Raw genomic sequence first — 138,912 nt, forward strand, 5'->3', positions numbered from 1 at the left:
CGCACGAGAGTAGTCCTCCCCGTGGAACATGGCACAGGTCCAAAAGTAAGACTCTACTAGACAATCTCGAGCGTAGCTCAACTGTACGCTGTCATAAAGTTGTCTCCACCACCTGCCAATTATATTCGCATGCATATGTAGATTAGAAATCGATCACTCATGTAGCTAGTTATATTAACCGTGAAGTTGAGTCGAGTACTTTTACGATGTCTTTTTTAAAAAATTACTAGCAGTAATATTTCTACTATATATCATAATCTTTACTGTAGGTGAAGCAGAGAGAGCACAGTAAAGGGCAGTGAGGCAAGAAATAATTTTGGGTTTGGAGGAATAAAAAGTAATAGGATAACTTAATTGATTACAAGGAGAGGGCCTTGAGCTCCTTGAGGTAAAGAGATCTGACGAGCTCGAAGTCCAGCCTCGCGAGCTCTAGCACCATGCCATCGTACGCCTCCTCCTGCTCGTACTCGGTGATGTAGTGCATCGTCTCCAGCAGCTTGGGCGCCCGCGGGAGAGGGATGTCGAGGGCGCGGGAGACCTGCTCGGCCATGGGTGACCTCAGCGCACCTTGCAGGGACTGGAGGCTCCGTCTCGAGAACGCGATGGCATCATCGAGTGCCGCTTCACCGGGCATGGCGAGGTGCGCTGCGTTGTATAGGCTTAGCAGGCCCCTTGCATCCGTGCTTAGGCTCTCTCTGAAACAACCCGTTCTATCTTTGAACTTGTCGAATACATCTGCATGCACGAATTTCTAGCTGTAAGGGTGTACATACTACTATATATGCTCCAGGGATTTATCCAATTAAATGAAAGGTAATTTTATCACCATTGAAAATGTATCGGGACCTTCAACTAGTAAGTATCTCGATGTACCACAAATTTTAATGTGTAATTTAATTACCTCAAGGTATTTTTTTAAAAACCGTAAAATTACTCTCAAATGAATCAGAGAGACGGAGAGATGTATGTGCTCAAATAACATGCTTTAGAGCCTTGTTTGATCTTTGTCTTATTTTACAATCCATTTAGTGGTTTTTTTTCAGCGTATTCTATTTTTCAACAGCTTTCGGGCTGATAAGAGTAATAAGTAAAAGTATAATTCTCTCTCTATCTCTCTCTCTCTCTCTCACACACACACATATATATACTATACCACACATTGGGTGCATTATAGATAAAACAAGCATGGCAGTGGAATATTTACTATGAGTGAAATCATCATCAAATAAATACCCTTATTAATTCTATTAGTAATTTTTTTACTATGAGATACATATGGAATTTATTATTAAAAATTTTGCTACGAGGTATTTTACCCATATTGAGCCTATTAGTAATTTTTTAACTATGAGATACCTATGATGTCTATTAGTAAAATTTTTACAATGAGATATCGTTCTGAAATTTAACTATGTAAGGGGTGTGTTTTACTTATAACAAGTACTGTGCTTGTGTATGTGTGTGTGTATATCTATCTATCTATCTATCTATCTTTATATCTTTTGATTTTTTTTTGCGTCCCAACTTATACGCTGCTAGCTACCCGACTACCATGAAAATGCCTCTAACTAATTCGGCAATTATATTCATTTTAGATCAACATCTACACAACAAAATATCCTTCTAGAAAACAAAGATCAAAATATAATTTGGGCTACCTGCATATACCCAGAAACCGTGCTGGCGAAGTAGACGAAATCTAAGGGATTCGAGGTGGAGCTGGTCACCATCATCAAAGCCAGCATCAGCTTTCTCCTGTTCATCGTGGTGAAATACATGCTGTAACGCTGTGGCAATCTCGTCACAGAAGTGGTTGTCTATATGGAGGCGTTCGAGCACGTCCACTAACATCACCGTGTAGGGCACATTCGTGGTCTTCAAAATTTTGCAGCGCACCTGCATTTTTAGCTGATCCACCCGTTCTCTCATCCACTCCTCCGACCTCTGAATACATATGCATATGAGTAATTAAACCCATGAGAGCTATAGTTAAAGTATCAATGTATTGTCAAACTACTAATTAAGCTAGCAAATAGTATATATGTTGTATATAGTCAATTGGTTACATGTCTGTGAAATTTCACGCAATCCCTTCTACATCCCTAGCTAAGATTTGTTTGATCCCTTATGTGCCGTTGAGTTATTTGATCTAATCCCTTACTCGTCCACTCCATTAGTTAAATGTTAGTGTGTGTTTTTTACGAAACGACCTTATTTTCCTTGGCATATTACTAAAAAGTCAGTAATGTTCTACGTAGGAATTATTTGCGTTGTGAAAAAACGTAATGGATAAATTACCAAATATATAGTTTCCAAATTCAAAAATTTGGAAAGTAATTTCATTGAAATTTCAAAAAAAAAAATTATGAAACTTTGCATCGAATTTGAAATGTAATTTTGTGAATGAATATGCAGTTTGAAAATTGTCAATTTTCTCATAACCATGTACTGTCTCGGTTTCAATTTACCTATCATTCCAGCAAATCTCACACTAAACTAGGAGGTGTGTTAAATTACATTGCTGTCCATTAATTAGTACATCTTGATCATCTTTTCCAAAGCAAGGAGTAAATATTTTTTGAGGACAGTCCCAGTTCCAACTTCCATCTCAGCAAGTTTCTATGGAATTAAAAATTCTATCACGTAAGAAAAAAACTAAGTTGACAAGAGAGTTAATGAAGAGAAAAAAAAATGAAAAACACGTTTCTCAAGCAAGAAACCAGCTCTATGTTGAAATTAAGAATGAGGACAAGAGGATATGGAGATGATCGAAAGGAGAGAGAAAATACGTGACTGGATGAGAATTTATTTTCCACCCACTCGGTATATAGTTTCTATACTTAGTGTATACATAATATAGTGAGGATGGGAACTATCTAATAGTTTTGATTAGGATTTCCCTGAGATGTACTAGTATTAGTACGAATGTATTGATCAAGGGTAAGAAGGATAGACATCTCTAAGAATGCTTTGGAATATGAGAACAAGAAGTATTTTGACGTAAATTTAAGCTAGTATTCACCTAATTCTGTCATTATTATCACTTCATGATTTTTTTAAATTTTGTTTAACATTTAATTTCTTGTTTTTCTTATAAAGTGCACAATTTGAAAATTTTTAATTGTATTTTAGTCACTCATATATTTTTTAAAAAACTGAAAATTGTTGTTTACTTAGAGCGCTTATCGTCCTGTAATACATAAATTAGGGCAATATTATTTTAGGAAAAAATAATGGTCAACTGGAAAAATGAACGTGTAGGGATTGATATATAGAAACTCTAGGGTATCATATATATCTATAAAGTTTATTCCAAGTGAATGTTATTTTTATCTTCTCTCATTAAGTCACATCATCTCAATTATTTCTAGCCCTTAGATAATTGATCAATGGTCTAAACCTCCTTTTCTTTTCTTATAAAGTCGTATCACCTTAGTTTTGTCTTTGGATAATTAATCTATATTATCTCTCTTCTTTTTCTTCTCTCACTGAGCCGCATCACATTTGTTTTGTGTTTAAATGATCAATCAATATATGATTTAAATTAGTACAAATCACATCATCTTAATTGTTTATATGTAGCTTCGATAAAAGATGAAAGTTATATAAAGTATATAATGTTATGTCGTCTAGCTATATGTCTTCATCTCAACTGTTTATAGTCTTTCATTCAAATATTCGATCAAAGATGAAAATTATATAAAGTTATATCGTTAGGATATCCTACATGTTATTACACAAAACTCCCGCATCAACGCGTGGGGTTTCATCTAGTATATTATAAAAGGGATGAGCCAAAACTCAAAAGACATCAAAGGGGTAACTAAATATTTTGATGCATTCAGAGAATCTCTCTCTATATCATATGCATATGTGTGTAACAATAAAATAGTATATTTTTAATAATAATAATTAATTAATTTGCATGCCTGTGGTTTGGGAGGGATGTAAGTGACGAAGAAGTCGCCCCACAAGGACGGCGAACAAGCTCGGCCGGTGGTGGCAGCGGCAGCCGGCTGCGTCATGGTGCCACCTTTAACAGCGAGCACCTTCGTATCGAGAACACTAATCACCTTGCTCCCAGACATGTCCCGGTCTAAGCTACCTAGTAAGTTACAGAGGCTGTGACCTTGCTACTTGGGTACTTGGATGGTCTATCTCTCATGGTCTCTATTTATAAACAACCACCCTCCCCGGATGGCGATTATTGGGTCACCTCACCTAACCTATTTTTTTTGTTAAAAGAAGGTGACCTTTTTGTTTGATTAATTTTATAGTACTGTCTCCCCATTTAATACTTACCTCATTGTTTTGATGTGCTATTCTAGCTTATCTTTGACCCCTAATAACTTTAGGCCTTTTGATTCAAAGGAAATTCATAAGAATTTTAGAGGATTTCATTCCTATAGGATTTTTTCCTATATAGCCCTTTAAATCGAAGGAATGGATCCTATGGAATCCTATGAAATTTCTATGGATTGTCTTTTCCCATGCAAGTTTTGGAGGAAATTTAACATGAGGTAGAACCTCATGTAAAGAATCCTTTGAGTCTTTATCTCTTCTCAAATTCTTGTGTTTTTCCTGCGGCTCAATCAAACAGTCATTCCTATGTTTTTTCTGTGTTTTGCAATCCTCTGTTTTACACTTGCATTCCTGTCAGAATCTTATGTTTTTCCTATTCCTCTGTTTTTTCATTCCTATGATTCAAAGGGGCCCTTAAAATGGTTAGACTATAACGAACGGAACCTGGTTTAGGATGCAATATTCTTTAATATTATTATAACATCTTTATAAAGCATTTATATATATTTTTCATCCGTTTCATAATGTAAGACTTTCTAGCATTACCTACATTCATATAGATGCTAATGAATCTAGACATGAATCTAGACATATATGTGTGTGTCTCGATTCATTAGCATCTATATGAATGTAGACAATTTTAGAAAGTCTTACATTATGAAATGAAGGAAGTAGCGTTTTTGAAAAGAAAAAAAAAAAGAGACGAGTGGTCAATTTGAGAACCAAGAGTTTTACGGAAACTTTAATTTTTTAGCGCACCACGTTAGAGTTCTTTTAATTCAACCTTACTATATATTGTTAAAGGAAAAGAGAGTATATATAGTACAGGATGTATATTCTATTTATCTTCTCTCTTTATATTTTACTAGTACAATTTCCAGTTTGCATAACTTTTGACTGACAGTTCGAATTTACACGCGAACAAATCTTTTTCGAAACCTCTTATCGATCGGCGAACTACCTCTTGCTCATATAGGACTACCTGTCGTACAGGAAGCAACTGACAAAGTATCGTAAATACACATATTATTACCATTGCAAATTTAAACTTATCACATATTTATATATACACATTTACTCCGTATTTATTTAATTTTCTTATAACTATTTAATTAGGCGACATGAAATGAAAGGGCATTTCCTTGGAGAAGAAAAATTAAGGAGCCATCTTCAAGCACTACGTCAGTATATCGATCGGGCCACGCGGACACACCCATCAGAACTGCCGGGGATGTATGTGTCACTCTGGGTGGACATACGAGACCGGCACTCACTCGATTTCTCGTAATATCTCCTCACTCAGCGCCAGCGTCGAGGTCTATGTATCTATTTATCATCATACATCAGCCTATTTACGAGCCTTTGTTACATGCATCCATGCACCGCTCCACCGTCAGCTACTGACTACGCGGCGGCGGCGGCCGCCGGCGGCTAGTGAAAAATATTTTTGATTGGTTTTTTTGGGTGCTACTGTAGTGTTTAATCTCGTGCATCTAAAACTTAATCCAATGGGTATAAAATGCCCAACGGTATGGCACTGTAGCTCAACTGGAACGGCAGAGGATGCAAAGCCCAGAAGATCTTCCAAATATGTCTTAAGGCTGTATCTGAGAGGGAAGGAAAAGAGAAGATTGAAAGTAAGGTAAGCCATTAATGTATGATTAATTAAGTATTGATTATTTTAAACTTAAAAAATAAATTAATATGATTTTTTAAAACAACTTTTCAATAGATTGCTTTTTTATAAAAAAACACACAGTAATCGGAGTGGATACATATAGCTCGTCGAGCAGTGTAAAATAGACTATAAATTTATAATAATCGGAGTCCGAACGAAGTCCTTCGGATTGAATCGACGTGTACTATTTGATCTCCTTTCTAATATCTTATATATACCTACAGACAAAAAAAAAAGGGAAAAAAAAGAAAGATCGAGAGCCTCTCAAGCCCTAGCCGCCATCACCCCAATCGCTGCTGCGCCACCATCACGTTGCTGCCTCTGTTGCCGGTCGCCACTCCTACTCCTTCCTATCGGCCTGCTCCTACCCTGGTGGTGGCTGATTGGAGCAGCAGGTTTGATTTTGTTTTCTCGATTGGACTTTTGCTGTTGTGTGTTGGACTCCAATTCCTGTGCTGCTAAGGCTGCTGTTGCCCCTGTGCTGGTGTTCCTTCTTGTTGCTGCTGCTGCTGCTGGTGGTCTGCCGAACAGAGAGGAGGAGGAGGGTTAGAAGGCAGACAAGAAGGAAGGAGGGAGAGAAGGAGCAATTAGATAGAAGAAGGAAAATTTGGGGAATTTAGTTGATATTTTTAAATTCATTGTTTTTTTTACAGGTTAGTACTGCTAGGTTATCCGTTTTAGTTCTTAGTTGTTTCTAATTTATATATAAGACGATCTGTTCCCGGTAGCTCGAATGTAATTTATCGGCCGCTAAGCTGAAACCGTATTTTCAAATTTAGTATTAAAATTGGGATTCAGGTTAGTTGTCCTAAATAAAATTTATAGTCATCATCGATATCTTTCTAACGGCGCTGGTTTCACTCAATTCCGATAAACGGTTTGGGAGAAACAGCAAAAGCAGTACTACTGATCGGGTCTAGAAATCAGGACAGCAATTCGTTTTCCTTAATCTGGGATTTACAGATGCATAATCTGATTTTTGCCTCAACATGAAAGTTGTAGATTATTTTCTGTAGATGCTTGAAGTGCTATTATTTGCTAGATTTCGTTCGATGATTTGCGAGTTATGTATAAAACAGTAATGGAACTGCTATAGGTTGTTTAATACAAATCGGTTAAAGTAAGTTTATATGTTATTGGTTTCGATTTTAGTAAATAACCTTTGTAACTATTATTAGTTGAACATAGTGTTTTATTCGTAGTTTTGCTCCATAGGTGTGACCCGTTAAACGATCGTCTGCGTCCTTGATCATCCGCTGGCGTACGTGTGCAACTCTATATTATTTAATATTATGTAAGAAGAAATTATTAGATAAGAACTCCAGTACTGAGGTTAGATATAGAGTAAATTGCACTTTGGTACATCTTTTATTACCCAAGTTTCAATTTGAATCACCCTTAAACCTATATTTTCAATTTGGACCAGGTAAATTTACCATTGTTGCGGTTTGTACTATCATTAACAATTTTTCTCGTCATTTCTAACTTCCCTTTCGGTAAACATCTAGAATACGTTGCCAACATATGAACCATACATAGAGGAGTTCGGCCATATACTAGAGCTGATGTGTTTAAGGTCATTGATTGTACTGAAAAAAATCGTTTGTGGTGGTCCAAATCACAACAATCGTAAATTTATCCGGTCCAAAATGAAAAGATATGTTTAAGTATGGTCCAAAGTGAAACTTAGGTAATAAAATGTGGCCTAAAATGTAATTCACTCCTTTTTTTTACGAACAAGAAAACGACTTCAGTGACTAATAAGTAGAATTAGGTACGCCTAATTGTTCCAGCGGACGTGACGTCCAGGCGAAAAAACAATAAGACAAAGGACGACCTACTTTAGTGTGGGCCTTGTGGCTGCTTAATTAGCGAGCCCGGTGATATATTAATCCAAACATGCATGACATTAACGTAGACACCGGTCCTATGACGATATTGCTGCTGTACGTTCCAAACATGCATGACATTAACATAGACACCGGTCCTAGCAAGAGATTTGCTGCTGTACGTAGTCGATCAGGTGACGTGTAAGTCAAAATTTGTACTGTACTCCAAGCCAGAATAAAATAAGTTTTTAGAGTTGAACATAATTTATCTATCTATCTATTATATAATAAAAGTTCATTAAACTTTCTTAAAACACTCTTAAACCACCATGTGACATCTCAAAACGCTCTCAAGCCACCACATGTCGTTCTAATAAATTAAAAAAATCCTAAAAATTTTGATTAAAAAGAAAATATCTAGCACTCTGTTTTCATTTAAATTATTGTTCCCATTATCTCAGACCATCAGATTAGATCTACTTATCTCTTTCTAATATATACTCCCTTCGTTTCTAAATATTTGACACCGTTAATTTTTTAGCACATATTTGACCGTTCGTCTTATTAAAAACTTTTGTGAAATATGTAAAATTATATGTACACATAAAAGTATATTTGGCAATGAATCAAATGATAAGAAAAGAATTAATAATTACTTAATTTTTTTTCTTAAACAATAGCTGCATGAAAGCAATTTTCAAATAATTTTGACATATTAATGTCATTTTATATATATTAACTTGCAATGTTTCGTATATACTAAGGATTTAACATATTGAGATTTGAATGCATCGTGTTCTAGAACATTATCTATTTGACGAAAACAGATATAGTTAGTCTAAAATTTGAAACATAAAAGTATATATACACTTTCCCCTGACGTCCGTTCATGTCAGGAGTAATTTTTCCCGACGAACACATGATCAGTCAATTTTATTTTTCCTCAACAAGCTTTACTATATATGGCGCGACATTATTTTCCTTGATAGATAAAATATAATCAAATTATTCTATTCATTCACAGATAAAAAGGGTTCAAATAACTTATATTATCTTCCTATGCCGGCATACATGTACAGTACAAGCAGTTGTCTAAATACTACCTCATTTGGTTTTATAAACTATAAAAGATATATGTAAATTTTATTAACAATATTACTGTCACTTTGTCGGATGAAGAAATGACGAAAATAAAAGTGGTATGTCTTAATGAGTTCTACAACTTTTATGTTCATGAATTTTTCAGCTGAAATTATTTACTGCTTCAAAATATCATTTGAAATTTCCGGCCGTATTCGATTCGTTTTCAGCCCTACGTCAGGGTGAGGCAGCAAGCGGCGCGGCAGTCGAATAGGTACAACGATGGAGTGAATTAAAATACGAGATTAGGGAAAAAGAAAAAAAAGGGAAAATTGCAAAAACCACCCCAAATATCACTCTAGATATGAGATGCCCCCCTATAAGAAGATTTGTTGCAAATCCCCACCTCCTAATTCACCTTGGTTTGATTTAGGCACTTTCTCTCCACACGTGCGTGATTCCTGAAGAATCTCGTGGCGAAATCAACCGAGTCCCACTCATCGTGATGATTTGTCAACAGGTCCCTTTTGCATTAGATTGTGTGGCCTTAATTTCTGATTAAACTATACTGAAACCTGCTATTTTGGGTCATCTGACCAATTACAACAGATGAAATCATGCAGTTCTAATCTTGTTGTATGATTACCGCTTCATGTTCAAATGTTTCTATACGCTCATTACGTCCCTGAAAAAAAAGGGATATGTTGTTCAGTACACATGATATCAGTTTGGAATATATAGCTAGTATACCATGAAAAACACAGTGAAATGGTCATGATAACACAACGAAATGATCGCCTTATATAGAACAAACAACATAATCTCTTGCTCCCGCCGAGTGGGACTCGGTTTATTTCGCCACGAGATTATTTAGGAATCACGCACGTGTGGAGAGAAGGTGCCTAAATCAAACCAAGGTGAATTAGGAGGTGTGGATTTGCAACAAATCTTCTTATGGGGAGGCATCTCAAACTCAGAGTGACATTTGGGGTGGTTTTTGCAATTTTCCCAAAAAAAAAAGGGAAGGGAGGTTCACCTTTGCGGGCGTGCAATGTGGCTAAGTAGACAACGAAGCGATTAAGGCGTCGCATCCTTGGTGATTGAAGACAAGCAGTTGCGTTCAACCTCTGGGTCTTCTCTTTTCTTGCGCTGCGTATGAGCCAAAGGGTGGTGCACTGAGTTGGGCCAAGGGGTTCCCATATGGTGAAAATTAGGGGGTAAGCACTAAATTTCAAAAATGGGTCGGGTGCCTGGGAACCCCTCCTGCCCATTGGGCTCTGCCCCTACCGATGGTCAAGCCAAAAGTACATGCCGAGCATCGCGGAACACCTGTACGTGTCCAGCATCTCGTCGGGCATCCCGGCGCTGGCACCGGCGGTGCTGATGGGCGTGCACGACAGAGACAGCGATGGCGGCGTGGCGACCAAGGAGGCGTTCGACTGGGCGTGCGCCATCCTGGACCTGCTCCTCGCCAGCGGTGAGGTGGGCCGCCTCCTCAACGACATCGCCGCCTAGAAGGTGGGGAAGAACAGGAAGGACGTGCAGAGCCTCGTGGAGACCTACATGACGGAGCACGGCGCCCGTGGCAGCGGTGGTGGCGGCGTCGGAGCACGCGTGGAGGCGGTGTCCCTGGAGCTGCTGCCGGCCGCGCAGCTGCTGGTGAGCCTGACAAGCACCATGGAGGTGGTGTACCTCGGCGGCAAGGACGGCTACACCTCCGTCTCCTTGCTCAAGGGGGTCATCCCCGATCTCTTACTCGGCCCAATCCAGGACGATTAGACAACATGATATCCCTCCGCCCTATAAAATCTCAATCTAATATTAAAGATGATATTTCATAATACAATGAATCTTGACAACGAATCTAAACAAAAAGTTATCCAATTTTGTTATTAGGAAATATCACCTCCAATACTAGATTGGTTTTTCGTGTGATGGAGTTAGTTATTTACATGATCAACTATTGCTACACGTATCTACTAGCTAGTTACGTTCTCTGTCTTAAAAAAAATCCAATTCTTTTTTAGAGAGAGACTAGCCCTTAAATAGTATAAATGGGTGTGTGGATGTGTACTTACATACTACGCAATAAAACCTACCTAAATCGCTAGATAGGGTGCCTAAATCCACTAGCATATGCTTATGATAGGGAAAGTATACCGTGAAATCATTGTCATGATTAATATTTATGATGAACAATTGGCTATGCAAATGATTTAATCGATGAACTGGTTTGAAAGTGTTTGCGGATGTTGGTGTGAGTTCGTGTGACTAATATGGGATAGGTTGTGATATTTGTGCTCAGAAACGGTTATTTTGTCTGATTGTGTGCAAATGACTTGAGAAACGGTTGTTTTGTCTGATTGTGTGCAGATGACTTGAGGTCAGCCTTGGTCAATAGTGAGGACCGGGACTATGTTCAGGGAGGAACAGAGGTCTAGTGCGGTCGGAATACCATATGAGAAGGTGACTAGAGTCAGAATTCTTGGAGAACAACTTCGGTGAACGGTGGGATCGGGACTAGACTCAGGGAGGAGTTGAGGTCCAGACGGTCAAGGATACCGGGTGACGAAGTTGGATATGAGATGGCACACGATGGATGAACACCGTGTAGGTGAGATCTTCGCAACGGGCTTCATGAGGTGTGCGTGCAAGCGTCGATGTTCGCGAGGAGGTACGAGAGAAGGTAGAGATGTTTATGCACGGTGGAGTGCATGGTTGCTACAGTATTTGTGGTAGTGTAGCGTGGCATGCATGCAGTATGCATACATGTGTTTGTGCTCGAATCAGTGGGTTGGTTAATCCATGTGGTGACAAGCGGTGGAACAGGAGATGGATTGCACATGCATCATGCATGTGTGTGTGCGCTTTGTGCAAACAGGTAGCAATGCGGCGGCTCGGTTGGATGGAGACCGTGTCGGCCTGGAGGCGCAAGGCAGAGAGGCCGAGCTGGTATCGGCCTGTGCGATGGAGACCGATCGAGACCGAGCCGGCACAGGAGCGTTCGGCTGCGGTTTCGGAGAAAAAAGAAATCGAGGGATTGAGTCCTATTATAAATAGAAGTTGCACTTCTACTTTGAGTAGGAGGATTTTATATATAAATAGAGAGGGAGGGGTGGTCTCCCGGTATCGCTTTTGAGAGCAATTGAGTTGATAGTTTAGTTATGGTTTCGAGTTTAGTCGAGATTTTTGTAAGGAGTGCTGTTGTTGCACTTTGTAAATACATAGAGAAGCATTTGTATTTCATCGAGTACGGCGGTCACACCCGCGGCAGGGAGGCGGTTCAACCGGCGACAAGGCGGCGATTAGACCGGTGGCGTGCGAACAATCCGACTAGCGGCGATTGAACTATGTCGAGATTTCCATCGATTTGAGGGCAACTTTTATTTTCGCTAAAAGTTTTTTGGGTTTTTTTGTTTTCCTTACCATTCACCCCCCTCTGATAGGCTTGGTTACCCATGTTCGATCCTACATATACCTTGTGTTTCATAAGAAATTGTCATACATGGTTATGCATTATGCGTGTCGTATGTGTGTGCGCAGAATTCAGCAAGTTGCTCTCAGTCTACCTGTGTGTAGTATGTGCGTTTTTTTTCAAAACTCATGAACTTTATTTGATAATAAGGATGTTAAAAACAAAATACATGAGTGATGGAAACATCTCCCAAGGGGAGATTAGACAGGTAGCCTAACGTGGGACAACTAGTATACCAGTATAGTAAGGTAACAAGCATGCCTATTATTGTGAAAAGAAAAATCTGGATTGGAAGTGGTAATAGATGAAGTTCTAGCTTTGTGGGCAAGACTGTATTTTTTTTTTTTTGAGAAGGTGGGCAAGACTGTCAGCATGCTTATTTGCTTGTGTTGGTAATCATCTGATGGTGCGCCGCTTCGTTGTGCCGGCCCGCGTCTGTCCCCTTACGCCGGCTGACTAGTAGGCCGAATTTCTTCTCTCGGCCTATGAACCAAAGACCATCTTCCCTCCTCCCATTCTAGCCGGCCGTGGACTAAGTCCACGTGTGCCCTGGGCCCCACTTGTCAGTGACACGCAAAGAATATTCTTTTCAAGAAAATCAATAAATCCTTTTCGTTGTTTCAGAAAATCAATTAATCTTAGGAAATCCATATCTCTTGTTCTGTAGCTTCAATTGACTCTGTTCCATTTCCAGTAGTTACTCTAAATAGGATCTTTTTCTTGTGTTGGTTTTTTTTGTCACGCTTTCTCGAAGATTCGTTAAGCTCAAGATCCCGAGCAAGGCAAGTCACCTTTGAATTCTATTGGGGGTCATTTGGGAGACGCGGCCACTTACGGGCCATTTGAAATCTATTAGGGGATCTTGTCTAAGAAAATGTTTTCTATAGTAGCGGTGGGAGAGAAGGCCAGCGGCCAAGGGGTACCTTAGGGGAGGCTTCTAGGGGCTCAGCGAGGGTGGGGGCGAGAGAGATCGACGGGAGAACGACCGATGGCGGCACGGTGCAGCGCGCGACGACAGCAGAAGGGAGTGGAACGGAGAGAGGACGGCATCCTTGGTGCCACTTTGGGGAGGGAAGGGGAGGTCTCGAGGGAGGCGGTGGCGAGGGCATTCGTCGAGAAGGAGGCCGACGGCTGCGAAAACTAGAGCAGCGGCGAGGGAACGTGCTCAGGAGCTATCCGAGGGCCTCTAGAGGGCATAGGCACAGGGATATGGAATGGGGTGCTCACCAGCGATAAGGAGCGGGGCTTCGGAGGCGGTGGCCCGATGAGGAGAAGGAAGGCCGGCAGAGGAGGGCGGCCGGGTTTCAGGGATGGGAGTATGGGACTCCGGCCCTGACATTGCGTCAAGAAGCGCGGGGTGATGCGTGGACGCGAATGAGACGCCGAGGTGGCAGGCACGGCGCCGAGACGAGCACGAGTGCACGACTGGGGAAGAAGATGATGCCTGGGCACACGGAGGTGGCTCGTGATCGCCACGGCTTCCTTGCCCGCAACAATGCGGCACAAGGAAAAAGAAAAAGGCAGCGTGTCCCTTGCCGTTTTGGGAGAAAGGAGGCGGCGGGGAGAACGAGTGCTGGCTCCCGGCTTTGGAGGGTAGCGGTGGTGACGACGGCGATGGCAGCGAAAGGAAGAGGACGGTGGTTGGCGGTGAGCGGCTACAGAGCAGTTGCCACGGCAGTGCAGGCTGGCATGGTGATGCCGGGCGCCCTTTCGATCGGCCATGGCGGGAGCGCGTGCAGGAACGGCAAGCGGCGCGGCCAAATAAATCGAATGACGACGACGGCGCCCTCCTCTCCGTACGTGCGCGGCGCGTGGGAGACGGGGTTGGACTAGACCGAGGGAGTGGAGGCGGCCCAGGTGATAGGGGGTTGGGTTGGGCCGAGAGAAAAGAAGGCGAGGTGATGTAAAATGATTTTAATCTTATTTCAGGAATTCTTTTAGGAATTTCGAGGAGCATTTGATGTGGGATTTGAATTAAAATTTTATATTTGAACTCAGAGAATTAGGGAGGAGTCAAGGAAAATATATATGGTGAGACTTTGATATTTGTATTTGAACCTTCGGAAAGTTTGAAGGGGATTTAAGGGGACAAGAATTTGGATTTGAAACTAGTTTTGAGATAAAGGAATTATTGCCGGGAAAGGATAGAGAGAAATATGGTTTGAGTTGGGATCGGGATTATTCGAGCTTTACATTTTAACTTAGCGAAATACAAGGGATCAAAGGGAGGGCATCGACTCGAGAACTTGATATTTTTGGGATGGATGTATGTTTGGGGACTTGTTGGATTATTCGAAAGGAATTCAAGAGAGAGAGGGGGGGAGAGGAAACTTGGTAGCATGGGTTCAAGGATGGAGTTTGATTGGACTTTGCATCTTGGAGTTGAAAGGGATATTTGGAGAAAGGGTTCAAAGGATAGATAGATTGGTAGATAGAGAGGGAGAGGGAGAGGGAGAGAGAGGGGGGAGGGATGAAACTTGAGAGTTTGAGTTTGAATTTGAGGATTGGTTCGAAGGAAACAAAAGGCGAAGATTTAGGATTTAGCGGTGAATCGCTGGATTGAATTTTGAAGTCGGATATTTGACGGAGTTTGTGGATAGGGTTTTAGGAGATAAACCCGAATATGAAAATTCGAACTTCCGATATTAACTGGAACAAGAATTTTGAGAGTAGGTTGTTGGCGTGGATGAAGGAACCAACAAATGGATTTAAATTGAGATTTACGGCACAACTTTGACTGTACACTCAAAGCATGAAATGTTCGCAATTAGGGTTTTCATTACATTAGCTTTTTAATGCCACATGAAAAACGAGGTGGTACTATACACACCGCCACATATGAGGTTCAAGATAGTATTGTTGCAGTCGACATTGCAGCCTTGAGTATTGTGATGCCTAGTACTATAATTTAGAGTAAAAGTGGTCCATCTATACAAGCATGAAATATTCGCAATTAGGGTTTTCATTAAATTAGCATTTTAATGCCACACGAAAAACGAGGTGGTACACACCGCCACATATGAGGTTCAAGATAAAGCATGAAATGTTCGCAATTAGGGTTTTCATTAAATTAGCATTTTAATGCCACACGAAAATCGAGGTGTTACACACCGCCACATATGAGGTTCAAGATAGTATTGTTGAGGTCGACATTGCAGCCTTGAGTATAGTGATGCCTAGTACTAGAATTTAGAGTAAATGTGGTCCAATAGGTGAATTAAAAAGGTGATCCACTATAGAATTTTTATTATATTTTTAGGTGGTCCATGGTCTGTGCCATCTAGCTAGCTAGGCCTCTCAAACTTAGCATCAGTTATTAAGAGAGAAGAAATGATGAGAAAACCAGCATTTGAGGGGACTCGAACGTGGGCCAACGAGAGCACTGGGTAGCTCCCTATCAACGGGCTACAACGTCATTGTCTGTTCAACTTTACTTGACGCTTGGAATGAATTTTCGTACTTAATCATGTAGACACTTATTTACGTATTTCTTTTGATTATGTATGACATATTTCATGGTGAATGGCGTTTGCCCGCTCATATGGTCACCTAGTAGCATATTATCCTACCATCGAGTGCAAGAGGTGAGATGAGAGTATGGTTGTGTGTGTGTGTTTATCACCAGTCAGTCAGTCAGTCACCGTCCTTCCTGATCAGTCTGCACGGTCCGTTGCAAGCCACCTACGCCTATCAAAACCGTCCCTTCGTCAATGGTGCTTGCTAGTTGCTACCTAGTACTACGCATGTCAAGACCGTCTGTGACCCTGTATAGATGACACTAATTATAAATATTAAATGTAGACTATTAATTAAACTCATCCATAATCTTGAATTAATTCGCGAGACGAATCTATTGAGCCTAATTAATTCATGATTAGCCTATGTGATGTTACAATAAACATTCTCTAATTATGGATTAATGAGGATTAAAAAATTTATCTCATAAATTAGCTTTCATTTATGTAATTAATTTTGTAAGTAGTATATATTTAACACTCTAAATTAGTGTCTAAATACAAAGACTAAAGTTAAGTCTCTAGATCCAAACACCACCTATAACTTGTCATGACGGTCGTTTCTTTTCACACATGTCCTCGTCAGCCACTCGGAGGAGTGGTGATACGATGGACCATCCTCTCTACGGTGTGTTTAGTTTCTGAAAAAAGTTGGAAGTTTGGGGAAAGTTGAAAGTTTGAAAAAAAAGTTAGAAGTTTATGTGTGTAAAAGTTTTGGATGTGATGAAAAGTTGGAAGTTTGGGGTATTTGGGGGTGAACTAAACATGGCCTACGTTAGGACGGCCCTTGCTTGTCAGTTAGTAGGCCGATAGGGAAAAGAGAACCTTCCCATCTGTTTCATGGCAGTATTCACAGTTCTGATTTTACATAAAATAAATAAATATTATGCTTGCGTTGATTTGATTTTGTACAATAAAAAAAATTGCCTTCGCGTATACAACGGAATGAGGTACCGATAACCGATTTTTCATCACAGGAATCGCCGGCGTGATCTGTTCGATCGTTTTCTTAAAACAATTTGATCTATTCCATCAATCTACAACCGATCGATACAATGATTTTCAGTTAGTAATGTTTACACAAATATTACTGTGCATATGATAAAATGCGATAATACCAACATTTGTTTCCCCAAAATACCCTTATATTATACCGTACTACATGTCTATCCTACCTATACTATATGTGTGTGGTCTTCGCTAGTATAGAGCTAATTAATCTTAACAGTTGGATCAATAGTATAAATCACTAGTATAATATAGGGTAGTATGGAGCACTTTAAATGTGCTCTATTAATTAATATTGCATTACTATTTCTTTTTAGCAAAACTTAAGATGAAGAGTCTCATCGGTTGCATATATTCCTTAATAAGCCGTTCTTATTAGGGAATAAAATTATTAGTTTATACATAAAAAATTATATATTTTTTCTCAACGATTTAAAAGCCAATATAAAAAGAAACTACATTAATGAAAATATGTTAAAAGTAAATTTGAAGAGAACTGCCATGCTACAACAAGCACATGAAACATGAGACATGTCTCCGTGTTCGAATTCTTGTGCGCAAGGAACATGAGGAGGCAAACAGCCCCATGCATAATTAATGATATCAAACAATAATCATACTGTAACCGAGCTGGCTCTAGAATAGTAGTATCTATCGTAGTCATGTCTCCGTCCCATGTACACAAGCTGTCATGACAATTGTACCAATGTACCACGGATTTGAAAAATGAGAACTATTATTCCGTCCCCTGTGCACAAGCTAGCTGTCATGACAATTATACCAATGTACCACAGGTTTGAAAAAAGAGAACTATTATTGTAGTGCTGTAGAAGATTACTGTACTAGCTAGTCACAGTACTGGAAGCTTGCTGGCTAATGGTTCTTTCGAGATAAGTTAAGCTGTTGTCCTAATCGCAATGAAAGCTCGCTGACTAAGGGCCTATCCAATGGTCTTTCATAAGGAACAGTCTAAAATTTTAAATATGCACAGTAACACTCAAAATATCTTTAGGTCATGTCGAAACTAAAATTCAGCAATAAGAAAAAGGGTCGTGTACAAGATCTAAAATTGATGGGTGGCGAAACAAAGATTTAGATAGATTCATGCCTTCTCGTTAAGAAATAATATCCTACTTTTGTTTAGGGATGGTATATATCCTCTGAATGTTATTGATATGATAATCTGGTAATGGTTATGCACTCAAGGGGTGTCCTGCCCTCCTTATATAGGTGGATGAGACAGCTTTAGAAGATAGAGATTTAACCAAATACGGTTTAAATCTCCTATAACTACTTTATAATCTTAACGAACCAGAAATATAGGTTGTTTCCTTGATACACGAGTAAACGTAATACTCGATTGAGTCCTAATCCCTTACATATTATATATGCATGATCTATCCTCTAAAATCAGTCGGATAACCCAACCATGTGAGTATATGGTACCCATACTCTCTACAATAGCCTCTGAGACCTTCATAGTCCATTAGACAATCTTCCCTCGAATCTGATTACTCTAAAACCAAGTGCTTCAATTCTCCTTGCCTTAGCCTCTTGAGTGTTTTTGCCAAATCAAGGTTGTGAAGGGCTAAAAAATAAAAAATAAAAATATACCTAGGTGTATCGACTAGATGCACCTAATTAGCTGTAGCCCCCGACAATATATTTAGTTGAACAAACTGAGCATATTGTCGACGTTTAAGGTCATGACTACGGTATTTGCATGGTATGAAGATCGTTGGTACCATGATATATGCGAGATTGAGGTAAAAGGGACAGAGACAAGAATTTTTATACAAGTTCGGGCCCCTTATCTGACGGGTAATAGCCCTACCTCTGTTGGCCGAAGCCGGTGTTACTCTTTATTCATCTAGATCACGCAAGTACAATATTTAGGATAATCTATCTAGCTGTCGTCGACTTGGTGGCATGAATCACCAACACGTAGTCGACAATAGGGTAGTATTCCTCCTCGAGTACGAACTCGTCAAGATCAGAGGTGGCGCTAGATCCCTCTTGTCAGCCTCCACAGGCACCATATATATCGTGTATGTTACAACTTGTAAAATGGAACTTCTTGTTATCTACTTCTCTACTTCTCTTATCACCCTAAAACTTAGCTGACTGAATTGGCGTGACTGGCTGAGGGCCGGGGATGACAAATGATTTTATTTTCTTACTTAGAATTCCTTGACAATTGAACTACTTTTTTTCCTTGATATATAATAATTGGTTGGGGGTGTGTGTGTGGTGGTGGGTACTAGAAGATGGGGTTGTACCTATAAATAGAGACCAGGAGGTAGTTCAATTATCCATATATCAGGTCGATCCGCAACTCCTGTAACTAACACAGAACGTGCAGCATGTCTGGGAGCAAGGTAATTAGTGTTCTCAACACGGAGATGCTCGCTGTTAACGGTGGCACACCGCAGCTGACTGCCTCTGCCACGGCCACTGCCCAAACTTTTGCCCCGTCCGTGTGGGGCGACTTCTTCGCCACCTACGCTCCTCCCAACTCAAAGGCATGTGCTGATTAATTAAATATATACATCCATACTATGTAACATGTTGCCTGCAGCTTAATACTATTACTCTGTACTTTACTACTCCCTCAGTTTCAGGTTATAAGATATTTTGACTTTGGTCAAAGTTAAACTATTTTAAGTTTGATTAAGTTTGTAAAAAAAAACTAGCAGCAATTTCAACCCAAGATAAATTTATTATGAAAATATATTCAATTATTGATTTGATGAAACTAATTTAATATTATAAATAATATTATATTTGTCTATAAATTTAGTCAAAATTTGAATTTGACTTTGACCAAAATTAAAATGTCTTATAACCTGTAACATAGGGAGTATATAGGAGTAGTACTAGCTTGATTAATTACTAGTCTGACAACATATTAATTACTTCTCATGCATACAGAGGTCAGAGAAGTGGACGAGAGAAAGAGCGGAAGAGCTAAAGGTGCAAGTTCGCAGCAAGCTGTTGAAGGCCAAGAGCAGCAGCAGTGCGGCAGACATGGTGATGCTAGTCGACACGCTCGAACGCCTTGGCATAGACAACCACTTCCGTCACGAGATCGCGGCGATGTTACACCGCGTACACCGGGAGCAGCAGGAGTGCACTGCCGGCTCCGGCGACGACGACGACGACGACCTCCACATTACTTCCCTTCAGTTCCATCTACTTCGCAAGCACGGCTTCAGGGTATCTGCAGGTACAATAACATACTCTCCACTTTTTTAATATATGATACCGTTAACTTTTTAAATACGTTTAATCATTCATTTTATTTAAAAATCATATAATTATCATTTATTTTATTGTAACTTGATTTATCGTTGAATGTTATTGAAGCCTGATTTAATTTTTTTTATTTGCACAATAATTTTGAATAAAATAAATGGTCAAATGTTTATAAAAAGGTTAATAGTGTTATATATTAAAAAAGAGAGGTAGTATCAAATCTTCAGATTATGAAGGTTCCTAGCTAAGCACATGAACAAATATATGCAGATCTGAAAAAGTATATCGTCTAAGTACATAGCTGGGTCGATTTTTAAATATGTACATATGTAGATGCAAGATATATCCCTATATATATAGAGAGAGAGAGAGTAATTGAGCATTTTGAGGAAGCACCTACGTTAACAAAATAATCTAGATCATGTCCTAATACATATGTAGATTAATTAGATTTTGCAAAATATATTAACTTAGAAATCCAGAATCAATAAATATGGGGCCGTAAGAGCTCCATCGTTTGCTGGTTGTGTTCGTTTCACTGTGTTCCCAACTCCTCTCCCTCGTGTTACACACGTACGCTTTTTAAACTGCTAAACGATATGTTTTTTACAAAAAGTTTCTATATAAAAGTTGCTTAAAAAATCATATTGATCCTTTTTAAAAAAATAGTTAATACTTAATTAGTCACGTTTTAATGGACCGCTCCGTTTTCCGTGTAAAGTGAATGAGTTCCCATCCCAAAGGAACGAACGCAGCAATATTCTCTTACCAACCGCAGCCAAAATTTAAAATAGGAAACCTAATTTTATATTTGATTTTGATAATTTTTTTATTATAGTTTATTTTCCAAAATTGTTTTTTAAATCATTAAAATACAAATATAAATGTTTTATCTATAAATTCGTTTCAGTTGCATCGTTCATTTTTTTTCACGGCTTATCAGTATTTCCGCAAACATGACTGTAATTTTAAAAGTCAAAATTAAGAGTTAGAGACTTGGGAAATATCATGCATGGACTCTTCTTTCAATCTAATCCACTCCAATTAAGAAATAAATTCGAAATTAATAATTATAAAGAAGTGCCCATTCCAGAGTGTCAATTTAGCATTTTATTAATTCAATTCTGAAATTAATAATTAGCCAGTTGAAACTGATTTTTGAACTCTTTTTTTAGTCTAATATAAATGCAAGGCCGAACAATAAATTATTCCATTATAGAAAAAATACGAAGTTACAATTTGCATGATGTTGCAATTCATTAAAAAATAAAATTACATGTAGAAATATTCAAACTTGGATTAAAAGAAAATATAATATAAAATTGTGGTTAAGAAAAGAAAAATTGCATATAGCATATGCCACTGCAATTTTCGGCTCCGGAACGTGCAGTCTTAACTACTAGGTGACTGGAAATTTTCAGGCACCTGAAATATAGCAATCCTATAGTAACATACATGAGTTCTTCACTAATACAAAATATTTACTGCTGTAATAGCTGTATTCGACAAGTTTATAGATAGCAAGGGCAGTTTCAGAGCAAGCCTAAGCAGTGACACGAGGGGCCTGCTAAGCCTGTACAACGCGGCTCACATGGCCATGCCTGGCGAGGAGGCGCTGGACGACGCGATCGCGTTCGCGAGGCACCACCTTCGGTCCATACAAGGTAAGCTGAGGTCGCCGATGGCCGAGCAGGTCTCCCGTGCCCTTGACATCCCTCTGCCACGGACGCCTAGGCGGCTGGAGACGATGCGCTACATCGCCGAGTACGAGCACGAGCCAGCTTTTGATGGCGTGGCGCTGGAGCTCGCCAAGCTGGACTTTGAGCTCGTCAGGTCTCTTCACCTCAGGGAGCTCAAGGCCCTCACCCTGTAAGTCTCTTCACTTCTTTGCCTCTTGACTCTTCAGCCCACATGCTCCCTACTTAAATTTTCCTCTCATTATACAGAAATATTTTTTTCTATACAAGACACTCACGGATCGTAATTGGTCGAGTCTGCAAAAATCAACCTCTATTTTCACATACAACTCGTTAAAAGGACCGCATGCAAAAATCAATTTTCATAGGTGAGCCTTTTAAGAGTCCGCACGCAAAAATAAGCCTATTTTTCAGGTGAGCCTTTCAAGGGGCCGCACACAAATATATATTTTCACAGGCGGGCCTATTAAGGATCCGCCTAAAGTCTAAGTTACATCCTTCTATCCCTCTTAAACACTTCAAAATATTTCATTCTTATCCACTCATCTCTCTCACTCCTTCTCTCCGCATTACTTTCTCTCCACTCTCACACCTCCTATCAAACACGCGGCCAGCGGCAAGTGGCGGGCAGATCCACCTCCGTCGGGCCCATGATGGCCCAATCTGTCGCCGCCAGATCCATGATGACTGGATCCACAGGCGGCGGGTAAAGCGGCCAATGGCAGGAGACGGGTAAAACGGCCAACGGCGGGAGTCGGGTGAATCAGCCTAGCAACGGGTGGCGGGCGACGCGCCCGATGGTGAGAAGCGGGTGCCGCCCAAATCTGGCAGCGGCGGGAGGAGCCCAGGGGCAGCAGCTAGGGTTTTGATTTGTTTTACGATTTTTATTTTTTCCGGACTTTTATTTTTGCATGCGGACAACATAAGTACCCGCACACGCAAACCGGATTTTAGCGCATGGGTGCACCACCTGCATGGACAATTAGTGATTTTCGCATACAGTTTCCGGGCAAACGGGCCGGAGGTCGGTACGTAAAAATCACTTTAGGTCCATCTGGAAAAAATTGTTTTTTTTACTGGTGTTTGTTTCGTGTTATATGTCATCTTAAGTTTTTTTACTAAGTTAAACTTAAGTTATAAGTTTGATTCAATTTATAGAAAAATTTATAACATCTACGATACCAAATCGATTTCATTAAAAATATCATTTAGTTTATTTTAATAATATGTTTGTTTTGGGTTGGAAATGCTGCTTTATTTTCTTATAAAGTTAAACTTAAAATTTTGATTAAATAAAAGTTAAAACGGTATATAATACGAAATTCGAACGGATGTAGTAGTCACCAATTAGCCATGTCAATCTATTATGACTAATAAGTGCGTGTTCACAATTGCCAAATTCACCAATTAATTAGTTCAAACTAGCTCTTGGTTGATTTCATATGTATGTTTGCGCAGCTGGTGGAAAGACATGTTCAACAGCGTCAAGCTAAGTTATGCTAGAGACCGTATCGTGGAGACTTACTTCTGGACCTGCGGCATATACCATGAGGAGGAGTACTCTCGCGCACGTATCATATTCACCAAAGTTTTTGGACTCATGTCTTTGATGAACGACACTTACGACGCACACGCCACCTTAGAGGAGTGCCACAAGCTCAACAAAGCTATACAGAGGTATTTTTTTTTATGAACAAAAGATGTACTTATATAAAAGTTAAGAGCAACTTTACAGTCCTCGAGAAGGTAACATGAGATACCACTTTTTCTATTATAAATTTAGTACCTTATAGTATCTAGTTATCAAGAGGTACCAAATTTAATACCTCATGACATCTTCTCAAGTACTGTAAAATTGCTCAAAAGTATCTAGGTACCAAGAAGTACCAAATTTACAATTTTTGATACCTCATGAGACCTACTCAAGTACTGTAAAATTGCTTAAAAGTTAACGATGGTCTAGTTGTTATGTAATTTGCCAACAAAGAGCACTAAATTAGTTTATCCTTGTATGTATGTAGATGGGATAAGAGCGCGGTCTCTATTCTACCCGAATATCTTCATGTCTTCTACATAAAGTTACTGAACAACTTTCACGAGTTAGAGGATTGCTTGGAGCCAACCGAGAAGTACCGCATTTCTTACGCCAAAACTGGGGTAAAATCCTGGCACACAGAAAATGATCGACATCATGTTCAACGTGCACGTTCGATCATCATATTCATCCACACAATTTTGATTAATTGTTGCTGATCCTGTACCTACCATAATTTAATTATGTCTTATATATACACATGCTACGTACAGTACAAGCATTTGTCGGAATACTACCTCCGTGAGGCCCAATGGTCGAGCGACAGGTACATGCCCAGCTTCGCCGAGCACCTGGACGTGTCTGCCATGTCCTCCGGCTTCCCGCAGCTGGCCCCGGTGGTGCTGTTGGGCGTGCGCGACGGCGACGGCGCGGCGACCGCGGAGGCGTTCGGGTGGGCGGCTGCCGTCCCCGCCCTGGTCCACGCCAGCGGGGAGCTTGCCCGCTTCCTCAACGACACCGCCTCCTACAAGATCGGGAAGAGAGACAAGGACATACCGAGCACGGTGGAGTGCCACATGGCGGAGCGCGGCGTGGAAGGGGAGGAGGCCGTGGCGGCGGTGGCCGCGATGGCGGAGCGCGCGTGGAGGACGATCAACCGGGAGTGCGTGGAGATGGATCGGGCACTGCTCCCGGCGGCGCAGCTGGTGGTGAACCTGACGAGGATGCTGGAGGTGATCTACCTTGGTGGCAGGGACGGGTACACCGCCGGCGCCGACATCAAAGACCTCGTCACCAACTTCTTCCTCGCAACGCCCTCCCAGTTTTAACTAGATACAGCAAAGCATATGCACATACACATATACTACATGTGTAAAATCGTGTAACGTTTGCATGTACACCGAAGTAATAAATTAATATGCATGTGTATCTTAATTACAAATAAGATGGAGCAAATCCACCGGCCGCGCAGCTGCTGGTGAACCTGACGAGCACCATGGAGGTGGTGTACCTCGGCGGCAAGGACGGCTACACCATCGGCTCCGGGCTCAAGGGGGTCATCGCCGATCTCTTACTCGACCCAGTCCATGAAGATTAGATACAACTAGAAATAGACGCGCGCTTCGCTGCACGTGGCGACTGTGTGAACTGTATTTTCATGCTATTGCTTAGCAGTGGACACAGACAATAACATAATGGTAATAAACATTGGATCTCATAAAGAGTTGGAAAATGAATCCTTTCTTATATTATACAGAAATTGCTAGCTATTCAAATAGTCCTACAACAATGGATGCAAAAGATACTATGAGTATATAGAATCAAATACTGTGTTGAAAGTTGTTTGCGGTTTTCTCAATGTTAAACCCTATAAAGGGCATTATACTATTTTTCTCTCATCCTACTAAATATAATGCCAGAACTCCTGCCTTTTGCCCAAAGAAATGGTGGGCCCCAAGATGAACTCTCTTCTTGCCATCCATCACTTTAGCCTTCGTAAGGATCCCTGGAATAGAGTGAAAATATGTTTTTTTTTTTTGGTTTCAAAAGGGTCAATCTAATTGGATCACAATAGATATTTCAAATACCCCCATTTCTTCATGTCTAACAACACTATCAACTTCAGCAAGAAAAAAAAGAAGAAAAAGAAAAGGAGGAATGAGGTGTCTAAACACTATATGTTTATGATATGTTGAAGTACAACAAATATTTCCATTGCAGATTAGGTCTATTCATACTTTCAAGTGAACAAAGTCCACTAAAATTTACATCAGTATAAAGACCATGGGCCAGGTTGAGAGGCAATATAATCAGGATTTGACTTTTCTTTTCGGCATATGAGCTTAGTAGTAGGACATGTTTACACATAAATCATATTGTATTGCATAATTATCTAACTTTCTAAACGAAGAACAAATAAGTATATTCAGACAACGAAATAATGTAGTTGCAAAAGTTCAGAGTGCAAATTACCAACCTGAGATATAGTTATCTCATCCATTGTTAGAAATAAGTCGACGAATTGAAGAAAGCGAGGTCCATGTGAGAAATATCAAAACCTAAGCCTAATAAGATCATTTAGATGGTACTAAAAACAGCTAGAAACCATGAAATAAAATTTAAAAAACATTTCTTTTTAATAGTCAATGTGTGTAGGGAACTTAATGTACACTTATCTGAAGACCTCCATGAGCATGGCACACACCATGTCCTCATAGCTTCTTTGTGCCTTAGAAGAATTAAAAGACTTGCTTTGTGTGGATAATTAATCTTGCAATAACAAATCTGTTACCTATCAACAAAGAACATAACAGTCAAAGATTAAACTAATACTCAAAATTGTTTGTCAGTGGAATATAAATGAAAGAGTAAATTTCACAAAACTAAGGATACTTTGATCAAATTATCACAAAACTACAGATTTAAGAATGTGTTTCACAGCACTACAGATTTAGTATCAAATTTATCACGGAACTACAGATTTAAGGATTTATATCACAAAAATATAGATTTAACAACTATTTTATCACAAAACTACACATTTAAAAACTATTTTATCACAAAACTACAGACTTTGTAACTTTAAATAATTAATAGTGCTATGATCTAAACTCTAGAGTATGTAGTTCTTTGATAACTTCATCACTAAATCTGTAGTTTTGTATATGGTGCATTAAATCTGTAGTTCCGTGAAAAGTTTGATGCTAAATCTATAGTTTTGTGATACACATTCTTAAATCTGTAGTTTTGTGATAATTTAACCTAAGTATCTGTACTTTTGTGAAATTTACTATAAATGAAACTATATTGTTGGAAAGACATGATACAGAGATATAGTAAACAGTCTTTTAGAGTACATATAAAGCAAATATTTGCATGTGTTGTCTTAAAGAAGGAGTAAATCAAGGATATAATGATCAAGGTACGATGACCTTGAGCAGTATCTGCAAGGCATGAAGCCATCAAACTCAGCCTATTTTTTTACCAGAAGGCAAACACATTGTGCTTATCACTGGACACTGCAGAGATATCACTCTTCTAAAACAAATAACATCAAGGAAAAACAAATGACCCAGAAATATCAGATTTCTTGATCATCATACACCACAGAAAAGCTGAAAATACCATATCACTGCAAAATACACAACAAGAATCAGCAGCAATCGTTAGGTACGTCAACTGAGAAGACCATACATACTTGATCCCAGCAGGCTTCCTTGCCGTAGTGCATGGAAGATTTCTTACCATACTGCACCATAGCGATGCAGTTTGGAAATAATTGGATTTCAGTTTATCTCATCATTGGTGGCAAATTTAGCAAGAATATTACCATTTGAATCTTGCAGAGTTGCAGCCATCCTTAACAGTGAGGACATCAACTGAATCTTGCATGCAGCCATAGCAGCAAGGACAAAACTCAATGGATGGCTCAGCCTGACAGCAGATACAAACAGCAGCATGGAAGCCAATCCTCTCCCTAATATGTTGTACATCCTAAGACTCAACGGGAGCAAAGCAAGATGGTGATCCAGTAAAACCTCAAGTGAATGCATGGAAAATAATCAATGATGAGGTAGAACAGCCTTACATTGCTACCTCTGTGCTAATGGTCGGCGCAAAGGGAAGGAATTAGAGCAAGATGGAGGGGTGCGGCACCTTGATTGATGACATCGACCTTTCACAGCTGCAGGAATGGCAATGGATCGAGGATGCAACACCAACATGTCAAACGCCAGCGGACAGAGAACACGCGGAGTGGCGGTGCAGTCTGATGGGGGCGCTGATTCAGTCATCGCTGGATCACCATATCTGCCTGCGCCACAACCTCCTCCTTGACCTCATTTCGCACATGAAGCGGCGCTAGACTGAGCGTCTGAGCCTGGCATGGCGGAGATGAAATAGAGGAAGAGGGCGGCGACAACTCTCGTCGGGCCACAGGATCCGCCGGCGAGGATACCTGGGTCGCCGGATCTGGCGGACTCGACCTCCGCACCTCAGGCAGCGGCGGCTCGGCAACGATGGCTGGAGGAGGGCGGGACTGCGACGACGACGACGTGTATGAGTGGAGGAGGACGGCGAGGCTGCGGTGGCGACGACGCGCGCGAGTGGAGGAGGATGGAGAGGCGACGCACATGGGGGTAGGAGGATGGCGAGGCGGCGCAGGAGGACGGCAAGGCGGCACAGGAGGGTGACCGGCCGAGGCGGCCTGGGCGGCTAGGGTTTGGTACCGGTTGCCAAAATCCACGCCGTCCATTCCCAATCTGACGATCGCACGGGTGTGGAAGGGCCGTCACAGCGGGACACGTGGACATCCAGATCGAGCCTAGCGCGAGATCGGACGGTGGATGCTACCGAGGACTAATGTGTAATTGACTGAAAGAGCGAGGAATACTTTGCAAAACGTCGCTGATGTGGCGCGGTAAATTCTCAGCGATCCCACGGGGTCTAGAGAGTTACTATGTGATATATGCTCTCTCCATCAAAAAAAAAACCAATCTAATAGACTAAAGGTGATATTTCATAATACAACGAATTTACGAATTCGAACATAAGATTATTTAGATTCATTGTGCTAAAAAATATCACATCTAATATTAGATATATTGGTTTTTTTAAGACGGAGGGAGTAGTTATTTATGTGATCAACAATTTGCTACACGGATATATTGGGGACTCCTATGGGTTGGGCGCTCGATTGATCTGGAGAAAAATCGGGCGCTGACGTCAGCGCCCGATTTACGTGCAAAACTAATTTAAACTGATTTTTCTCTTACTTATCCAAATCATGATCCGATTGCACCATTAAATTCGTTGCAATTAAATCTTCAAAACAAGACCACACATGGATATATTCCGAGGAAAAAAAATTTTAGCTTATTATTGAATTATTTTTAAATGTTGCACAATGTTCCACTAGGTATATCGGAATTGTTTCACTAAGTAGATCGAAAATGTTTCACTCATTTAAATCGGGTGTTGTTTCACCTTATATAAAAACAATGTTTCAGCAAATAGCAAAAGAATGTTTCAGTTCAATGTAACATTTAATCCATACATAGTGAAACATTATAAGTACATTAAGTGAAACATTTTTCGGTGGAATAAAAAATAAAATGAATTCCCTTAACAGGGGGTTTCCAAAATATGTGGGTTTTTTTTGTTGCAATGGAATATTTCAATTCACTGCAACATTAGATTTATACATAGTGAAACATTGTGAGTACACTAGGTGAAGCATTTTGGTGGAACAAAAAATAAACAAAATTCCCTTAACAGAGGGTTTCCAAAATATGTGGTTGATTTGTTGTAGGTGGGAACAGGTAGTATGGTGGGGTCCAGCGGCATTTACCGCGCGCGGGGGCGGGGTGTGGGGAGCGTCCGATTTTTGCTCCCCCCGCCCGGGCGACCGACTATAATCATTATATACTTCCTAGCTACTTCTTCTGTCTTAAAAAAATATCCAATTCTCTTTGAGAGAGAGAGAGACTAGCTCTTAAGTAGCAAAATGGATGTGTACTTACATACAACGCGATAAATCCTAGCTAAATCACTAGCATATACTTATGATATATACTATACCTTGTCTTCCATAAGAAATTGTCATACATGGTTGTGCATTAAATATGCATGCCGTATGTGTGTGCGCAGAATCCAGCAAGTTGCTCTCAGTCTACTTTTGTGTGTGGTATGTGCGCTTTTTTTTCAAAACTCATGAACTTTACTTAAGCTGTGTTTAGTTCACATTGAAATTGAAAGTTTGGTTGAAATTGGGATGATGTGACGGAAAAGTTGGAAGTTTGTGTATGTAGGAAAGTTTTGATGTGATGGAAAAGTTAGAAGTTTGGAAAAAAAAACTTTAGAACTAAACACGGCCTTGATAGGGAGGTTAAACCCAAACATATTACATGAGTGATGGAAACATCTCCCAAGGGGGGAGATTAGACAGGTAGCCTAACGTGAAAGAACTAGTATGCCGGTATATATACTCCATCCGTCCCAAAATAAGTGTAGTTTTGCACTATTCACGTTCAACATTTGACCGTTCGTCTTTTTTGAAAATTTTTTATGATTAGTATTTTTATTGCTATTAGATGATAAAACATGAATAGTATTTTTTATGTGACTAAATATTTTCAAATTTTTCATAAATTTTTCAAATAAGATGGACGGTCAAACGTTGGGCACGAATATCCATGGCTGCACTTATTTTGGGACGAAGGTAGTAGTAGGTAACGAACATATAGTAAGGTTGGAAGGCTCTGAAGATGGATTTAGTCCATTTTATTTCTAACGGGTAATTTGAAGAGTCAATAGCTAATATAGTCCCTGAAGTTTTGCTTCGGGCTCAGTTTAGTCTTTAAGGTTTCAAATCGTTCAAACAAGTCCTCCAAATTAATCATTTCGATTAATATAAAACTTGGACCAATAAAAAGTGCCACGTGAGCATGCCAAGTCACTCTCGCATGCAGTGGTATGAATGAAAGGACCATTCTACGCTTACATACCATATAGAAAAAAAAAGAAGATAAATGTTTCACACGTGTATAATCATTTTAGAATTGTCACTTACGACTGCTGCTGGCCTGTTATTTTTCTGTTTGTGTATTTTATTTCTTTTCTATTTGGTATATAAGGGTAGAATGGTCATTTCATTCATATCGCTGCATGCAAGGATGACTTGGCATACTTACGTGGCATTTTTTTTAAGGTTGAAGGACTATATTAACCCAAATAATTAATTTAGATGACTTGTTTGGACGATTTAAAACATATCGAGGACTAAATTGAGCCCGAAGCAGAACTTCAGGGACCGTATTGGCTATTCACCCTATAATTTGAAAGTATCAAAATATAGCACATTTTTTATTGTAAATTTTGATATAAATAGTATTTTGAGATACCTCAAATACTTTCTCAAGTACAGTATATTTCTCATTTCTAACATACACATACATAAAACTACTGATTACGTGTCCATATAATATACTTCCTCCATTCCAAATTGATTTACATATAGTTTTTTTAAGGTTATTTATAAATGATCTACATATTTGTGTTCATTCATTAAGTCAATTTGTTATTTAGGCATTGGAGTAAATGGATATTGATGCATGCATTCATGCACACAAGTATTTATAACCCACCTGTAATATATTGATTTGCTATTGGCTAGAAATAGTGGGGATGGTGCATGCATTGAGTTTATTGCTAGAATAAATATAGTATGAGAGAATTATTAGCTTTTTTTTTTGTTTTGGTGTACTATGTAGATCAATTTGGAATAGAGGGAGTATATATTATACACATATATGTCTTTTATTGATTATGTGTGTGTGTATATATAGTGTGTGTGTCTATATATATATATATATATATATATATATATATATATATATATATATATATATATATATATATATATATATATATATATATATATATATATATATATATATATATATATATATATATATATAGTATACACATATATGCTGGACAGGAACGCGTACGTCTATGATTGCTGTGGCTGATTAACGGGAAGGGGATCGAGGAAGAGGGCGGTGACGAGACCCTTGAGGTCGACGCCGACGGTGTAGCCGTCCCTGCCGCCGAAGTAGATGACCTCCGGTGTCGTCGCAAGGTTCACCAACAGCCGCGCCGCCGGCAGCAGGTTGGGATCCATCTCAACGCACGCCCTATTGATCGTCCTCCATGCGCTCTCCACCAGCGCGGCCACCGCCGCCACGGCCTCCTCCCCGCCCACGCCGCGCTCCGCCATGTAGCACTCGATCGTGCTCGCCCCGTCCTTGCCGCTCTTCCCGGTCTTGTAGGAGGCGACGTCGTTGAGGAAGCGGGTGACCTCGCCGCCGGCGCGGACCAAGCTGGCCGTCCACTCGGATGCCTCCATGGACGCCGCCACGCCGTCGCCGTCGCGCACGCACAACAACACCGCCACCAAAGCCATCGTCGGGTAGCCGGACGACATGCAAGACACGTCCAGATGCTCGGCGAAGCTAGGCATGTGCTTGTCGCTCGACCATTGGGCCTCACGGAGGAAGTACTCAGATAACTGCTTCAACTGCACATACATAGATACATATGTGCATGCATGTGGAGGAAAATTAGTCAAAATTATTGGAAAATGCTTTATACCGAAATTCCAAAGAAAAGGAAATATCGGACTCTTCATCTATCCCATAGACAAACCCTATCCATCTTACATGCCTAATTGTTCTTTTCATTCTTTCCTCCTCTCTTTAAATATTTTTTCTTCTAAATTACTTATCCGATCTACGAACCAACCACACCGTTGTATTCGTTGCAATTAAATCTTTACAACAAGATATCATATGATTATATTATGTCAAAAGGCATGTGTTTCAAACTGTTAAAATAAAATGTATCATACGTGATAGTGATATGTTTCAATGTGCATCTTCAGTGTGTTTCATAAAATCCCTAAAACTACCTGCTACTACTCTCTCTCCACCTTATCTATGCACACATGCATATATTTTAGCAAGCTTCAAAATAATTTTTCTCTTAAAATTATTTATCCAATCTATGATCCGATCACATCATTAATTATATTCATTTTAATTAAATCTTTACAACAAGATATCTCGTATGATTATATTTTGTTAAAAAAAACACATGTTTCAATCAGTTAATACTTATTGTTTCATACGTGACAGCGACATGTTTCAATGGTATCTTCACCATGTTTCATAAAATATTTAAATGTTTCAGTTGCTGATTTTTTTTTCACCATATATAACTTCATGTTTCACTTGTTGATCAACCGCAACATTTGACCGTCCGATTTTTTGGGGTATCGGACGTCCGATGGTTAGCTTCCTCCAAAATTATTGTGTAGGTGATCGAACACACAAATAACACTCTTAGTATGTCTATGATTTTCTTGCGGAGCAAGAAATTTATTTATTTATTTTTTGACGCGAAAGGTAGGCGGAGCAAGATTTTACCGAAGTTTTCACGTAAGACATGCGGTACTTCTCGTCTGGCTCCAAGCTGTCCTTCATCTCATCAAAATTATTTAGCATTTTTATGTAAAAGAGGCACAGATATTCTGGTAGAATACAAACTGCACTCTTATCCCATCTACATATAAATAGAAGGATATATTAATTAGACTGCTCAGCCTATAGCTAGTTAGTATGCTCGTTGCCAAATTGACAGCGTAGGCCATCATTAATTTCTACCTCTGCATTGCTTCGTTAAACTTATGACACTCCTCCAAGGTGGCGTGGATGTCGTAAGTGTCATCCATCATGATCACCAGTTGAAACACCTTAACGAATATGATTCGCGCACGAGAGTAGTCCTCCCCGTGGAACATGGCACAAGTCCAAAAGTAAGACTCTACTATACGATCTCGAGCATAGCTCAGCTTTATGCTGTCATAGAGTTCTGTCCACCACCTGCCAATTATATTCGCATATATACATATTATATTAAACGCACCACTTATGTGTATTTAAATTAACTGTGAAGTGAAGTAAAATAGAGTTACTTTTCCGATGGTTTTTCACTAGAAGTAATATTCTACTATATATCATGATCTGCTGATGAGTGTGCAGGATATCGCTTATATAGCACAGCTCAACTTTAATTACGTGAAGCAAGAAATGATTGTGAAAAAAAAATTAATATGCATGAGAGAACATAATTGATTACAAGGAGAGGGTTGATTACAAGGAGAGGGTCTTGAGCTCCTTGAGGTAAAGAGATCTGATGAGCTCGAAGTCCAGCCTCGCGAGGTCCAGCACCACGCTGTCATGCGCCTCCTCCTGCTCGTACTCGGTGATGTAGCGCATCGTCTCCAGCAGCTTGGGTGTCCGTGGGAGAGGGATGTCGAGGGCACGGGAGACCTGCTCGGCCATTGGCGATCTCAGCTTACCTTGCAAGGACTGGAGGCTCCGTCTCGAGAACGCGATGGCGTTGTCGAGTGCCGTTTCGCCGGGCATGGCGAGGTGCGCTGCGTTGTATAGGCTTAGCAGGCCCCTTGCGTCTGTGCTCAAGCTTTCTTTGAAACAACCCGTGTTATCTTTGAACTTGTCGAATACATCTGCATGCACAAACAAGTTCTAGCTTGTAAGGTTGTCCATATATATACTACTACATATGCTCCAGGGATTTATCCAAATAAATCAGAGATGGGAGACATGTATGTTCAAATAACATGCTTTAGAGCCTTTGTTTGATCTTTGTCGTTTTTTAAATTCATTTAGTGTTTTTTCCCGTACTTTTTTTCAACATCTTTCCGGTCTCCAAAAGCTTTTGAACCTCTTTCCGTATTCAGCTTTTGGACTGAATTTACTTCCCTATCACTACTGGAGAAGTGATATTTGCTTGGTCATTGAAAAATCACATTAGTCGTGATTCGAGTAGAAACCGAGACTAAAGAATATCTTTAGCCCCGGGTTGGTAACACCAACCGGAAATAAATATTATTTTTAATCCCGATTCAAAAACATGTCAGACCCCCATTATCTTTAGTCCTGGTTAATGTTACCAACAGGATCCCGATTATTTATACTAACCGGGATCAAAATTAAATAACACCGTGAACAGCTGCCCCGAGCCGCGCACCTTGTCCTCCTCGCCTCATCCTTATCTCCTCCTCTTCTCCTCCCCCTCTCATTTTCTTACCCTCTCCTCCTCCACCTCCCCCCTCCTCCGATGACGATGACGCCAGTGATAGCGGGCGGCGGCGGGCAGTGACCTCCCCCTCTCCTCTCCTCCCCCTCCCCCCTCCTCCGACGGCGGCGACGGCGGGCGGCAGCCACCCCTCCGCGAGATCCGGCGGGAGGGGAGACCGGGCGGCGGCCTCCCCTTCACTAGATACGGCGGGAGGGGAGGGCGGTAGGTGGAAGCGGCGCACGGTCGGGCGGCCGGCTGTGGCTGTGGCTGTGGTTTTTTTTTAGATTTTGTGAATGATTGTAAATTTTGTTGTAGATTTTTTTAGATTTGGAGATGATTTGTTGTGCATAATTTGTAAGGATTTAGGGGTGACGGGTTGGTGCTTGAAATCAATAGATGCAAGCAAAAAAAAACAATAGAAAAAAACAAAAAAAAATTAGTCCCGGATGGTAACACTAACCGGGTATTTTTAGTCCCGGCCGGATTAGGCGTCATGGTTTGCAAAATGGAACTAAAGAGGTTATAAACCGGGACTAAAGAGCCATTTCCTAGCAGTGCATTTATTCTTTAGATTTTGTGTCCGCTCCTAGATATCAATGAAAATGCCTCTTCTAACTGATTCGGCAATTATATTCATTGTAGATCAACATGTACATACATATACTAACAAAATATTCTCCTAGGAAACTGCACAGAGATCGAATTATAATATGTGTTACCTGCAGATACCCAGAAACCATGCTGGCGAAGTAGACGAAACCTAAGGGATTCAAGGTGGAGCTGGTCAACAGTAACAACGCTCTTTTGTTCCTCATGGTGCAATAATACATGCTGTAACACTGTAGTGATCTCGTCGCGGAAGTGGTCGTCTATGTGGAGACGTTCGAGCACGTCCACTAGCATCACCGTGTAGGCCATACTCGTGGCCTTCAACAGCTTGCAGTGCACCTGCCTCTTTAGATGATCCACTTGTTCCCTCGACCACTTCTCTGACCTCTGAAAACATATGCACGAGTAATTAAATCCATGAGAGCCATAGTTAAAGCCTTAAAAGGGAATGCATCCTCCCTCCCTCCCTCCCCCCCTCTCTCTCTCTCTCTATATATATATATGTGTGTGTGTATATATGTGTGTGGGGGGGGAGTGCGTGCACATATAAGCCTTATCACGTACACACTGTGCACATGAACTAAAAAATTTCACCAAAAAATCTAAAAAAATATGATAAATATGTGTAAAGCCTCATCTTCAAATCCATTATATATAGGGAGAAAAAAAAGGTAAAATTCTGACAGATTTATACTCTTAAAACTATCAGAATTTTTATCTTGTTTGTTACAGCTAAATATAATGAATTTGAGATTAAGACTTTACACATAAGTACAATACAATTGAAGTTACTATTGTCATGGTTACGGATAAAGCATACCCTTTATCGTACGACTTATGAAATATACGGATCTGGCATACCTTCGTATATGTGGACAATTTATGTATACAATAAGGAAATATTTAAGAGATTATGGAAATAATCCCTACAGGCAGGTACACGGCAAAGTACTACTCGGAAAGGGTTAGGACTACACCATATCGTGCAGGATGAATCAATATCTTAATTCTACTTGAAGACTCAAGGTATAAATACAAACCCCCTGAGAGGTGCAGGGTATCAAATCATAGCACCAGCCAACCCGCCACCACGGGAGCAATCCGGAGTACTTGAAGCCTATTCAACAGTAGATCTCGTCGAGACTCTCTCGACAAGGATCTCGTCGGCAACTTCGGAATCAGTTGCTCTCTATTGTATTATGTGGATTTCCATATCAATCTCATATAAATTGAATTAGAGCTATTACCTTATGAGGGGCCTAAACCAGTATATTCCTTGTCTCTTTGTTTACTTGATGTCAAACGTGTAAGATCCTCATACCAGCGTACCCCAATACCCATATTATGCGGTCTACGGGTATCCCCCATCGACACTTTTTTTTGTGAAATTTGTTAGCTCGTATGTATATGAAAATACATGTGTGCACATATATGTTCCCTAGTTAAAGTATCCACGTATTGTCAAATTACTAATTGAGCTATCTAAAATATTGTACATGGTCAATTGTCTATGTACCCTTGAAATTTCACGCAATCTCTTTTATGCTCCTGTGTTTTTTTTAAGATCTCTCACACATCCATTTCATTAGTTGACCATGATAATTTTTAGTTCTATTCTTTTTAAGGAATGACCTAATTTCCCTTGGCATATTACTAAAAGTTTGACAAGTTAACTACCAAACTAGTTTTGGGTTTAAAAAAGTTAGTGATAATACAGAAAATGTAGTTTTGAAACTAAAAAAAATTAGAAGTAATTTCATTGAAATTTCAAAAACTTGTGAAACTTTGCATAAAATTTGAAATGTAATTTTTTTTACGAACATGCAGTTTGAAAATTGTCAGTTTGAGTTTAGCTATGTACTCTCGCTGCTTAGTTGATTCGTCATTCTAAAAAATCTCGCAAGAAACTAGCAGTTGACAATTTACATTGCTACCCTCATTAATTACAACCTAGTCATCTTTCCCCAGCAAGCATTAAATTTCTTGTGGCTAGTAACGTATTAGGATGAATGCATTGACGAAGGGTAGCAATGGATACTCCCTCATTTCCAAATTGATTATCATATAAGTTTATGCATCAGACCAAAGATAATTTAAATTACTATCACAATGCATGTATCGATTAAAACCCCATGTCAATTACACTTTAGCATGCACACATTCTCCCATGCTGTATTAATTGTATTCCGATGAAATCCGTGTCCATGCAGTTATATGATGATCAATTTAAGAATTTTGGATTCTATTACATGATTATCAATTTGGGAAGGAGGGAGTACATCTCTAAAAATGTTTTTGAGTGTACAACGACAAATATTTTGAGACGAATTAGAATGAAGAGAGTATTCACCTTTTCGTCACTATTGTCACTTCATGCAAAAAAAAATAAAAAATTGTTTAATTTTTTTTTCTTATCAACTGCATAATTTGAAAATTTTAAATGTGTTTTAGGCACTCTAATATTAAAAAAACTGAAAATTGCTCTTTGATTAGAACATTCATCATTATGTTGTAATACATAAATTACCGCCCCAGTTTTCGAAGATGCTCATAGAGGTTTACGTGCGCGTGTTCATAGAGGTGAGTATGCGTACGTTGTGAGTGTATGTGTTGTACTGTGTAATTCAAAAAAAATTAGGGTGATATATGGTCGTTTTAGAAAAAATAATGGTCAACTAAAGAAATATAGACGTAGGAAAGAACATAGAAAGCTCTGAGTTTTAAAGGGATTCGACAAAACCCAAGGACATAAACGAATTAGCCAAATATTTAGATACAAAATGATAATTTTCTCTATAATCTATATATTTCCCGTGTGTGCATATATGTAATACTTATACTGTTCAATAATACTAGTACTCTCTCCATATTTTAATTTATGACGCCGTTGGCTTTTCAACAAATGTTTGAACTTTCGTCTTATTAAAAAAATTTATGTAATTATAATTTATTTTATTGTGACTTGATTTATCATCAAATGTTCTTTAAGCATGACATAAGTATTTTTATATTTACATAAAAATTTTGAATAAGACGAGTGGTCAAACATTGGTTAAAAAGTTAACGGCATGATACATTAAAGAGTATTAGTTTGCATGCCTGTGGGCTGGGAGGGGTGTAGGTGACGAAGAAGTCGCCCCACATGGACGGAGCACAAGTTCGACCGGTGGCAGCTGCGGCGGCTAGCTGCGTGGTGCCACCTTTAACTGCAAGCACCTCCGTATCGAGAACACTAATCACCTTACTCCCAGACATGATATCTCCGTCGGTGTGCGCTTGTCAGTTAGAGAGGTTGTGAACTTGCGACTTGGATGTATTGGATTGGATTGTCCTTACTATCTCTGTCTCATGGGTCTATATTTATAGACAAACACAGTAAGAGAGAGAGGTCATTGATGTCGTCATCGCTAGAGATGAACATTTTCAAAATTGAGTTCAAGGTTTCAAAAATTGAGTTGAAAGTTTCAGAATTTAAGTAGAGTTTCAAATTTTAAATATAGTTTTCAAATTTTAGAAAAAAAAACATGAAACACTAGTTTGAGAAAAAAAAACGCATAGAGGGTTACCAAATTTAATGTTAATCAGATCGTACAAAATGGGTAATTAGCGCTAATCATGATTTTATTCTGGTCGTATTTGATGGTGGCCCAACAGGACCCTCGCGCCCTGACCCTCATCAGTTAAACAAGTCGTGCATTTGCACTGATCAACGGAATAGATTTTTCACACAAAGTATCTATGTATTTGGTTTTTATGCATATTTATTTTGGAAAGAAAATCCGAATCACCCCATGGACTGTTGAGGCAGTGCAATTTACCCCTAAACCATAATATCATATGTTTTGCCTCTCCACTCTTTAAGCGCCGCCGCTCACCGGTTTTGGGTTCATCAAGCGCCTCTGCTCACCGGTCTTGGGTTCATGGCCCACTTGGTCTTTTTTTTTTTTGACCTTTTGTTACTGATTGGAGTGCTAGGTTGGCGCCACGTGTGCAATCCTATGCCAAAACCACTTTAGACTGTACTCGGGGGTAATCCGTTGGGTTCAAAGAGTTGGGGTTCTAAATGTCTGATTTTATAATTATAGGGTAGATAAATCATATTACCTCAATAGTTCAAGAGGTAATTCTGACTTTTTTTTTCTTTTTATATGAGTAAACTTTCTTTTTGGCTAGGGTTAACACGGTGAATTCAATTCCAAATTTATACGCATAAATTTTATTTATACAATATTTTTAAGCAAAGTATCTATGTATAAAGTTTTATGTATAACTTTTTTAGAATAAAGTACACCAGCAGTACCACAACTTGTTTGTTGGGTGCAATTAAGTCACTCATCTTGTAAATTGCTCAAACAAGACACCTATCTTGTTTCCAAGGTGCAAATCACAGAAAACATTTGCTAAGTGGGATGCTCATGTGCTAAGTTGGATGCCATAATAATTTCATTCATAAACATTACCACAAATAGACCATTAATGGTCTAATAGTGTTGACAGTAAAATCTAATTTAAGAAGATTTTTGTTTTTTAGTTGCTAGGCACTATGCGATTGTGTTTGACTGAAAGCATATGCATGTAAGAATATAGAGATAAATTTGCAATTTTTGTTGCTTAACTTGAAACTTGTAACCTTGCCTTGCCCGTATGGCTCACAAGCGTATCATCTTATACCAATAGGGTTTTTAATTTAACAATAAACACTTCATGTGACATATATTCTACAATATTTGCACCTATGAAATAAGTTGAGTTACTTGTTTGAGTAATTTATAAGATTAGTTACTAAAGTAACCCACCTTACAAGTTTTAGTACCCACGGTGTATTTTACTCATTTTTTATTTTATGAAGTGTATGTGTATAATTTTTTTTTACTGCGCAACACATTGTTTGTTGGTTCAAAGCCTAATTAACCAGAAAGGATACAAACATGCACTATGGTGGGTTGAATGCCCAAGCAACAGAGAAAACTTGTGGTCGCATGCACACTGTTTCGTCGTTTTTCGCCACGTGCTCGTGATGTGGGTGATTGCTTGCTCATCGGACTGATCTCTATTTATGTTCTTGAAGTGATACCATATAACTGAAGAGAAGTGAGAGGGTAAGATTATATTTTCACGTTAGATGGATGGATATGCTGTACGGATGGATGAGGTGTTCTCAGCATGTTTCCAAAATTTCGGCCCCCACCGGTAGACACAAATCTCCTCAATTTTTTTCTTTTATTGTCAAATATTTGTAAATTTGATCAAAATTTATTCAATTTCAGTTAAAATATGTGAAAAACTTAAAAACATTCAACCAAAAAATTTCGGTGATTTCGGTCCCCGCCAACAAAACCAAGGTTTAGAAATTGCAAACCCTGGCTTTTAATTACTTTCTAACCCTAGCTAGGGCTTGGCCTGCACTAGCGCGCTCATGTAATAGCGCATACGTACCGATGGTTTGACGCTAGTGCAAAGTCACTTTTCCAAATGAAAAACACATGTTGATAGGTTAAATAGGTATAGTACGTGGATGGGCGAGTTGCGCAGAATACGTAGTCCAATAGTTAGGCCAGCCGATATATGTGCCAATCAGTACTGGAAGTCTGGAAATATCGAGGTCGATCAGCAGTATATGAGGCGTGCCAGTCAGTGCTAGGGTGTGTTCTGTTCACGCTAAAATTAAAAGTTTGGTTGAAATTGTAACGATATGATGGAAAAGTTAAAAGTTTATGTGTTGAAAAGTTTTGATGTGATGAAAAAGTTAAAAGTTTGAAGAAAAAGTTGGAAACTAAACTAGGCCCTAGCTACGTGCATGCTGGGCCACAGCCTACAGGCCTACAGGGCGAACAGTACAGGGCTGCACATGCAAAATTGATGAGGTCCTCGACAATTCGATCGTCTATTCGTCTTTTGCTGAAACCGTCGTCCCTGTGCGACAAGCGGTCCATGACGGACCATTCATGTATGTCTTCGTTGGTCAATCTCGTCGTTGGTCAATCTCGTCACTATGCGCAAGCGGTGACACTTGCACGGTTGTCTGTAATAATTGTAGGTTCTTTGAAAACAAAGAAAAAAACAATTGTAGCACTAGTCACACATAAATCGTTGTATGTACAGCTAGCACTTATTCTTCATATAAATGATATATCTTATACCAACCTGTAGATTGTGGTATATCCTGCCTAGACAAACAACGTTGTTGATCTTGTTAATGATATTATATCAGCTATTACACCGGTTGAAAAATCTTTCTCAAACTACCCACACCCACGCTTTACAGTCCGAGTCCACCGAGAGATAATACACTCATCTGTCCCACACCTGCATGGTGACGTGTAAGTCATAAATTTTCAAGTCGTGGCCCAGTTTATCCCATCTAGATATGCAAGTGGGTCAGTTCATAAACCCATTTATATGTTAAATTAATAGATAACCCGCGAGTCAAACCCGTGAGTTATCAACTAATTTTACGTATAAGTAGGTTCACGGACAAGCCCGTTTGCATCTCTAATTCTTCACCGAGAAAACCATCACGCCTTCATAGAAAACTTGCAGCCTCCGTCGCTTCCTTTCCCAAAGCGGCCCACGTCGCAGCTCTCCAAGGAAGTCATCGCCTCCACTATATGTGTGCATGTACCGTCGTCTACTGCACCAAAAGGCTCGTGCCACGCAGCTCGCTCGACACCACCAATCCGCTCCGCTTTTTGATATACTACCACAACTAAAGCTAACGAATCATCATACCAATTTCTTAACCGCTAAACAACTTGAGCATCACGTCTTGCCATCTCTCTATCGAATATAGTTTATTGAAGACCTGTGCTCCCTGCCCAGAGTGTTCGACTTCACTGAAACCTCGAACCTCTCTGAAATTCTATTGATAGCTTAAGCACATGTGCTTAATTTTTGCAGTTATCACGATGTGAGTTTTACTGAGTATAATGATGTACCTGTGGCTTCGCTTAAAAGCACCTAGTTACCGAGGCATATGAGAGGAACCGAACAAGCCAACCATCATATGCTAGGGATAGGACGATTTTTTTTTGAACCATGCGTCCACCCATGAAGGGATGAGGATGGGGACGCGCGGTAGCATGGGTAAGCTAGCTGATTGCGACAAGGCGAAGAGGGGAAATAAAGTGAGGAGGCGATGAGAGGAGAGTGAAGCACAACTGGAGAAGGGAAGGGGGAACGGTTGAGGGGTAGTGTTTTGTGGTCGCTATTTGGGCTAACATTCTACTTGGCCAGGCTATTCCTGATGGTGAATAGACACAAACACTCTAAAATCTACTGTGCAACACAACTCATGGCGCGTCATCCGCCCGCGGCAACAGAAATCGTCGAGCGCCAAAGGAAACCAAGTGCGCCATCCACCCCAACAATAAAATTTCACTACTACAAAAACCCTCATAGAGACTGGCCTTATAGGTGGCGGTTCATTTAAAACCGGCACCTATGGTCATTTTCCCACCTCCGCACCATGAAAAAAAATATAGAACCGACACCTTTAAACACTATAGGTGTCGGTTCTATTAAAAAAGCGGTAACTATGCTATAGGTGCCGGTTTTTAATAGAACCGACACCTATACTTATATTATAGGTGTCGGTTACATAGGTGCCGGTTTTTTCTCTACAACTGACACCTATATAGGTGTCGGTTCTATTAAAAAACTGACACCTATTTAAAAAACCAGGCCGGTTCTTTTTGACCACCCACTGCACGTTATCTTACCCATCCACCCACCACCGCACAACGCCATCCATCTCTCTCTCTCCTTCTTTCTCGCCCCTCTCACTTTGCGCGGCGGCGGCCTACCGGCCCGGGGGCCTTTTCCCCCTTCTCTCCTCCTCCAGGGCGGTGCGGCAGTAGAGAAGGTTGGCCGGCGTGCGCATAGGTGCGGCTGGCGCGCGATCCTCTACCGGCCCGAGGGCCCTCCCCCTTCTCTCCTCCTCCAGGGCGGTGCGACGGTGGAGAAGGCTGGCCAGCGCGGGCGCGGCTGGCGCGGCGGTCCTCTCCTGGCCCGGGGGCCCTCCCCCTTCTCTCCTCCTCTAGGGCGGCGCGGCGGTGGAGAGGGCCGACCGACGCGGGCGCGGGCGCAGCTGGCGCGACAGCTGATGCTGGGGTGGCGGCGGTGGAGGAGGGCTGGATCTGGTCAACCCCCTCTCTCCCGAGGGACCTCCCCCTCCAGCGCAGCATTGGGTGGCGGCCGCCGGTGCGGAGACCAGCGTGGCGAGGTGGCGGCGGAGGCGGGCATGGCTAGGTGCCGGCGTGGAGGCCAAGCGAGGTTGTGGTGGCGACGGTGGAGGAGGCCGGTGGCAGATCAGTAGGTGCCATATTTTTTTAAGCATAGGTGCTGATTTTAGAACTGGCACCAATAAAATTGAGGCAAATGTGCCGACCAATAGGTGCGAGCTGGGAAACTGGCACCTATAGCCAGTTCCCAATCGGCACTTATAGGGTTTTTTTTACTAGTGATCTTACACGCCAAACCAAAATAGTCCGCTGGTGCCACGGTAAAAATGGTGGGCCCTTAAGGTTACAGAGTTTGTTAGGTAGGTACATGGTATTCTTTTTTGGCTTCCCGAGTTTTTTCTCGAATACACTTGGTATGCTTGCTTTCTTACCGTGTTCCAAACAAAACTCACAGTAACAAAGTGTGGTACTCGGTAGCTTCACGCTCTCTGGTAGTGAACTAGTACAATAGCTTTAACTTACGGAGTATCTTCTATGAACCTAGTACACTAGTTGCATAATTTTCTTTGAAACAACCTATAATTAATAGTACAATAATAGTTCTCTTTTTTCAAACCTATGGTACATTGGTACAGTTGCTTTATGTCATGACTCATGACAGCTTTGCACAGGGGATGGAGACATGACTACGATAGATTATTCTAGAGCCAGCTCGGTTACTTTTACTTTGAGTATGATTATTGTTTATGGAGTTATAGTTAAAATAAATCTTACCAAATTTTGTCAGGTTTTATTACGTATTTACTAAAATTTGATAAAAAAACTAATAAATAGATGCATATATTTGATAATTTTAAAAATAATAATATGATTTAAAATAACATCAATCTGAACAAACCCTGTATCGTTATGGGTTGTTCGGTGTAGCAAGATTGCAGCTGCACAGCAGCAGCGTGCTACTGGTATAAAGCCTCCCCTCCTCACGTTTCTTGCTCACAAGAATTTGAACGGAGACGAAATTAAAGTTGATTTTAAGACATTTTTAACGCATTACAACAGAAAGAATTTTTCAACACGGCTGAAAAGCCTTTTCCATGCGATTGTGTAACATCCTGAAATTTTTGAATTTAAAATACGAAAACAAAATTTAGAACAATTTTTTTTTCAAAATTTCCTCGTGCTGGAGTTTATTGGTTTTTCTGTTCCTTTTCTTCCTGTGTGCCAGTGCCAACTAAATCAATTAAGGAGTCTGACTTCTTTTTCTAGACTAAAGGATGAATTCAAAGAGTAAATTGCACTCACCGGATAAGAACTTGTTAAATGGATATGTTCTAGTATAAGAACTTGAAATTTACGCATATTGATGCATTAACTTAGCTTTATGGTGCGTTTTAGGCAAAGTGAATATCACATTATTATTCTTTTGCCACATTAGCAGGATACATTGTTGTTGTCACTTCTCTCGCATTCCAGTAACTTTGAAATAGACTCCCTGCCATTTTTTATGTTCTCTTTATTTCGCATGATGTATATTTAATGTTGGCTTCCTTCAATTTATCAGGAACTCGTGCCTCCTAGGTTGATCTATTGCTTTTGGTCAACTATAAAGCTTTTGAACATAGATCATGCTGGCTTTCTTAGACACCATCAAGCTTTATTGTTCAATTGATAATATAACTATGAATTGGTTCATGTATCGATCAAGAGATCACGGTGCCTTGTATCAACGCTAAATCTATATTTAGTGCTTTTGATTTGATATTGTTAACAGTAAACCGGGGATATTTGCTGAAATGGACCTTCAGTCTATCTGCTGTTCCAAGGAAGCAGTAGAAATATGTAACACAAATGACGTGTCTTGCAAACCTGGAAAAAAATTCCATGAGGCAATCACTTTGACCAAAAGCGCACCATCTAATCAAGTTGGTGTACCAATTTACTCAGTTTTCAAGTTCATGCACAAAAATACACCTACCTACCAAGTTTTTTATCTTCACTGCGATTTACTCAATTTCAAAATAATATTTTTTAAAGAACCATGATTATGAAATATATCATTTTCCAGTCAAAAAAATATATCATTTAAGAAAATATCTTTGAAATAAAAGCAAATACTACTTATTTTATGAACACCCTTTTTTATGTGAATTAATATGCCTTCAATGATTTGTTTTACAAACAAACAAAAATATTAAATATTTTCTGAAAATCCTTTTCATGGATTAATCCCATAAGAAGTTATTATTTTGGAAATGAAAGGAACATTTTAAATAACTAGTTCCTGATAGCCTTTTTGCAAACTAAATATTTAAGAAACTCATGTCAAAAAAAATCTTTAAGAAACTAATTTGAAAGTTTTTCAGCAAAAGTCTAATTATGCTCTCTAATAGTCACTTGTGGAGAATTGCTTTTTAGTCCCGGTTTGTAACCCCTCTGTAGTCCCGGTTTTCGGGACTAAAAATCGCTATTTTTAGTCCCGGGTGAAATAACTGGGAGTAAAGATCGATCTTTAGTCCTGGTTAGTACTCTCTCTTTAGTCCCGGTTGGTAGCACCAACCGGGACTAAAGAGACAATAGGGGCAGTCCTCGGGCATTCCATTTTCTTTTTATTTTCTCCCAAATCGAGTTGGATGTATATACCCAAATCAAACACCAAATCTCCAAATCCCCAAATCTGAATGCCATGCATATACCCAAATCCCTAAATTAATGTAACATCCCAAATCATTCACATTACAAATACAAATCCTAAATCTTACAAAACATCTCAAATCTTAAACAAATTACACACAATGAAATACATCACAGATCGATTATACATCTCAGATCTATGCAATGAATCACAAATTATAATAGAAGAAATTATACATCTCTCAAATCACAAATTAAAAAAAAGGGAGAACCGGCGCGCTGCCGCATGCCTGCCGCTGCATGCCACGGCCGCCGCGCGCTGCCCCGCCGGCCGCCGCCGACACGCGCCGCCACGTCGCGCGCGGCCCCGCCGCCCGCCGACGCCGGCCCTCATATGTGAGGAGGAGAGGGGAGGAGGAGGAAGGGGAGGAGAGGAGAGGAAGGAGCTAGATCTGATTTGAGAGATATGAGGAGAATCTGATGAGGGGGAAGTTGGTCTGGGACTTAACTGATTAGATGTGGGAGAGAAATATTTACTCCCGGTTGGAGTTTTTAACCGGGACTAAAGATAGATCTTTGATAATCTTTAGTCCCGGTTAGTAGTAGATCCTCGGCCTCCTGACATGCCTCTGACAATCATCTTTAGTCCCGGTTGGTATCAAAAATTTTATAACCGGGACTAAAAACAATTTTTAGTCCTGGTTCTTTTTGGAACCGGGACTATTGTGAAATTTGCCAGACCGACCAAAGATGTTTCTCCACCAGTGAGTCTAGCCCAGCCTGCCTAATAAATTTTTTTTTCTTTGAGTGTATCTAGATTTGGTGCCAAAGATCTTGAGTAAATGGATTCTCGTGAACTCCAAACCCTTCCCTAACACTCTTCTCCGAAATTAAATATCTGAGAGCTAGAATTTTGTAATTCAAATCCCAACCTCCTAATTAAACCCTTTTCGAAGATTTGTCCCGAGTCCTCCCATCTTGAAAATCACTCAAATTCTCACCCTCTGTTCGTATTTGTAACCCTGCTGAGATTTCTTATCTTACTTGAACCTCCCTGTCCCCTACCAAATTATCTAACTTCCCTCATAAATTCAAACTTCGGCAAACCTATCAAAAATTTCCTGAATTAGGTCTCCCCTTGATTTCGTAGGATTTATGGTGAATTCAAATCTCAAACTAACATTCGAATCTCTATTTGAAAATCCAACCTACCCATCTAAACACTTTCTGGGAATGCTACAGTAACTCTTGTACATTCAAATAGGAAATTTGATATCAAAAGTCCAATTAAACAGTCCCTTTAGAAACCCCGAATGCAAACTACATTCTGATTCAATCTCTTTTGCATTTTCCAAATTACAAAATTCCTAGCAAATATAAAAAAGGGTACTATTCTTTATAGGCCCTAAATCCCCTCCTAGACACTCTCTCTCCCTCAGCCCAGCGCTCCAGCCGCCCAGCATCCCCTTGCTTCCCTCTTAGAGCGACAAGGCCGCACCGGCCCAGCTGCGCCATACGCGGGCCCACAGCCTGCCTGGCCCTCCTCCATCCTCCCCCGTGCGGGCGTGCCGGTGCACCTGCCCGCCACCTGCACGGCAAAATGCCGAGCCAGGCAAGCGACGCCACTGCGCGCCCGTGTGCCGCCCTGCACCAAACCGCCGAGCCGTGCGCCACGCTGCTGCGCTCGGTCGCAAGCCGTGAACCCCTTGCGTGTCACACGAACGTCAGGCAGACCCGCCCAACGACCTTCCCCCATGCTCTGCGCAATGCATCGACGTTCGCACCAAAATTGCTTGCCGCGCCGCGTCAAACCGCGAATGCATCTCCCCGCCTCAGCCCGTGATTTCCCCCCTCGGAGACGAAACCCAATATCGCTAATTCGCGATTAGTCGCGCACCTGCTCTCCCGCGCGGTGTGGGCAACGTGGCGCACGCGGAGAGCATCATCTCGACGCGTGGCGTCGGTTTTTTTTATCTGTTTTTTTCCTCTGTTTCTTCCTTTTTGGGGATTTAATATACACATATATAAACTTTATATACACAATACACGAACTTTGTATATACGTATACAAACTCGTGTATGTGTATCTTTTTTAGTTTTTTATACATACACATATAAACTTTGTATATATATTTTTATACCTGCTTTTTTTCTTTAATATGTGTTTATACAAAATTTGTATACGTATGCGTATACAAAGTTTGTATACGTATGCGTATACAAAGTTTGTATACGTATGCGTATACAAAGTTTGTATACATGTACATATATGTCGCGACCAGCCAATAAGGCAAGTCACTACGCTTCTTTTCTTGAGCATATTGATCCAGTTTTATAAATGTGTTGATTGCAACTAAAATTACATGCTAATTATAAAATATGTGTAAGCCACCCTTGAAATTGTTGTCCATATTCTTTGTTGTCTAAGTCTATTATTTGTGCGTGATCAATTATTGACACTTCTTAGCATTACTTGTTTAAGCGATTATATACTCCATTTTTATTATATGGATGTGAAGGTGATAATCACTTGGTGTGAATCATTGTCGAAAGATGGGTGGAGACATAAGCGTCCCCCGCAACAGAAAACTTTGTGAAAACCAAAAACTTAATAAAACAAAATAGTTTTAACTAGGACCGTATGGATAGATTATGGGTGCTTCTACGAAACAGCAAGCCGCCGACTGTGGCAGTTAAGCACCGAGTCAAGAAACTATACAGAAAACAAACCGAGTACAACCGCATTTTGCGAGTGGGTAGAGACATAGTGGATTAGGTAACCTGAGTGGGGCGGCACCTGTCATGGTAATTTTGCAGGTCTCATCTTTTCGTTTATACTTATACTACTTATGCTTATCAATCAAAATTTAAATTTTCAACCTTAGATTTGAAGCTGGTTTTGAGGTTTTTTCGTCAAAGTTTATTTTCCAGCCTTTGGTTTTAGATCGAAAAATACACGTATATAAAATTTCAATTCACAAATTACTTTCCATTTGCAAATATGCCATTTGGTTTATTCATGGAATAAGCCAAACGATGGGGTTGGTTATGACTGTGATGGAAGATGTGTTGGATTGATCGAATGTCATGACAAAAACCTACAATGCACCTAAGTTTATATATTATGTAACCCCAGTACATCTAAAACGCTAGAACTCCTCTCATTGCCGGCTCGAGGTAGGGTTGGGTGCTGTGGTGCAATGGGATCCATAGTTCTTAGAGCGGGTAGCCCAATCATCTTTAAGCTAAAATTATTTGATTAAACTCTAAATTTAAAAGAGATGAAGTTGAAACTAAACCTATACAAGATCCAGCAGCTGCTATCGATCTGCCTACATTAAACATGCTTCGTGCACCATCTTCCTTGAAACTAAGTAGGAAAATCTTGTAAAGCAAAATTGCAATTCCTCAGCAAACAAAATTCGAGGAGAGATTCAGGCCCGCAGGCTGCGGCCGTCAGATTGTGTAGGACTAAGTTTACTTGAGGTCCCTTAAGTTATCAACAAATACGATTCTCATCCTTTAACAGTTTAACCCAAATACAGAATACAACGGGTCCCTCAACTGTTAAATCCGGTGCTAGGTCCCATAACGGTTTGGACGGTGGTTTTAGCTGACGTAGCATCTACGTGGCTAGTTTGACTCGGTCTTTATCCTACGTGGCATTGACATGGTGCTTATGTGGCAATTTAATTTTAAAAATAATAAAACCCATATACCCACATGTTACTTACAATAAAAATAATAATAATAATAAATGGTGGGACCCTTGTGGACCTACATGTCATTCTCACCCCCTCCTCTTTTCATCTCTCTCCCCTCAGGCGCGACGCCCGACTGGCGGTGGCCGTCGGGAGACAAGCTAGCGGGGAGATGGGGGCTAGCAGGCACGCTCGCCGGCGGGTGGCAGGACGCGTTCCCCGTCGTCGGCGTCGGCGGGGTGCAGGACGTGGGCGCGGCAGAGCGGGCAGTTGACGTGGGCACCGAGCATGCCGGCGCCAGCGCGGGACCGCGTGAGGGCTCCTGCGGCCACCTCTTCTTTCTCTCCCTCAGTCCCCGGCCCATGGCCTGCACCTACCGACCTACGTCCGGTCCACAGAAAAATTGGAGGATAGCCCACGTACGAACCGGCATCGGCGCGCGACGACCGTGCACGATCAGCTCGGCGGTCACGCCACGCCACGATCCACGGGAGCGCGCGCGTCGCCGTCGTCCCTTCTTCCTGGAGCCGTTCCTCGGTCGCCGCGCGTCCCGTTCCACCTCCCCACGTACGCACGGCCACCGCACGGCGCCCTGCGGATAAGTGGACGGCGCCGCGTCTGAACCGGCCCTTTTTCTTTGCGCTTTTTAACAAGGGAACAGGTCGTTCAATACTGCTTCAATGTGTGTGTGCCCGGGCGGGACACCGATGTGGCCGAGTGCCCTGCCGCTCGATTGGTCGCTTGCTTGCTTGCTTGCACCCCAACGCCAATGCGCTGGCAATGGTATGCATCTTGCGCGCCCACGTACGCTCCATCATCTCTGGATTCATTTCCTTCTCTCTTTTTATTTTGCCTGCTTGCTTCTGTGGTTGGAGGACCATATACTAGTCGATTCCTCGCAACAGATAAGACCCCGTTTCGTCGTTACTGTATTTTTGGATTTCCTTCCATGCAATTCCATCATTCTTCCACGATCCCATCGACATGGATATATAAATCCGCGAGATGCCGAGATATTCTTCTGCGCCAAGCGCGCAGGTTATTCCAACCATGTCGCTATCTTCCATTCGTCTCCACGTCCTGAAACGCACCAATCTCATGAGCCATTTTCTCCTCCCTGAGTTGACCGTTCCAGTTAGTTTAACACCTTAACTTCCATTAGCTGATAGTAATATACTAATAGTACGTAGTAGTAGCTTCTAACATCAACGACAAATCCCCCGTTGTCTTGTCTTCTCTTCGCACCCAAGATTTCCACGTCGTCGATGCCTTTCCGTTGTTCGCGTCGGGTTCACCAGCTCGGTGGTTCGCCATGAAGTACAGGAAGGGGGTCGCCGGCGAGTCCAACGACGACGACGGCTCGACGAAACGAGGTCGTGACGCTACACCGAGCATCCAGGTGGAGATCGCTGAGTACCATGGAGGAGGCGGCGGCGGAGGAGGAGGAGGTCTTGGCAACGGGGGCAGTGGCTCGGCGTCGTTCTTCGAGCCGTGGAGGGAGGCCACGCCGGGAAGCGGGAGCGGACACGGGAGCTCGGGCAGGGGCGGCGGCGGGCGCGAGCCGCCGGAGAAGCGGCTCACGCTGTTCGCGCTCCGCCTCGCCGTGCTCGAGAAGGCGGCGAGCGGGCTCGGGATGCTCGACTTTATGTGGGCGACGGTGGTGCTCCTCGGCGGCTTCGCCAGCGCGCTCCGCATCACCGACTTCTGGTGTGTCACCGTCATCCTCGTCGGCGAGGGCGCGCGCGTCTTCGGCCGCAGCCACGAGCTAGAGTGGCAGCACCACTCCACGCTCACCTCCACCGCCGGCAGCGCGCTGCGCTCCAGCTCACGGCTCTTCCGCCGCCTCGTGCACGCGCTCGCCGACCCGGCCGCCGCCACCGTCACCGGCGGCGCTCGCGGCCAGGACGCGCGCGACAGGGCGGCGCAGTTCCAGCGCCAGATCGTCGCCTTCATGAAGCAGCGCGCCTGGCACGCGCCCGACGTGTCGCTGCTCCCTTACACCGGCTGGGTCTTCGTCTCCAAGAAGATCGGGAGGCTCCTCAACTGGCTGCAGGTGCTCTCCGCTTTCACCTGCGTCGCGCTCTCCGTGATGCGACTATGGCGGCATGATTTCGGCGACGAGCCCAACAAGCGGCCGGCGCTGCTGCTCTTCTACACGTTGGCGCTGATCGAGGCGCTCCTCTTCCTGCTCGAGAAGGCGTACTGGACATGGAAGATCTCCGTGCGGAAGCTGCTCGAGCAGGTGAGCCGCGAGTGCGAGCTCGGTGCGTACGGCCACGTCTCGCTCACGCGCTTCTTCTACGACGCCTACTCGCGCTGCATCAACGGGAGCATCTTCGACGGCATCAAGATGGACCTCGTCACGTTCGCCGAGGAGCTCATCCTGTCGGAGTTCCTCGACGAGCAGCTCATCGGCGTGCGCATCCTGCAGCAGTTCGCCGACGCCAAGGGCTCCACGCGCGACACGCTGCGCAAGGTCGGCACGAGCGCGCGCTCCATCGAGCGGCTCGTCGAGATGCTCAACTGGAAGCGGCCCGAGGAGGAGGAGGTGCGCTGGTGCGCGGCCCAGGTGGTGTCCAAGCTCGCCGGCAAGCGCCAGAACGCGCTCCGCGTGTCGGGCATCCCCGGCGCCATCGAGTCCGTCATGTCCCTGCTCTACGCCGGCTGGAGCGCGCCCGCGTCCGCGGCGCCGCACGACGTCTCGCCTGCGGCGCGGAGGAGCTACGACCACCCGCAGTTCAACCTGCTCGGCCTGCTCATCCTCAAGAGGCTCGCCAGGGACCACGACAACTGCGGCAAGATCGGCAACACGCGTGGCCTCCTCGCCAAGATCATCGAGTTCACGCACGCGTCGCCGGCGCTGCTCCGCAACACGCTGGCGCCGGAGTCGCAGGTGCGCGCCGTGAGCCTCGCGCTCAAGGTCGTCAAGATTCTGGTGTCCACGACGGGCAGCACCGGCAAGATGCTCCGGCGAGAGGTCGCCGAGAACGTGTTCACGGTGAGCAGCCTGCGCGTCGTCCTGCAGCACGGGCAGCAGCACAGGGCTCTGCAGAAGCTGGCCACGGACATCCTGTCGGGCCTGGCCATGGACGACAAGGGCAAGCAGGTGATCGTGGGCACCGGCGGTGTGGTCAAGCAGCTCCTATCGATATTCGTCGATGCCGAGACGGAGCTCGGCGGCGAGGCCGGCGAGGCGCTGGCGATGCTGGCGCTGGAGAGCGAGGCGAGCTGCGCGGCGATCCTCAAACGGGACGACGTGCTCGACCACCTCGTGTCGGCGCTCGAGGGCGACGGCGGGGCGCGTCGTCTGAACGCGGCGAGGGTGCTGCGCAACCTGTGCGCGTACGCCGGCGAGAAGCATCGACCGCGCCTCTCCGCGGTGATCAAAGCGATGCCTGTGGTATGCGTCTTATCCTTACGAGATGAAAATGCTAGTTATCACACTCTGCTTCTACTTGACGCCTCCCGCGTGACCGCGTCCCAGACAATTACGTTTTGGATATCGATGCATTGTTTTTAAATCTGACTTAATTACATTGCAAAAATAATTAAGATTTTTCATATTACTATCTCCAATTCTCCATTCTAAAAAGGGATTTTTGTAGAAGAAGCTTTCTTGAGTCGTGACCGTGTCACCGTGATGACTTTTTGATGACATGCACGATTGGTTTGATGGTTTAGGTACTGAAGGCCACCATGACCGGCAGCGACAAGATCCTCGAGGTGTCCGTCGGCCTGACGACGCAGATCTGCAAGTTCATCGACGGCGATCGGTTCGCCGACGAGCTGCGCGGCGCCGGCATCGACGAGAGAGCCTACGTGGAGCGGCTGGCGAGCATCCTGCGGGAGCACAGGTACCCGGTGATCAGGGTGCCACGGATGCGGCGGTTCGTCGTGCAGCAGGTCATCTGGCTCATGACCTCGTCCTGCTCCGCCGCCGCCGGCGGTGGCGGCGGCGGCGGCGCAGACTACGTATCGCTTCTTCGAGAGGCCGGGATGGAGCGGCTGCTGGAGTCCATCGCCGACACCACGTCGGAGCTGGAGTGCTACCACGTGTTCTCCGGCAGCGTGGGCATCAGCAAGCACCGGGAGAGCTTCTCCGCCGCCGTCGACGCCGCGCTCGAGCTGCTCGGCGGCGACGGAGCTCGAGCTGAGTGATGAGAAATTGCCGGGATCTGCTGTCTGGATTCCTGCACTAACACAAATCTTTGTTCTTGTTTTTTTTTTTTAAAAAATAGTTTTCTCGAAGATAGCTAATCTAATCCAAAACGTGATGCCTCGTAGGTGATTCAGTTCATAATTTTGTACAGAACGAACCAATGAACGATAGCGGCAAGTACACTGGTCTGACCTTTCACTTTTGTAGGAGTATGTACTTGTACAATGTACTGCCTCAATTTGCTACAGTTGTAACTATTATACAAGATATAAACACCATCTGTTCGTAAGATTCATTGAGATACATGGGTTAAATACAATCTTTGTCTCTGAGTCATTGTCGTCTACTTTTCTTTGAATGCATGTTTCAAGTTTGGAACGCCAAAATAATCACTTGATCGATATATCCGTGAAGGTAACGCGTGCCAATAACGAATTAAATTTGCAAATATACTGTTAATTTATTTTTTCTCAGAAATATCGGGGCTGTAAAATTTTTGGCAGAAATATTCTATCAGTCTCGCACATCCGTTGCGCGAGAATGACGTGGATATGATGATATGGGTAGTCCCGCACGTGGAAAACGTGAGAACGCGCGGCGTCGTGCAATGACATCGTGAGACTGCGTGGTCTCGCACAAGGACATAGCGAGATCGAACGGTCTCTCACGAGAAGGAGCGAGACCGAATGGCTGAGGCGGTTAAGTGGCTTAATTATCGATTAATTAACCGCTAATCAACTCATTAATTACTAATTATTATTAATTAATTACTAATAGGGTAATTAGTCACTAATAATGCGGCTGCTTTCTAAGCAAGCCGTTCGCTGTCACGCTTGTGATGTTCGGTCTCGCTTTTCCGGCGCGCGAGGCCGCGTGGTCTCGCGATGTCGTTGCGCGACACCTCATGGTCTCGTGATGCTGTTACGCGATACCGTGCGGTCTCGCGCTTTCCTCGTGCGAGAACGCCCATATCATCATGCCCACGTCATTCTCACGCAACGGTTATGCGAGACCGATAGTATATTTCTGTTAAAAAAAAAATTACATCTAAAATATTTCTGAGAAAAAACTAATCAATAGTTTATTTTTAAATTTAATTCTGCCAATAACATCATTTTTATCGAGTAATCAAATCGTTTTATTAGTACTCATTCATCGTCGAACAAATCCAACGTCCCATATCATCATCGTTTCTGACCGCCTCTATGCATGTCACCTCCTCCCATCCGGTCAGATCGCCATAATATTTTCCCTATTTTAGGTTTATTGGAACTATGCCACCTTAATTTTACAAAATGCCACCTTAATTTTACAAAATTTAAGATATGCCACCCGTATCTTAATGACATGTAGGACCCATATAAGTCAATGGCATGTGGATCAGAGTGGCATATCACAAATTTTGCAAAATTTGTGTGGCATGGTTCAAATTTTCCCTATTTTCTATCCCTCCTCACGCAACGCCCGAAATCTCCTCTCTCTCTCTCTCTCCTCTCAATCGACGCCATCGACCGATCCCCGCCGCCTCGCGGTCCTGTTGAGGCGGCCGTGCTACCCTTAAGAGCAGATACAATAGCAGACTATTAGCCAGCTATAAACATATTTTAATAAGATAAACGATGAGAGAGAAGAGCAGCGGGCTACAGATCTGTAGCCGCTGCAGCACGGACTCTAAGATACACTGTGTGTATAACAGGTGGGGCCATATATTAACACTATAGTAAGCAACTATTGTATGAATTGGCTATTATATTGGTTATAGATGAATTGTAGCCAGTAGTGGGCTATAGTATTAGACTTGCTCTAATTGTCTTGCCGCCTGAGTGCAGGCCTTGTTGGATTCTCGCTGCACCGGTGATCCCGTGGGGGCTCGTGCTTGCCAGTTGCCACGTGGATCGATGAGTTCGAGCAATGTGCTCATGTGCGGAATGAGAGGAGAGGCTCCATTCTTGGAGTTCACTCATCTTTTGCCCCTTAGAGCAAGTTAAATACTATAACCAACTACTAGCTCCAATTCATCTATAGCCAATCTAATAGCTCATTCATACAATAGTTACATACTACACTATTAATACCTGGTCCCACCTGTCATTCACACACTGTGTCTTGGAGTCCGTGCTACAGCTGGCTACAAATCTGTAACCCGCTGCCCTTCTCTCTCCACATTTATCTCCTTAAAATATGTTTACAGCTGGCTTATAGCCTGCTATTGTACCTGCTCTAAGCCGGCTGTAACCATATATCGAGAAGAAAAGAGAAGAGAGAGAAGAAAGCGGGCTACAAATTTATAGCCAGCTGCAACACGAACTCTAAGATGTTATGTGTGTATGAGAGATGGGACCATGTTTTAATGTTGTAGTATATTTTTATAGTTAACTATTGTATGAATGAGCTATTAGATTAGCTATAGATGTTTTGGAGCCAGTAGTTGGCTATATTATTGACCTTGCTCTTAGTTACACAACCATAGCAAGGGTATTTTTTTTAAAAAAAAATAGAAAAGATGCACATGCGTTACAACAGGTAGAGCTAATTTAATTTGTACATATATGTCGGTTGATAAATAATCATAGCCCATTGTTTCGTTTATTTATGTGCTTTTCGAATCACTTATTACTAAAGAAAATACTATTTATATGCAAATCTTTTATATACATTTTCTTAATGACTCAAAGCAAATGCTATAAAATAAAGTACGATAAAAAACCAAAAAATCGAATTCAAAGTTAAGTTCTAAAATTTAAAATTTAGCTTATAGGATTAAGCATAAGCCAAACAATGAGGCTTTTAAACATGAGCTCGATTTGTCGTCCATCTTTATCTCAAGTTGTGCAGGAATTGACGATGGACGGAATCACCAAGGCTGTCTCTAGGCCTCACAAGTAAGAGATTGAAGGGGACAGAGCGCATTAATTTCACACCTCAATTGGTATAAAAGTATTATCTCTCTAAATCCCACTCAATTCCTTCATGAGTGGGAATAAGACCCAACGGTGGTGTCTCTGTGCTGCCCTTCTGGCACGGACAACAGTGCTACCACTGCCTCCCTCGGCCATGGCCTCGTCAGCTCAATGGTGCTTGGTGCTCACCGCCGTGTCTCCCTTGGCCCAATTTTTTCTTTTTCATGAAGACACCCTGAAGCCATGAAGACAAATTGGAATAGAGGAGAGAGGGGATTGGATAAAGAAGAAATCCCCTGACATGTGGGCCCGACTGGTTACACATGGACTCACTTACATAGTTAGGGTGTGTTCGGCACCCCATGTTCCCAACTCATCTCTCTCGTGTTCCGTGCGCACGTTTTTCAAACTGCTAAACAGTGTGTTGCAAAAAGTTTATATACGAAAGTTGTTTAAGAAAATCATATTGATCTATTTTTGAAAAAAAATTAGCTAATACTTAATTAATCACACGCTAATGGACTGCTTCGTTTTCCATGCGCAGGAGATTGGCTCCCATCTCCTTCATACGAACGCAACCTTACATGTGTTTTTTATTTTTTTCGACTAGAATGCCATGTCAACCAAAACCATTTCCAATACTGCCATGTGACCTGATTTAAATGATTTTTTTTCAAAGATTGGGGTGAAAATTTATGGTACAGTGGTTTAGTGTCAATTAAACTCGATGTAAAATGAGGAATAGCAAGTGGCTTTAACCCTTTTAGCGTTCCGCAATAGAGAATAGCTAGAAATTATTAGGTCATCCAATCCAATAATATTTTTGCAGTGTTTGAGAGATTGTGTATACATGGGCAAGGCCGAAAAGTATTGGGCTTACGTGCTCTACTTGTAGATCCTTCCTAAATTTCTTCCAGCCCATTCACGAACGTTACCTTGCAATGCAAGCGATTTTTTTATTTTTATATTTAATTTTTAAAATGATTTAAAAAATTCATATTTCAAAGTTTTACATAAATATACTCATTTTGTCCTACCATAGAGCGAGACATATAAATTGCCATACAGTACGGCAATCACTGTGACGTGACAATCTGCGAGAGGACGTATCATGTTAATTTTGCAGGTATCCCTCCTCCCGGCAATAGATCAGTCTGCGAAACTACCATGCATGGCACGTCCCATGCATCACCAAACTATTGTTAATGTCACCAAAATAAATCATCCTATGTGATGGTGAGAAGGGGGTTATCTGCAAAATTATCATGGCATGCTCCTCTCACGTTGTGTCACTTCACATAGCTCGTTCTAAATAGGGCAATTTATGTAGTATATTTTTATAAAACTTTGAAACGGTAATTTTTTAATAAATCTTTTAAAAAATCTATACCTATACCTATACCTAATTAAAAAAATACATAAGGTTTTCGGTAAAAAGTTTCGTCAGTATATTTTCCATTTCTCTGTTTTCTTTTTTTCCCATTTTCCCTTTCTTTCCGTCCACTTGTCTTTTTTTTCTGTTTTATTCCGTACGTCTATTTTTTGGCAGTTTTCCGACAGTATTTTTTTTTCTCTTTTCCTCTTTTTTTCGCCTTTTTTTCCTTTTTTACTCTCTTTTTTTTTCATTTTGTCCTTTTTCTCGCGCGTTTTTTCTTGCCTTTTTTTGGTTTTTTTATCCGCTTTTTTTTTTTACTTTTTACTTTTTTGGTTTTTCTTATCCGCTGTTTTTTTTTACTTTTTTCGCCACTTTTTTCCCGGTTTTTTTTCATCCGCTATTTTTTTACATTGCAGTTTTTCACATGAGGTAAGGATTTGTACTGCCATGCTTTTTTTTTATCGCCGGACAAAACCTTAGCGCCGCTGCCACGTCGACCTAGCTTCCCGTGAGTTTCCTGCTTTAATTGATTGCAAAAATCGATTTTCCATTATTCCTTCATCATTTTCCCTATGATTTTCCCTTTCAGTTCTGTTTCAATTCACCGAATTTAATCTCGATGTAAAAGTCACTGTTTTTATTCAAGTTTTGCGGATTTGCTCCGAGTTTAATAAAAAGGAAAAAGGAGACTGTGTGCATCAAAAGAGAACGAGAAAGATTCGACCATATTTGATGGGCAGCATCAGTTTTGGCATCGTACGGAGACTATCTTCCGGCAGAGGTTGAAGATGGCAGTCGGCCATGTGAGATAAACCTACCGCTCTACTTCTGAGTTGGGTCAAAGAGAGGCAAGCCAAGTAGAGGGAGGTCGCGGGCTGGGCTTGGACCGAAAAAGAAAGAAGAAATGAGCTTTTGGTCCAAAACTAAAGAGTAGAGAAAAAATGAGTGAGGAGAGCGGAGAGCACGCCCTGGGCGACGCCGCCACCGCGTCGCCGCTGCCCCATCGCCCCTAGGGTTGTCAACGAGCCGAGCTCGAGCGAGCTCGCCAGCCTAGGCTCGAGCTCGATACAAGCTCGAGTCGAGCCTATAAAATGTTCGAGCTTTCAAACAGGCTCGGTTCGAACTCGATCAAGCTCGAGCTCGATTTTTAATTAGAACAATGTATATTTCAAAGGATATTTTTTAAAAAAATAATTAGTTTATGGTTTATTATATTAGTAGAAGAGGAAAAAGAATAAAATAAATATATGATGCCAATACAAGGCATACAAATAACATATTTGATCTACCAATTTTTTAAATAGCAAAAAAATCATATATTACTAGACTCGTTAGAAGCTCGAGCTCGGCTCGACAAAGCTCGCGAGCTTTGGGACAGGCTCGGGCTCGGCTCGTTTGCAGCTCGAGCCGAGCTCGAATCGAGCCTAGAACGAGTCGAGCTCGAGTAGCTCGCGAGCCTCGAGCTTTTTTGACAACCCTAATCGCCCCCATCGCCCCAGGCCATCCCAGCCAGGGCGCCCACCACACTGTGCCATGCCGCCCCGCCGGAACCCGCCTCCCCACTGGATTTCTCCCCGGAGCTGATAGATTGGGATGAGGATGAGGAGGTTGGGGAGGAGTTCGAGGAGGGAGAGATTCACTCACCTGGCTCCATTAACTTCGGCAGGGAGCTCGCCATAGTTGCATCAGGTGTACCTCCTACCTCTGTGCCGGTTGCCACTAGGCCAGTGTAGATCATTCACTCCTCCTCCACCTCTGAAGACGACCACGCGAGCGGCTTGCCTGGACGATTGTTGCGCCGTGTATTTACTGAGGTTGCCTCAAATTTCTATATTGAATTTGATTTTAGATATTTTTAATTTGATATGGCTCGGACGAATAATCTAATACATGGAAAAGAATAAATAATATTTATACGAAAACATAATAAAGAGAACATGCAAATTTCTTGTATTTTCACTCCGTTCCTTCAGAAATGGTAAGATCTTTGGTGCAAGAAGGGGCGACCCATATCATCTTGACTTGGTTCTGCTTCCCCTTTTTTTTTAAGAATACCAAGTCGGGTTCTTCTCCTACCAGTATCGGTACGATCTATCCCTAAATAGTAGTCTAAATTATCCACGAATCTCAATGACCAAGAAACAAACGTATTCAATACACAAAAGAAAAGAGAGAGGAAAGCATAAGGAGAGAGAGGGATTCGAACCCTCAATAGTTCCTAGAGCTATACCGGTTTTCAAGACCAGAGCTATCAGCCACTCAGCCATCTCTCCACAACCTAATCCTTATTTTATTCCTACAAATAGAACATAGCCATACGAAATGACTCACTAACCTCTAGAAACATCTCAAATACTCAATCCACTATTGGAATAGAAGCTCTTCGGGAAGAGTAGCGGGTGCCATCAAACCATGCTTGTGACATAGGCTTGCTTCTTTTCTGGTCAATCAAGATCGATCTCATGTTGCAGAATACAAACCAATGGGATGTGGAGAAGGTGCAGCGGATTGTCTTTCTATAGCTTCATATTTAATGGAGTTTATGGTGATGAGAGGTGTAATTGGTGTGGTTCACTGCGCAACGTGGCGAAGAAGGCTGAAGCTCTGCCCCGGCTCAAGTCCGTCGTCGTCACGCCTCTGCAACCAAAGCCCCGCATTCAAGACCGCCTGGGCGCTCTCAACCCAAGCATCCAAGATCGCTTCAGTGTGCCTGCACGAGATAAGCTTTCATCAAACTAGCAAATGGTGAAGCCAACTTCCCTCCGGTAGAGAAGACCGCTGCTTCAAATGCCTCGCCACGAACCACCAGGTCGCTTCATGCCGTGACCCCACCAAGTGTTACCACTGCAAGACCTCGGGTCACCTCTCCTTCGCCTGCCCTCACCGGCGGCGTGGACCGGTGCGCTCTAGGCTAACCTTTCCACCTGTCGCCCCACAGCCGCGACACCCTTCCGCCTTCCCCCCGCTTGCCGGCAATCGTCGGCCACCACACATCAAACACCACCGCCCAGCCGCCACTACCACCACGCCACCATCTCCGCTAGCCACCACCACCACCACCACTCAACCGCTTGGCATGGAGCACGTTCCGGGAACACGGAGCAGAGGCCGCCTCTCGACATGGAGCTGCGTCGCCTGCGTTACCATGGTGCGGTGATCTCGGCCTTTTACACCAACTATCGCGCTTGCCCTGGCGAGGTTGGCCGAGCTCTGCTGCGACTGGTCAGCATCCCCACCGGCAACTTCCGTGTCACCCGCCATCAGCCGGAGGACTTCTTCGTCTTCTTCGACCACACCCAGCACCGCGCCGCTGCTCTGGCCAGGGTTTCCGTCTTCATTGGGGGCACCCAATTCGTCAGCACGGCTTGGCAGGAGGACCACCATGTCCACCACACGATGTGGCGCTACTGTGTCCGCCTCAGCCTGGAGCGCCTCCCGCTCTACGCGTGGAACCAGGAGGCGTTCGACAAGATCTTGGGCGACGTCTGCGTCCTGGAGAGGATCGAGCGCTGGACCACACAGCGCCAGGAAACGGCCCTGTTCTCTTGCTGGGCATGGATGTGGAACCCTGACGAGCTATCACGCTCAAAGCTAGTCACGTTCTCCCCCCACCCCCCACCCCCGGCGCTGGTCAGCAGCAGAGCTTCATCGGCGTCCACCCGCCGTCCTCGGAGGAGGTTACTAACACGCCAAACGGCCGCATGGTTGAGCTCCTGGAGCACCTGGATCGCCTGGAGGACTGGTCGACGCCGGTCTCGTGCGCACCGAGTTCACGCACAAGTGGGCTACCGTCCTCTGGCTCCTCTTACTCCGGTGGCCCTTTCCCGGCAGTCCACACCTTCCCTTGGCACATGGGATAGCCGGATGGTGAGTCCCACGGCAGGGTCCAGGAAGAGGCGGCCGGGGGATGCAGAGTGGCCCTGCCACAGTACAAACGATGACGGCGATGGGGACGACGGCGGCTGAGGAGGGCTCGCCCCACGGAGCAGGGGGGTCAAACGGCGCTCGCCACAGAAGCCGCACCCCTACCCTTTCCACCGTCGCCGTGGCTGCACCGATGCGTCGGACGCTCCGGCCAAGGACGACGAAGGGAGCCCGACTAATCGCCACAGAGGGTGCTCAAGATCACCGAGCCGCCGCCGCTCCCACCGGCGGTCGCTGTCGCCGCGGGTCAGGGGCGTCCCGTGGGACATCCGACAAGACGGTGGGCCCAGCGCAGGCACTCCGCCTAAGGAGGCGGGACCAGCCTCGCCATCTGCCGCGCCTGTTGCCACACAGCCTGCCACGCCTGTGCCCTCGCCTAACCTCTCTTTGCAGCTCTGTTCTCTGCAGCTAGGCGCACTGACCGCGGCGATGGATGGCGTCTCCCTGACGGACGTGGACCCAATGCTGATGGAGGCGGTGATGGGGGCAGCTAAGGAAGCTGCCGAGAAGCTTCCTGACAAAGAGACCGAGGAAGCCCAGCCGCCAAGCAGCCCATTACCCTCTGCAACCCAGCTCGGGATGGAGGCCCAAGACGACGGCCCATCCCCTTTGGCTGTTACAGGGGGGCTGAAAGTGGCCACTGGCGCGGTCAACATCCTGGGCTGTGGGGAGCAGGCAAACCCCTCGGCCGAGGTCACGCTCCAAGTCGTGGCCCAGCTGCCTCGGCTGTTTAAGTCGCTCCCCAAGCCGCTCATTCCACAGCGGCCGTCCCAAGACCAAGGCGGCTCCATCCAGGCACAGCACGCGGCACGCGGCGCGCCCTTCCTCGGTGCCCGTCTCCAAGCGCGCCCAAGGCCTTCTCCTCAAGGAGATGGGGTTCATCGGCAAAGAGGAAGACCTCAACGACGGGGCCATTGCAGCCTTCGTCTAGGCCTTCGACAAGCCGCTACCACCGCACATCATCGCCGGCCTCCGCTACCTCACACGCCTTGACGACTCGGCCTCCATCCCGCCTGACTTCGCTGGACAGGAGGACATTGCCGCCGGCACTGCCTAGACGTGTGGAACCACCTTGCAGGAGTGTCCCCTCTTCATGTTAGCCAGTGGTTGTTGCTTTTGTAAGCGATTAGCACTGAGTAGTATTGGGTGCTTCACACCCCATGCTCCTTCCATGGTAGTTGCTCTGTCAGCCGGCCCGGCCCTTAAGGCCCCCCCCCCCCCGGTTGATTAGAAATAAGCAGTGCATTCTCGTTGATCTTGAGAGACTCAAGTTAGTACCTAGTGTTAGCCTGTTAAGGCGATCTACTGGTTCAAACTCGGAGTTTATAAGACGCTGCCTTTTTTTAGTGGTTGTCTTGCTTTGCAATGATTAGAGAACACATTATGTGCTGGAATGTGCTGGGACTAAATAACCCTCCAAAAAAGAGAAGCAGTTCGCGAGGTGGCAACCACAAACCGCACCTCCATCATGTGTCTCCAAGAAACGAAGTTAGCAAACATGGACCAGAGAATGGGTTTGGAAATTGGGGGTTCAAGACTTAGAAATTTTTGCTTCCTACCTGCCGACGGGAGCCGAGGGGGAGTAGCCACCTTTTGGGATGACGAAACCATGTAGCAAAGCGACCTGGATAACAAAACTTTTTCCCTCTCGGTCCGTCTCACTCAGCGGTCCTCAAATATCACCTTCCTCCTCACCAATGTTTACAGACCGATGGAAGACGCAGAGAAGGAGGATTTCCTCCATGATATGTGCGAAGTAGCACCGAAGTGTGGATCCCATGGTTGATTATGGGGGACTTCAACCTTATATACAAGGAAAGAGACAAGAACAACCTCAACCTTGACCGTAGGCTGATGGGACGGTTCCGAGCGGCAATAAATTGTTGCGAACTCCGAGAGATGAGGTTACAGAACAGACGTTTCACTTGGCGTAACGAGAGAGACGCCCCAACTCTTGAGAAGCTGGACCGGATTTTTTGCAACACCGACGGAGATATGCTTTTCTCAAACCACAAACTCCAAGCACTATCCTCATCATGCTCGGACCATTGCTCCCTATTACTCTCTCCAACACAGCAGATTTCGCACAAGCCAACCTTCAGGTTTGAGAACTTCTGGCCAAGACTACTGGGCTTCCTTGAGGCTGTCCAGACAGCATGGTCCCAACCAGCCAATGCTGCACATCCGGTCAAGTGGCTAAGCACAAAACTTAAAACGACGGCCAAGGCACTGAGATCCTAGAGCAACTGTATCCTGAGTGACAGTTGTTTTAATTAATGGATGGGCCTTAGCCCACTCGAAGATTAATTCTTTGGAAAATCACAAAAGCCCACCTCATGGGATGGCATGCATGTGGAGTTTAGTACCACCTTGCTTATTCTAGGAGAGGGGGGCCTCCTTAAAAGGGAGGATGCCCTCCTAGCCACTTGAAGCATGTGTGGTGGAGAGAAGAGGGGGAACACACGCGCGCGCTCGCTCGCCTCGCCTGGCCTGGCAGGCGGCGCACGTGCACGACGTACGCGTCGAATGGTCTGCCAAAAATTGGTTCCTCACCTTGCGCAGATGCAGCCTCCTTTTGCAGTTTTGTTTTGCTGCAAATTCAGATTCGTTTTTGTTTTGGAAATGTTCCGAAAAATCCAGTGCGTGAAAACGGCGTGGAGTCTGGATAAGTTACGCACGACTTATCCGGTTCGGTTACGCGCAGTGGAGATCGTGCGGGCGCCCTGATCAAGCGACCCTTCTCTATATAAACCGACCTGCCGTCTTCACGCAACACACGAAAAATCAATCTAGGGTTTGCCTCCTACTCTGTCCTGCGCCTTCGCTCGTAGATTACTCCATCCCGCTCGCCGGCGTGCACCGGCGATCGGGAGAGCAGGTCTCCGGAACCTCTGCCTTCGACGTCCTGCACCGGGAGAAGGCGGCAATAAGGTTTTTGGGAAGCGCTTAGCGCGACTGCTCCCTGTTTGTCCGCGACGGCTCGTCTTCCTCTTCGCTCGCATGCTACGCGCCTTCGTAAACGCCTGCAATCGCGAAAAGTTCCTGCCGAGCAGCCGGTCTTTCTACCACCTCGGTACGTGTTCAATATGTTGCGCATATTTGATCTGTTCATGTTTTACTGCTTAGTTTACATGTGTAGATCTAATGATGCGTTAATGCTAGTATACATCTGCAATGCCATGATTTATTTATGGAATATATTAAATCATTATATGCCTATAATCTCAACAATCCAAAAAACCTTATTATAGGCACTTTGATTTTACTATGGCTGGTTTTGCCGATGCACTGAGGCCGGATAAATTCACCGGTGTGCATTTTAAGAGATGGCAGATCAGGGTCACTTTGTGGCTGACAGCTATGAAATGCTTCTAGGTGAGTACTGGCAAACCTGAAGGAGTTCTTACTGCTGAACAGCAGAAGCAATTCGAGGAAGCCACTACTCTCTTTGTGGGATGCATTCTTAGCGTTCTTGGCGATCGTCTGGTCGAGGTGTATATGCATATGACCGACGCTAAGGAGTTGTGGGATGCACTGAATACTAAATTCGGTGCTACTGATGCTAGCAATGATCTGTATATCATGGAGCAATTTCATGACTACAAGATGGCTGACAACCGTTCTGTAGTCGAACAGGCTCATGAGATACAAACCATGGCTAAGGAACTCGAACTCCTTAAGTGTGTCTTACCCGACAAATTTGTGGTCGAGTGCATCATTGCGAAACTTCCTCCATCTTGGAGAAGTTTCAGTACTGCACTCAAACACAAGAGACAGGAATACTCTGTTGAGGGGTTGATAGCGTCTCTTGATGTTGAGGAGAAAGCTTGGGAAAAAGATGCTGCGTCTAAGGGCGATGGTGGGCAGTCCAGTGTCAATGTTGTGCACAAGGCCCAGAACAGGAGCAAGGGGAAATACAATGCTCAGCAGACCACCAACTTCAAGAAGCAGAAGAAGAACAACAACAATCCTAATCAGGATGGGAGGACTTGCTTTGTGTGTGGCCAACCTGGTCATCTGGCTAGGAAGTGTCCACAGTGCAAGGGGATGAAGGCACCTGCAGGGCAGACTTCTAAGTCTGCTAATGTGACCATTAGCAACACTGGAGATGGAAGCGGGTATGGTAATTTACCTACTGTTTTTTCAGTAAATCAGTCTATTAATTGGTGGGTTGATACTAGGGCCAATGTACATGTTTGTGCTGACATCTCATTGTTTTCTTCTTATTAGGTCGCACGGGGTTCCACCGTCCTAATGGGGAATGGGTCACATTCTTCTGTTCATGGTGTTGGCACGGTAGATTTGAAATTTACTTCGGGAAAGATCGTGCAGCTGAAGAATGTGCAGCATGTCCCTTCTATCGACAGGAATCTTGTTAGTGGCTCCCGTCTGACTAGAGACGGATTTAAGTTGGTTTTTGAGTCTAATAAAGTAGTCGTGTCTAAACATGGATATTTTATTGGTAAAGGTTATGAGTGCGGAGGCCTGTTCCGCTTTTCCCTTTCTGATTTCTGCAATAAGTATGTGAACCATATTTGTGGCAGTGTGGATGATGAGGCTAATGTCTGGCACTCACGTTTATGTCACATTAATTTTGGCTTGATGTCTCGGCTTTCTAGCATGTGTTTAATTCCTAAGTTTTCCATTGTTAAAGGTTCTAAGTGCCATAGTTGTGTGCAATCAAAGCAACCTCGCAAGCCTCACAAGGCTGCTAAGGAGAGAAACTTGGCACCTCTAGAACTCCTACATTCAGATCTTTGTGAAATGAATGGGGTGTTGACGAAGGGTGGAAAACGATATTTCATGACGTTGATTGATGATGCTACTAGATTTTGCTATGTGTACTTGTTGAAAACGAAAGACGAGGCTCTAGACTATTTTAAAATTTATAAGGCAAAAGTTGAAAATCAACTTGACAGAAAGATAAAAAGACTTAGGTCTGATCGTGGTGGTGAGTTTTTCTCAAACGAATTTGACTTATTCTGTGAGGAACATGGCATTATACATGAGAGGACGCCTCCCTATTCTCCCAAGTCTAATGGGATTGCCGAAAGGAAGAACCGCACACTGACTGACTTGGTGAATGCCATGTTGGACACCGCGGGTCTACCTAAGGCATGGTGGGGGAAGGCATTGTTGACCTCGAATCATGTGTTAAACAGAGTTCCTAACAGAAATAAGGACAAAACACCATATGAGATATGGATTGGGAGAAAACCATCACTTTCTTACTTGCGCACATGGGGGTGCTTGGCGAAAGTCAATGTACCAATAACGAAGAAGCGCAAACTTGGACCTAAGACTGTGGACTGTGTCTTTCTGGGATATGCTCACCACAGCATTGCATATAGATTTTTAATAGTTAAATCCGAGGTATCTGACATGCATGTTGGTACAATTATGGAGTCTCGTGATGCTACCTTCTTTGAGAGCTCTTTCCCAATGAAGGATACACATAGTAGTTCTAGTCAACCTTCTGAAATAATTCCCAGTTCAATCACACCATCAGAACAAACTAAACATACACATGAACATGTCATTGAGGAGGATGACAGTGAAGCTCCTCGAAGGAGTAAAAGACAAAGGACGGCTAAGTCCTTTGGTGATGATTTCACTGTGTACCTCGTGGACGACACTCCTAAGTCAATTTCAGAAGCATAGGCATCTCCTGATGCAGACTACTGGAAGGAGGCTGTCCGTAGTGAAATGGATTCCATTATCGCTAACGGAACTTGGGAGGTGACAGAGCGACCCTATGGGTGTAAACCTGTGGGGTGCAAGTGGGTGTTCAAAAAGAAGCTGAAGCCTGACGGTACCATTGAAAAGTACAAGGCTCGGCTTGTTGCTAAGGGCTATACTCAGAAAGAAGGCGAAGATTTCTTTGACACTTACTCACCTGTTGCCAGATTGACCACAATTCGTGTGCTACTTTCCCTAGCAGCCTCACATGGTCTTCTTGTTCATCAAATGGACGTTAAGACAGCTTTTCTTAATGGAGAGCTGGATGAGGAGATCTATATGGATCAACCTGATGGGTTTGTAGTTGAAGGTCAAGAAGACAAGGTGTGCAAATTGTTGAAGTATTTGTATGGTCTGAAACAAGCTCCTAAGCAATGGCATGAGAAATTTGATAGAACATTAACATCTGCAGGCTTCGCAGTCAATGAGGCAGATAAATGTGTATACTATCGCCATGGTGGGGGTGAGGGAGTTATTCTGTGCTTGTATGTTGATGACATACTGATATTTGGGACAAATCTTGAGGTGATAAATGAGGTTAAATCATTCTTGTCTCAAAAATTTGATATGAAGGATTTGGGAGTAGCTGATGTTATCCTAAACATCAAGCTAATTAGAGGTGAGAATGGGATTACACTCTTGCAGTCCCATTATGTGGAGAAGATATTGAATCGCTTTGGCTACATCGATAGTAAGCCTTTTCCAACGCCTTATGATCCTAGCTTGTTGCTTCGCAAGAACAAGAGAATTGCTAAGAATCAATTGGAATACTCCCAAATTATTGGCTCGCTGATGTACCTGGCTAGTGCAACTAAACCTGATATCTCCTTTGCTGTGAGCAAGTTGAGCCGGTTTACCTCTAATCCAGGAGATGATCACTGGCGTGCGCTTGAGCAAGTAATGCGCTATCTGAAAGGTACTATGGAATTGGGGCTTCACTATTCTGGGTACCCTGCGGTACTGGAAGGATATAGTGATTCTAACTGGATCTCTGATGTGGATGGGATCAAAGCCACTAGTGGATATGTCTTCACACTAGATGGTGGTGCTGTTTCGTGGAGGTCTTGCAAACAGACCATTTTGACGAGGTCAACCATGGAAGCAGAGTTGACGGCACTGGATATTGCTACTGTTGAGGCAGAATGGCTGCGTGATCTATTTATGGATCTGCCTATTGTTGAAAAACCGGTGCCGGCTATCCTTATGAACTGTGACAATCAAACGGTAATTGTCAAAGTGAATAGTTCTAAGGATAATATGAAATCGTCTAGACATGTGAAAAGACGATTGAAGTCTGTCAGGAAGTTGAGAAACTTCGGAGTTATAACGTTGGATTACATCCAAACAACTAGAAACCTGGCAGATCCCTTCACGAAGAGACTATCACGAAATGTGATAGACAATGCATCGAAGGAGATGGGTTTGAGACCCATGTGAGTTATACTATGGTGGTAACCCAGTCTATATGATCAGAGATCCCGTGAATTAGATCCTGGGAAGAACAAACCATTAGTAAACTAGAGGAGAGTACCGATATATACCCTCTAAGTGAAGATGCATATACTCTCGTGAGCTGCAAGGCAGGTTGGCTATGCCTTAATGAGTTCTGTTGGCTTTAATTAGCAAAGATGCTGTCCTGCAGAGCATTCTTGAAAGAACTCACCTTTGTGAGCTTGACTGTTGGTCGCAGTCTATGAAGATTTTGGGTGAATCTTCTAGGAAGCTTAGTAAAGACCTAGGAGTATGACTTATACGCTCCACCCGCGGGGTAGTCTACAGACGGTCTAGTACCAGATAAGACTTTGAGTGAAACTTGCTTGCACTAAGACTTGCAATTCAAGGTGTAGTCCATTGTTCAGTTGTGAGTAAGTGTAGCTTGGAGTTCTAGATGGATGTTCAACCTTAAACGGTCTCCATCGAACCGCTGGTATATAAACAGTACATTGGAAAAGGCAAATCTCAGTGGGATTTTGAGATTTGGTGGGGGATTGTTGGAATTAATGGATGGGCCTTAGCCCACTCGAAGATTAATTCTTTGGAAAATCACAAAAGCCTACCTCATGGGATGGCATGCATGTGGAGTTTAGTACCACCTTGCTTATTCTAGGAGAGGGGGACCTCCTTAAAAGGGAGGATGCCCTCCTAGCCACTTGAAGCATGTGTGGTGGAGAGAAGAGGGGGAACACACGCGCGCGCTCGCTCGCCTGGCCTAGCCTGGCAGGGCAGGCGGCGCGCGTGCACGACGTACGCGTTGAATGGTCTGCCAAAAATTGGTTCCTCACCTTGCGCAGATGCAGCCTCCTTTTGCAGTTTTGTTTTGCTGCAAATTCGGATTCGTTTTTGTTTTGGAAATGTTCCGAAAAATCCGGTGCGTGAAAACGGTGTGGAGTCCGGATAAGTTACGCGCGACTTATCCGGTTCGGTTACGCGCAGTGGAGATCGTGCGGGCGCCCTGATCAAGCGACCCTTCTCTATATAAACCGACCTGCCGTCTTCACGCAACACACGAAAAATCAATCTAGGGTTTGCCTCCTACTCTGTCCTGCGCCTTCGCTCGTAGATTACTCCATCCCGCTCGCCGGCGTGCACCGGCGATCGGGAGAGGAGGTCTCCGGAACCTCTGCCTTCGACATCCTGCACCGGGAGAAGGCGGCAATAAGGTTTTTGGGAAGCGCTTAGTGCGACTGCTCCCTGTTTGTCCGCGACGGCTCGTCTTCCTCTTCGCTCGCGTGCTGCGCGCCTACGTAAACGCCTGCAATCGCGAAAAGTTCCTGTCGAGCAGCCGGTCTTTCTACCACCTCGGTACATGTTCAATATGTTGCGCATATTTGATCTGTTCAATGTTTTATTGCTTAGTTTACATGTGTAGATCTAATGATGTGTTAATGCTAGTATACATCTGCAATGCCATGATTTACTTATGGGATATATTAAATCATTATATGCCTATAATCTCAACAACAGTCGCGTCCAATTCCACCTCGTAAATGAGCTCATCCTTAGATTGGACATCGCCCAAGAGAACAAACCTCTTTCGCCCATGGAACTCTCTCTCTCAGGAAGGATCTGAAACTACGAATCCTCGGCCTTGCCGCGGTTGAAAAGGCTAGAAAAAGACAACGCTCCAGGCTAACATGGCTAAAAGAGGGTGATGCAAACACCAAGTTTTTCCACCTAAGAGCTAACGCACGGCAGAGGAAGAACTTCATCCACAAAGTACATCGAGGCAATGCCATCCCGGAGACCCATGAAGCAAAAGAGCGTGCATTACATGAACACTTCTCCTCCATGATGGGGCAGCGATTACAACGCTCTTGCACCTTAAATTGGGAAGAGCTCCACCTCCCCCAGGTCACGCCGGACGACTTGGACTCTCCTTTTACCAAGGAGGAAGTTTGGACTACCATCAATCAAATACCAGATGAAAAGGCACCAGGGCCACATGGCTTCACAGGCACCTTCTTCAGAAGTTGTTGGGAAATCATCAAGTTAGACATCATGGAGCTCCTCGACAGCTTCCATTCATTATCAGGAGGGAATTTTGGAAGCATAAACAGGGCAACACTGATCCTTATCCTCAAAAAAAATCATGTGTGCACGGTGGGGGATTACAGACCAATCAGCTTAATTAATTCAATCCGCTTGTCTAGACAAATCAACAGGCTAATCTCGCAAGCTCAAAGTGTGTTCATCAAAACACGATGCATTCAAGACAACTTCCTATATGTTTCCAATTTGGCAAGAAAGATGCACAGATCCAAGAAACCTACACTCTTTTTCAAACCTGACATCGCCAAGACCTTCGACTCAGTCGCATGGGAATATCTCCTAACGCTTCTTGAGAAGATGGGGTTCAGTGCTGGCGTGATTGGGTGGCCATGATCCTCTCAACCTCCTCCTCTAAGTTCTCACTCAATGGAATCGAGGGAGAAAGGATAGAACACCGCAGGGGGCTAAGGCAAGGGGACCCCCTATCTCCATATCTGTTCTTCCTTGCAATGGACCCTCTTCACAGACTCCTCAAGATTGCAACTGATGAGGGCCACCTAAGTGAGCTCGCGGACCGCAGCGCTCGCTTCAGGTGTTCCCTATACGCTGATGATGCGACAATCTTCATCAAGCCTTTATGCCATGATGTGGATAACTTAATCTCGATCCTCAACAGCTTCGGGTGCGCTACTGGACTACAAGTTAATCTACAAAAAAGCTCAGTGATTCCAATAAGTTGCGATGCGGTTGACCTCGATGAAATACTACACAACTTCACCGGCCCACAAGGAGCTTTTCCAATACAGTACCTAGGGATACCACTCACTGTAAGCAGACTCCGAAAAGTCCACCTACAATACTTAATCGACCGAATCTCGGCCGAAGGCAGAAGGGAGCTAGTACTATCGATGCTCAACTCCATGCCAATCTATGTCATGACAGCACTTAAGATACCAAAGCAAATAATCCAAGAGATCGATAAAGTCCGGAGAAAATTCCCTTGGGACGGCAGTGATGAAATCCATGGTGGCAAATGTAAGGTAAATTGGTAACGAGTCTGCAGACCGATCAAGTACGGTGGCTTGGGGATCTCGAACCTTACCAAGATGGGACGGGCACTCCGCCTACGCTGGTTGTGGTACGAATGGACCTCCCCTGAAAAGTTTTGGATTGGCATGCTGACACCATGTGACGACCAGAACACCGATCTCTTCGCAGCATCTACAACGGTGACCATTGGAGATGGCAGAAAGGCGATGTTTTGGGAATCCCCCTGGATATCCGGTTCCCCCTTCAAAACAATGGTGCCAAACCTCTACCGCCACGCCAGAAGAAAGAAAAGGACTCTTGCGGATGCCCTGCAGGACAACAAGTGGATCGATGACATCAGACACAACTTAACAACGGTCATGCTCAATGAATTATTTAGGTTATTCGACATTCTATGGGCATCGAACATCACACTAACCCAAGGTGTTGAAGACAGCATACGATGGAAATGGACACCAACTGGGGTTTATACAGCCAAATCAGCCTATCAGATGCAGTTCCTAGGCGGTATCCCATCGGCATCGGCAAAACGCAGTTTGGAAGTGCTGGGCACTGTCCAAATGCAAATTCTTTGCCTGGCTGCTCCTCCAAAACAGAGTCTGGACGGTTGATAGGTTACAGCAGAGGGAGTGGCCCAACAACTACTTCTACCAGCTGTGCTTCAGGAACCTAGAGACGACACACCACCTCTTCTAGGAATGCACGGTTAAAAGGACAATCTGGGACGCCATAGCGACAAGGCTAGGCATTCCTCAGCTACGACCGGTAAACTGGCACCATACGACAATTCTAGAGGACTGGTGGACTCAGACCATTCATGCAATGCCTAAGGAGAAAAGGAAGGGTGCCAAATCAATCCTTATCCTACTCTCCTGGAAAATCGGGAAAGAAAGAAACAGCAGGGTATTCAGAAACATTGAGACACCGCCATAGGGGATCATTGACCGAGCGACTGAAGAGATTTGGCTCTGGCACGCAGGTGGGGCGAAGGGACTGTAATGCCTGCTTCTAGATCATCAGGGAAGCACAACCAGCAATATGTAATATGTCGATCGGAAATCACACCCATCGTTCCCTCGTTCTGTTGTTACACTCCCCCCTCTCCGTTTTTTCCTTTTTATTAATGTAATATCCTAGCCTCTAGTGTGTTCCCCACTCCTTTAATACAAATACACCCCGCGGAGGTTTCAAAAAATAAAAAAAAACTAAAGAGTAAAATGTATAGCGATAAAAAAATGGGAGTAGCTATTTTCATGACGCCATATTTTTCACCAAAAATAGTCAGTATGTATTTATATTGTAAGTCCCTAAATTACATATACAGTTTTAGTGTATTTACAATTATAGGTCTTAAAATTACATATGTAATTATAGTGTAAGTATGATGTAATTATGGTGCAACTTACTACACGAATCTCAGCGGAGCATTAGTGTTCTAAAGTCTGACTGTGATTAGCAACAAATTTAGCAAATCCGATTTTTTAATCCATCGGTCAAATCAGCATGTCCCTCAGCAAACAACACACACGTAGTCAATTGACGAGGCAAAAGCTGAGGAAGAGCCGTAAAAAGAACGCGAATACAGCACATGAGCACAAATCTCCATACCATCCTAAGGCCAAAAAATCGACTGTGAAAAAAAAATATGTCGCCACAAAAGCAAATCCGAAAAAAATTTAGCCGTTGCAATACACGGATATTTTTTTCTAGTAAATATAAATATTAAAAAAATCCATTGTAAGTACTCCCTCCGTCTCAAAATAAGTGCAGTTTTGCACTATTCACATTCAACGTTTGACCGCTCGTCTTATTTGAAATTTTCTTTATGATTAGTATTTCTATTGCTATTAGATAATAAAACATGAATAGTAATTTATATGTGGCTAATTTTTTTAAATTTTTCTATAAATTTTTCAAATAAGACGGAAGATCAAACGTTAAACACGGATATTTATGGCTGCACTTATTTTTGAGACGGAGCTAGTAGCTAGCCGCCGTACGTGTAGTCAGTCGCTGGCAGTGAAATAATGGCGGATATAACGAGGGCACGTAATTACGTTGGAGGTGGTTTACCTCAACGCTGAAGATGTGTTCCATTTATCTAATCTAGCATGAAGATGTTACACACATCTTAACTCGTACTAGTTGGATACCCCTCGACGATCGGCCCGGCTCGGCTGCGGTTTGCGGTCAAGTACGTACGCCACGATCGACGGGAGCTAGCGCGTGCGCGCGTTCGCCGTCATCCCTCCTTCTTCTTGTTGGACCCGTTCCGTCGATCGGTAGACGCCGCGCGCGCGCGCGCGTCTCGTTCCACCTCCACGCGCGCGCGTACGCACGGCGCTGAATCGGCCTTCTCTCCCTCACACACACACAGTTTTTAAAAGGAACAACATAACGTTCAATATAATGTATGTATCCGGGCGGGGCACCGATGTGGTGGCCAAGTGGCCATGCCGCTCTATTGGGTTGGCTTCATTCCTTCTTACACGCCAACGCCAATGCGCTGGATCAATGCCTACTCCCTCCGCTCCACAGAGAATAAAACTAAGGGATATCCCTTTAAGGGATATGAATAAAGATTTCTTATATTCTAATCTTATGTTTGTATATTCTTTTAATGGAGAGATTACGTTTACGTGCCGGAGGGCACACATCACAACTGCGTCTCACGTATGCTCCTCCGTTTAATTTGTCGCTGGATTATTTTTTTCTCTACTCTTATATATGAAGCTACAAGCACTCCTGAGAGATTACTTGCCAAGTTTAATAGTTTACTTTGAACCGGTGCACTGGTTTAACCACAGAGAAAAAAACCGACCAATTAAACGGAGCTTACTTCACTGCTTGCTTCTGTGATTGGAGGACCATATATACTACTATTCTATACACTAATTAATTTTAATTAGTTCATGACAAGTTGACAACCGGTTTCGTCGTAATTTACTTAATTTTGGATTTTCCTGCCATGCAAATCCACCAGTCTTCCACGATTTCCATCAAGGTGGATACAGCCGTGAGATGTACAGTACACTATAGTAAGTATTCTTTTGAACCACGCAATCAGGTTAATCCAATCATGTCGTCATCATCTATTCGTCTCCACGTACGTCCACACGCCCCAATCATCAGTCATTTTCTTCTCCACGAGTCGACCATTCGCGTTAGTTTAACACTCTAACTGCCAGTTGCTTATACCTTGGAAAAGTCTACTCGTCCACTCATTTTCCATATCACTTAAAAAATCACAAAAAGATATAAAATATATTATATTATCAAGATATCTGTGAAACAATGTATCACATTTGCTGTAAAAACTATAGGAAATCTCACACAAATTGAAGAAAAAGTGAATTATTTTGATCGTTAGATTCTAGCTGTTTAGATTTTTAATGATGCAAATTAACACATCAAAATATCAGTGTTCAACTAGAAAACGACTATATGAAATTGAGACCGATCTATTCTATATATAGTCTTATATATGGTAAGTTAATTAGACCTTTATGATTAGGAGTCAGAATGTCAGATACATCCACATGGAGAGCAATACAGAGTACAAATCTGATCGTGTAGGACACGTTAACTAACTGTAGAAACAAACAAAAAAAATGTCAATCAACCAGTACAGAAGGAACAAAACAACGTAGGAAGAATACCATGTATGCATGAGCCAAGTGGCCGGGCGTGCAAACGCAGTAATAACAAATATAGTTATTACTGTAAAGCTTCTTCATCCGTCATAAAAAAGTAACCTAAAAGATTTGTTACACTAGATTGTGTTGCATTAAGATTGATTTTTTTTATTATATTGTATAGCGATTGATCGAGTCGTCTCCGGCTCTTCGCCGTGTTGCTGCGTGCGTGCACTTCGCCGCTACCGTAGTCGTCGGCCGTCGACCGCGCGCCGCTATGTCGATCTCCACCTTGCTGTGGCTATATCGAATTATCGATCTCCATCGTGTTGCTGCGCTGCGTGCGCGCACATCGCCGTACGTCGGCCGTCGTCTCCTGCCGCGTGCCATCGTACGTGTCGCCGCTGCCACCGGCCATCCGTTTAGTGATCGCGGGTCGCCGCCGCCGCCCTTCTGGGCTCGCGCGAGTTTAGCGATTATACTTGGTTAATTAGTTTTCTTCCCTAGTACGGTTCTGAAGGTAAAATTGCTTTAAGACGTGTGCATATTTGAGGTGGCAAGATCTGAAGAGGGTGCAGTATGCCACATCCACACATGCTTTTTGTGGCATGAACAATTATTTCCAGTTCGGTTAGCCCCGAGTGGGCAAAAATCCATGCAATCTCTCCCTGATACCTTCTCTTCCGTCACCAAGACACCAATCACAAACTCTTCCATTGTCATGTCTTCTCGCATAAAAGGTTCCACGTGGTCGATGCCTCAGCGTTGTTCTCCTAGGGTTCAGTAGCTCGCTGCTGCGCCATGAAGTACAGGAAGGGGGGCAACGCCGCCGCCACCGAGCCCGACGACGACGCCACGATGAAAGAAGGTCACGACGTGCCGCCGAGCATCAAGGTGGACATCGGTGAGTGCCACGGAGGAGGTATCGGGAACGGGGACGGTGGCTCGGCCTCTCTCTTCGAGCCGCGGCCGGAGGAGACACCGGTGAGCCGGAGGAACGATCGCGGCGGCGGCGGCGGCGGGCGCGAGCCGCCGGAGAAGCGGCTCACGCTGTTCGCTCTCCGCCTCGCCGTGCTCGAGAAGGCGGCGAGCGGCCTCGGGAAGCTCGACTTCGTGTGGGCGACGGTGGTGCTCCTCGGCGGCTTCGCGAGCACGCTCAGCACCACCGACTTCTGGTGCGTCACCGTCATCCTCGTCGGCTCGGGGGCGCGCGTCTTCGGCCGCAGCCACGAGCTGGAGTGGCAGCACCGCTCCACGCTCACCTCCTCCACCGCCGGTGGCGCGCTGCGCTCCACCTCCCGCCGCTTGCTCCGCCGCCTCGGGCACTCTCCCGCCGCCAACCCGACCGACGACGGCGGCGCCCGTGGTAGTGCCAGTGCGACGAAGCAGCGCGTTTGGCACGTGCCCGACGTGTCGCTACTCCCCTACACTGGCAGGTTGTTCGTCTCCAAGAACATCGGGAGGCTCTTCACCTGGCTGCAGGTGCTCTCCGCCTTGGCCTGCGTCGCGCTCTCCGTGATGCGCCTATGGCGGCACGACTTCGGCGACCAGCCCAACAAGCGGCCGGCGCTACTGCTGTTCTACACGTTGGCGCTGATCGAGGCGCTTATCTTCCTGCTCGAGCAGGCGTACTGGGTATGGATGTTCTCCGGGCAGAAGCTGCCCGGGACGGTGAGCCGCGAGTGCGAGCTCGGAGAGTGCGGCCAAGTCTCGCTCCCGCGCTTCTTCTTCGACGCCTACTCCCGCTGCATCACGGGGAGCATCTTCGACGGCATCAACATGGACCTCGTCACCTTCGCCGAGGAGCTCATCCTGTCGGAGTTCCCCGAGGAGCAGCGCATCGGCGTGCGAATCCTGCAGCGGCTCACCGCCGGGGGCTCCACTCTCGACACGGTGCGCAAGGTTGGCACGAACGCGCGCTCCATCGAGCGGCTCGTGGAGATGATCAACTGGAAGAGCCCCGAGGAGGAGGTGGTGCGCTGGTGCGCGGCCGAGGTGTTGTCCAAGCTCGCCGACAAGCGCCGGAACGCGCTCCGCGTGTCCGGCATCCCTGGCGCCATCGAGTCCGTCATGTCCCTGCTCTACACCGACGAGAGCGCGCCGGACTCCGCGGCGCCACACGACGTCTCGCCGGCGGCGCGGAGCTACGACCACCAGCAGTTCAAACTGCTCGGCCTGCTCATCCTCAAGAGGATCGCCAGGGACCACGACAACTGCGGCAAGATTGGGAACACCCGCGGCCTCCTCTCCAAGATCATCGAGCTCACGGACGCGTCGCCGGAGCTGCTCCACAACACGCGGGCGCCGGAGTCGCCGGTTCGCATCGTGAGGCGCGCGCTCAAGGTCGTCAAGATTCTGGTGTCCGCGACGAGCAGCACCGGCAAGATGCTCCGGCAGGAAGTCGCCGATAACGTGTTCACGGTGAGCAACCTGCGCGGCGTCCTGCAGCACGGGCAGCAGCACACGGCTCTGCAGAAGCTGGCCACGGAAATACTGTCGCGCCTGGCCATGGACGCCAAGGGCAAGCAGGTGATCGTGGGCACCGGTGGGGTGGTCAAGCTGCTGCTGTCGATATTCGTCAACGGCGAGAAGGAGCTCGGCGCGGAGGCCGGCGAGGCGCTGGCGATGCTGGCGCTGGAGAGCCAGGCGAGCTGCGCGGCGATCCTCAAACAGGATGACGTGCTCGACCACCTCATGTCGGCGCTGGAGGGCGACGGCGGACCGCGTCGCCTGAACGCGGCGAGGGTGCTGCGCAACCTGTGCGCGTACGCCGGCGAGAAGCATCGGCGGCGCCTCTCCACGGTGACCAAAGCGATGCCTATGGTATACATGTGTCTAATATATTTACACAAGAACCTTTCTTGAGTCGTGAGTCGTGACGTAATTTTGATTTGATTGTTAATTACTATACACTACATGTTTTGTATGATGACTTGTTGCTGAAGGTACTGAAGGCCACCATGACGGGGAGCGAGAGGACCCTCGAGGTGTTCGTCGGCCTGACGGTGCAGATCTGCAAGTTCATCGACGGCGTTCGGTTCGCCGGCGAGCTGCGCGGCGCCGGCATCGACGAGAGAAGCTACGTGGAGCGGCTGGCGAGCATCCTGCGGGAGCACCGGTACCCGGACATCACGGTGCCCCGGATGCGGCGGTTCGTGGTGCAGCAGGCCATCTGGCTCATGACCTCGTCCTCCGCCGCCGCCGCCGCCGCCGCCGCCGCCGGCGCAGACTACGTATCGCTTCTCCGGGAGGCCGGGATGGAGCGGCTGCTGGAGTCCATCGCCGACACCACGTCGGAGCTGGAGTGCTACCACGCGTTCTCCGGCAGCGTGGGCATCAGCAAGCACCGGGAGAGCTTCTCCGCCGCCGTGGACGCCGCGCTCGAGCTGCTCGGCGGCGATGGAGCTCGAGCTGAGGCCTGAGCTGCATGCAACGGTCGGAACTCTAAAATGGCAAAGGATTTGTGGTGCCACGCTGGCACGCTCCTCCCGCACGTTCTGTGCGTCTTGATTATTGCACAACACAAAAGTCCTATTCTTTTTTTTTCTTAAAAACAAAAAGAAATACACTACACTTATACGAGTAGAAATATTTACTATAGCTAAAAAATTTGCCACTATTACACAAGGATGTATATATGCACTATCTGTTCATGAGATTCACTGAAATAACATAGTACATATTTATAGTTTTGTCGTTGCTTTGCTTTGGGGGCATATTTAGGCCCTATTTGCTTCAGTTTAAGATTATTGTAATCTAAATTATTAAATCAGATTACTCTAAGCTGGATTATAATAAGCTGGCATAAAATAAGCTACGAGTTGTTTGTTTCTCTGGATTATTAGAGGCATCTAAGGGTAGTGGGTCTTTAGCCACTCAATAATCTGAAAAAAAAGCTCCTCTAGAGAAGATTATTGGATTATAGTAATCTGGCTTATAGATTATAATAATCTAGCATAATAATCTACTTGTTTGTTTTAACTTGCTCTTAATAATATATAGATTATAATAATTATAAGCTGAATCAAACAGGATCTTACTTTTGGAATTTCTAACACAAAAATCTACAGGACATAAGTCATAGCATGATACTCCATGGTAGGTACGTAACCTAGGGGTTCATCAGTTGTTGTGCGCAACTCCGTTTGTACCGGAGCAGCATGATTTTTGAGTTGTGTAGAGTATCATTTTGATCGAGCAATCGATGCGTTACTAGTGCTACTTAGGAATGAAAAGTGCATTTTCTTTCACATTTACATCCCCTCTGCTATGGATGTATTCGAGTATTCAAATCCAGTCGCCCAAATCTCACACGAATTTGACGAAACCCTATAAACATTTCAGTATTTTTTTATGATCGCCGTGTGGGCCATGAGGCCCAACAACGGGTGATGCTGTACCAGACGGCCCAGCAACTGCAATCATCACAAGTCTTCGACGGCTGCATCCGGCGGCGACGAGGCGGCGGCGGCGGCTAAATCGGAGACCCGCCTCATCGCGGCGCGAGCTGCAGAGTCGCACCAATGGAAGCCGCCGGTGGCGCAGGCGGAGCAAGCGGCGGCGGCGGAGAGTCGCAGCCGCCGAAGACGCTGGTGGACTGGGCGCTGGAGATCCTCGGCACGGCCGACCCCGACGAGAAGGCCCGCCTGGGGGACCTCGCCGCCACGGAGTGGCTGCGCGGCGCCATCCCGCTCCCCTACGACCCGTCCCGCCCCGCGCGGCCCCCTCCCGACCGCCCCGCCCGGAGCGCCGCCGTGCGGCTGCTCCCGCCGTCGCGGGCGCCCAAGCTGGGCAAGGGCGGCAGCGCGCAGAGCCGGCTGGCGCTGCTGCACTCCCTGGCGCACACCGAGAGCTGGGCCGTCGACCTCTCCTGGGACATCGTCGCCCGCTTCGGCGCGCCGCTGCGCATGCCGCGGGAGTTCTTCGACGACTTCGCCCGCGTCGCCCAGGACGAGGGCCGCCACTTCGCGGTGCTCTCCGCGCGGCTGCGCGAGCTGGGCTCGCACTACGGCGCGCTCCCCGCGCACGACGGGCTCTGGGACTCGGCGACGCGCACCTCGCACTCCCTCCTCGCGCGCCTCGCCGTCGAGCACTGCGTCCACGAGGTGAGCATACTATTAATGCACGCTATTAATTGGATTAGCATATCATTGCCAAATCGACTCACTGATGATTCGACTGAGGTGAGGGATGATTGTAGAATTAGAGTAGCATCTCATTGCAAATACGGCTTTATTACTATCATGAATGCAGTGCTGGGTTACCTATACTACTTTAGTGTTGTAAGAGCCAAAAACTTGAAAGCTGAGTACCTTCCATGAAATTCAATTGATAAACAGATCAGTATTTTCATCATATTTGGTTGGTCTCATAATTGTGTCTCACAAGAAGTTGTAGATTTGTGTTTGGGTTAAATAAGCAAATTGATATTTTTGTTAAAAAAAAAGACTGTATTTGATACACTGAAATGAATAGGCAGACTATAGAAATTTCCATCATATGTTTCTCTTACCTTTTGTATCAGTAAACTACTACCATTTTACTAGCTGTAAGACTGTAGGTAGTCTATATTTTCTTGCCTCTGATCTAGTATAAGTGTAACCGTATAAAGTACAACCGAATGGCATCTTCTTATGATCGTAAGTTAGATAATGAGCTGTCACTGCCATAACCGTAGCCCCTGGTATCATTTGATTGGTCATGACTTTTGATTCTTGTGACAGTCAATACTTCGAGGCAACTAAAATGAATTTGGACAGATCTAGCATACTGCTTTGCACCATTTACTGTTGTTTTGGCTGTTTGTGTAAGATGTTGATACTCATAGAAAATGAACGATACATTTATCCATAAGCTAGATGTAAACAAAATGCTGACTCACTTGTGATATGCATGATGATTTTAATAGACGCACAAAGTGTATATAAGACGTCGGTAATTCAAAATGGTATTTGAAACCTTGGGCTATGTATGGGGTCAAATGACCTTCCAAATCAGTATTTTGGAATGTTAATTTTGTGTGGAAGGCCTTACACACTAAATATATTTGTTCAATTTGCTGCTCTGCTAGTGTTTTTTTTCCTTGATGCGATTGGAGACTACTCTCTATAATTCGACCCTTAGGAGTTATCCAGTTTTACAGACCTTTAATTTTGAAATGCGATGTAGTAATAATAATATAATTTAGGTAACCTATGTCAATATCCCTGACATGATAACTTCACTGAACATTTGTACAAGTACATGACTGATGACGGTCCATTTGGAATACAGGCTAGGGGATTAGATGTTCTACCTACCACCATATCAAGATTCCGCGCAGGTGGGGATGAACAAACAGCCAAATTACTAGAAGATGTTATTTATCCTGAGGAGATAACACACTGCGCGGCTGGTGTTAGATGGTTCAGATACTTGTGCCTCCGGTCCCGCAATGGTGATCCAACTGCAAGTTCAATTCCGCAGGCTATAACCCAATGCTCTGAACTCCCACGAGATGGTACCGGTGACATCCACAAGGTCGAAGAGGTGGAAGGTGATGGACCGAAAGCCGAGTTAGCACAAGCCTCCAATGGCGATGACAAGACAGTCCAACAGGTGGAGGATGAACTGGCAAAATGCAAACTAGTCGACATTGGAGATGATGTTGAAGCAGCGGTCATTCGGACTTTCCACAGTGTTGTTAGAGAGTATTTCCGGGGACCCCTGAAGCCTCCCTTCAACACGGAGGCGAGGAAAGCCGCTGGCTTCGAGCCTGCCTGGTATGAACCCTTGGCAGTGAAGGAGGTAGAGGGACAAGCAGTTGAGTGAGATGTTTGATTTCTGCCATGTACTGTAGCAGGCTAGAACCTACATGGTGGGGCATTACACTTCTGTTGAACCTCTTCTTCCCTGTTCCCTTCTTTTAGCAGGGAAAACTGTACTGAACTTGTGATCATGTTTTGTTTGCCATACGGAAACCGACTGGTCTGTCCGTGGACCAGCCAAACCAAATTAAAGACAGAAACTTTACATTTCATCGCATTAGCTTCGTTGTAAATTTCTTCCCCCAACGCAATGGAGGATTCCTTTTCGTTTAGTTGCAGTAAAGCACAATAGAAGTGGTTTCCGCAATTCTGTTGATAGGATTATCTAGGGCTGTATTGGGACCAATTGGGCCCGCAAGAAACGAGAAGGGAACATAACTGAGACACCACATGTCAGCGTCCTCTCTTCTCTTCTCTTATTTTTCTCTTTTCTCTCCTCTTTCCTTTCGTCTCCTCCCTTCACTTCTTCAGTAGGCTGGGAGGCCTGCGGGTGGGGCGGCGGCGGGCAAAGCAGGCAGGGGACAACGCGGTGGTGGTGGCAGGCGAAAGGCGAAGCAGACAGGGGGCGGGGCGCATCACCTGCGGCCGCGCGACAACCGAGGCCCGCTCCAGCACGGCCGCTCCCTCTCCACGGAGGCCATCCTTGCCGTGCAATCCCTCAAGCGCATCACCTCCTTTGACCGCTCCCCAGCCGCCGCCGTGCCCTCGACTTCCCTCGGCGCCTCCTCAAGAGCGACCTCCTCGCCGCCATGGCTGAGCCAGCGTCAAGGCTGTTGGTCCCTCGCCCTCTCCCCACTCCACGTCGCCCGCATCGAGCCTTGGTACTACCCCAACCCAGCCCTCTACGCCACGTTCGTGTCCTCCTCGCCAGTCACTGAGGATGGCACCGCCGCCGCCATGGACGTGCTCGTGGAGGCGTTCCTAGAGGAGAAGGAGCGAGGCGGCGGGTTCGTGGAGGGGGAGGAGGACGTGTACAAGCTGATGCGGCTTGTGCGCACGCTGGTGGCGAAGGAGAGGGCGCGCGCGGCGTGGAGGGTGTACTAGCTGGCGCGTGTGGGGACTACAGACAGACTTGATGTAAAGCTGAGGGACTTCAGATGAACTTATTCCGACCGGGAATGCCTGGGCCCAATCGGACCATATACTCCGGCACTGGGCCCAATTGGGCCTGCAAGAAACAGCCCGTCGCCACCTGTGGTGGCTTGCTTTTCTTGCCATTGGAAGGGTGGAGGAGGAGGAGGGGATAAGCGAGGTTGAAGGAGACGCACATCCATCCCGGCGGAGAGGATGCTGCTGCTGCGCGCCGCCAGGGCGTCGCCGGCGATGGCCGCCGTCGTCAGGTGCAAGCCCACCAGGCTGACCCCAATCGCGGGCCTCTCCTCCTCGTCGGGTGGGGGCAGGAGGAAGAAGGCCGGGCGGCGGGGCGAGGCCAAGCCCCCACCCCCACCCCCGCCGCAGCTGCGGGGCGGCGAGACGAAGAAGAAGAAGAAGCCAGACGCGAGGACGGCGGCGGAGGCGGCGCAAGGGTTGCAGAGGCATGAGGTCGAGAGGAGGAAGAAGCCGCCGCCGCCGCCGAAGCAGGAGAAGGCGAAGCGCGTGGTGCGGTGGAAGTGCGCGGCCGGGTGCGGCGCGTGCTGCAAGCTGGACAAGGGCCCCGACTTCCCCTCCCCCGAGGAGATCTTCGCCGAGCACCCCGAGGACCTCAAGGTACTCCCAACGATGCAAAATTCTGCCTAATCTATCTACTACTACCATTCTGCAACGTACTACCTCCGTCCCGTCCCAAATTATAAGCATTTTTCTACTTCGATAACGTCTTTACTAACAATATCTATAAAAATAAAACGTTTTAAATAAAAAGAGTTGCATATTATGATAGTTTGTTTAGTGATAAATCTAGTAACATCAATTTTACAGGATTGATCTTTTTTATTTTTTTCTATTAATAGTCAAAATTTAAAATGTTTGACTTGACACTATGCTTATATTTAAGGACGGAGGGAGTATATACTAAAACGATGTAAAGAAAAATCGACGATTACTTGCTGTTTCTACAAATTGCAATATTGTTATGACTTATGAGGTGATGCAAGCTTAATCAACCAACGCTGATGAATGAATGAAATGATGCTTCATGCCTGCAGCTGTACAAGAGCATGATCGGCGCCGATGGATGGTGTATCAACTACGACAAGTCCACTCGCACCTGCAACATCTACGAAGGTAGTCACAAACTCAACAGGACGAATCCTGTATGACCCTGGTGTGTAATGGGCCATTTCACCTGACGCTGTTCTGGTTGATGCGTCGCGAAACTTGCGATCGTAGAGAGGCCTGTCTTCTGCAGGGTGGAACCGAAGGTTTTCGAGGAGTACTTCGGCGTGCCAAGCCGACCCAGCACGTTCGACAGGGAAGCTTGCAGGTTTGCTTCTCCTGTCCTGCCTCGTGTATCGCTGGGTTAGTTCGTCAAAGGTGGTGATTTCGGGTTTGTTTACTTGTTCGCAGTGCTTGTGTGGATACCATCAAGATGGTGTATGGTGAGGAGTCCGCGGAGCTAACTAACTTTAAACGTGTCATAAGGGAAGAAAGTAAGAAGCATGAAGCTAGCCTGAACCAAGATAAATTGTTGGATACATAGCTCCTGGTAAGAACTCTGTAAGTCTATAGTTCTGGCATGGCCCAAATCCTGAATTTTGCCGCCCTTTACATCTGTAAGGTTGACTAGTAACTTGTAAATCATGTGGTTCCTTTAGTGAGTATTGCTAACCATTCATCGTAGAGATATAGAATCTCATCGCATATTGTTTTTTCTTAGATATGCATTCCATATCTTCAATTGATTTGAACATTGTGATACGATGATAGCTCCTTTCTATGATGTGGTTTAGGCAAGAAAAACAACTGCCAAACACCAAAATGTGTGAAAACAGTTCGTCCAAAAGATTATTATCGTAGTGCCTCACTATGCCAAACGGGGCCTTATATATGGCAGTGAGCCAGTGAAGATAATCTTGCAACTTCATACCATGTTAAGCCTTGTCATGACATGTTTGCTGATGTATAGGTTTTTGTTTCAGGTAAATTCAGAAGACATCAATGGCCTATAATGTAAAGGTCCATATATTTATGTTTCCTGCTGTTTGATGTGCATCAGTGCCTCAAATGGTTAAACGTGGAACACGCACCGAGATGTTGAGGGAGTTTTACCTGAGATGTTGCTATCACGGTTCGGAGGAAATGAATTGACACTTGCAAGTTAAGAAGGCAGTCGGATATGCTCAAGTTTATAAGCTTGTTGAGTGAGGGTTGGTGGTATTATTTTTTCCCCGTTATTGTTAACAATTGTTTGCTAAAGCATAGAGCAATAGTTAGCTTGGTTTGAATGCCTTCATCCAATTCTGATGATACTGACCTAGCTAATCTCACTCAGATTTGATTCTGAATGATTAAATCCCAACCTAATCCCATTCACGATTTGGTTTTGGTCTTTTGAGGTGATAAAATATGTTCCCTGTATTTTTTTCCCTTTCCTATTACACTTGCAATATGTTCCCTGTATTTGTTTTCCTTTTTATTCCACTTAAGAAACATTTCTGCTGGAGATATAATCATATAAATATCGCTCTCATTCTACCCTTACCTTTCTAAGTCATGCCTAGAGGCGATGGTCATATTATTATGCTCTCTCGCCATTATTGTTCTAGTATGATCAAAGATTAAAGGCTTATTTATCAGCAAGCTCTAGTCCATGGCTCTGCCCCCTCACATTCTAGCAGAGCTCCAATAAATCGATAATCTCAAGCATAACACAGTAACACACCAAGAAAAGCAGAAAAAGGAATTGAAATGCCAACAGAAAACAGAAGTTAGTATATATATAGTAATATGAACACACTGATACAAATAATTTGAGAGGATAACGAGCGTTCTACATACAAATCCTCCTCGAGCTGTCATGTGAACGATTCTTGGATCTCTTCGAGTGCCTTCCCTTTAGTTTCTGGCACTAACCTTGCCACGAACAACACCGTGACCAAGCTCGCCGCAGAGAACAGAAAGAAGGTACCTGCGCACAGAAAGTAAAATATCCTCAGAACAATGAGACAATCGGCCATAGAGATATTACAGCTTGGAACCCAACCGGAAGCATATGTTCATCTTTTTCGAAGCTAAATTCGACTGTTTTATTTACATATAGTGCATCTATCCCATGAGATACCGGTGAGGTATGTTTTGCTTTCTCTTCCTATTGTCCTAGGTTTGTAAGGGGTGAAGATGCCTTACCTGCAGAGTTCCAATCCATGAGGAAATTGAATGAGTAGGAAATTGCGAAGGAACCAATCCAGCTAACCAGCGTCACCAAGCTTCCAGCTATTGCTTTTATTTCAATGGAGAATATCTGCGGAAATAAACAAGGGCTCAGGAACACAAGTTCCTGACAGACCTCCAAGAATACGGGAGCATAATAGGAGTACAATATTAACTTGACGGTGTTCCTTTTTCCTACCTCAGACATGATAACCCAAGGAACAGGTCCCATTCCAACTGAGTATGCAGCGTAATATACCTATTGTAGGAAGCAGTGTCAGAGCATGACATTTCAAAATTTCAAAGATGCAATCATCAGAAATATTCGTCTCCAAATGTTTGAAAGAAACTTATTTGGGAATTGGCTGAAAGTTGTGAAATATTTGAAAGATTTTACATTGAAAGTACACAACACTGTAAAAGTTAGGTGTTTATGAATTCTTTACCGATATGCCATAAAGAGCCAATGTTGGAACCAGTTGTGCATACACTCCTTGTGCCTGTAAGACCATGAAACGCGGATCAATCAAATTGGACGGAAAAGTAAATACTCTGCTAAGAATGGTACAGGTATACAGGGATAGACTCCTTGTTCCTTAACCTACATATTATTTAAATTAGTAAATTAATTAAGGTTTATCAAAACTCTTCAGAATTGTTGATTTGTTCAGTTTCATTTTACTGCAAGTTCATACTTCCACCTGGTTATTTAATGTTGTCTGGAGTGATGCTGTCCTGTCATTGTTTCTCCAACCACCAAATATAAGTCGTGCAACGAATTGAGTAATTTGAAGGTAAGCAACTCTGAAAACAGAAGTGTATAGTTAATTACTTACCTTGAAGTAGAACGATAATCCAGTCAGAAAGCAGCCCAGAAATGTTCCAGACGCAGAGACCTTAATAACAGAAGAATCTCACAATACATAATTGATAATTCCAGACCCAGAGAATGATAATTGATCTGTTTCGTTTTATTCAATTGGCTCAGGTTTTGTATTGTTCATACCAGTAGAAGGGCTCTTCTTCCACTTCTATCCATGAGAAGGGCACCAAACAATGTGAGTGGAATCTGAAACAATTGCAGTTACAGAAAATGTTAGGAATGTTAGGAATGGAAGCAGGTTTTGTTTTGCCCATTTATCACAATTCTAGTTAATTTTTCTTCCAAATTTTGTACTACCAAGTAGGAAATGAACTACTATGCAGAGGTTTTTATGTGGGTAGTGGGATTGCCCACTTGCATCCCTAGAAGATGTTATGCCCATTTACTTTCATTGACAGAAAGGACATAAAGCCGACCTGAAAAATTCCAATCAAGGTGGTCCCAAGCTTTCCAGAAAACCCTGGAGTTCAGGAAAAAACAAATTACACATAGTCCCTCTAATCAGAGAATAACAAATATATCCCTCCGTTTTTTAATAGATGATATTATTGACTTTTGAACATATGTTTGATCATTCGTCTTATTAAAAAATTTTATGCAAATGTACAAGATATAAATCATGCTTAAAGTACTTTGAGTGATAAAACAACTCACAACAAAATAAATTATAATTACGTAAATTTTTTAAATAAGACGAATGGTCAAACGTGTGAAAAAAAGTTAACGGCGTCATCTATTAAAAAAACGGAGGTAACTACTTAGGCATTTGAATACCTGCAGAGGAAAAGATATAGCTTGTATAAAATCCCAAGGCATTTATTCCTCCCAGCTGCTGAAAGACCATCAGGCCAACACCCACCTAAGCATCATAGTTTGATGATTATTTTATTTCTGAAAAACAGCATTTCGCATCATCAAGTTCAGATCTTTTAGGGTAAAATGCAATGCCTTTCAACAGCTTGAAACTTCTTACAATGACTGCAAACAAATTCTTTCTCTGAAACAAATCTTGAACCCTGGCCTCAGGTAAGCTACGAAGTGATTCGATATATTCCTGCATAAAACAATTGTTATAAACATCTTCACTACAAACTACTCCCTCCGTCCCCTAATATAAGAGATTTTGACATTTTGCTTGCACTGTTTGACCATTTGTCTTATTCTAAAGATTTTGGAATTATTATTAATTTTATTTGTGACTTACTTTATTATCCAAAGAACTTTAAGCACAACTTTTCGTGTTTTATATTTGCACATTTTTTTTGAATAAGACGAGTGGTCAAACGTTACAAGAAAATAGTGAATATCCCTTATATTAAAGGACGGAGGTAGTACTAGAATGAATTTAGAATGGAATTAACTCTAATCCCAGCAGCCTCTTCAGATATGTCAGCATTCTCCCCTCTAAGCTTTTGCAGTGAAGCATTGAATTCTTTGACTCTCCCTGTATTGGCCTGCCATGTTATTAAACAAAGGACTTCAGTTAGAGACATCCACTATGATAGCTTATGTCAGGGTTTAACTCTTTAACAAAGATGCTACATTTCACATTGGACTGTTATATCATTTGTCAATCTGATTAATTCATGATCTATTTCACCGAAGATGTTATGTTCCCATAGGTGTCTTCCTTTTTTTTTCAGTCATGCAGTATATACCTTCGGCTATGGGTTGATTTAACTTCTTTTCTTACTTAATGCAATGCTACAAAATTATTTTATGTATTTTCTAAAATGAAATAATAAGACTAACAATATACGTTGCATTAGATTGTTCCAAAAAAAACACTAATAATCATCAAAAGTTGGATTGATAAAATCAATGTATTTTGGCATCCATATTAAAGAAAAGGGTTATAGTTACTATCTTACCAGCCACCTAGGAGATTCTGGAATAAACAGAAGCCCAACAAGGAGGAAAGCACAAGGCACTAATCCTGGGTAAAAATGCAGTATTAGTTTCCTTTAGCGGATATCATAAGACAGATAATGCGTATATCTTACCTACTAGAACCAACGAGCGCCATGAAAGAAGTGCCCCAATAATGTAAGCAGCTGAACATCCTGAGCAGATGAACAACTGCATGCACAGAAGGGCCAATGCTAATGTTTAAGAATTATTAAATTAAATAAACATCAATAGGCTATCCAGTTCCAGTTCTCCTACCTGATTTGAAGATGCAAGACCCCCTCGAAGATCCTTTGGGGCTATTTCAGATATGAACACAGGCACCTGTGCCATTCCATGGCAATTTAAGTGCCTGTAAGATTCTAATGCTATGTTGACAAGACACGAATGATACGTTACTACAGAAGATGTATGTGGGAACATAACTGAGACCGTAAATTGTATTACTCAGCCAAAAGGCTATATATGGATTATGAGATTAAACCATATAAAATGAGATAACATAACCACCCTTGATACTTAGATGGTAGTACACTAGTACCCTTGACACATTACACTAGTACATTAAACTCTATCTTTTCTTTTACAGTATGAATAGTCAGATATGCATTGAGAAATTAGAGATGCTCACCACATAGGAAAGAACTCCAGTACAATAGCCGAGCAAGACTCTTCCAAGATAGAGCATCGTAGCACCCTTCATCTCATTGAAGACAACATTTCAAGCTCATGAAACCACAAATGACAGCTAAAGAAGAGAAATAGTTCGCAGAGGAACATACATTGGCAAAATATATGGTAAACCAACCAACAATGCCAATAATTGCTGCCAACCCCATGGTCTGCAGCAGATGCAATGGAAGACATGTCACGAGAACGAATGGGAATAACTTAAACTAGTCATCAATTCAATCACTTCACCGTTTTGCGCCCAAGACTGTCTGCAAGGCGACCGCTAGTCAGAGCGCCAATCATTGCTCCAATTGTCAACACAGACCCAAATACGCCGTACTACAAGATTAACATGAATCGAGACGATTAAATTTAGAAAACAATGGAGACCATTGAGTTGTAAGATAGTAGCCTCTTGTACAACACTAACTGCAGTAAACAAAAACTTGAACTTCAATGCGTATTCAAATGCTCTCAATTGGTAATGCAGAATGAAAAGGTAAAGAATAAGCATAGGCAGATAGCATGTATTTTTCCCTCTGACCAAAATAAATAGCAATTTTGCAATGCGGGGACTCATTTGATAAAGATCGTGCTACGAATCATAACATATTGGGATGCTTCTTTGACCAAATGAAATCAAGCATGCACCTGGTAAGCTGGAGTACTAAGATTACAACACAACAATTACCCCAATTCCTCAATGCACCCACGTGAAAAGATTATATCCATGGCTCAAGGAAAAAAGATAATGCGTATGTGCTAACCGACCTCTGAATTGGAGAGCCCAAAGTCGTTCACGATTCCAGCTTGCGCTGGCGCCGAATACCCCACCTGAATTTGTACATTCCATCAAAGCACACACATGAACACAAGCAATAGCCGCACGCCTTATGTTTTTTCTTGAGATTTAGCGAGCTCTCAGTGCAGCAACACAAGAGGCATCAAGCCATGGGGAGGAGTCTGGGAGCGGGATGCGTACGCAGGTGCCGAACTCGAAGGACCCGCACACGGCCACCGCGGTGGCGAGGAACACCATCCACAGGGACCCCTCCCCCGCGCCACCGTGGGGCGCCGCCCCCACCTGCCCCTGGGCCGCGGCTGCGCCACCCCGAGCAGCGGCCGGCGGCCGCAGCGCGCAGCAAGCATCGCGCCGCCGTGCCGCGGCGGAGGCGGAGGCGGCACAGTGCACCCGGTGCGCGGGGCGGCGGTGGTTGCGGTAGAGCTCGAAGGGAGAGGAAGGTGAGTAGGCGGCGGCGGCGGAACGGCGGAGGACGAGCGGCGGCGACGGCGGTGCGGCGGTGGACAGAGGAAATGCGGCAGCCATCATCGCCGGAGCGATCGAGCCGGTTCACATATTTTTCTGTGCCTCATCTGCTTGCATTTTATTGTGTTTTTTTTTTCCTTTCATTTGCGAAGGGGACACGGTGTGCACACAAGCCATCAAGTTTTCAACGGGACGAAGAAAACGGTCGGAAGATGTAAAAGTAAATTAAATATATTCAAATTATTTCCGTTATTTTTTTTTCTCGAATGCGAAATCATTCCAAATCATGACGATAGAGTCAGAAATGATAATGGTTTTACCGGAGGCCGGAGCATCAGAAAATACTATAGACAAAATCATTGAAGTAGAGCCTCAAAAACAGCAAGCAAGTCTTAGTTATATTTATATTGTAAAATACTAGTAACTTGGTCATTTGATGTTATAGATGTTGGTGTATTTATCTTAACTGTTATCCATGAACTTGGTTAGATTGTCAAAACGCTTTCTTCCTCTCGCGTCGCCCTCCCAAGGGGTGGCTCGGGAGGCAACGAGCTTCGGCCGTCCCCTCTCCCCCACCTCTCTCCTCCACCTCGCCACCGCCTTAGCGGCCGCCCGGCTGGCGGCCACAAGGACCGCGCTCAAGTGACCTGGGGAGCCGCCTTGGGCGGCGGCGGCGGTGACCGCCAGATCCGTGCCGCTCCGATCGGATCTGGCGGGGTGGCGGCTGGCGAAGGGGAAAGCGACGGCGGCAGGGATGGCAACAACGACGGGGATAGCGAGCCGCGTCGGGTGATGGGGACCGTCGGCAGCGGGGATGGAGATGGCGCGGGGCTGGAGGCGGCGGCGAGGATGGCAACAGCGGGCCGGATCCGGTCGTGCTAGAGGCGGATCCCCCCCCTAAGGGCGTATCTGGTGCGGGGCGAGCTCAAGCCGGTGGCGGCATTGCGGAGCTCGCGGCGACGGCGTCGGCGACAACGGCGCGGAGCTCACGGCGACGATGGTGATAGTGGCTGGACGGCGGTGACAGCAGGTGGCTAGCCGACGAGCAGCAGCTGCTGGCTGCCGTGGCAACGGGGGGCACTCGCAGCGGGAGAGGCCGGTGCGGCGGCGACAGCAGGCGTGGAGCTCGTGGCGACGGTGGCAACAGCAGGTGGCTGGCCGGCGGCAGTTGTGGCGACCGTGGCTGCGGTGGAAGGAGGCATGGCCATCTTGGACGGCTAGCCGGGGGCGTGGTAGACGGCCGTATCTGGCCGGCGCGACAGCGATTGGAGGAGGGGTCAAAGAGGCGCAACCGATGGCAGCGGAGGCCGGCACGGCGCGAGTGGTGCGGCCGGCAGTGATGGAGGCTGGCTTGGCACGAGAGGCACGGCCGATGGCGGGAGGCCGGATTGGCGCGAGAGGCGCGTCTGGTGGAGAAGGCTGGCGCGGCGTGAGAGGCACGGCCGGCAGTGAAGGAGGCGACCACGGTGCAAGGAGGAGCTGCCGGTGGGTGTGGCACGGTCTTCGTCGCATGAAGGCTGGCCGGCGGGGGGAGTCGGTGCAGTGGTCCCACATGTCGGCAGAGGTTGAACGGTGGTGGAGCATCGGTGCGTCAGCCATGGACTCGCAGGTGGTGAGTGGCGGGTGAAAACCTAGCCCGGCCTTGGCCGGACCGACAACGATGGTTCATTCCCCCTCCCGAGGGCGTTGTCGTGTGCCGTCTCATCCCTCAATGTGGTTGCCGGGCGTAAGCCTAGTCTTGGTTCTTTTGAGCCCCTGGCGAATGGCGGCAGCGGTTTTCCGTCGCTTCTCTCCTTGGATACGTCGTTTAGGCATTCCCTTGCCGAAACCACTCGAATGATTGGTGCAAGCACGCTGTAGGATAAAGTTAGGCTTTGTGTTGGTTGTAAGGGCGTTTTTATGGCGATCTTGTTTGTGTTCCTTCGTTGGCCTAGCGGCAGTCAGTCACGCTTAGCGGCGGCCGGTCCGGTGCTAGCCTTCTCCCGGACCTGTGTGTTGGCGTTGTTGGTGTGAGGGTAGTGGTATATTTTTCCTTTTTTCCTGGTTACGACCTTTTAGGGTTATAATTTTGTAATTTTGTAATTTTTTTTCTGCTCTATCAATACAACTTCACACTGTCTTGTGCGAGTCGTTTAAAAAAAATAAACTTGGTTAGAAATTTGACTAAATTTGACTAAAATGACTATATGGAACATAGGGAGTACCTTTCTTACGGATAGACCAGTATACTCACGACAAAACAGCGTAAAGCCTCAGAACACACATATGTGTGTGTGTCCCATATATATATTGCTCAATACAATTCAGAGTGACATGGTATACATAGCTTGCATGCGTAGTAGCCCGGGACTTAGCCTAGCTAGGTATTGAGTACACTACGGCAAAACTGCCAAGAACCGGAGAGAGAAAGATCAGGAGGCTAAAGAGACAGAGAGAGAGAGAGAGAGAGAGAGAGGTGCGTCGAATTTGACGGCGGCTCAGGTAGAAAGAGTGGAGCAAGTGGATCATATCTCTATGGTCTATGGATCCCTCAATCTTGATCTGGAGTCGATGAGCGAGTCCTGAATCTCCTCGAGCGTCCTCCCTTTGGTTTCAGGCACGACCATCACCACGAACAGGATGGTGATCAAGCTCGCCGCGGAGAACATGAAGAAGGTCCCTGCATTTGCACGCACCAATGGCAAAGGGAAAAGAAAACAAAATGTTAAGTGTATCAAGAAAGCAGCGAGGCAAAGCATTTTACATTTCTATAATTCATAGAATAAATCTCCTCCTGGTAAACTTGTTGGCATAAATCCAACGGCTCAATTCGCTGATTTATCCAGGTTGAATGAATCTATGCATCTTTCAAAAGGTAAAATGGATGGTTATTTGTCCATTTCGCTTAGTTCTTCAGAGATGAAGGTTATTGTTTTTGACTACTGGCATTACAGCATTGGAAGAACTACAGTGCTGTGTTGGTGGAATTTTTACTTACCTGCAGAACTCTAGTCCATGAGGAAGCTGAACGAGTAAGAAATCGCGAAGGAACCTAACCAACTAACTAGTGTCACCAAGCTTCCACCGATTGCTTTCATGTCAATCGAGAATATCTGCACGCAATTCGTCATCCAGAAAATATAAATCACTCTCCTCCTGAATCACTACAGATTGATGAAGAACCTTGTACCATATATAACCATCCAAAACCAACACTATATAATTTTGCATACCTCAGACATGACAACCCAAGGGACAGGGCCCATTCCAATCGAGTATGCTCCAATATAAACCTATTACAGAAACAGCATCAGAAAGAGTATCAGCAGTCTGCAGTGATGTTTATCTTTCACAACATGCTACATGGTGTAGACTACTAAATGTTGCGATTGAAGTGACATTAGAATGTGTAGTGCATACAGTCCTAAAAATTTATGTACTGCAACTGAAGGGAAAGGATGTACATGGATTATGTACTTACCAGTATACCGGTAAGAGCCAATTCAGGAACCCATTCTGAGAATAGCCCTTGTGCCTAGCAGACGAATCAATTACCATTATATACAGAAACAAACAGAGATGGTCCTCCTTACAATTTGAGCTGTTAATAACATTGAATGATAGCTTTTTTTGGTAGATTTTCAAGGGATTGTCAATTGTATCAAGCTGACTTATGCCAGTCCCGAAATTTTCAAATTATACAATTATCTTTTCATGTACTTTCCTAGGAAAAATGTACTAGTTACCTTTAGGTAGAAGGATATTCCTGTCAGAAAGCAGCCCAAAAATGTTCCGGATGCCGAGACCTAAATAACGAAAGGATCTCACAAAAAATTCTATCTAGCATGCTTTTCTTTGTATGTATCAGCTCAGCTTTGTAGCATTTATACCATTAGAAGAACCCGTCTTCCACTCTTATCCATTAGAATGGCTCCGAACAATGTAATAGGAATCTGAAAAGATCAGTGTTATAAACAAAATGGGCTTATTAGTTAATTTATTAACTAGAAGCAGTGTATCAAACCTGAATAATGCCAATCAAGATGGTTCCAAGTTTTCCAGAGAAACCTGAAGTGCGATAAAATCACAAAGTTCATACAGAACTGTCAGAGGACAACAACAGTGATCACAATACTTACGTACCTGCAGAAGTGAAGATAGAGCTTGCATAAAAGCCTACACCATTTATCCCTCCTAATTGCTGAAATATCATCAAGCCAACACCCACCTGTGTATATAAGATCCAGCAATTATGTCTGGTTCAGTTCTTTTCTAAAAAAAGTTTCACACTATCAGCCTCCAAATTCAGTGGTTGAAGTTTTAATGCGATTGTGATTTTGACATGAAGTAGTTGAAGACTTGAAGTGATTTCTTACAGTGACAACGTATATATTTTTTCTGAGAAACAAATCTTGAACCCTGGCCTTTGGGAACCTATGGAGTGATTCAATATACTCCTGGAGAAAATGATCAGTCTGAGCAAAGTCCTTCACATTAAATTCTAACATATACAAGCAATTAGGACAGAATTAAACTTTAATCTCGACGGCCTCTTCAGAAACGTCAGCATCCTCTCCCCGTAGCATTTGCAATGAGGCATGAAATTCTTTCTCCCTTCCAACGTTAGCCTGTAATTTAAATGCAGTGGAACTCAATACAAGAAGTGAACTATGAAATTTATTACTGATGCTTCATAAGTTCATGTGTATGATCATGTAACCCCTTCAATTAATAAAGCAAGAAAATCATGGGGTAAATGGTCCCCCACTGACAAAATTCAGAACTTAATTTTGGTGTTCCATAGAGCGTTTGACAAAGGTAGAACTAAGAAGTTCATTACCAGCCATCTTGGTGACTCTGGAATGAAGAGAAGTCCTGTTAATAGCAAAACACATGGTACTATACCTGCACAAAAGAAAATGTATTTATTACCATCCAGCATGAATGTGAAGAATAAACATGTTATTTCTATGGATATGAAGACAAATTACCTACTAACACAAGATTACGCCATGCAACCAGGGCGCCAATTATGTATGTAGCTGAACTCCCAGAACAGATCAGCAACTGCATGTGCAGAAGGTGCGGAGTGGAAACTATTAGGATTCAATAAAAATGCCTGTCGATATCCAATTTTCATTTTCTGAAACCTGGTTTGAAGTTGCAAGGCCTCCCCTGAGATTCTTTGGTGCTATTTCAGCGATGAACACAGGCACCTGCCATATCCAGCAATATGACGAAGAACATAAATGTGATAATTAGTCAAGGTAAAAAAAGTTGAAACCGATACAAGAGGGGAAGACGGACAGTCAGTGCCGTATTTTGAATCAAGAGATGCATACCACATAAGAAAGAATCCCAGTACTAAAGCCCAACAATATCCTTCCAAAGTAGAGCATGATAACACCCTGTACATCAAAACTCAAATATAAGATACCCACAAGAAACAGATAAGGACCAAGTGCAAGAATCATTTCACCAAGGAACAAACCTTAGCCAAATGCAAAGAAAGCCATCCAAAAATGCAAATAGTAGCTGATATCCGCATTGTCTGCGACAAACGAAAAATATGACACACCTGGAACATCAATTTACAGCAAACAGATAAATCAACCCAATTGAAAAATGGGACTGCTTTACCATTTTACGTCCAAGAAAATCTGCTAAGCGACCACTAGTGACAGCACCAATCATTGCCCCAATCGTCAGTACAGATCCGAATAGTGCAAACTGCAAGGTTAGAATGAGTCTATACATATCACAGTACTACATACGAGAATATTACAGCCGGTGAAAGTTGAGTACAAGTAGCACAGCAGAGCGAAAACCATGGAAGAGAAAATCACTGACCTGCGAAATGGACAGTCCAACTTCATCCACAATCCCTGACTGAGTGGGTGCAGAATAACCCACCTGCATATGAACATGGCTGAGTAACTAAATGATCACATTCGACATAGAGAAGGGGGAAAATAATCAATCAATACATTCCAGTGGACCAGGGATATATAAGTACTAGTAGCATATAGTTGGAATGGGAATATTGTACTCTAGCTGGAAAAGGCCATGAGAACATGTGCACATTTGCTGAGATACAACCAAATGTGGTGACCTGTCCATTTCACAACCCTTTGCACTTCCCATTCCTTGAAGCTTTGCAATTTCTTAGTTGAAGCTAGCAAAATGGTATGTAATTAGTCAGCTCTAATCAACTTTCCGTTTTTTACTGCAGATACTTTGGCATTGTGGCCTTCCTTGATTTTTACCTCTGCAAACTTACCAACTCGAATATACCGTCAGGCGTCAGCTGTCAGATGGCCCAACTGTATTGCCATTTTTGTTCTGCTTTACGCGTTTCTTGAACTCATGGGTCCCACTAATTAAGATTCTTTACACTTAAAAAGGAAAGTAATTAGAGGAGATATGTAAAAACAGAGTGAGCGCTTTTGCCCAGCCAGAATGGAAAGAATTCTCTGCAATGAACACTTGAATTATAAGTACGGTAGAAATTTCTGGGAGGAAACCCCGTCGTGTTCGTATTGATTTAATTTCTGTTTGAATTACTAATTGCTTTCTTGAGTTGAAAACCCTTCCATAGTGAGAGAAAGGAGGGGAAGGCGCTTACGCAGGTGCCGAACTCGAAGGAGCCGCACACGGCGACGGCGGTGGAGAGCATCAGCATCGACATGGACCCTCCTCCTCCTCCTCCGCGCCGACCCCCGCCATCGCCGCCCGCATCATCCTGGATCTTCTCCTCATCGCCCCGCCCCTGCTTGTGCTGCCGGAGGAGCAGCGGCGCCGTCACCTCGCCGCCTCCGCCTCCGCCGCCGCCGCCCGCGGCTCCGGCCACCACCGCGCCCTCCACATCCTCCGCGGCTCTCACTATCCCCATTCCCCCCGGCGCAACACGCACGCACGCACGCGCGCACTCGAGAGCAGCAGCGAGCGGCAATGGCAGCAAAACTCGGGAGGCCCAAGATTGGCAAGGAGCGCGAGCGTGTCGCTCGGGTCGGGAGCTCGGGATCTCTCTCTCTCCCTCTCGGCTCCTCTTTGAGGCAGCGCCGCTATTTATACGGGCGAGCGCGCCAGGGAGGGCCTCACTGACGCGTGGGGCCCAGCAGCTGACACCGCAGAGGCGGCGCGTTGAGCGTAGTGGAGTTAGTGGGGAAGAGAAATATCTCCCATTGTTTCGAAGAAAAAGAGAAAAAAGAATCAAAATATCTCCGATGATCGAGGCCGATCGCAAGCACGCGGTAATTAATTACTACCCTCGCATTTATAATTCATTAACCTTAATATAAATATCAAAAATATTAAAATAAATATGAAAAATATTAGAATGACTTATATTATAAAATGGATATGAAATGGATGAAGTAATTAGTTAATCAATTAGTTAATGTGATCTCATTCTCGCGATAACGCTAAAGAAAACTCTGGGAGATCGATAGACGACGAGACGAGACGATAGCGTGATCGATCGATCGATTTTTGCATCTGACTGATCTCTGCAATGCGAGAGCGACAGGAAGGAGACGTAGCTTAGCTTGATTGCTTGATTGATTTGGATTAATTATGCAATGGTGATGAGCTATTGAGCTGGAACCATGGCAGCATTCAAGCAGCGGTGTATAGTGCATGGACATGGACATGAATCCTCTGTGGTACTGCATTTGCAGTAGCAGTGGTTGGTAGGTGGACCCAATCCCACATATCAGCGGTTGTTACTACAGTTGCATTACTGCACTGATAGTGTATACCTACCCATACACATGTGTGCTATCTGCAGCTAGCTATGCACACTCCAAAGCACATATGCTACTTGATTTTTTTTCTAGTATAAGAAAATTGTAATGGAAGAATAAGAAGAAATTGTAGCATAGCATTTGTAGGCATATGATGATATGATGCCAAGGCCAGCACGATCGGTCGGCATGGTGGTTCTTGACTCGTCCGCAACTACTGTAGCTTAGCAATACCGCATACGCGCAATTGCGAAAAACAAAACAGAACCGTAAAGCTGTGTTAAAGCTGTGTTCTTGGCCTTCTTTTCCAACTCACCATCAGCTGTGCTCTTCGCCTTCTTTTTCACCTCATCTTCCTCTTTTTCCGTGCCTTTTAAACCGTAAAAGTTTTCTATAGAAAAGTTGTTTTATAAACCGTAAAAGTTTTCTATAGAAAAGTTGTTTTATAAAATCATACTCCCTCCGTTTAAGGTTATAAGACGTTTTGACTTTGGTCAAAATTAAACTGATTTTAGTTTGACCAAGTTTGTAGGAAAACGTAGTGACATTTTCAACCCAAAACAAATTTATTATGAAAATATATCCAATTATTGATTTGATGAAACTAATTTAGTATTATAAATATTACTATATTTGTCTATAATTTTAGTCAAAATTGACCAAAGTCAACACGTCTTATAATCTAAAACGAATGGAGTATTAATCTTTTTTAAGACTAATATTTAATTAATCAAGTGTTAATGAATAACACCTTTTTTGTACCGGAAGGTAGAGTTTCTGAACTCGGGCTAAATACAATACATAACACCGTTAGCTTTTTTAACTCGTTTGGTTATTTGTCTTTTTAGAAATAATAGCTACTCCTACGTAAATAGGCAAACACAAGGCCGGGCACGATCTAGTGATACACTGATACTTTTCTCATTTTACGCAACTAAATAATTGAATGAATATTATTGATCTGAGGGAAAAGTAATGTATGTACTCATGGAATTGAAATGTGTGTTTGTGATGTGTTTGAAATATTAAACAAAAAATATAACAGTCTTTAAGTACTTTTGAACGGACTTTATATGTGATTCTCATTTTTTTTTTCCAATCTAAATATTTGAAAAAAAAACATTGATAGTTAAATCTTCAAAGGTTTATTAAGGTACGAATAAAACATGTTTTCACGGAATAACCTTATAGGTTCCACTTGGATGCTACTCAATTCTGACCCGTCAGCATGTGTAGGTCAAGAATTTGAACTGAAATTCCAGTGGATGGATGTGCCAAGATTGAGGTTCATGAAGCCGTATTAGTAGGGTGGTCGAACTGTAGAAGAAAACTAAGGGCCTGTTTGGCATAGCTCCAGCTCCAACTCCATCCATCCTCCAACTCTATCCCTCCTGGAGCTGGAGCTCAGCCAAACAGTTTCAGCTCCATCAAAACTGGGAGTGGAGTTGGGTTAAGATCTCTCACAAAATGTTCTAGAGTTGTGAAGCTGGGTTTAGGTAGCTTCACAACTCCACTCCAGACTCAACTCCTGAAATTATATTTAGGAGTTGGAGCTATACCAAACAAGCCCTAAAGCATCATATTAATTCAAATCCTGATGTTCATATGTACACAACGAGCCCAGCGCTGGTGTGTCTGTGTCTCTTGCAAATGCAGCAAGGCTACACAACGACACAACGCGTTGTGCTCTCCCCAATAATCTCCATCCAACCAGCTCCAGAAATGTGCCACTGACAGCAAGGAAGCAAATGCAGTTCTGGACATTCTTCAAGCCCAGTTGAGACATACAATAACAATTCTATGACCAAGGTTGATGGAAGTCATGCAATGCACGTGTGTACAGTTCTCTGCCAGTTTTGATTACAAAAGTCAGAAAATGACATATCCATCCTACTTAAGTTCAGTGGAAATCATGCAGCTTCAACTAGGGCTGTGGCACCTCTTCAAACCATGTTGTCCATGTAGGATGAATAAAACCAGAGAGAAAAAGAAAACAAGAGAACCTAGCGGAATTGGGGAATCAGCTCGCAGGGACAGGGTAATTGGCAACCTGTCTGTGCTCCATTACCCTTTCCGATAAAACCATAGAAATTGGGTCTCCTGGAGTAGTTTCTGTTTCTTTTCCTTGTGTGCTCTGTTGAACTAATGAGATCATACTTTTGATTCGCATGGATTTGCTCTTTTAAGGAAACGACGAGCAATGAAGAAAGGCTGTGATTTAGAAAGCTTCAGTTTAGCATCCATACAGAACAGCGAAAATAACTTCATTCAGACTATTTACCAATAACTATTCACTACTTATCTTTTATGGATACATGAAAAGTTTAGAAAAACCTTACACAGAAAAGAGAAGTAAACAGTCTAACAGAGATAATATGAAATAAAACGAACAAGAGTGCATACCTTCCTTGCGACATAATGCGGCAATACTGCTTCCATACGTAATAACACGTTGATTATGTAGCATTTCACATAATCTTCTTTACAATTTTATGTTGGTAGTCACCATTAGCCTGAAAAACGAGTTCCTTTGTTGAATCTGCAGTAAATAACAAAGGATGCCTGTAAATAATATGCATTTATCTTCTTCCAAGAACTGATAAAAATATTAATTTATGGGTTCAGTGAAATAAAGTGATTGATACATACAGGTTCAATCAGAAATAATTTACTGAAATTTAAATGCAAATGCTTATACGGTGAAAATGTACAATGGCAACCCCACAAGGTGTTGGAATATGCTCACAGGGTGAAAATGTACCAATGGTTTTAACACACCGTTTACTGTTTGAAAGATCATTCAACTTCCATGGGTAGTTAGAAGCAGGTTGCCCCTGACAATGTTATAATTACGCTGCTCCTGCCACATCTGTCTTCATACACGGAACATCTTTTGGTCTAATGTTCTTGACTAAGAACCAACTTCAATAGCAAGGAATTGTGCCAGTTGTTGGTCATTAGGCAAACAGTTGTAGGTAGCAAACCATGATAATTCACTTCAGAATAGAGTCCTTAGCCTTCGATAGAAAAAAATAACTATCTAGATTATCAGTTGTGGACCCTCAGAATTCTCTATCACACTTGCATTGAGCATGATCACTGTATCATGATAAAAAGGTGTTGCAATGCTTAGAATGCATTTAGCAATGCTAGAAACTCTGAAGCTTGAGCATAATTCTGATTTGTGAATGATGATCAACCTTTTTTGACTCATGCTCCAGAATATTGCAAGTGCACACAATCTCCTTCATGGATTTACTGGAATGGCACAATGCAGAGTTACAAAATAGAAATGAACCAAAGGTTAGCAGCAGCATCAATATCTTGAGCATCAGAATCTTCCATTGAATACATAAGTTGCTATCTCAGACAGCACCAACAAAAACATTGTCATCTAGGAAGCATCAATCTTGGGTGAAACGGAGCAAACACAGCTGTAATTTGCAAGAAAACTGGTGGCTACTTGTTCGCCACCAAAATATTCTCCAACTCATGAGAGTAACATAACTTTCCTGTGCATAGCTGTTCGACAAGCATAGTACAAGCCAAGCTTCCTAGTTCATGTCCAATTTTGAACATTGTATTTAGGACTAACAGTGCATCATCCACCCGCCCAGAGGAGCTCAGCAATTCTACCAGGGAATTAAATGTATGTTCCCGAGGTTTCAGATTCTTCTTTAACATGCCTGCCAGCCATGCCATGCCGTCCTCAGGTCTCCTGGCTTTACAGAACCCATTTATGATACTATCATTGATCCGCGCTAACGGTTCCAAGCCCTTAGCATGCATCACCTTAAGCAATTCAACTGCAGCATCAACCTGTCCTTCCTCACACATGGTGTCAATGAGCGGCGTGAAGGTTGACACACTTGGCTCCAAACCAGATGACAGTAGCTGCTCGTACACCTGTATTGCCTCACTCAACCTCCCAGCCTTGCATAAGCCCTGAATCAATATGTTGTAAGTAATCACATCATGCTCAATCCCCTTTTTAACCATTTCCTCAAACATCCCAAGCGCTTCGTCCACCCTCCCATGGGTACAAAACCCTGTGACCAAAATGTTACAGCTGACTGTACTCTCCTTTAAACCCTTCCCGAGCATTTCATCATACACCTTGCGAGCCATCTCGAAATCACCAGCTTTACAATAGTAGGCCACCAGAGAGCAGTAGGCATACTCGTTAGGCTCCATTCCTTTGTCCACCATCTCATTCCAGATTTGCCGCGCTTCGTCTATGCAGCCCATCTTGCACAATCCGTCGATCGCCGTTGTGTATGTGACCGCATCGACGTTGTAGCCCCGCAGCTTGATCTCGTTGAAGACTCGCAGGGCCTCGCTTCCCATCTTGTGCGCGAAAAGCCCGTGGATAATGCGCTGGTAGATGACCGTATCCGGGACACTTCCCGCGGCGATCATGAGGTGGAGCGTCTCGGACACCTTGCCGAAGTTGGCGGCGGCGGAGAAGGCCGCGACGAGATCCGCGACGGCGTCAAGCTGGGGAGGGACGCCGCGGCGCGCCCCGTCGCGGAGGAGGCGGAGGCCGTCGAGCGGACGGCCCTCGGCGGAGCAGGCGCGCACGAGGAAGGCCACGGTGGCGGCGTCGCCCGGGAAGTCCGGGGAGGATGAGAACGCGGAGAAGAGGCGGAAGACGAGGTCGGGGCGCGCGGCGCGGAGGGCGGAGCGCATCGCGAAGTTGAGGGCGCGGAGGGAGGGGTGGATGCCGAGGCGCGAGGCGAGCACCTCGGCGGCGTCGGCGGCGTCGGGCGGCCAGAGCTGGATCAGGAAGCCGTCCACGCCGGGGAGGAGCGGCGGCTCGTGCTCGTGCTCGTGCTCGGGCTCCGCCGGTGCGGCGTCGGGGGCGGCGGGGAGGTGCGAGGAGAGGAAGCGCAGGAAGCGGAGGGAGGGGTCAGGGGAAGGCAGGAGGTGGGAGAGGGTGAGGCGGACGCAGGCCGGGTGGAAGAGGAGGTCGCCGGGGAGGAGCGAGAGGAGGCGGGACTCGTAGCGCGGCGCGCCGAGGATGTTCGCCGCGGCCGTGGCGGCCGCGGCCAGGAAGGTGGCCGGCGGCGGGTTGTTGGCGTCGGCAGCAGCGGCGGCGGCGGAGGTGGAGGTGGAGCAGAGGCGCTGCACGGAATGACGCACCGGCCGCAGCATCGTGGCGGCGGCGGCGCGAGGAGTGTCAAGTGTGTCACGGTGGCCGCGGCCAGGTTTGCCTACGAAGACTTTTCCAGGCTTGGAGGCGGGTCAGATGGACCGCTGGCCCATGGGCCCATGGGCCTTCGAGTTCTCCTAGATAAAAGCGCCCCGTGCCGTGCTGCATCGTCACCTCTCCTCGCCCAAGCCTTCGTCGACAGAAAGAAAAAAAAAATCCAAACCTCAGAGAAACCCTAGGCCGGGTCGCGGCGAGTCGGCGGCGATGGCCGGGTACCGGAGCCGGAGCCGGAGCTACAGCCCGCAGCCGCGCCGGAGGTACAGCCGGAGCCCCCCGCGGTACAAGCGGTACGATGACCCGCGCGACCGCTATCCTCGCGGCGGAGGTGGAGGTGGAGGTGGAGGCGAAGGGCCCCGCCGCGGGTATGGCCGGCCGCCTGCGCCGACCGGGCTCCTCGTCCGCAACATCTCGCTCACCGCAAGGTGCGTAGCCGTTGCCTTCTTTGGATTATTTTTTTTTTTGCCCATTTGATCTAGGGCTTACCGCAATTTGAATAATTGCTAGTAGCACAGCGCTATGTGGTTTGGTTGATACGTTCAGTGTGTAATCCCTGTGAATCTGCACATTGTTTTGTTTGGTAGTTGCATTAGGCTTGGTTGTGTGCTTCTGTGCTTTTCAGTCTTATATGTGTTTTTATTTGTTGCTGTATTCAGAATAAAAAACAGAGCAGGTTTGTTTTGATGTGGAACTGTTGAGAAAATACGACGGTTTTTTTCCTGATAGTTTGTATGCCAGCAAATGCTTGCTGGACTCATGGTAGTGGGCTGTTTCACACTTGTTGCTCTCTAGGAGAGAACAAATGTTTTGGAAGCCATTCACTAAGGTTGAACATGTTGGTATAGGTAGCTTCCATATTCCATACCCTACCTTAGTAACCTAATGCATTTTTCTAATGGTTTTGCGCATTGGATGTTCATCTGTACAGAGTGCCTTGAGATTCATGCATCAGTTAGACATGCAAACCAGAATTCCCATCTTCAAATAGCTCTTATTGTACATTAAAAATTTCCTAGCACTTTAGGCCCTGTTTGGGGAGCTTGTCCCAGCTGCAGCTTTTCCCAAAAGCTGCTTCTGCTAGAAGCTGTCCCAAACAGTCCACAGCTTCTGAGAATCTGTAGTTCTGAAAAATGAACTAAGAAGCCAAAAGCTAGAGAAGCTGGGTTTCAGAGCTTTTCCAGATTCTCAGAAGCTGGCTACCAAACAACTGCTTCTCATAATCTAAAGCTCCCCCAAACAGGCAGATACAACAGTGCATGGATGTCCACATATGTGGATTAGCATTTCTCTTGCATTTTTTTGTATCATCCAAGCTTTCACCCAAATTTCTTGTTACCAGGTTTTAACAACTCAAGTGTCAGGTTGGATTTTAACTGCATATATTGAGATGGAACACTTTTCAGATCTATTATGAAGTTTTATTTCGGTAGAGGCTAAATTGTAAGCACTAAATTGTGTTCCTTTAAGTGTTCCTAGAATTAATCTAGTTCTTTTAGATATGGCTTTGTTAGCAGAACCGTTGTTTTATGAACTTTGCATCATATAATGCTGCTTATGTCTCTGGAAAACAAAAACAAATGTATGAACTCTGGATGTATTCATATTTGTATATAGACAGTGGTTGCAACCTTTGATAATTCAGATCTTGTAGTTTGGAGACATAATGCTACTGTTCTAGGTTCCCTTCTCGATAGTTTGGAACGCTCAGGATCTTTTTTTTAAGTCAACATTTTCTACACTGCAAGCATGTAGTACATAAGTAGCCAGTGCACAGTAAATCATTCTTATATACAGCTTTCCACAATCACATACTGAAGTATCTTCTTTTTGTATGTAGATGATTTTGCACTGTAGCTACTAATTATGGTTTAATATTATTTGATTTTCGTTTTTTGCAGGCCTGAAGATATTCGTATTCCGTTTGAGCAATTTGGCCCTGTAAAGGATGTCTACCTTCCAAGAAATTTCCATACAAGGTAATAATAACTTATCTTATGTTTCTTACACAATTGTTTTGGTGCATTTGAGTTCTAGTTAAGTCAATATCTTAATTCTGGAACGTTTATCATGTTGCACAGAAGATAAGCAATTCTTTGAACAACATGAAGAAATTGCGTTAATTGAACCCAGTAATTTTTATCATTATTATGAACATTTCAAAGAGCATTTGTTTCCAGGCTGCCTTATGCTTGTGCTTTGATGTTGGTCTGAACCATGTATTCTGCTTGGAAATAGGGTTTATAGATGCTTGTTGCACATTCTGTGTTCTTTTAAGAATATGTCTTTTGATGTGTATATTGATTTTGTCTGATTCACAATCACTTCCATGATCGTGTTAAATTGTTGTAGGGAATTACGTGGCTTTGGGTTTGTAAAATTCCGCTATCCAGAAGATGCTGCACTGGCCAAGCAAGAATTGAATCATCAAGTTATTGGTGGACGAGAGATTTCAATAGTTTTTGCCGAGGAGAACAGAAAAACCCCACAAGAAATGCGGATGAGGACAAGAACAAGGTGCTTAATTTTTTATATTTTACCAACTTCCATATTAGGCATTTGGAATATATATGATAGCAGCGACTGGAATTTGATGTAACAAAAGAAATGCTTTGTGCTTCTGTCTGTGTAGTGGAAGATACATGGATGGTAGCCACAGAAGGCGGTCAGTATCAAGATCTCCAAGGTCTCGTTACCATTGTAAGTATAAATGTTTGTTATATGAATTAATATTTTATGATTTTTAATCTCATCACTAAATGATCTCTATTTCCTGTCAGCTTATTCACCTTCACCCTCTCCAGCTAGACGTGACTACAGGTATCATCTCAATATTTTAGTATTTACATATAGCATAGCAAATACGCTTGTCCTCTCCTGTTTGTCAGTGTTTCACTCTTTTTCCTTTCAAACATCTCTGTGCCAAGTTATTTATTTGTGCTTTCGGCATATCCTGATACGCCGTTGACATTTATGATTCATTAATTTTTGTTTTGGCGGTTGCGAGTGTATTGTTGTGATAAGGGAAGTTGTAGGATTATATGCCAAATTTATGATTAGTGATCTAGTTTCTTGCTTAATAAATGAGCAATAAGTGCCTTCCATCGACCCCTAATTCCGATGATTATTTTCATGTCCTAGAATATTTTTTTTATCTTGATTTTACTGTCAATATATCCTTGCTTGGTTTCAAAGTGTAAAGTAGTTATACTAATTTTATTAGTTCCTTGCTCAACTTCAGTAGAAGTTACGTTCCTAGAGGATTGCTAATCATGGTTGTAATGCTCATGGTGATTGGAAAAATCATCATTAGAAAATGAACCATAGTTATTGATGATATAGGTTGAATGTGCCAAGGAACAGTTGCGTGGAACTCCACCTTTCCTTCTAAATTCCATGGAAATACTTGGATTGATGAATCAAGTACCCAGGAGGTTGTTCACATGATAGAACATAGTAATTTATATTAACAAGAAAATGACCAAAAGGACTTTCTTGTGTGTACACTCCCTGATTAGCTATATGATTGTCAGATTATCTGATTAACTGTTGATGATTTGCTCTTCTATATTTTTCTTCATGAAGTGTAAGGCTAAATTTGCTCTAAATTTGTTGCTTTGATTTGATATTATCCAGTCAAGAAAGAATCTAGAGTCTAAAAAGCCAAAAGAGAATTACGATGTTTGGACAATAAAGATCAACGTGAAAGTACCACGATCTCCAGAGTTGGAGCATGTGAAAGGCATTCTTCTTTAAGATAGAGTGGCACTGTTGCCCGGGGTTTAAAGATAATCTTTGGCTAAGAAACCTGAGGAAAAGAGTTATTTTCAAGTGTGCTGATGCTGTTGAGCTTAGTCCATTGCACATTGCATGTTTGGATCAAAGTGGGTAACTTATACTGGGATTGAACAGGTAAAATTGATATCTTGCATTTGATTCTGTTAGCTTGGGCTAGGCATGCCTAACTAATGGTGCTGTTGCTGTACTGCAGTAGCTCTGCTCTAAACAAGTGCAGTTACCTCAAATCCAGTTTGCTGATAATGCTAATCTTGTTGTATTTGTTTCTCGTCATTTTTTTATTGTACTGCTGCTTGTATCCTTTGTAAATAATGGGCATTTGAACCTCTAATTGTTTGGAACAGGGATCACCGTGATGATTATTCACCTGGGGAATCACTCTCTCCACATGGTCAGGACAAGCGGCACCACAGATCAAATGGTCGATCTGCTAGCCCAGATGAGCTCGAGCGTCATATATCTCCATCCAATAATGGACATGGTCCTCCAGTTGATGGGAAAAGCTGATAAAGATCTCGCTCCAAGGTTGCTTGCTTGATTTTCTTTTTTTCAAAAAAAAAAAACTTTTGTGCGTTTCTTCTATTGCAAACTGTATATGCTCTGACATGTTTAATTCCTGTGCAGGCGAGGCAAGCGTTTGAAGTTTGGAGTTCTTGGATCAAGAGTTGGAAGTTGGAACTAGGGAGCATGCAAATTACACCACCATGAAATGTACCGTGGTAGTGCCTTTTATGCTATTTTGTAGAATAGATAAGCAAAGCCTGGTAGCGAAGTAAGTTTGTACACTCCATATGCAGTTTGCCTATCGATACTTAGGTTAGCGCCTGCTGCTTTTGCTTTTGTTGACCTGTTTTAAATGATTTTCTATCTGATCTTTTCTTAGTTTGTTTGCTGCCATGCCGACATGCATCTTGTGCCCACTTATCTATTTGATTATGTTCCATGGCTTCTACCGTTTTTCTGTTTTCCCAAGCAGGGTCTTATTGCTCAGCGTGAATATTACACGAAGTACCTAATTCGTCTATTCTTGCCTCCTGGTCAAACAGACTGGGTGACTGAATGTTGTTAGGCGTGGTTAATGAAAAATCATGGGAATGAAATCCTAGTTTGCAGTCCTGTGATGTAGAAATGTGCTAGGATCAGATCTACTTTCAGCCATCATTGTGATGCAGTCTCTATGCTAACATCGAAATGGTGTTCGATGCTCTTCACAGATTTGGGGAAAGAAAAAGTGGTTGAGATAATGCAAGGGCACTATGGCATCGCGCTTGCTTACGAAGCGATCATTTGCAGCTTCACAACAAACCGATGCTTACGTGAATAATAAAATTGATGATGATGACCTATAATAAATTGAATTTAAGAAGTAATTTAGGGACGATGTATGACGGTAATTTAGAGAGGAAAGACGATGGAAAGCATACAATGATTAGAGACTCAGCGTTTGTAGCCCAGTGTAATAAGCACATTTCTGGCGTTTTATTGTGAACAGATGGAGTATTCATTTCAAATGAATTAGATACATGTAAATAGGTAAACTTTCAGAAGTTAAGATTTATTGGGGGCTGCTAATTCGCGCGTATGCGCCGCTACAATAACTCACACGCACTTCCACGTACAGCGAACCCTCCCATCGTTAATATTAGCGTTAATCACGGAGATTACAGTTAATTACGGTGCTACAGTAATTTCTCAATAAAATATTAAAAATTGATTTTAAAAATTCAGTTGAAAGTATTCAAATATTGACTTGAAATTTTTCAAAATCTAATTTGAAAGTTTTCAAATACTGACTTAAAAGTTTTCAAATCTGAGTTGAAAGTATTTTAGTTTTGAGTTGAAAGTTTTGAATTTTGAGATGAAAATTTTGAATTTTGAGTTAAAAGTTTCAAAATTCAATATGAAAGTTTTAAATTTTGAGATGAAAATTTGAATATTGAGTTGGAAGTTCTCGAAATTTGAGTTGAATGTCTTTCAATTGCAAGTTGAAAGTTTTCAAATTTGAGTTAATTTTTTTTCAAATTTGAGATGGAAAGTTGAAAGTTTTCAAAATTTGACTTAAAAAAATTCAAATTTTGAGTTGAAAATTTTCAAATTTTGACTTCAGGTATATATTTCTTTTCAATTTGTTAGTTAAAAAAATCTTCCGAAAAAAAAAATCTTATTTATTACCATTATTATCTAAGACTAATAGATTAGTTAGACTAACTCCTCGCGAAAAATGCGCACTGCCAACACACCACACCAACTAGCATTTTCCGAGATTTCTCGTAACTTAATAGGAATGGCGAATAGTATTGTTGAAAAATACTTCTTTTACAAATCTATATAGTTATATAGTTTAACATCATAAGATTCATGATTTTAGATTCACCATGAGAAGTATTTTCATAATTTATGATTACACGTTATAAAATTGTATGGATTTTTAAAAGTTAATGTTTAATGTTTGAGTTAGAACAAAATTGAAAGGCAATTTGAAATGGAAGAAATTGTTGGTCTCAAATGAGTTAAATAAGACGAATAAATAGACATTTTGCAGATGTTAAGTGTCTTTTGTAACTTACGAGAATTATGGATTCTCGTGGGTCCGCAAGCTCCTATATAGTACTCCTTCCATCTCATTTTGATCATTCTTAAGATTTTTTTAGGTCTTTCAAAATTGATTGTCATCTAAACGGGGTCTATTTGTTTACTTGTGCATGAGTAAATACTACAGGTGTACATCTATTCGTTTACGTGTGCATGAGTAAATGCTATAGTTGTATATTGGCTTTGTTTAGTTCCATACCAAAATTAAAAGTTTGACTAAAATTAAAATTTTGATGAAAAAAGTTGGAAGTTTATGTGTGTAGGAAAGTTTTGATGTGATAGAAAAGTTAGAAATTTGAAGAAAAAGTTAGGAGCTAAACTCGCCCATTGTTTGTTTATCTGTGCAGGAATAAATGACATCGTTGCATTCCCACGCGTATTTAACACAACACTTTTAATCGATAAGGTTTAATTTAAAAAGTAATGATATTTTCTTGTCTTGGTCTTGGTGCCATTTACAAATATGATAATTAAATTGGGATGAAAGGAGTATCGGAGAACATTTTCCATCAGTATTTCTTGTTCATCACATTTTTCTAATTGAACTTTTTAAACTCAACTTATCAACCTTTTATATAATATCTAATTAATTCATTCGTTTACGTTATTGAATAATCCCAGTTTCATCCGTCGTGTATAAAGAAATATATCCCAGTAAAATCAATCAAAAAGGAAAAAAAAGAGAGAAAAAGATGGCACACGAGAGCGGCGACACTTTGCTTCGCTTGGGTTTCATCGTCGTCCCCTCCTCCTCCTTCCTTTGACCTCGGCTCGATCGACCATCCCGCGGAGGAGACGCCGCGGCGGCGGCGGCGGCGGCGGAGGACTCGCCGGCGGCGGGGATGGACGTGCCGTGGCTGCTGGTGGCGCACGGGTCGGTGACGGCGCTGGTGGTGGTGTCCTTCCTCTGCGGGCAGTGGCCCATCTTCGAGGGCACCTTCGTGCAGCGCATCAACCACTTCCTCACCTTCGGCGCCTACCACCACCTCCTGTGCGCGCTGCTCCTCCCTCTCCCCTCCTTCCCCTCCCTTCCCCTCTCCTCCCCTCCCCATGGTAACCCCCCGCTCGAGGGTTTTTTTTTTTTCTTGCGCAGGCGGCTCGTCCACGCGGCGTGCGGCAATGGGGCCAGGGATCTCGTCCTCGGCGTCGAGAGCTACTGCTGCGACCGGCCCAACCCGATCCTGCAGGTCCGCATAGCAAACTCCGCTACTCACTGGTTGTGGTTGTTCTTGAATCTTAAGCGGCGTTGGGTACATATCGTGAGGAGGGCGTTTGATGATGCATATTTCAGCCCAGACAAATAGACAGTGGTTGATCCTCGCCTGGTGATGAGTTCCATCGGAAAATGTGGAGCTTATGCGGAATGGGAATATGATTTTCGGTTCAAGTTTGGTGGATGTGTTAGGGTTCTTAATGATCGATTCGGCGGTTTATTGACTATGCATTGCATAAGCCTGCTACTTCTGCCGAACAATTAGCTACAAGTTGCCCGAAAGAGGGATATTGAGTTGTGCTGTTGAGTGAGATATAAATTGACTTGTCTTTGTGGTAGCTATTTCTCAACATGTTTTCTAGCTAAAATATATAATTTTATATGGAGGCTGGCCTTTAGTGGAAAAGAAATATTAAGAATGCTATAAAAGAACACCTATGTATTTTGCCACTCATTGCACGTAAGCTCTTTGGGAATGCGCCTGTACTTATCCCTCATTGGTCATGATTGGTCCATTACTTTGAATGGGAGGGCCGCGCCAACCTTGATGATCTCAGGGTAGAGGTGGTAGGGAGGGAACAAAAACAATCGAGTAGAAAAGAGATTTGGATTGTGGGAAGAATGGAAGTAAAAAGTGGGATAATATTATAATAGAGACATGTTGCTTGTTGGTATCAATTGAAATGGGGGCACTTGATGGTTTTAGTACTTGAGGTCTGTTTAGATTCTTTGCATCAAATAGGGTACATCATTGATTACTTTTAAAAATGTATGATAAAGATGCAGCGGTGCCTTATATCCTTATATATTGAAATTTTGGTTAAATGACTATTTTTCTAACACCTAAATTCTTTTTATGGCAAATCCGTAAACCATAGGTCAAACAATGAGCATACTCATGTCCCTTTTTGTACGTTGATTCTATAAGAGCACATGCCATATTGCTGCCAAACTCTATTTTTTTATATATATACCTGATTGTGTTCCTTTTTCATTTATCTTTCTCTTGTTAGTGAGAAAGAAAAAATGTTCCTCCCAGGTATTCTGTTTTTTGTTTGCTCTGTGTGCTTCATTTAATGTTTGAATAACTGTTGGATTGTTTTGTTAGAAAATTATCATCTGTGATCAACACAACTTCCTAATTTTAGTGCTGTTTCTTCTCTCACCTACAGATTTTTTACGTTGCCATAATAGGGGTAACATATTTTATAATCGTCCAGACATCTTTCCAGTACATTCCTGGGTACTATGTGAGTGGACTGCACAGGTAGCTTTTAACTATTAGCCAATTTTGAGACATAACTTTACCGACACTGGATAATCATATTTCTTACTCTTGCAGATACCTGAGTATCGTGGCTGTTGCTATTGGTGCTTTACTCTTCGTGCTGACTAGCTTTTCTGATCCTGGAACTGTCACTGCTGAGAATGTTTCTCAATATCTATCTGCCTATCCATATGATGGCATCATTTTTGAGGAGAAAGAGTGTTCTACCTGCAAGATTACCAGGTACACTTTAAATGAAATTATCATAGAATAGCTAAAAGTTAAAAACATGTAATATGATATATTCTTATGGTAACTGTTTCAGTATCTCCATAAAATTTTACGAACTAGTAACTATGAGTAATATAGCATAATTATTGATTTGAAGTTATTGTGATTGTGATCTGAAGATAACAATGTAGAACTAAATATCCACTCTTCTCTTACATTCCTCTTCCTATCAGTCAGCTTTGTTTACATCCTATAAGAACAGCTCATTGATTTGCAGGCCAGCCAGGGCAAAGCACTGTAGAATATGTGATAAATGTGTTGCACGGTTTGATCACCACTGTGGATGGATGGTACTTTTACTTTCGATTATATGGTATTGGTTTTGCTTTGTTTGTATATTAAATTTATCTTTATGTGAACAGAATAACTGCATTGGGGAGAAAAATACTCGCTATTTTGTGGCCTTTTTAGTTTGGTAAGTTCTTCTCGGATTTCTGTTCTTCCTAACATCTTTTTACCTTTTTATTTTGGCATAATTAGACAGTTTCTTATAGACTTATTTTTTTTGCTATCAGATGCATCTCTCTAACCCTTTTTCTACTTCATAATTTTGTGCAATAGCACCCCAGAGTATTTATTATTTTCCTCAAAACACAGTATTTTCTCAAACTTCAAACCACCAACCATAGAAACATTGATTAGTGTGACATGCCCATTGGGCATCCATTAATTCTGAAACCTAGTCAAGATGCTAGCCTGTTGTTATGCCACGTTACTATGTCTGAAATTGTAATTAGCAACACTGTTAATCTAACTTATCTGCTGGATATCTAACAGATCTAAAATTAAATGTATGGTTTTATTGAGCTACATAACATTTCTTTGTCTGCTGTTGTTTATAACAGGCATTTCCTTATATGTCTGTACGGAGCGGTTATTCTTGGTTTCATTCTTGCTGGTGAATTAAAAGAAAGGAAAGTTGTCTACATATTGACAGGTTACAGTTCTCTTTTTAGACAACCCGCACCCTTATTCATCAGGAACCACTTACTTACATATGCTGAGTTAAACTGTACCATTTATGGAATGCACACAAATACTTTCTTCTGTTGTGTAAGATAAATAAAATTAACCAGAATTTCATCACCAGCTTCCTGAATTTCTGTAGTTTCTTATTTGACTATGAACAACTTCAGTACATTTGAGAAATCGTGTACACTATGGCTTGTAAATAATTGAGGAATTACATATGTTCTATTCTTTTCCCATTTCATTTTAACTTGTACTTTTTTCCATTTGTAACAAATTCCCTTTTTGTGTTGACAGTTTATTATGGCATCGACAATTCATTCTCTGGGCTATTTCCACATGTTGCACAGGTATGGTATAGAAAGAGACTTAGTCTTTAATTAGAAAACACATTGAATATCTTCTTTAACTCACGATCACTTTTGCAGTGGCTGCTTGCTGTGCATAACACACAGATACTCTTAGCGGTCTTTTTGGCTATAATTGCATTGCTCCTTGGTGGGTTTTGTGCTTACCACACACATCTTTGCTTAACAAATACAACAACGAATGAGGTAAGTCTTAATTTCCTAAACCTAATAGCATATTAACCATGTGAAAATTTGTTCTTTGAAAGCTCCATCCTTGCACTTCTAATTGTTAGATCTTGCACTCAAAAGTTCTTTTCTTGATAGAAGAGAAGAAAGAACATCTTAATCAATGTAGGATAATTTACGCGATTTCTTGCTAGAATCGAGATGATACTAGACATTATCAAGTAACAAATCAGTTGTTCCAAGGAAAGTAAACTAAGCTTCTAATGTGTTACTAATACAAAATTATGATTTGTTTCCTCTTTCCAAATTTCATCGTGTGAATATTTTGCAGACATTCAAATGGCAAGACTATATTATGTGGAGGAAAAAGGTGAACGAGGAAAAGGCTGCTGCAAATGGTGAAGTGCGCAAATCGCCACCAAGCAAATGGAAGGCGTTTTTCTCTAGATCACATACTGAGGCCGATGAAACAATTGTGAAAAATAACATATATGACAGAGGCATGATTAGAAACATGTGCGAGGTGTTTGTCCCTTTGTCAGAACGGCAGTCATTTTCCCGCAAGAAATCTGATTGATCTGAATGCTGTTGCAGCTTTGCACCTGTTGTATCACTTCTATGCTGTAAATCCTTGTAGAATATTAGAATCATTTTTTCCATACTAGAGAAGAAACAGTCTGAGGATGGTGATCAGGAGTGAGCATCACACAAGGAGACCCCCCACCAAAAAAATTCAGATCTGCCCAAGTTGCTTTTGGTTTTGCTCTCCTGGAATAGTAGGTTTGAACAACAGTATACTACCAAGAGTTGATAACTTACTTGATAGAATCTGTTGACAGCATATGGGAATGAGAATTGTACATTGTCTTGGTTATTTCTTTACTTTATTATCCATGCTGGGATTTTTGTCTTAATGAATGAGTATTGCTTCGTTCAATAGTCAAGCGAGAACAGTTAAAAAGAGGGTTTATTTGAGGGAAGCTTAATCAAGCAGTAATGGGCTAATGGCAGAAACCCTGATGTTGTCATTTTAACATCAATTGGTGGTCACATGTCAGAAGTTGCATTGAATATTACAAACATATTCTCATTTGAGACGTGGGCTAGTAAAGAAAATGATTAGGAATTTAGGATATATGTTCAGTGAAGTGAGATGAGAAGAAATTCAATTGTGAGACCTTTTTGGTCATGCTCATCAGTACACAATAGCTGAATCGCCTAGAAATGAAAAGATGCTCTCAAAAGAAAACATGAAATCTATACAAATTCTAAAACGGACATAAAAAAAAAAACTCATATTCCTTCATTTCTTTCCTCCTCTATGTAACTTGTGTAGTTCTTTCTACCAAAAGGATCCCTATACCTTTGAAAGGAATAAAAAAGAAACAACTTTCAAATCCCCTTTGCGTAAAATGAAGCTATCAAGTATCAACTATTGGATCCTGATTCCCTCAAAAAAAAAACAAAAAAACTATTGGATCCTGATGAAATCAAACAAATATCACTTGTCATAATCTGCACCATCAACAAAACGAGCGTACTCTGTCCCATTTAGCTTCTCGCTCACTTCCTCCCAATTATCAACAAGGTCAGGAAGAGGGCTTGTGTGGATCTTCACATGCCTGCTGGACAACCTCATCGCTGGAACTCCAAGGAACTCTTGAACTCGCGACAGTGCCTGCATGAAAAAAAAAATGTTACTGTTTCAGTAATTTGAGTATGGGGAAAAATATGTTACTATTTCAGTAATTTGATGGTCAGTTCAGTAATTTGAATGGGGATTGGTGGTCAGTTCAGTAGCCTGAGGATTCATGTTACTATTTCAGTAGTTACTGTTTCAGTAATTTGTGTGTGTTCAGTACATTTTGGTCGCGGATCACATCCTCGTAGTAAAGGATCATGTGGCGCGTGCTGCTGAAGTGATCCAGGCAAGTTGTGATGGATTGTTCAGCAGATCTGATGTTTGGAATCAGAGTTGGCACGTCTAACTTCGGTTTGAACCTTGCTAGTATATCAGCCTGCCCAAAGCATAAGGTATAAACAGGATTAAGTAATGCAGTAAAGAAGAAATGGATCATCAAACCAGTTACAACTATAGCATATGAAAAGAGAATTCTGAAGGATGACAAGAACACAAGTGGATGAAACCAACCATAAAAATAATCTACTCCCTCCGTTTCAGGTTATAAGTCGTTTTGACTTTGATTTGTTTCAAGTTTGACTAAGTTTATAGACAAATATAGTAATATTTGCAATACTAAATTAGTTTCATCAAATCAATAATTAAATATATTTTCATAATAAATTTGTCTTGGGTTAAAAATATTACTATTTTTTATACAAACTTAGTCAAACTTGAAGCAGTTTGACTTTAACCAAAGTCAAAACGACTTATAACCTGAAACGGAGGGAGTAACATTTTGATCAACAAGAATCTGGACATGTTTTAAAGTTTTAGAAAAAGCAATATTCTAACGTAATATTCCCATTGCTTTATTGCCTATTCAGGACAGGCAAACACACTATTCGGTATCGATTCTGTCATAAATATTACTACGTAATTGACCCATACAAGAAATTCAAGAAAAAGTGAAACATATTGCTTTGGATAATATATCTGAGAAGATTGCATGGGTATGAAAGTGAGAGGCACCTCCTCCCTAGAATGAACATGTGCTTTGTGGGTGCCATTCAACTGCTTTGTTTTTCTGTCGTAGTCGTTAGCCAACACAGATATAATCCTCCTTAATGTATTCCTCCTGAACAGAAATATCACCATGACACCCTTCTTGTTTAAATAATTAACAATGTTGTGATAATGTTCCATAATTCCCTGCAAATTTTGGAACAGATCAGTTCTATACAATCCAACTTTTTTATAACTTTGCACTTAATTGCCTGAGATAGTTTGGATAGCAAGAATATATGTTGGTGAGTACTGAATTACTTGAGGGCATCTGTTCATGCATACACGGAACAGGCACACAAGCACATTTGCTTAAAATTAGCACATCAGCATTCTGACATCTAGCATCCAATGTTGAGTAGTATCACCTCCATTTTCTTCTTCACAGAACCAATTCCCTTTGTTACAACAATTTAAGTTGTAACTTGTAGGATGCCTTTTTAGTTTTGACCAACAAAGAAAAATCTATTTTGAATAAATGACATTGGGTTTTCTATATGAGTCAATTCGGGTCACTAGTAGTAACTAGTTCAGAAGATTTAGAACTGCCTTCAAATATCTGGTAGAGTTAAATAATTTCTACTCCTATGTGATATCAAGAGGTTGGTGCATGTCTTCATCCATGTTAGAATCAGACCAGAGTAAACAATAATAGCTTGCTCAGTCACATCGGGATCAAAGAAATGATGTGAACTTCACAACAAACTAACTGAAAGAACATAAGCATAGACCCCAAAAGGTTATGCAATGTAATATACCTGATTTAGCATCCACTTCAATCCAAATGCAGCTGTGCATTCATTTTTTGCTGCACTGGTGTGCCAATCCAGATTATAAAGCTTATCAAGCGTCCTCAAGATAGATGAGATATCTTCTCTTCTCTCTCTTATTGAGAAAATTTCGCCATTTGAACTGACATTGGGATGGCTATTTAGCAAAGTCTCAAACCACCCACTTCCTGATCTTTGCATAGAAATGATAACAAAAAACCGAACTGGAGTACACGCGCATTCCCCCCTGTCAATGGGAAAATATTGTCAGAATGCACATGAAAAAAATAACAAAGGAAATGTATAATGTAGCACAGGATTAACACAAGAGATTCTATCTAGAAAATTACCTACTGTAACTCGTAGGTTTTGGAAAGTGCACATATTGCATCAGCTCATTTGGAATTGTATGTCTTCTGCAAAGAGTTCTTATTTGTTCTTCTCCACTGATCAAATTTTCTTTATTTTCTAAATCTATTTGATTAAAGGAGAAGTAGCAGACGTAGAACCCAAATAATGCAATTAAGAAGACAAGAATTGATCGCAGAGGAAACAATGGTCCCTTCGGACTTTTCAAAGCATACACGCTCTGCAATAATGAAATTCAGTAATCAGGTTATGTAAATATTGAATACGTGAAACAAAAGAAAAATTGCATTGCGGCATTGCCTAATAATTTTTACCATTTTCTCTTGTATCAGTAGAGTCTATGCTGCTACATTAACTGACTGCTAATTCGCCCATTTAGTAGCATTTGCAAGTCAACTTCTTTGCCCTCATTGCTAGAGCAGCTCACCTTTTGTTAATGAATAAAATTACAGCGCATTAATGTTAACTGAAATTGTGATTCAGAGCTATAAAAGGCAGAATACAACAATTACGACAACGGTTGTATAAAATGGTTGTGAGGACATATTTGCATTAAAAATTGCTGCCATGTCAGGTTTAATTGCACAAACGCTGATGACTAGTAGTAAAGTGGCATGCAGCATAACTACTTTGCATCTGAAACTGAAGGCAATATGAAGGAGAGAGGAACAAAAAAAAAAAGGACTGAATTTTCTACAGACTTAACAGATAGGCAATCTCAATTGCCCTCAAGAACAGCTTGAACAACAGCCCTCAAAGCAAATCACCAAGCAAAACTTAGAAATTTAACTTGAACCAAGAAAGTCGAAACATTGGGAAATTCACAAAGGCTTCAGCAGCAACACAATGCAGATAAATAAATCTCTTCCTGATGTGCTACAACTTAGAGAAGCCTCAAATACTAATAAATTTAGCTACATATACTAATAAAAGCCTCAAAATCGGGACAAATACCAAGAATCCCCGAACCCCTCTTAATTAACCGGGTTGCTAAAACTGAGCTCAGTAACAATCCCAAATCTTGAGCTGAGCTCCCGCGGTCCAAGAACCGGACTGGAACGAACCTACATCAATGGCGAGACGGAAACCTTATCAAGGCACAAGAATTTCTTGTCCTTTTTACCTGGCTCATCGGCGAGGAGGAAGGAGACGCAGCATTCCCCAGGTTCTCTCTCTCTCTCTCTCTCTCTCCTTCTTCTTCTTCTTCTTCTTCTTGGTTTGAACCTGAACAAACGGAGTAGAAGAAAACTGGAGCCCGGTGTGTCGGCTGAGAGAGAGAGAGAAGCAGAGGAGGGAGAGGTCTCGGGAGGAAGCTGAGAAATCGCAGGGAGAAGCAAGAGAAGAGGATTGTGACGTCTCCGGAGTTTGTTTGGAGTACTAAAAGCGATTGCCCAAGAAAGCGAAAGTGTAGGAGGAGTAGGTGAGAGGCGAGGGTGTGAGACCTCCCAAGAGAGGAGAAGAGAGGTGAGGTGAGCTCAGTGGAGAGCAGAAATGATCTGGAGCCTGGGGATTTCGTTGGATTCTGGCACTTCTTTTCTTCTCCATGGACAACCAAATGGCAAAGGATTTGGTGGCCACTTCCAGCTTGGAACAAACTGTGTTACAGTCATTCCAAAGAAAACAAAAAGAAATAAAGAAAAGGAATGCGTTACAGTTCATGTGATCACCTCTTCTGTTATGGATTGAATAACTCTGTCGATAATATTGTGCCTGAAACATCTCCCGAAATTGGCGGATATGTGGTGGTAATAACTATTACTCCTAGACTTCCCAATTTGCACTAATGGTTCCGTCTTTTTTGTCTGTTAATTTATGGATTAGATTATGTACCACTACATAGTTGTACTATCATGTAGTAAAAGCACCCGCAACAGTAAAGTAAGATGCTCTCTATAAAATATGTACATATCAGTATTAGACTAGATTAATAGTAAACCACCTTAATAGTATGTCTACATGGGTATCTATAGCTTTCTAATCTATTGCATCGTTTTTCTCTATAGACTATCTCCATGTTAGTAGATAGCTTTGTTCTCTCTCTTCATTTAATCTCTTCCAAATAGAAAAATTGCTAACATTGATTTTTTATAGAGAGCCTATAAATAACTATTACGGGTGCCCTAATACACTACTTCCTCCGTTCTAATTAATTTACTTGTCGTTCTGTCAATCTCACACTAATCTACGAGGTGTGGCGAGTTACATCGTTATCCTCATTAATTACATCCTAATGAGCTTTCCCCAAGCAAACATTATAATTCTTTGTGGAAGTGGTAGCAGTAGTATGGCTGCATTGATGAAAAGGTAGAAAGACATCTCTAAAACTGTTTTGGAATATGATAACGACAAAATATTTTGATAAAAAATTTAAATGCTGGGACGACAAATAAATTGAAACGGTCGGAGTAGTTTATTCTCTTTGCGAAAACAGTACTCCATATAGGAGTAGTATGCAGGAAACAGCCACCGGCCTTGTTTAGTTCGTGAAAAGAAAATGTTTGGGTGTCACATCGAACGTTTGGCCGGATGTTGGAAGGGGTTTTTGAACACGAATGAAAAAACTAATTTCATAACTCGCCTAGAAACCGCAAGACGAATTTATTAAGACTAATTAATCTATTGTCAGCACATGTAAGTTACTATAGCACTTATAACTAATTATGGACTAATTAGGCTTAAAGGATTCGTCTCGTGATTTTCATTCAAATTGTGCAATTAGTTTTTCATTTTATCTATATTTAATGCTCCATGTATATATCCAAAGATTCGATGTGATGTTTTTACTGGAATATCATCAAACTCCTCCTGCCTTGTGTGTGAAACACCAACCAAAGCAATGCACACGGGAAGCATGAGCTCTGGAGTCTGGATATACTATATAATAACAATAGGACATGAAATTTGTTATACAATTCATCATAGGTCCATTTTTAACAGGAGAGCTCAAACACATATACAAGTTCTTTCCCCCCTCAATGCATGAGTGCCATAATATAATATAGCAGAAAATGTGTAGAATTTATTTTATTTTCATACATGGCAATGCCACTTGACATTACTGCCATATATTTCTGGAGATATGGACGGCAGTTGCAACTTGCAAGGACCAGAAAACCACAACAGGAGGGTGGCATTAAAACAAGTTGGCTGTGTTTAGTTCAGCGCAAAGTTTGAATTTTGGTTGAAATTGAAGATGAAGTGACTAAAATATTATGTGTGTATGATAGATTGATGTGATGGAAAAGGATTGAAGTTTGGATCCAAACTTTAGATCTGAACACAGCCGATGTTCAGTTTCAAGCAATAAAGAGACAAGTGCCCGTAGATTCAGGTTCGTCCATTAAAAGCCGCTCGTACTATTCTTCCCTCTGAAGTCTCTCGTGTTCATTGATTTTTGCTTCTAATAACAAAACGAGCGCAACAAATGTACAAATGTACAAGCAACAGCAAACTTATGTTGTAATCTGGTGTCTCAGATATCTGTACCCTTTTGATTACGGTACTAGAACAACATTGAGTTGTAGTTTTGGAGAGTTGGACCCTTATACAATTCAAGTTCAGAATGGCTTCCCTTTAAGCCAAGCCAAATTCGTACATGTTGCAAAAGGTACATCGTCGGGGTCGGGGATGTAATACTCTTCCATCATCTGAATTTACGAAGCGCGCGTTCGAATCTGAACTAGTTTTCTGTAAAATCCGTGTGAAATTCAGATATGGACTCCACGGCTTGACATTTGCCACCATCCACACCACTGCTTGACATCACTTTCCAAGTAATTCCATTTATTTTCTACAAAAAGTAAAGGACGATGCTTTCACACTTTTTTTTTCGTCACGAACGGATCCCATAGCATTTTTGTATTTTCTTATGCAAAAAAACATCACTGTTGGGACGGTGAGCGTTCCATTTGGCAACGTCTACTAAATGCCGTACGTGTTTTCTATGAAAGCATAATTGCGTTAAAAAAAAAAGGTGAAAGATTTTATTTTTGTAGTTGGACTTCACACTTCATCAAACTATAGTACACTAGCATAAAGATATTCCCATATAATTTACTTTATCAATTGGATGGCCGTCTAGACTACTATACTATATATTAAAAATCTTAAATATATATATATAACAGTAAATGCACCTGTTTTTTAAGTGATCCCTTTTGCCAGCCATGATGATTTGGCAAACAAAGAAAATCTCTCTAAAAAAATATGAACTTGGATTGCCTGCCATGGTGATTTAGTAAACAAATAAAATCTCTCAAAAAGAAATGAACTTGGAGACTACGAATGCCCCAAGATTTACACAACCGTGCGGTTATCGTGGTTATCATGTGCGGTAACCTTTTTTAGTTTTTGAAAGCATGATACACCTCAGGATAACCACGCGGTTACCGCAGTAACAGCCAAAAAAGGGTTTGGTAAACCGCCGAAAAATAGTTTGGTAAACCCCAGAATGCCTTGACATGGTGATGCTTGTTATTTCCTCAGTTCCAAAATATAAGAGTATGATCGATGTATACCATCTAATTTTAGGTTATTATATTTTCGGATGAAGTTAGTGTTTAATATGAACATCGAAAGAAAAGTTAAAACAGTTAAATATGTCCCTTAAGGAATTATACGCGATAGATTTGCACCAGCCATGACGATGGATTAACAAAATGATCCAAGAGTGAATAATTAGCGTAATCTTTGGAGTGGTTGAGGCCGCTGTCTTATCATCTGACAGCGCTTTAGTATATAATGATGGTGAGACTCCGTACGTGATGACACCGGCACTAGGATACTTTTGTACGGCACATTGGAGTGTAGGCTACATAAACGTGAGGTCAACTTTCAGCTTCAGATCAAAGGACATTTTCTTATCAAGATCTCTTATTTCTTCATCACCAACCGAAAAAACAAAACATTAACGATACGTGTCTGTAGTCTACAAACAGTTATATTACTCAAAAGCTTTAAAGCTTAAAGTTTGGGGTTTTGATTTTATACCAGTTTTTTTAGGGAAAGATTTTATATCAGTTTTAGGTGATATCTTCATTGACTCTGTTGCCAGGCTCTCCTTTCATAATTGCTAAGAAGATAAGTAAAATAAATGTACCAAATTATTCTTAAAACCCAAAAGTTAAAATACAAAATCACGTCCCAGAGCTGAAACAGACAGATAAAATTTAACTGAGCATTTAAACAATCAGCTAGGAGAACCCTCAGCGAGAATCATATATAAATCACCTGGAAAACAAGAGTAATTGTACCAGTGTTTACCTGGTGCATCCCATAGGAATTGTGATAACCAATCTGCGAGTAATCATGATTATAACAAATCAGTCATTACATTGATCCCACAGAATCCACAATTGATCCTTTCTCAACATGCTGCTCAGGTACAAGCAGGGGTGCGTTTAGGAGAATATCCAGAACGCACAGGCTTCGGTAGGTAGAAAAGACCAAATCAGTTGGATGGTCAAATCAAGGATTAATGCAATGCCGTTGCCCGGCATCTATAACAGGAGAGAAGCTGAGCAGCAATCCAAAGAGACAAGCTTAGGAGAGTACATATATAACCCACGGGGTTGAAAAGAGGAGTCTGCATCATGAGGACGACATGAAATCTTCGGGCCTTGCAATGGAAACTTCCTCAAACACATTGTCATCTGATGAAAGAACAAACAGCAATCAGGGGTCTAAAGAGAGTGGGAAATCGCAACATCTATTGAGAGAAGCAGTTAAGACATGGTTATGGTAATTTTGGATACAGACAATAAGGCTCAAAGATTTGATTTTGCAGATTTGTCAAGCTGCACTTTGCAAGAAAGAATTGGCGAAGACTTATGTAAGCATGAATTGAAAACCAGCAAAATGGATTCCCCAGGCACAGCAAGATTAATGGAATACGAGTACAGCAAAGTTATCTCCCGTAAACATGAAGTCACCAACACAAAGAAATCTTAGAAAATTTGTGTTTTTTCCACAATAAGATGGCGATAGTTGTTTATGCAGTATGTACGTAAATCAGCCATCGACAGTTTGTGTCCAGGAAGACCAGACAGCAAACCAAAATTCATAAACAAAACAATGAGGAATATATGGTCAAATAAGTGTACATTATTATCATAAAAAAAGGTAAGGCAGTTATGCAGTCAGAGTAGAACAAAACCTTTTCTCAGTGTTAATGCAACAACAGCATCATTTTCAACCTGCAGGCAGATATAGAAAAAATCACCATGTTGTTCCGCATAAAAGAAATGTTCAGAAAATAATACCATTAGTGCAATACCTTCTGATCTGCTAATGTCTTTGAGTCATCCAAAACAACTTCAGTTGTGGCCAACAAGATCAGCTGTTGATTACCGGGAGGCTGATCAACTAATGAATGCAACTTTTGTTTAATGCTTAAAGTCGTCTCTGTTGGGTCACATTGTATGAAGTAGGTAGTCTTGTTCCGCTTCACTCGAATATACATTGCCTGCATAAGGCGTTTCCTCATTGTCAGTAAACAAACTTTCAAATAACTAGTTCAGCTGGCATCACTCCACCTCTATTACTCCAAGAACAGAAGTAGGTTCGGGGTTCCAGTTGTTTTGTTTGGCAACAAGATGGGAGCCTTAACGTAATATTAATACATTCAAACTATCCTACATAAATCTTTCTTTCCATAGGATAGACGCTCCCAAGAAATTGGGCAGAACAAATGTTAGTAGTTAACATTAGTACAATAACTAGTTGTACGTTGTTGGCAATAATACAACAGGAAAGAATAATAGATAGCATAACAGAGTAGGAGGTACATTCTGGTATTCCATTAAAAAAAAGTACACACCAGTATACAATAAACGGAATTCACAAACCACCAGCAGGCATATTCATGAAATATGTTAGTACAGTAGCATAGGACCTGAGATTATCCCATTACCCCTATACATGGCCGTTTTCTTGAAAAAAGAGTTAGTACAGAGACAGACTGCATACGCCATTTACGGAAATTGTAGAAACAGAAAATGTTGAAGTTAAGTAATTTCAGCTTTTCAAGCCAACATTCTGTGAAGCAACAACATGTTTGGTACTGGCGTATTGTGGCCCGAGAACTGCATCTAGGAGTTGGAGAATAGAATCTAGTGTTTGCTGTATGACAACATTGATTTGAACTATACATCGTTCATAATTCTCCTACTTGTCTTTGTCATGAAAGAGGATTCACAGAAAAAATTCTCAACATGAGATGTTAGCTAAATCTTTGCTAGGAGCATTCTATTACCAAATAGCGAAAAACAAAGAGGTTGATATGATCCATCTAGACATATTACCTCGATGGGTTAATTGTTTTGCAGTCCCAATAAAATGCAAAAAGGAATTCACGTATCTGTACACGAGCGTGCGACAGGATCAAACACCCAGCTAGCACTAACGCGAGATGCGAGCACGCTATGGCTAAAACGGAGACATCCCCCTCGGCTGGCTAAATGCAGAAATCTAACCAGCACGGGACACGATCAGCTGCTCCGATTTTCAGATGATCTCAACCCCTAACAGGCTACACCAAACCCTCTATCCCCACAGCAGAAAGCAAACCCCTAACAAGCTACACCAAATCCTCTATCCCCACAGCAGGCACCAAACCCTCTATCCCTACAGCAGAGCAAGCAGAAACCCACCTAGGGTTCCTCTAATCAAACAGAATAATCGCCACGCGAATCTTCCAAAAACAACCAAAATCCGCATCCCCGCTCGCCACATCAATCCCAATCGGTCCCGAGCGAAGCAAACCTCTCCCGGCACCGGCACCGGCACCGCGCAGGCATTCCACTGCCAGTCTTCTTCCCCCCTCAAATCAAACGTGGATTACACTAACCATCGCGCGCAAGCGCAAGCAAGAACCCCTCTGTGGGTAAGGGAGGGATGCCCACAGGGCAAGCGACGATACGATGCGATGCGGCGGAAACTGCAGTAGGATGGATGCTCGCAGGATGGGGGTTCAGCACAAGCGGCGGGTGAGGAGACGAAATTCGAGGCCGGATGGGGGTGGATTGGGATGCTCACCGGTGAGCGATGGTGCGGCGGGGACAGGAGGAGGACGCCGGCGCCACCTCTGCTAGCAGGATGGAGATCGGCGCCGGCGGCGGGCGAGGAGACGGGAGTCGTCGAGGGCGGTGGGCGAGGAGACGCGATGGATTGGGGAGCCGGAGGTCGATCGTGGTGCGGTGCGGGGCCGTGCAACGCTCTGCTGCCGAGGCCTATGGGCCATATGCACAGGCCCATGAGGCTGGAAATTTTTCATATCGGAAAAAAGTTCACCTTTGTCGAGTTTAAAACTGTCCCGAACCGAAAGACTAGATATAATAGATCTCTGATCTTGTAAAATCATGTCACATTTGATTCTAAGGTATGCTCTTCAGTTTTGTTGACGTGATGGCTGAGTCAGTGTGACACCACACATGTCACCTACTTTCCTCTCTTCCCATCTCAACCCAAAGCTTTTAGGGCAGCCACCAATGGGTAGGGAGAATGGTGCTGGCCGACGGGAAAAGCTCGACGACGGAGGCCGCGGGCCGACATGGCTCCCAACGGCCGGGAGTGCACGCGCGGTGCAACTAGGTCTCTACTGCAACGGCAATGCCGTCTTCACCTACGCGGGCGAGGGCTGGGGCTTCTGCCTCGTCACGCTGGCCAAGCTCCTATCCTCCAATCTCAAAGCCGCGCCCGCCAAGCTACTCAAAAGCCGATGTGTTCAGGTGTCCCCGACCCCTAGCTCTGCCTCTCCTCCACGGAGGAGCACGCGTGGCTCCACCGCATCGTGTTCGAGGCCAACTCCATCTACTCCACGTTGCGGTCGCATCATCCTCAATGCCTACGCCCTTCTTCCCGCGCTTGCCACTATCAAACTTCTCGACAGCTGCAAGCCTTCTCCCCACCCATCTCCGGTCATCGCCGTCGGGCTTCTACCTACCGCCGCCGCCCAACGGCCGCCACACTCCTCCTTGTCGGTCACCGGCCACTGCACACCTTTCCCGTGATTCAACGTCCGACGTCCTCTTTGTGTGCATGCACGGACACTCATGGAGCCGGTGGTGCTCGCAACCGTGCTCAGGCATCATAATGGACTCCATCTCCTGTCTCTTGGAGATCCTCTCGCCAATCCCGATGGTGTGGTTGACACGTGACCACGACGCAGACGCGCGCGAGCTGCCGCGCACCGACGTGGCGGTGTGCCATTAGGAGACGACGTGCCGAGAGCCCTTCCTACTTCGCTTCTCCGCGCTCTTCACGCGCGCAGGTCCATGACGCGGCCGTTAGCCACCACTCTTCTCCCCACATGTTTCCGACTGCCCTGGAGGTTTGTGTTGAGATGGGAAGAGACAAGAGATAGGTGGAAGAATATTACCGGCTGACATGTGGGGCCCAACAAAAAAAACCATCCACCAACAAAAAAAAAGAGGGGTGATACCTTTGTCGGCGGCGATGGCCATGGCGTCACTAGGGGATACAGGTAGGCAGCAGTGGCGAGATGCCAATGAGGAGGAGGCAACATGCGTGGGTGTGGGGAGTGGGACGGCAGGTGCTGGGGAGGCGCAAGTGTGGAACAGCGTGGCGGTATGATGAGGCGAGTTTGGCATAGGGATGGGGCAGGTGTGGCGTCGTGGGCAGCGGAGAGAATCGATGACGGCCGCGATGGGGGAGGGAAGGGAAGGAGCTGGTGTGGGAGGACGACAAGGGTAGTGGCGAGGACGGTAGGGGGGGATCGATGGCGGCGGCAGTGGGAGAGGGAAGGGAAGGAGCTGGTGGTAGAGGACGGCAAGGGCAGTGTCGAGGGCAGCGGGGAGGATTGATGAAGCGGTGGGGGAGGACGACGGCAACACCAGCGGTTTGGAAGGGGAAGGGGCAGTGAGGGGAATTGGCGGCGACGTGGCATTCATCGGGGCTGCGGTGGCGCTGCGGAGCTTCGCTGGAGGGAGAAGCAATGCAACAGTGTTGGAGGTGGTTGCGGCCTTGCGAGGGAGAGAGCGGAGCGGAGATGCGGAGGGAGCGACCGAGAGAGAGGGAGGACGCGTGCGTTGCGTGGATTGGGCCTAAGGCGGCGTGCAGAGGAAGAGACGCAATATGATCCATTAGATCTCACAATCGTACAATTAGTATTGCGTGTGTCTGTCAGGGTTGGAGTCACTGTCACCGCTACGCTTTTTTTATTATTATATTATAGATACGCAGGAGGTCGTTTCATGTGTGTAACCACCATAAAATCCAGTAATTTACCCTTAGGGCCTATGTGTTTTGGAGGAATTTCAACACATAGGAATAGAAAAGGTGGAGAAATAGAAAAGCATGCACACTTCAATCCATAGGAATTTTTCTATGAGGTTTGTGTGGATGAAAAATTTCTTGTTTTCTCTCTGCAACTTGTAGGAAAGGAAAAATTCCTTTGGTTTTTCCTATATCTATATCCTTATGAACCAAATGATATTTATAGGAATTAATCCTTAGGACTCCAAATCCCTTGAAATTCCTCCAAAACGAAGAGGCCCTTAAACCACCCACCCATCTAATTCTTAATTATATAAGTTTGACCTGTTACACAGTAGGGGCATATAACTAGTTCATGAGAATGTCACTTGTTTTAGCCTCCAGCCAAGAGAGAGGAGGTCAGGCAATGGATGGAAGAACTCAATTCGGCTCGTGAAGTCCATTCAAAAAAAAATTCAGCTCGTGAAAGCTCACATGTAAAGAGGCTTGGCTCGGTTCGGCCTGGTTGGAGTATAACTGAGCTAAAATAGTACTCCTAGAGTCCTAGTTGGGCTCGGTTCGACATAGCTATTGTGGCAGTACGAATTATCCCTCTAAACTTAAAAACCAGATATTTTACACCCTAGACTTCTCAAACCGGACAAATTACCCTCATAACTAATCCAATCAGAAGTGGTTTTGATCCTATTTGGCGTACCCATGGCGCCAACTTATCCAATCTGAGAAAAAAATAGAAGAAAAACATGGGACCCACTTGTCATATACACCGTATCTTTGCCTCTCTTTTATCTCTCTGCCGATGCTGGTTGGTATTGCAGGGACAGCGAGCGGTGAGGAGGGCGTTGCAGGGTAGTGAGTAGCGGTGAGGAAGACGCTGCAATGCAATGGGCGACGGGCAACAGCGAGGAGGGCACGGAGGGGAGGCAGTGGCGAGGAAGGGTCTGCAGTGCTGTGGGCTATGGGCGCGGTGGGGAGGACTAGAAGCAGTGGGCGGCAGCGAAGAGGGCACGGTAGGTGAAAGCGCCGCGAGCAACGAGTGTCGACAAGGGGGGCACGGCGAGCTTCGGCGAAGAGATGGATCTGGTGACGCCCACGCTTCCGCTCCCATTTCCTCTCTCGTCGGGTGGAGGAGAAGGAAGAGGAGGGAAGACGGGATCCCCTACATGAGCTCACCTCTCTCCCGACCTCCACGGATCTTCTTCGCCGGCCATCACTGTTGTCGCCGCCGCCTTCCTCCACGAGCCATAGAGGGCGCTCGTTGTCTTGTCGCCGCCTCCATGGTCCGGCGGCTCCGACCTATTGGGGATGAAGAGAATGGGGAAGAAAGGAGAAGAGGGTGACATGTGGGGCCATCCATTATTTTATTAAATATTGTTGACTTAATTTTTTATTTAATTTTTTGCCATGTTGGAATAACACGTCAGCCTGTCCAGTTCATAACCGCCTTAAACAATGCTCGGGAGTTGGGGGTGTTAATTGTCCGGTATGAGGAATCGAGGGTGTTGAATGTCTGGTATTTAAGTTAAAGAGGTAATTCGTACTACCATAATAGTTTAGGGGAAGTTCAGATTTTTTTTTAGTATCGTATAGTTGAACTAGGACTGATAGGGGGCCAGTGTGGATATTTCTGTAGGGGTGTAAAGAGCCAACTCTAATTTGTATCTCTCAGTCCTCCAAGTCTCCAACCGAAATGAGTGTATGACTACATATGATGCTCTGTATACCATATCTATAAATATACTTCCTAGTTATATACATGTTCGGAGGTGCAGATGTACACGTAGGCTTACCTAATTAAGTGAAGTAATAGTATTAGCTAGCAGTGTCCTTAATTAATTTCTCTGCTTAATTCCATAGCTTGACTGTTGTGTCAGCAAAACCAGTGACAACGCGCTGCCTAGCTAAGAGGAGCAGGTGGGCTGAGAAAGAGCATGCATGCATGGTGGATGGAGATAGGATATATACATGCATGTCATGTATATCTGAAGCTAAGCTGTTCTGTCGCATACGAGTGGTCGTCGTCAATCGTCATCGTCCACTCCCCCAACTGCTCCAGCATGCAGGCATGTATACTACATACTACAATAATCCAACTGCATAATGCCGTGTTTTGTGCGTCGATCGTCGCATCGACAATGTCGCGACCGTAGCACAAACAAAAGATAGGCTCTATGCCAAAAGCATGTCCCACTCGTAAAGAAACCATTTTCCTAAACAACTGAAACACGTTTTCGTAGGCGAGTATGTAGAAACAGGAAACTTTTCAGGCGGACCATACAACCACACGACAAATTATGCCGTTCGACTGCAAGATAATTTTCGGCCAAAAAAAGTTCCAAAAAGAGACACCCTAGCTCTGTGCGACGCCGTCGCCACTGCCCTTCCCTGACCTCCTCACCACCGGATCTGCTACTCTTGAAGCCGCCACTGTTGCAGCCACGTGGGAGGGGGAGAGGTCGTCTGATCTGACTCTCCCCTATCGCCACCATTGACAGATCCGTGCGCGAGGGAGGGGGAGATGCTGCTGGATCCATCCCCACCTCCATCGCTACCACATGCGGATCCATAGCCCTTGAGGAAGGGGGAGAGGCCTCTGGTGCCGGATCCGCCACCTTCTAGGCCACCGCTCATCCTCATCGTGGACACCTCTCCCCCGTCGTTGTTGTCATCGTCGTGGCCTCTCCATAACTGTCGGATCTACGAGGGAAAGGTAGAGACTATGGAGGCCGACCGCTCCTAAGGCCAGCGTGCCAAATCTGTCTGTCGTGGGGCTGGTGACAGCGGATCCACCCATCGTGGCGTTGGCTCCTGTCATGTTAAATTAATTTTAAACTGATCTTACACTATTGTAAAGCAAATGCCATATTTTTTTTATTGTAGTATCTCCTTAGTGTTTACCGTTGAGTGCTAAGATTGTCACGGATTAACACTAATAATATATTTTTCTGGAAAATACCATTACCTACTTAAATAGAATAAAATTAACCAATGTGTTAATATTAGTGATGCAACTTAACACAAAGTTTAACTTTTGTAGCAGTCTCAATGGTAGAGAGACTGTTGATTTGGTAAGAATCGGCTTCAATGCAAAATGGCTAGCAAGTACCCCTGAAGTTGATAAACAAATTGGTAGGTTAAAATTTGCATAAAAACCAAATTGCCTCATTGTTATTCTTTTATATGAAGAATATGCATGTGGCCAACTACGCATCGTCAAAATACATCATCGGTCCTTAATTAAGATTACATATGGTGATATGATTTAGATTCGTGAACCTGTAAAATTCATATTTTTGGTGTATTATTTTATTTATCACGACAGCTCTAAACCTCGGTTGATCGGATATGACCGCGACGTGGCGCTCCATAGCACTTTGTGTTCGGCTTCCTCCGTATCATAACGTGGCAAAGAAATTGCGTTTAGCTCCTTCCTGCTACAGCGCAGCAGTTTTCTTCTCCTTTTCTCTCCCTTTTCCTTTCTTCTCTCTCTCTCTCTTTTCCTTTGTAGTGGCGCCCTAATGTAGTGGTTCAAATTTTCTCTAGTAAATGGAAAAGGTGGAATATTTGGAGCCTAGAACACACATTCAAACACTCATTATGAACTAATGCAGTGATTGTCGCCATGAACTACTCTATGAGATCGCCATGATTATCACCGAACACTTATCAAAGCCAAAGTCTAAGCAAATCAATAGAATAAGAAGAGGAGAACTTTTGAAAAATGGAAGGAGAGGTCTAGAAATATATTAGTGTGCATTGAAATATGTAAATTTAGGGGCCGTGTGGTCGCTTACTTCGCACTTATCCACGGACGGGCCTAAAGAGAAGCTAAAAATGTTAAGAGAGAGGGTAAAACGGATGGTACGGTAAAGCGTTTCGGGCCCTCACGTAGCCCTCGCGCGGCGGCTTGGGGGCGAAACCCTAGCCGCCGCCGCCGCCCCTCCTCCTCCCTCCTCCCTGCTTCGCCGTTGCCATAGCTCGTCGCCGGCAAAGCTGGGCGACGCGTTGGGATGGCGGCGGCGGGGCCATCTCCCTCGGTTCCATCTCGCCCCGGCGCGGGTGTGGCGACGATGGCGGCGGGACGGCGAGGACGCGGCGACGGCACGGTGGTGGGGCTCTCCGCGGCTCCGGCTCCGGCGTCGCCAAATTCGGTTGCCCCGCTTCCAGATCTGGCCGAGGTGACCGGCGACAGACTCGGTCGACGCCAGTGTCGGACTCCAGATCTGGTTCTCCCCTTCTTCTATGGTTGTTCTTCCGGTGCTCACTGGCGGTGCGGCGCCCGCTCCCCTCTTCTTAGGTGCTCTTCCCTTCTTAGGCTAAGCTGCTTCCAGTCAATGCCGGGGAGCTCCTTGGTTCGGTAGGGGTGGCGTGCGGAGTTGCTGGCGTCCTGTCTCGCTAGTCGTCGGCCACGCCGTAGGTTTGCTGCAGCTGGGTTCCTGTGTGTGAGGTGGTCTCTGGTCGAGCTGCGATGTGATTGAGTGTTTAGGCGGAGTCGGAGTTGCTTGTATTGCAGGCTCGGCAACGATGACCCTCAACAGATGTCCCGACAATGCGACGAGGATTGGGAGGTTGAGCATTTTGAGAGAGCCTCGGGTGAAAACCTTGCCTAGTGCTTTCCTAGGTTGATTATATCGACGCCTGTGGGCGCCGTTTCCTCCTTGGAGGTATCGTCATGCTGACTCTCTCTTCTTTCGGGTGAAAACCGGGTTCCTTTCAGAACGAGCGTTGACAGCATCCTTGATGTTGTTCCCTTGATGAAGGCTTCGCTCAGAAGGTTTCTGCTCCACTAGAGGATGTTTGGTGGTTCTGGAGACCTCGTTTATGTTGTCGAAGCAGCTTGCCTTTGGTAAGCTTGGCAACGACGACTTCTGTGAGGTCTCAATAGTTGGTTTTCTTTTCCTTTTCTGTATAGGTTTTTCCCAGTTTCCCATTTAATTAACCGTGCTTGTTCGGTTTTCAGGCCCGGTTTCCCTTATTAACTGGGCCAATTATCTTCTTCAATAAATTCCGGCAGGAGAAACTCCTGCCGTCGGTTCCTCGAAAAAAAAATGTTAAGAGATGGCACATGAATATTTAATTACAGTATTAGTTGATTTCTGAATTATACAACTGAGTTCTCAATCTTGAGAAAGAACATAGATTATTTAAGGTAGCCGAAGGAATAATAATAATAATAATAATAATATTATTATTATTATTATTATTATTATTTATATTATTATTATTATTATTATTATTATTATTAGCACATCACGTGTAGCACGCCTCTGTTCCTCCCTTATCATCCAATACCTTATAAATAATGCATGCTCATATACATAGTCACATTCCATTATTCCATTGCTGATCAATCAGGTGTACACATCCTCAGTCAGATCTAGTGTAAGCTAAGCCAGTGTGGCGTGGAGCCGTGGAGACGACCATCTGACGCAAGAGACAACAACAAGTCCACCAAAGGCCCCCGCTCGATCGAAAAGGCGAGGCCGGTGCTTTGCCATACATACATACATAAGCCCCTCCAAAGAGAGGGAGTGGTTGGCTCGGATCGGAGCAGTTGGCTGCAGCCGCAGTTTGTTGGAGCGGTTGGCCCTCGCACTCGCACTACCCCCCGCCCTTTTTCTCCCGCCATATTTCTACTTCTCCCGGCCCATCCCCCCTCAGCTCGCCCTCCTCCCGCCCCCCACCTGCTCGATCTCCACTCCGTCTCCATCTCCATCCGATCCAAGATGCCGCCGAGGCAGTGGAGGCCGATGCTGGCGTCGGCGACCAAGTGCTGCGCGGCGGAGGACGCGGTGGTGGCGGTGGATGGCAGCGGCGGCGGGGGCGGCCTCGCGCGGTGCAGGCCGGCGCGGTCCGAGTTCTCACGGAGGCTGGCGTCGTTCCGGAAGCTGTCGTCGATGACCAACAGCCCGGCGTCGTCCGTCGCGGGGGCGGCGGAGGGGGGGAAGGACGACGGCGAGGAGGGGGGCGGCGGCGGTGGCGGCGTGTCCGGCCCGCTGCAGCTCTACTCCTTCAGCTTCTCCGAGCTCCGGTCCATCACGCACGACTTCTCCAGCAGCTACCTGCTCGGGGAGGGCGGCTTCGGCGCCGTCCACAAGGGCTTCGTCGACGCCGGCATGCGCCCCGGCCTCCTGCCCCAGCCCGTCGCCGTCAAGCAGCTCGACATCGCCGGCCTCCAGGGCCACCGGGAGTGGCTGGTATGTCCATGCTTACTGCTTTCTTTCCTCCTGCCAATTGCTACTGCTTTTCTCTGGTAGTAGTTAAGCTCAAGTCGATGTCGTCCATGGCGGACATGGCGTGCACGGTGCAGGCGGAGGTGATCTTCTTGGGGCAGTTCCGGCACCCGCACCTGGTGAAGCTGCTGGGCTACTGCTGCGAGGACGAGGAGCGCCTCCTCGTCTACGAGTTCATGCCGCGCGGCAGCCTCGAGAACCACCTCTTCAAGAGTACGCACTTAGCTATAGCTAGCTCCGGCCACATCTCCGTTTCCGCGCCGCCGCCGCCGCCGCCGCCGGCACAAACTGACCGATTCGATCCATGTCCATATTGTGCAGGGATATCGGCGACGGTGCCGTGGGGCACGCGTCTGAAGATCGCCATCGGCGCCGCCAAGGGCCTCGCCTTCCTCCACGGCGCCTCCACCCCCGTCATCTACCGCGACTTCAAGGCCTCCAACATCCTCCTCGACTCGGTACCCTACACACCACCTAGCTCCTTCTTCTCCAATTCGATCGATCGCCCGAACTAACTTGAGCTTGCAGGAGTTCACGGCGAAGCTGTCGGACTTCGGGCTGGCGAAGATGGGGCCGGAGGGTTCGGAGACGCACGTGACGACGCGGGTGATGGGCACGCACGGGTACGCGGCGCCGGAGTACGTGATGACGGGGCACCTCAACATCAAGAGCGACGTGTACAGCTACGGCGTCGTGCTCCTGGAGCTCCTGACGGGGCGGCGCGCCATGGAGCACGTCAGGGGGAGGAGCCTCCACGCCGACCAGGTGGTCAAGATCGTCGACTGGACCCGCCCCTACCTCGGCAGCAGCCGCCGCCTCCGCTGCATCATGGACCCGCGCCTCGCCGGCCACTACTCCGTCAAGGCCGCCCGCGCCGTCGCCCACCTCGCCGTCCAGTGCACCAGCCCGCAGCCGCGCGACCGCCCGCGCATGGCCGCCGTCGTCGACGCCCTCGAGCGCCTGCAGGGCTTCAAGGACATGGCCGTCACCGTCGGCCTCTGGCCCACCAACGCCCCCGTCGCCGGCAGGAACGCCATCTCCGCCAAGATCCGCGCCGAGGTCAGAGGCGCCGGCTCCGGCGGCGGCGCGGCCTCGCGGCGGCGGAGCGCCTCCGCCAAGCTGCCCTGATCGCCCGCGTGCGTTCGTGGGCGCGCCACGTCATCGCGAGTACGTATTTGTATACGTGTACGTGTGTGTATATACTTTAGCTGCTGTATAAGATGGCACGGCCGATGTATTGTACGTGGTGATCATCGAGCTTGATTGATTTTTTTTTAGCCATATGGATTATGGATTATTGCGGAATTAATACTGATCTGTATCACCATATGTACGTACTTAGTAGGAGTATTTAGTTTTAGGTGCCATGATGCTGGTAGATCATGCATGCATGTATGATGAATTGTACTTTCATCCACCGATTGCTGATTGCAAGTTCGTGCATCAGTAATCGGTCATTTCGATATTATCTTTTTTTTTCCTTGAAGACTCACGGTGTGTTTGAATCAGCTTCAAGTCTATAGCACATTTTCGTTTTTTATGAGCATGTTTTTAAATAGTTTTTGTTTTTTAAAATATATATATTAGTTACTCTAAGAATCAAATAAATCTATTTTAAATCTACAATAATTAATACTTAATTAACAACATGCCATTGACTTATCTCATTTCATATGCCGTTAATTAGTTCAGTTCACTATCCTCGCCCATAAATTTTGCGTATTCACTGTACCATTTTCACAGAAACGAGTTTATTAACTTTTCTGAAAAATAAATAAAAAAAATCAGGGCATGTAGGATGTGGATAGATTTTCGAGATCGCGATGAAATTTCTTTGTGCTAGCTTGTAGACAAAAAAACAGGCATCAGTACTATCAAGCTATCAGCTCAAGGTGAGGCCTTCGATTTTCTTCCTCAGGCAGGAGGAATAGTAGCGCTAGTTCCCAGCAGAGTGTTCAGACCCTGAAAGAGGCATCAAACCAATCGTCTTTTGAGAGAGAGAGAGAGAGACCAATCCTTGATTTGATTGGGTAGCTAGCTGCTTTGACGACGGCGCCGGGGAGCTTCGAGGCAGCGGAGACCGCGGGCGGCGAGAGGTAGAGGTCGCTATACGGGACATATTATTATTCCGGTGACACTCGCGACGGCGACCTCGCCGGGAAGCCGACGACTGAATCCATTGTCGGAGTTTGCCTTGTACTATACGTACGTACGTGGAACGTAACCCCACGCCATGTACGCCGCCGTTGATCGATCGGCGGATCGGTCCAGCGGCGGACGGGGTCAAGACGACCGAGATCTCATCCGATTTTTCGCCGGGTTGGGTTGGCTCCCTGCGGCGGGGGCACCTTCGCCGAGATAGCTAATTAGCGGACGATCAATTTTTTTCACCACTTTCTCTTTTTTTTTCACCGTATAGTTTTTATTTTCGGGTAAGTTTATATAACTAAAGTTTATATAGCTAAAGTTTACACACCTAAAAATTATAGGTCAAAAGTTTATATACCCTATTCAAATTCGAATTAAATATTTTATATGTAGAATATTTCTATACATAAAGTTTATGCGTGTATTATTTTCCTCTTTTAGTATGTTTATACACCTAAATTTTACACATCTAAAATTTATCCACCTAAAGTTTGTAGAGCGAATGTTTAGAGGTCAAAAGTTTATATACCTGATTCAAATTCAAATTCGGATTCAAATATTTTATATATAGAATATTTCTATACGAAAAGTTTATGCGTGCAAAGTTTACGGTATAAAGTCTATGCACATGAATAAGAGTATTAGATTTTTTTTTTCTAATTTTTTTACTAGCTTTGTTTTTTTTTTTTGAATTTTATGATGACTAGAAAAAATGCCCGTACGTTGCAACGGGTGAAGGTTATTTTAATCTTATTATTGTTACATGGTTTAGTTAAGGTGAAATTCACTGTGGAAATTCACTTGGATATATACTTTTTCAGAAAATCATAAGATGCAATTAGGAGTCCAATCATCTCAATTTAGCATGTAAGTTTTTTTTAAAGAGATTTCTTATACGACTCCAATATTTTCAAAAGCAAACAAATTTAAAAACTGACTCAAATATGGATATGTATTTTCAAAAGCGAATGGACTTAAAAATCAACTTATACATGGATGACATACCAAAAATACCGGCAAAAACATTTTCCAAAAGCGAACGAACTTAAAAGCTGACTCAAACACAGATATGTATTTTCAAAAGCGAATGAACTTAAAAACCTAC

The 138,912-nt window shown here is 43.8% G+C and overlaps 15 protein-coding genes, 1 long non-coding RNA gene and 1 pseudogene across 25 annotated transcripts in view; 9 read left to right on the forward strand and 8 right to left on the reverse strand.

Annotated features, from left to right (window-relative positions):
- Positions 1-4,118, reverse strand: part of LOC127765476 (eudesmanediol synthase-like) — a 7,444-nt gene extending 3,326 nt beyond the window's left edge. Inside the window, exons 1-4 of the mRNA XM_052290390.1 lie at positions 3,930-4,118; positions 1,659-1,944; positions 363-735; positions 1-112 (exon numbers count right to left, since the gene is read on the reverse strand). The exon at positions 1-112 is cut by the window's left edge and continues 107 nt beyond it. Coding sequence (XP_052146350.1) covers positions 1-112; positions 363-735; positions 1,659-1,944; positions 3,930-4,088 — 930 coding nt within the window. The 5' untranslated portion in view covers positions 4,089-4,118. The remainder of the gene's footprint in view (positions 113-362; positions 736-1,658; positions 1,945-3,929) is intronic.
- A 14,958-nt stretch (positions 4,119-19,076) lies between these two features.
- On the forward strand, positions 19,077-25,094 carry LOC127765474 (eudesmanediol synthase-like). Its single transcript, XM_052290387.1, has 6 exons — positions 19,077-19,409; positions 19,819-20,113; positions 21,639-22,011; positions 23,298-23,516; positions 23,861-23,996; positions 24,147-25,094. Exons 1-6 carry the CDS (start codon positions 19,251-19,253, stop codon positions 24,699-24,701), a joined length of 1,737 nt encoding a protein of 578 aa, XP_052146347.1. The 5' UTR covers positions 19,077-19,250; the 3' UTR covers positions 24,702-25,094.
- On the reverse strand, positions 24,721-31,240 carry LOC127765477 (uncharacterized). Its single transcript, XR_008016123.1, has 2 exons — positions 25,850-31,240; positions 24,721-25,378 (listed from the first exon to the last, which is right to left on the reverse strand). It is a non-coding gene; the product is annotated as an uncharacterized LOC127765477 (long non-coding RNA).
- A 115-nt stretch (positions 31,241-31,355) lies between these two features.
- Positions 31,356-38,473, reverse strand: LOC127765475 (eudesmanediol synthase-like). The gene is made up of 6 exons (XM_052290389.1): positions 38,245-38,473; positions 35,256-35,532; positions 33,589-33,961; positions 33,096-33,314; positions 32,859-32,994; positions 31,356-31,951 (listed from the first exon to the last, which is right to left on the reverse strand). The coding sequence occupies exons 1-6, from the start codon at positions 38,398-38,400 to the stop codon at positions 31,385-31,387; spliced, it is 1,728 nt and encodes a 575-aa protein (XP_052146349.1). The 5' UTR covers positions 38,401-38,473; the 3' UTR covers positions 31,356-31,384.
- An 11,061-nt stretch (positions 38,474-49,534) lies between these two features.
- On the forward strand, positions 49,535-54,119 carry LOC127765676 (uncharacterized). Its single transcript, XM_052290619.1, has 2 exons — positions 49,535-53,057; positions 53,339-54,119. Exons 1-2 carry the CDS (start codon positions 50,970-50,972, stop codon positions 53,813-53,815), a joined length of 2,565 nt encoding a protein of 854 aa, XP_052146579.1. The 5' UTR covers positions 49,535-50,969; the 3' UTR covers positions 53,816-54,119.
- Positions 54,120-76,156: 22,037 nt separating this feature from the next.
- Positions 76,157-79,620, forward strand: LOC127768435 (uncharacterized). Its single transcript, XM_052294015.1, has 2 exons — positions 76,157-78,751; positions 78,874-79,620. Exons 1-2 carry the CDS (start codon positions 76,730-76,732, stop codon positions 79,348-79,350), a joined length of 2,499 nt encoding a protein of 832 aa, XP_052149975.1. The 5' UTR covers positions 76,157-76,729; the 3' UTR covers positions 79,351-79,620.
- A 739-nt stretch (positions 79,621-80,359) lies between these two features.
- Positions 80,360-82,946, forward strand: LOC127768439 (uncharacterized). Its single transcript, XM_052294018.1, has 2 exons — positions 80,360-81,033; positions 82,202-82,946. Exons 1-2 carry the CDS (start codon positions 80,452-80,454, stop codon positions 82,736-82,738), a joined length of 1,119 nt encoding a protein of 372 aa, XP_052149978.1. The 5' UTR covers positions 80,360-80,451; the 3' UTR covers positions 82,739-82,946.
- Positions 82,756-83,787, forward strand: LOC127766257 (protein THYLAKOID ASSEMBLY 8, chloroplastic-like; annotated as a pseudogene).
- Positions 83,788-83,862: 75 nt separating this feature from the next.
- LOC127768440 (uncharacterized) lies at positions 83,863-86,361 on the forward strand. Its single transcript, XM_052294020.1, has 5 exons — positions 83,863-84,441; positions 84,879-84,957; positions 85,063-85,156; positions 85,240-85,378; positions 85,812-86,361. The coding sequence occupies exons 1-4, from the start codon at positions 84,022-84,024 to the stop codon at positions 85,370-85,372; spliced, it is 726 nt and encodes a 241-aa protein (XP_052149980.1). The 5' UTR covers positions 83,863-84,021; the 3' UTR covers positions 85,373-85,378; positions 85,812-86,361.
- A 230-nt stretch (positions 86,362-86,591) lies between these two features.
- Positions 86,592-91,921, reverse strand: LOC127768437 (sugar transporter ERD6-like 7). The gene is made up of 18 exons (XM_052294016.1): positions 91,488-91,921; positions 91,277-91,339; positions 90,755-90,844; positions 90,616-90,675; positions 90,465-90,530; positions 90,092-90,157; positions 89,929-90,004; positions 89,797-89,861; positions 89,287-89,379; positions 88,899-88,979; positions 88,700-88,784; positions 88,342-88,385; positions 88,049-88,111; positions 87,879-87,938; positions 87,489-87,542; positions 87,242-87,301; positions 87,019-87,133; positions 86,592-86,800 (listed from the first exon to the last, which is right to left on the reverse strand). Exons 1-18 carry the CDS (start codon positions 91,833-91,835, stop codon positions 86,688-86,690), a joined length of 1,602 nt encoding a protein of 533 aa, XP_052149976.1. The 5' UTR covers positions 91,836-91,921; the 3' UTR covers positions 86,592-86,687.
- A 1,949-nt stretch (positions 91,922-93,870) lies between these two features.
- Positions 93,871-98,806, reverse strand: LOC127768438 (sugar transporter ERD6-like 16). The gene is made up of 18 exons (XM_052294017.1): positions 98,377-98,806; positions 97,602-97,664; positions 97,392-97,481; positions 97,243-97,302; positions 97,094-97,159; positions 96,902-96,967; positions 96,743-96,818; positions 96,592-96,656; positions 96,287-96,379; positions 96,128-96,208; positions 95,895-95,979; positions 95,776-95,819; positions 95,642-95,704; positions 95,498-95,557; positions 95,233-95,286; positions 94,985-95,044; positions 94,750-94,864; positions 93,871-94,431 (listed from the first exon to the last, which is right to left on the reverse strand). Exons 1-17 carry the CDS (start codon positions 98,641-98,643, stop codon positions 94,760-94,762), a joined length of 1,398 nt encoding a protein of 465 aa, XP_052149977.1. The 5' UTR covers positions 98,644-98,806; the 3' UTR covers positions 93,871-94,431; positions 94,750-94,759.
- A 2,480-nt stretch (positions 98,807-101,286) lies between these two features.
- Positions 101,287-104,688, reverse strand: LOC127768732 (pentatricopeptide repeat-containing protein At5g18950-like). 6 transcript variants are annotated; one of them, XM_052294366.1, is made up of 3 exons: positions 102,697-104,688; positions 101,900-102,035; positions 101,287-101,707 (listed from the first exon to the last, which is right to left on the reverse strand). In XM_052294366.1, the coding sequence occupies exon 1, from the start codon at positions 104,648-104,650 to the stop codon at positions 102,956-102,958; it is 1,695 nt and encodes a 564-aa protein (XP_052150326.1). In that variant the 5' UTR covers positions 104,651-104,688; the 3' UTR covers positions 101,287-101,707; positions 101,900-102,035; positions 102,697-102,955. The 6 variants fall into 6 exon arrangements, with proteins under 6 accessions (XP_052150326.1, XP_052150323.1, XP_052150324.1 ...); XM_052294363.1 differs by having other exon boundaries at positions 102,275-104,688; XM_052294364.1 differs by having other exon boundaries at positions 102,258-104,688.
- Positions 104,689-104,832: 144 nt separating this feature from the next.
- On the forward strand, positions 104,833-109,450 carry LOC127768893 (serine/arginine-rich SC35-like splicing factor SCL28). 2 transcript variants are annotated; one of them, XR_008016632.1, is made up of 7 exons: positions 104,833-105,130; positions 106,604-106,681; positions 107,055-107,219; positions 107,335-107,402; positions 107,483-107,522; positions 108,339-108,614; positions 108,845-108,985. XR_008016632.1 is itself a non-coding variant. In XM_052294559.1 (7 exons), exons 1-6 carry the CDS (start codon positions 104,913-104,915, stop codon positions 109,005-109,007), a joined length of 732 nt encoding a protein of 243 aa, XP_052150519.1. In that variant the 5' UTR covers positions 104,833-104,912; the 3' UTR covers positions 109,008-109,025; positions 109,125-109,450. The 2 variants fall into 2 exon arrangements, 1 of the variants encoding a protein (XP_052150519.1); XM_052294559.1 differs by lacking the exon at positions 108,339-108,614 and adding an exon at positions 109,125-109,450 and having other exon boundaries at positions 108,845-109,025.
- Positions 109,451-111,766: 2,316 nt separating this feature from the next.
- On the forward strand, positions 111,767-116,250 carry LOC127767287 (probable protein S-acyltransferase 17). Its single transcript, XM_052292565.1, has 10 exons — positions 111,767-112,083; positions 112,186-112,279; positions 113,478-113,572; positions 113,648-113,815; positions 114,081-114,153; positions 114,226-114,278; positions 114,709-114,800; positions 115,130-115,182; positions 115,261-115,386; positions 115,700-116,250. The coding sequence occupies exons 1-10, from the start codon at positions 111,935-111,937 to the stop codon at positions 115,943-115,945; spliced, it is 1,149 nt and encodes a 382-aa protein (XP_052148525.1). The 5' UTR covers positions 111,767-111,934; the 3' UTR covers positions 115,946-116,250.
- A 262-nt stretch (positions 116,251-116,512) lies between these two features.
- On the reverse strand, positions 116,513-120,700 carry LOC127767288 (uncharacterized). Of its 3 annotated transcripts, XM_052292568.1 has the most exons (7): positions 120,317-120,700; positions 119,508-119,620; positions 119,175-119,413; positions 118,813-119,071; positions 118,022-118,201; positions 117,231-117,386; positions 116,513-117,046 (listed from the first exon to the last, which is right to left on the reverse strand). In XM_052292568.1, the coding sequence occupies exons 2-7, from the start codon at positions 119,508-119,510 to the stop codon at positions 116,870-116,872; spliced, it is 1,014 nt and encodes a 337-aa protein (XP_052148528.1). In that variant the 5' UTR covers positions 119,511-119,620; positions 120,317-120,700; the 3' UTR covers positions 116,513-116,869. The 3 variants fall into 3 exon arrangements, with proteins under 3 accessions (XP_052148528.1, XP_052148526.1, XP_052148529.1); XM_052292566.1 differs by lacking the exon at positions 119,508-119,620; XM_052292569.1 differs by lacking the exon at positions 120,317-120,700 and having other exon boundaries at positions 119,508-120,303.
- A 3,686-nt stretch (positions 120,701-124,386) lies between these two features.
- LOC127765344 (uncharacterized) lies at positions 124,387-127,446 on the reverse strand. Its single transcript, XM_052290215.1, has 4 exons — positions 127,228-127,446; positions 125,468-125,656; positions 125,348-125,387; positions 124,387-124,844 (listed from the first exon to the last, which is right to left on the reverse strand). The coding sequence occupies exons 1-4, from the start codon at positions 127,444-127,446 to the stop codon at positions 124,783-124,785; spliced, it is 510 nt and encodes a 169-aa protein (XP_052146175.1). The 3' UTR covers positions 124,387-124,782.
- Positions 127,447-134,813: 7,367 nt separating this feature from the next.
- On the forward strand, positions 134,814-137,151 carry LOC127765411 (probable serine/threonine-protein kinase PBL15). Of its 2 annotated transcripts, XM_052290315.1 has the most exons (4): positions 134,825-135,623; positions 135,737-135,872; positions 135,981-136,117; positions 136,188-137,151. In XM_052290315.1, exons 1-4 carry the CDS (start codon positions 135,153-135,155, stop codon positions 136,785-136,787), a joined length of 1,344 nt encoding a protein of 447 aa, XP_052146275.1. In that variant the 5' UTR covers positions 134,825-135,152; the 3' UTR covers positions 136,788-137,151. The 2 variants fall into 2 exon arrangements, with proteins under 2 accessions (XP_052146274.1, XP_052146275.1); XM_052290314.1 differs by having other exon boundaries at positions 134,814-135,623; positions 135,737-136,117.
- The last annotated feature ends 1,761 nt before the right edge of the window (positions 137,152-138,912 follow it).

Source organism: Oryza glaberrima, chromosome 3, assembly GCF_000147395.1.
Source record: "Oryza glaberrima chromosome 3, OglaRS2, whole genome shotgun sequence".
NCBI lineage: Eukaryota > Viridiplantae > Streptophyta > Magnoliopsida > Poales > Poaceae > Oryza > Oryza glaberrima.

Bases quoted from the DNA above. Each gene is read 5' to 3' on its own strand.
- LOC127768893 (XM_052294559.1), top strand. From the start codon at position 104,913: ATGGCCGGGTACCGGAGCCGGAGCCGGAGCTACAGCCCGCAGCCGCGC. The intron at 107,220-107,334 runs GTGCTTAATTTT...CTGTCTGTGTAG, and splicing joins CGGATGAGGACAAGAACAAG to TGGAAGATACATGGATGGTA. The intron at 107,523-108,844 runs GTATCATCTCAA...TGTTTGGAACAG, and splicing joins CCAGCTAGACGTGACTACAG to GGATCACCGTGATGATTATT.
- LOC127768437 (XM_052294016.1), bottom strand. From the start codon at position 91,835: ATGATGGCTGCCGCATTTCCTCTGTCCACCGCCGCACCGCCGTCGCCG. The intron at 88,980-89,286 runs GTTAATTCCATT...TGTTTTATGCAG, and splicing joins AAGAGGCTGCTGGGATTAGA to GAATATATCGAATCACTTCG. The intron at 88,112-88,341 runs GTCGGCTTTATG...CAATTGTTTCAG, and splicing joins CCTTGATTGGAATTTTTCAG to ATTCCACTCACATTGTTTGG.
- LOC127765474 (XM_052290387.1), top strand. From the start codon at position 19,251: ATGTCTGGGAGCAAGGTAATTAGTGTTCTCAACACGGAGATGCTCGCT. The intron at 22,012-23,297 runs GTAAGTCTCTTC...ATGTTTGCGCAG, and splicing joins GAGCTCAAGGCCCTCACCCT to CTGGTGGAAAGACATGTTCA. The intron at 23,517-23,860 runs GTATTTTTTTTT...GTATGTATGTAG, and splicing joins CTCAACAAAGCTATACAGAG to ATGGGATAAGAGCGCGGTCT.
- LOC127765344 (XM_052290215.1), bottom strand. From the start codon at position 127,446: ATGGGCCTGTGCATATGGCCCATAGGCCTCGGCAGCAGAGCGTTGCAC. The intron at 125,657-127,227 runs GTGAGCATCCCA...CGCCTTATGCAG, and splicing joins CGCCGCACCATCGCTCACCG to GCAATGTATATTCGAGTGAA. The intron at 124,845-125,347 runs GTTTTGTTCTAC...TTCTTTCATCAG, and splicing joins TGCATTAACACTGAGAAAAG to ATGACAATGTGTTTGAGGAA.
- LOC127765411 (XM_052290314.1), top strand. From the start codon at position 135,153: ATGCCGCCGAGGCAGTGGAGGCCGATGCTGGCGTCGGCGACCAAGTGC. The intron at 135,624-135,736 runs GTATGTCCATGC...TGCACGGTGCAG, and splicing joins AGGGCCACCGGGAGTGGCTG to GCGGAGGTGATCTTCTTGGG. The intron at 136,118-136,187 runs GTACCCTACACA...TTGAGCTTGCAG, and splicing joins CCAACATCCTCCTCGACTCG to GAGTTCACGGCGAAGCTGTC.
- LOC127765475 (XM_052290389.1), bottom strand. From the start codon at position 38,400: ATGTCTGGGAGTAAGGTGATTAGTGTTCTCGATACGGAGGTGCTTGCA. The intron at 33,315-33,588 runs GTAATCAACCCT...TATAATTGGCAG, and splicing joins GAGCTCAAGACCCTCTCCTT to GTGGTGGACAGAACTCTATG. The intron at 31,952-32,858 runs GTAAAATCTTGC...ATGTATGTGCAG, and splicing joins TGTCTTACGTGAAAACTTCG to TTGAAGCAGTTATCTGAGTA.
- LOC127765676 (XM_052290619.1), top strand. From the start codon at position 50,970: ATGAAGTACAGGAAGGGGGTCGCCGGCGAGTCCAACGACGACGACGGC. The intron at 53,058-53,338 runs GTATGCGTCTTA...TTGATGGTTTAG, and splicing joins TGATCAAAGCGATGCCTGTG to GTACTGAAGGCCACCATGAC.
- LOC127767288 (XM_052292566.1), bottom strand. The intron at 119,072-119,174 runs GTAATTTTCTAG...TCCCATTGACAG, and splicing joins AAACCTACGAGTTACAGTAG to GGGGGAATGCGCGTGTACTC. The intron at 117,047-117,230 runs GTACTGAACACA...TTTTTCATGCAG, and splicing joins ATGTGATCCGCGACCAAAAT to GCACTGTCGCGAGTTCAAGA.
- LOC127768438 (XM_052294017.1), bottom strand. From the start codon at position 98,643: ATGGGGATAGTGAGAGCCGCGGAGGATGTGGAGGGCGCGGTGGTGGCC. The intron at 96,657-96,742 runs GTAATTTGTCTT...TCTTTTGTGCAG, and splicing joins GCGTAATCTTGTGTTAGTAG to GTATAGTACCATGTGTTTTG. The intron at 95,705-95,775 runs GTTTGATACACT...TGATCTTTTCAG, and splicing joins TCTTGATTGGCATTATTCAG to ATTCCTATTACATTGTTCGG.
- LOC127768435 (XM_052294015.1), top strand. From the start codon at position 76,730: ATGAAGTACAGGAAGGGGGGCAACGCCGCCGCCACCGAGCCCGACGAC. The intron at 78,752-78,873 runs GTATACATGTGT...TTGTTGCTGAAG, and splicing joins TGACCAAAGCGATGCCTATG to GTACTGAAGGCCACCATGAC.
- LOC127767287 (XM_052292565.1), top strand. From the start codon at position 111,935: ATGGACGTGCCGTGGCTGCTGGTGGCGCACGGGTCGGTGACGGCGCTG. The intron at 112,280-113,477 runs GTCCGCATAGCA...TCTCACCTACAG, and splicing joins GGCCCAACCCGATCCTGCAG to ATTTTTTACGTTGCCATAAT. The intron at 114,154-114,225 runs GTACTTTTACTT...TTATGTGAACAG, and splicing joins ATCACCACTGTGGATGGATG to AATAACTGCATTGGGGAGAA.
- LOC127768439 (XM_052294018.1), top strand. From the start codon at position 80,452: ATGGAAGCCGCCGGTGGCGCAGGCGGAGCAAGCGGCGGCGGCGGAGAG. The intron at 81,034-82,201 runs GTGAGCATACTA...TTTGGAATACAG, and splicing joins TCGAGCACTGCGTCCACGAG to GCTAGGGGATTAGATGTTCT.
- LOC127768440 (XM_052294020.1), top strand. From the start codon at position 84,022: ATGCTGCTGCTGCGCGCCGCCAGGGCGTCGCCGGCGATGGCCGCCGTC. The intron at 84,958-85,062 runs GTAGTCACAAAC...TTGCGATCGTAG, and splicing joins CACCTGCAACATCTACGAAG to AGAGGCCTGTCTTCTGCAGG. The intron at 85,157-85,239 runs GTTTGCTTCTCC...ACTTGTTCGCAG, and splicing joins TTCGACAGGGAAGCTTGCAG to TGCTTGTGTGGATACCATCA.
- LOC127768732 (XM_052294366.1), bottom strand. From the start codon at position 104,650: ATGCTGCGGCCGGTGCGTCATTCCGTGCAGCGCCTCTGCTCCACCTCC.